This window comes from Sceloporus occidentalis, unplaced genomic scaffold, assembly GCF_023333645.1.
Source record: "Sceloporus occidentalis isolate IW3139 unplaced genomic scaffold, rSceOcc1.0.p SCAF_1, whole genome shotgun sequence".
Lineage (NCBI taxonomy): Eukaryota > Metazoa > Chordata > Lepidosauria > Squamata > Phrynosomatidae > Sceloporus > Sceloporus occidentalis.
The window spans coordinates 300,325,529-300,469,707 of record NW_028316981.1 but is presented as its reverse complement, the minus strand read 5'-3'; the positions used below and the strand labels follow the sequence as shown (position 1 = coordinate 300,469,707).

Sequence of the window (144,179 nt, the reverse complement as noted above, 5' to 3'; positions counted from 1 at the left end):
AATCTTGCCAAGAAACCTCCATGATGGGTTCGTTGCATGGTCGCCATAATTTGGAAATGACTTCAAGCACGCAGTACCAACAACTATTTACAGAATGTGCTATTAAAACCAAAAACACAAAGCCTAACAAACATACTCACACTCACACACACTTTTCAAGGCAGCACTCTCACCCTGTGGTTTATCTCCTTCACTCTGACGACTGGAGATTATTATCTAGGATCTGGGAATCATAACTAGAGTAACAAATTGCATTGTTATTGTTGTTTTAATTATCTAATTTACTTATTGAGATTCACATCCACCTACCCACTTTCTACCCATCACAGAATGTGTTTTTATTCCATTCCAGCCTCTTGAAAACCTTAGGAGCTGACAGCGTGTGAGTAATCTTGGCGGCTGAATGAAGAACCAGTGTCCCATGGTTGTTCACATGCTCACTGTTGATGTAGAAGGCAGCAGCTTTTAAACCTGCAAGTGTTAAAAAGGTTATTTCCTTTATACAGTCAGGAGAAGCTGCAGCTAAACTCAATTACTAAAACAGGGTGTCTTTCAAACCCATACTGTGGTCAGTTAACTGCTCTTTAGAGCCATACACACTTATCTGTGAAACTTGTGAGGGTGCATTTTGGAAATCAATAAGGTTAGGATTCATCAATATTTTTTTCCTCCCTGTTGTCTGCTGCTGACTTTCATATAAGTCAGGTGGTTTTAAAAACAAGTAGAGTTTACTGCTGTGGTTGACCCACCATTTATCTGAGAGCAGGTTTCATTAGGCCTACCCAATTTCACATTGGCATCAAACTTGTGCAATCCTTTTAGTTCATGTTAAGACCAAGGATAAGAACTGCATTGCTTTCTATATATTGTTGAACTGCAACTCCCAGCAGCTTTAGCTAGCAACGCCAGCAGCGAAGAATGCTGTATGTTTTTCACCAACAGCCGGAAGGCAGTGCAATTCACACCCATCATATGACAGGTGGGATTCTGGTCATCTGGACAATATCACACTACACTTATAGTGCTATTATTCCACAATAACTGCTATGGCTGTCTCCTGTGGAATCCTGGGAGTTGCAGTTTAGGAAGGGGCATTTAAGATTCTCAACCAGAGACTTGTTAGGTCTCAGTAAAATATAAACCTCAGAATCCCACAGGAGGCAGCCAAGGCAATTAAAATGGAATAACAGAGCTGTAACAATATAGTGTGACACCATTGTCAGGAATAAAAACTGTGATTAGTCTCTATGCACCACTGTAATGCTATCCCCACAATTTATACATTTATAATGTTTTATCTGTGAGCCGCCTTGGGTCCCTCTTGGGAGAAAGGCAGCATACAAAATAAATGAATGAATGAATAAACAGTTGCCCCTCTGTATCCACGGATTCTTTATCCACAAATTCAACCATCCACGGCTTGATTTTGCCATTTCGTATAAGGGACATCATTTTACTATCCATTGTATTTAATGGAACTTGAGCATCCATGGATTTTGGTATCCACAGGGGGTCCTGGAATTGAACCCCAGCAGATACCAAGGGTCCACTGTACAGTGTATATTATTTATTTTGGGATGTGTTGTGTGCCTTCAAGTCATTTCCAGCCTATGCCAACACTAAGACGAACCTACCATGGGTTTTTCTTGGCAATATTTGTTCAGAGGAGATTTGCCCTTGCCTTCTTTTGAAGCTGAGAGCATGTGATTTGCCCAAGGTCAGCCAGTGAATTTCATGGCCAAGCGGCAATCGAATCCTGGTCTCCAGAGTCATTCTCAAGTCACTATGCCACACTGGCTCTTTTAGTCATTTTGCTTAGATTTCCTATCCTTAAAATTGTTACTGTGAGCCTTTAAATAATTTCCATCCAGTTTATGGTAAAGGGGTGTGTCTTGCAAGATTTGCTCAGAGTTGTTTATTTGTTGTTGCCTTTGCCTTCCTCTGAAGCTGAGAGAGTGTGACTTGCCCAAAGTCACCCAGTGAGCTTCCATGTCCAAGTAGGGTTTTATGTCCTGGCCTTCTGGAGTCCTAGTCTAGCATTCACTCCACTCCACCAGTTATGAGAGCAAGGATTAATACATTTCAGCCAACGGAGGACTTAGTTGCAAGCAATAAGCGACCTGGCGCCTCCAAATGTTGTGGACTCTTATCAGCCACAGATAGTATGGCAAATGCTCAACGATTATGGGTGTTATAGCATAAAATATCTGGAGGGCAGGGCCACTTACCTCTGCTCTGTGGGGTTTGCCAAGAGCTGCAGAATGCCCAAGGTGCAACAAACAACTATTAAATGCACGCACACACACACTGTAATGCTTTGTTTTCAAGAATCATTGCACCAGAGAAGCTGATTGTTTAACCAATTAGATCACGTCTCTCAAGCTTGTCCAAACTAAAACTCAGCATTGTGTGCTTCAGATGCACTTACAAAATGCCACACAATAAATCAGCAAGGAAAGCAAACAAAAGGCTTAAGTGCTCACGTTATATCTTTGGCCAGTGGCACAGATCTTATAAATAAAATGACTGTACTCTGACTTGGCTGGAGCCCACAAAGAAAACCAGCTCACCCTCACTCTGCTGATCTTCAGAGAGGAGCAGTTTAGAAATAATGCAGCTGCATTTAGCACCAAAACATCCCATCAAGCTTCATCTATTGCCCAAGGCAGTATTCTATGTCAAGGGCCACTGATTTTCTCATGAGGCTCCTATACAGCCTTTGTGTCTCTTTGCAGCTTTGTCCAAGTGAACTGTGCCGCTTTTGTAAAGTAACACCCAAAACCCACAAAACAGCCAACCACAATGTACAAAATATATGATGCATGTTTTTCAGAGCTCCACTGGCTTCTTCATCAGGCAAAAAGTCATGGTACATACTTCTTTCATGGTACAAGTTTGATTTGTCAGATTTATGGGAGAACAAGCCTTATTAGCTGTTATTTGTCATGACGACTGTAGAGAACCTCCAACGGGGAATTGCAACAGGAGTCCTGCTTCTGAGGGTCACAACTTCCCTTGCTGGTGGGATGGCGTTGGCAACATCCTCCTCCTACACTTCGATCAGTAGCTGAACAGACCTCATATGCTTGCTGTGGCCTGCTTCCAGGGCAGAAAGGGGCGACATATCATGGCCCCTTCCTGCCAATCTGTAGAGCCCCTTAGTATGTTCCACAATGGTGTCATTCCGAGTCGTAGAAGAGATGTTGTGCATCCAAGCCTTGCAAGTTTCTCAACTGCCCCCACCACCACCAGTGAAAGATGCAGCTAAGCCTCATGCAGATAGGCATAGAGCAGGAGACACCACCATACTAAATGATCAGTGAGGCGGAGTTGTGGTTTTAACGATCCCGAAAAGAAATTTTATGCAACCCTTATCCCCACCATGGTCTTAAAGGCTGCTAGTTCCCCTTGTTTTTCTTGTGCACCAGTACTGAATGTATATTACTTGCCAAGGTCACCAGGTGGCGTTCCATGGCCAAGCAGATGATCTCCAGAGTCACAGTCCAACACTCAAACCACTACACAATACTGGGTCTCTATTATTACTAGTAGAACAATTAAGATTAATGCTACTACAGGTTGTCTATCTTATCTGAAATATTGCAAAATCCCAAATTGTCCATATGAGTGGCTAAGATAGTGACATTTTAGCTTTGCGATGGTTCAATGTACACAAATTTTGCACCTAATTATTTAAAATATCATGACTTGGGTCCCATCTGTAAGATATCTCATTATGTATATGTAAATATTCCAAGATCAGAAAAACCGAATTCAAGCATTTCAGATAAGGGAGATTCAACCTGTAATACTGAGTGCCCAGCCTAATTATATCAATTAGAGTAGTTTACTAATGCTTCAGTTTCTGTGGATAAGTGATGATTATTGGAATAATTTCTGAATATTTTCTTCATTTAGGCATCAAGAGTCCTCTTCCACAAGGGAACCCTCCCCTGCTCTTATTCCCATTTTAGATACTAACTAAAAAAGACAACAACACAAAATGGTATCTATGCTGTGATTACTGGTCATGGCAGAGATTCCACAACCCACAATGCCTTGCACCCATCATGGGGCTAGACCGGGAATTAAGGCAAACTGCAAAAGGGTCATGTCACCACCAAGTCCCAAGGGACAGTAGCATTCCCAAGATTTTATCACCACCGGACACTTCAGATATCCTCATGTACATGCAGAAATGTAGAGAAATGATAAAAAGAAAAGACATACAGTATAGATTAAAGAACTAAATTTGTTCCCTTTACTCCAATGCTATGAATTTATTGATTGCTAGATTTGAAACAGGGACATGCAGAGCAGGTACCCCACCACTACTGCCCAGTCGTTTCCAGGCAGAATCCAGACAATCCCAAGTGTCTGTATTTGTACTTCTACATCTTTCCAGTTAACTGTTTTTATGGCTGAAAATTAGGTTTAATGCCTGCTAATACCTGAAGAAATGAAGGAGCAGAGGAGCAAAGGTGAAGCAGAGTCACCTGCTGGGTTGTTTTTTTTTTTTTTTTTTGGAGATAGGAAGTACCTGTCTATCAGTTTTGGCTGACCTCTTTCCAAGAAACCTGACACCCTGTAGTTCAATGGCTTGACAAGGAACTGAGAGGTGTCAGTTCCTACTTAAAAACTACAATTGCTAAGGTTCTTGGTGGGGAAGCTATGTCAACAAGTTGCGAGTTGTTTTTTAACCATAGCAGACATGTTGAAAAGCATGCTAGCCAAGTATAAAACGTAGAGGCTGAATCTCCCAAGATCATAGTTGCTCAAGACATTCTGAAGCAATGGGGAGCTTTAATAGAAGTCATCCTCATCTGGCAAGCCAAATGATAAATTAACACAAATTTCAACACATAGATATAGTCAAAAGAGATTGGCAAGTAGGAATACATTTACCTTCCTACAAGTATTGTTCCTTATAGTTTATATTTCAACATTGTCCCAGCCAAGATCCCCCTTTTATACAAGATGCCTTATCATACTTAAGACAAAGAAGTAAGCTGCAATTAATGACTAGGTTACTACAGTTTGAGAACTGGTATACCTTCATGGCAACATTCTGCATTTTGGTAGATAGTCTCAAGGGAGAGTTAACTGTCCAATGAATTTCTTTTCTTCTCTAAGAACCCAAATGAAAACGTTTTTAAGAAAGTGAATTCAATGTACCGTAGGCCAAATTGTTTTCCTATTACAGTTTTCTTCTAGTGCATTACATCCTGCATGTGCTACATAATTTTACGTTTTGGAAAACGGTAATTATCCCCCCCCCCTTTTTAGTAGTAGTTTAACATTTTATCAGATGTCAAGCCTAGACCTTTTTGAAAATTATGAAAATACTTTTATGGAATTCTTTTAGGGACCTGTAAAAGCTGCATGTTGCAAAATAGGTGATGTCTAAGGGCCAAATCACATGGCAGAAATAATCCAGTTTGAGACCGCCATAACTGCCCTGGCTCAATACTAGGGAATTCTGGGAACTGTAGTTTTGTGAGTCATTTACCTTTCTCTGTCAGAGAGCTCTGGTGCCACAACAAATTACAGTTTCCAGAATTCCCCAACACTGAGCCAGGGCAGTTAAAGCAGTCTCGAACTGGATTATTTCTGCAGTGTATTGTTTTGGCACCAAGTAATGCATACTGCTTATAAAAACAACAACAACAACAACTAGTAATCAGTACATTCAAATATCCCAACAGAATGAATGAGGTAAGGAAGGGAGGGAAGGAAAGAAGAGTTCCGGAAATCAGTGAATTTCAAGTTAAATTCAACATGATTATATTTTCACTTGAAAAAGAGAATGTAGAATATTTGTTTTTGTAGGATGATGAAACAGGATCTTCAGAGCAAAGATGAGGGCTCTGGTGAACGCTGGCTTGGATTCTGCCCAAGTTGATCTCAGTTAGGGTTTGCAGCGCTGGACAAAGCGTGGGTAGAGACACACATCCCGAATGTGGTGCCTGTTCAGAATCCAGGTTAGGAATCTTTCCAAGCCCAAGCCGTAGCCACCATGTGGGCATGTGCCATATTTACGCTGTGAAGCCAAATAAGAAACATCATCAGTTCACTGACTTGACAAACAGCAAGATCAGAATGAAGAAGCAAGAACCTATAACCATGTACAACGTCAAATGCCTTGCAGCCAGATCTTCAAGATACAGGACTGTGACTTTTTAATTATTTACATTCCTATTTTCACCATTGAGGATGGGGTATATTCTTTCTCTCCTTACAACAGCCTTGCAAGGGACAGAAACAGTAACTGCCTCAATCCTCCTGTGGTGTTTGTCTGAGTGGGGATTTGAACTCATGTCTCTGCAGTCTTCTGTCCAGGACTATATTTATTCTGTAAACTGCCTTGGGTCTCCATATCAAAAGTCAGTTGAGATATGGATAAATAATTTAAATAAAAAAAATTGCTACACAAGAGGTCAAGAAAATTTAGCTTTCTATATAATTTGGATTATAGTTCAAGCATGGAAATACAGGGTCTGTTGGTGGCAGAGGCAGGCATCACTTCTCTAGCAATTTTGAAGAAATCAAGTGTTTTAAAACCGGCCCCAAATCCACTACCATATGCTTCTATGGAGCAGGGAGGCTTGCCTCCTCCAGAGCCAGTGTGGAAGTGCAGGATGCTAGCCTCTATAAGCAGGTGAGGCAAACATATATATGTTGGCATTGTAATATGTGTAAGGCTGTGTTAAAAGGATCTGCTTTGCAGAGCACTGCTTGCAAATATGTGGCCTGTATTAGCAGCTTCCAATTCTCTCTTGAAGGCCTTTAAGCAGTAGAGAGGTCAGCAAGACTGCAAAAGAACCACCACCACCACCACCCTGCCCTAGGACTCTGCTGATAGTGACAGCTACCACCCTAGCACCAAGGCCACATCCAAACAACACCTAGTCTTGCTGCAGATCGAGGATCAAGAGAAACCTCTTTACTTGCCTTCTGTGTTGCTAACTTTAAACAGAGGCTGGCTAGCCCTCTGTCGCAGCTGCTTTGATTGTGTGTTCCCACATGGCAGGGGGTTAGATTGGATGGCCCTTGAGGTCTCCTCCAACTCTATGATTCTAACTAGATTACTGCACTACACTCTTACAGTGCTGCTATTCCATTTTAACTGTTCTAGCTGCCTCCTGATGCATTCTGGGATTTGCAGTTTAAAGAGGGGGATTTAGTATTCTCAGCCAGAGAGCTCTTAGGCCTCACTGAACTACAAGCCTCAGAATGCAACAGGAGACAGTCAGAGCAGTTAATGTGGAATAGCAGCACTATAAGAGTGTAGTGCGGTAATGTCAGTCACAAGAGATCAAGATATTATTTACAGCACCACCAGAAGTTATGCAGGTGGTGAGGGAAGGAGGGTGACAGGCACAACTGTGCTTTCCCAGTGTCCATTTGGAGAAGGGTATGTGTGGAATTGCACATGGTAGGTTCCAGCTGCCACTATATATCCTGGGGAACAACTGTTGCGCAAAGAAGTACTCGATGCCTCCTGCACAGGATTGAAATAAGAAGGTATGCCAGTACAGGGTTTGCAATTGTGTGGGAAAGACTTCCTCCCATTTTTCCCAAAGGCCACACTTTCCAAGCACTTCAGGAGTGTTGCAAAACAATTCCTGCTGCTATTTTTGATCAATGGAGCATGGAGCACATCTATCACCACATGCAGACTACGGGTTGCACTGTCTCCATTCCTGTGCAAGGGTAACTTTGGTTACGCTAGTGTGTGCTGCCAAGAAGATTCCAGACTTTAAGAAGTCTGCTTAACGAGAGATAACAAACTATTTGGTCCTTCCCTTAGCCTTACTAGCATAGCCACAATGCAGTATGTCTCTGTCATATGGAAAGAGAACCACAGCTAAACCAAAAGGAGTTGCTAGACGAATGGTGGTGCATCAAGCAGTGTAGCAGAAATAGATTAAATGTCCCCTTCTAGGCTTTGGTTTGGATCTTTCTGTCAGCTCCTATGAGCCGCTGCCTTGGGGCACCAGCTTGTTAAAGATGAAGCTGATCAGGCCGTGCCCTTTTAGACAGAATACCTTTCAAGAACCACTTTCTGTCTGTAAATTAATAAAACAAGCAGAGCAGAAAGGAAGGCTGCAGCTCCCCAAGGTTTTAAATGTTGCCACTGAGGCCACACCACAATTTCCATGCAAAGGATGGAAGTGGGAAACTGGATAGATTGGCGCAATCACTCCTTCAGTGAGCAGAGTGATGGGTCTTCTCCCCTGCCACAGAAACCAGCCAACTGCAACAAACAATGTGTCAAGCATGAGCATTTGGGTCGCCCAAGGGCTGAAGAAGAGACTCCGAGCCAAGAAACAGTTTAAAATTTCTGCTGCCAGATGTGTCCTGAGTGCCAAAACTAAGAGTAACTCAAAACAATATCCAGAGTTGGGGCACACAGTTTATTAAGTGCCAACCCCCTCTCCCCAAAGTGCAAGCTTTTCAGTTCTACAGAACTCTTTTCATCAGACAAGAAAGTACAAAAACTAGAGGCTAGGGTAACTCTAAAAATTTGGCCATATGAAAGTGCAATATGACAACAATGGGAGGGTCTAAGTTGCCCAACCCTGATTTAAATAGATTACATCAATCTGTTCAATGTAGTGTCATTCACACAGTTGGCAATGTAAAACAGTGCTTCCCAAGCTAACTGTTGTGAGGAATCAGTGGTTATTTTTCTTCCAATGTGCCAGGGAATGAAATCATATTTGTGCCCATGGATTACATCGGTTTCTTTACTTTCTGAAAACTCACTAAGGGCCTGCAGTTAATGGCTGAGGGACCAGCACTGCCACCACTCTGAGTAACATTTGTTTTTGTGCGTTCAAGTCATTTCAATTTATGATGACTCTTAAGTTGAAAAACTTATCCTAGGGTTTTCTTGGCAAAATTTATTTAGTGGTGCAGTTTATCAATGCCTTCCTGTGAGGCTGAGAGAGGGTGGCCCAAGGCCACCAAGGGTTAGTCTATATGCTAGCGTATTGTATGAATTGCTGCCGATTTTTGTACATCTGCGATGATGCTTAATTGTCTTCACTTTCTTGTGCAAATTTCCATCTATTTACCCTCCCTCTGCTGAAAATATGCAGCCATGCGAAGTAAATGGGTGAACACACATTTGATCATGCACATCTTCATGGATACTCTGGGAAAAACTGCAACTTCTTTTTCTGCAGTTTATGGAATTTTTGCCCCCTGCAAAAAACCTGAAATCATCCGAATCGCATGTGGCCGGATCACATTCTGTTCCAATCAAATGAGGAATATTTTAATTGTGTATACAAGCCCTCAATGGAATTTCCATGCCTGAATATGTATTTAAGCCTTGGTCTCTCAGACCATTATGCCATGCCATGCAGTAGCATTGCTGTGAAAAACTTTTGGAAAGCCAAGAGTAGGCACAGCGTGTCAGAATCCAGTAGAATCTGTTATAACTCTGTAAATGTATTTCTATGTTGGCTGTCTAATAGAATGATAACTGAGTATGAGTTATGTTGAATGTATATACATCAATAAATATTACTGTTTAGTATATATGCATAAATTGTATGTGAAAACCATTTATAGGCAACTCTCAAAAAGAATGTTGATGGCTCTAGCTGGAGAGACTGCCTGGTTTGAATATGCATAGATGTGTGGAGGAGTATTTTTCTAAAGACAGCCTTGTGGAAAAAGAAAAGCAAGGCAAGAACAAAGTTTAAAAGAAGAGTTGGACAAATGGGCCTAAAATTAGTACTAGGTGGGTATGTTATAGAATAAAAACAAATCAAGTGAATGCTTGCGAAACTAGAGGGCAGGGCATGGGTCACAACAGGATGGAGACCGTTGATGAGGGCAGATCTGGCTGCAGTCTCCTTTCAGCAGCTGGTAACAGCACAGACTGTGTCTCGTCTAGCTTGGGCCCCAGACATAGTGTAGGCCATCACCATGAGGAGCAGGTGCAAAAAGACATCTGATAACCCCCAGGGCAAGGAGGTCAGCAGCCAGACTTGTCCCCATCCTACCTCACTCGCTCATGCTCTATTGTCCTTTAGAACAATAGACTCAACCACTTAGCTGTCAAACTGTATCTGGATCTGTTTTGCTTGGACAACTTTAGCAAGATGGAGGGGGAGGGAAATATACTTTAAAAAAACTAGTTTGTCCACTAAAAGATTGTTTTCTTTGGCCTATGTTTGGCCTTGGAACAATTTAGTGTTTACACAGTTGTTCACAGAGAAGGGAAATATAAAACCCAACAAGAGAAACCATACTAAATACTACGCACCTGGTCTGTGTACCAATAATAAGGTGTGGGATCAATGCCTTCTCTCTTGTAGCCTTCCAGCAGCTCCTCACTGTCCCAAATACGCATTGAGCCTCCCACAATCTCTCCAACATTGGGCATCAGTACATCAACCTAAAGAAGGCAAGATATTTTTAAACTAAACAAAAACAATACAGTAAGAGTTCACAGGGGACAAGTGAAAATTAACTTAGTTTAAGTCAGGTCTTTTTTAAAAAAATGATTTCAGAACATTCTGAATGAAAACAATAAAAGACATTCAGTCACAATGAGAGGCAACAGTCAGATAGGAATTGGAAAATTGATCAGGAAAGCAGATAGATCTTCAGTCACTGGTAGAAAACACACAACAGAAGGAGACCACTTAATTTCAATGGAGAGACTACTGCAGGGGTGGACAACTGTGGCCCTCAAAGTTGGATTACTAGTCACAACGGCTTTAGCTAGTGTCAGGCGATAATGGGAGTTTCCATTAAACATCTGGTGAGTTACAGCTGCACATCTCTCATGGGTCACAATTTACCACATGCTCTTCATACTCATGGTTTAGAAGCTTCTGACATATATGAAATTTCAGACGCCTCTTGTTATATCCAGAGCACATGCCCTGATGCTTTTCTTGTTAAATGTCAACAGAAGTTGGAGACTGGCTTCAGTTTCAGCATGCTGTAAAGCAGCATTGTGCTTTCTACCACCCTCCAAATGTTGCTGGACTATGTGCCTTCAAGTCATCTGTTGATGTATGATGACCCCAGAATCATAGAATCACAGAGCTGGAAGGGACTACAAGGGCCATCAAATCCACCCCCCTTCCATGCAGGAATACACAATCAAAGTACCTTCGACAGATGAATTTCATAGGGTTTTCTTAGGCAAGTAATACTCAGAGGAGGCTTGGGATTTTCTTCTTCTGAAATACAGCCCTTGGTATCCATTGGTGGTCATCCTTTCAAGTACTTAACAGGGCTGACCCTGCTTAGCTTCAAAGATGCAATAGGATCTAGAGCCTTCAGGGTATTACAATCCCACTGCTGGGCTGTGTGTGTGTATATGTGCCTTCAAATCCCCATGAACATCATAAGGTTTTCTTAAGCAAGGAATACTCAGAGGTGGTTTTGACAGTTCCTTCCATTGAAATATTGCTAGACTACAACTCCCTAAATTTATCAATACTTGTCCTCATGTTAGTGTGGCCATGAATCCATTCAGGGTTTTTAATCTAAATTTTAAAGGAGTTATTCAGACTGATGAACCTATTTCAGAGGCTGGGGAATGGCACCTTGAATGAGGTTCACACAAACTCAGAGCTGTTTCACTCCCCCATTGACACCAAAGCCACCAGATGCTGCTATCAAAAGCTCCTGTTTTGTAGTTCACACTATAAATTCCTCCTGCATGTGACCATCCCAAGGAATACCCTGAGATGAAGAAATATAATCCATTATGTAAGCACATTTGGATACAAAGCAGCATTAAGAGGCTTGTCAACAGTTGTTGGGAAAAACTTCTCCACGTTGCAAAATAAATTACTGCTAGCAACCACCATTATCAACTAGTTCACAGTTTTACATTTCTCCATGAAGAGGGTGCACCCAGTTCCTATGAAGAGCATGGTTTGGCTGAAACAGGCTGTGCTTAGGGTCTTAAATGCCAATGCTGATGAAAGCACTACAGGTAGATCATCTATTCTCACCCCAAGTTGTATATACCAGATTGTGACCTCATTTCCCAAGGCTCTTCTTATTTCATAGCTTTTTACACCACCCTCCATCATTTCAGCTTCCAGCTTGTATTGTAGTGAACCCCTGACCTCACCTTTTCTCTAAAGATACTCCCTCACATACAACACACATTGTTTTTTAACCAAGTCACAGCCACTGTCCACATTACAGAGAAGCAAGTGGTAGAATTCTAGAAGACTGTAGGCGCATCTACACTGACAGGAAAATCCAGCTTCAAATTACCCTGATCTGTAGCAACCATGGGCTTTACACATGAAGGCAAGTTCCAGAGAAATGTCCATATAGTTCTTCCTTTCGAACTCACCTGTCTGATAAATCACAGAATGGACGGCCACATAGCTGTGGCCGTTCTAAGGGCTTTTTTCTGTCCCTTCCCATGTCTATATATGTATGTATTTCTGAACAAAGACAGGAAAAATCTCCACTTTTCCTGCTCTAGATTAAAGCCCTGAAACATTGAGAAAGCCCAGATTTAGCCTCAATTGTCCCATGTCATTTGAACAGCTTGCTGTGAAAACTGTGTAAGACCATTTTGTTTGGCCTGTGTGGAGCTCCCTGTACAAACCTGTTCAAATTTTAAGACTTTTTGGGAAGGGGTCTCTCTTGGTCCCACGACCACCACAAGCACAAATGGTGAGGACACAGGAGAGAGCTTTTTCAGTGGCTGTTCCCAGGCCATGGAACTCCTTTCCACAAGAAGTCCAATTCTACTCTATTCTCTCTTTCTGCCAGCAGGAAAAGACCATTCTATATAGGCAGTCCTTTGATTTTTAAAACACATGGTAAAAAGGTGTTTTCAGTATGGTGAGCTGAGCTTTTTTTAGTTACATTTTTAAAGTGCTTTAAGTTATTTTAAGTATGTGTTTTTTAAATAAATAGTTTTTTAGAGAAAATATTTTGTATAATGAAGAGTTTAATTGAACTCTATATGTCATGCCACAAAAAATGGCAAATAAATAAATACTTTCAGAAGTGCCCCACATTAGAGTTGGAGGGCATGTAAGGACATATTCATTTTTGAATGCTTCCCTGCACTAATGCACTCAAACTGTATAAAATGAGGGTATCAGAAATAAATTTAAGACAGTTCTTTCCCTGATATGCCAGCTTGCACCATGCAGGGAGCATTCAAAACAGTAGCACTACATACACTCCAAAGTAACAGTCCAGAGCATCTTCTGCAGATAAATGTGATTCAGGCCTCATCAACAAGTGTCAGAAATCAAGTAATTTCCATTCATGTGTGTGATACAACCATTGAAGAAGATTTCGCAATCTTTTAAGACTTCCTGATCTATCCACAAAACCATCTTAAACACTTAAAGCACAGCTTGCTTTGAGAGAAGTGTTGTGACTTTCTATAAAATCTTACTGGTTAATTGCTTTCAAGACCTCGCTAACCTCCTGACAACCCTCATGTCTGTTCCTCAGTTAACAAATCTGCGGAGTCATTTGAATGTGGGGAGGGAGGGAAGAACCCCATTAAAAAGTCTAACAGCTCCCCTGCCCCATCTTGCATGCAATACGTGCAGGGAACATAAACTGACAGATTCAGTAAGGCGGGAATCCTCAGGGCAGCGCTGCATGTAGAAGGACTTTATCTCAGCAGGAAATCGACACAGCAAGATTGGCTCATTAATGGCATCCGTCATCTGTCTCTCGGGAGCCTCCGGAATATCCTGCGGTTAAGAACAAGACTTATTAGTTCATCCACTCCCACCTCCTTCTGCTTAGAATAGCAGTGCTATATCCTCACTCACTAAGCCCCCTTCCTTCGCAAACCTCACCCCTTTAGCAATGGGGCATGTGTGTTGTCTGCGTCCACTTTAACTAAGCTAATTTCGATGTACTCATTATCAGCTGCAGCTTCCAAGTCTCAAGGGAGTGAATCCTCTCTGGCTTTTAGTCCAAACATTAAGGGAGCTTGCCAAAGTACCAAACCCTATCCCCTAGAATAAATCCAGCACTACAGACAACTCACCACTCTATTGTCACAGAATCCACCACCGTTTATTGCTGCTTATTTATATAGCCGGGGTGATGCTTAGTGTTCAAATGTCTCGTTATTTGATTTACAGTAAAATGTAGTTCAGTAACCCATGAAACTATAATTCTCATGTATCCATTGGATCAAGGTATTGTCTGCAAGCTAAGGAGGAATCACAGTACTATGATACTCACAGCAAACTCATTCTCTTAGTGGGGAATCTTGGGTAGTCAAAACACTATTGCCCATACACAAGAGTAGGGAGCTCCAAAGTTTGGGGGCAGCCACTAAGAAGGCTCTGTCTCCAACTCTTGACATGCTTAATAGATGTTATCAAGGCAGAGAGATAACTCTCCCTGGAAAATGTCAACATCCAGGCAAGTGGATACTGAACCAATCTAGTACCTTGGAAGGGATTACCAGCATTCTGAATCATGCCTGGAAACAGATCTAGCTATTACTTAGGTATCACATCTTCCTTCTAACTGACTCCAGTCAAGACCATTTTGAACCTGCAGATGTTTCCAAACAGGTTTCAAAGGCACTATTCTTAAAGAATAATAGAATCATAGAGTTGCAAGAGACCGCAAGGGCCATCCTGCCCTGCCATGCAGGAACTCTCAATCAAAGCATCCCCGACAGATGGCCATCCAGCCTCTGCTTAAAGACCTCCAAGGAAGGAGACTCCACTACACTCCGAGGGAGTTTGTTCCACTGTCGAACAGCCCTTACTGTCAGGAAGTTCCTCCTAATGTTGAGGTGGAATCTCTTTTCCTGTAGCTTGCATCTATTGCTCCGGGTCCTTGTCTCTGGTGCAGCTGAAAACAAGTTGGCTCCCTCCTCAGTATGACGTCCCTTCAAGTATTTAAACAGGGCTATCATATCACCTCTTAACCTTCTCTTCTCCAGGTTAAACATCCCCAGCTCCTTAAGTCGTTCCTCATAGAACATGGTTTCCAGACCTTTAACCATTTTAGTTGCCCTCCTTTGGACATGCTCCAGTTTTTCAACATCTTTTTTAAATTGTGGTGCCCAGAACTGGATGCAATATTCCAGGTGGGGCCTGACCAGAGCAGAATAGAGTGGCACTATTACTTCCCGTGATCTAGATACTATACTTTTACTGATACAGCCTAAAATTGTATTGGCCTTGTTAGCTGCTGCGTCGCACTGTTGATTCATGTTCAACTTGTGGTCTACTTGGACTCCTAGATCCCTTTCACATGTAGTCTCGTTCAGCCAGGTGTCCCTCATCCTATATCTGGGCATTTTGTTTTTCCTCCATAAGTGCAGTACCTTACATTTCTCCCTGTTGATGTTCATTTTGTTAGCTGTGGCCCAACTTTCTAGTTTATTCAGGTCAATGTAATATGGAAATCTGAAACTGCTACATTTAAAAAAACAGGGACAGATTTACAAATAATAACAAAGCTTACATCTCCAAATTCATAGTAGTTTCCATCTTCCTTCTTCACATCATGTTCCTTCAGCCACACAATGGCATCTGTGTAGTTCATGCGCCTGAAGGGACGTTTTGGGAGTTCAAAGTTCTGCACAACAGAAGAAAGGCACCCTTGAGTTCCAAAAGCAAAACTTTTGATTTGTTGATTTATCTGAATTTTCTTGTCCCTAATTGTAACAGGCAGAGTTTAGACACATTACTCCCTTGGACTACAGTCCCCAGAATCCTTCACCATCTGTGCTGGCTGGGAGATTCTGAGAGCTGTAGTCCAAAGAAATGACATTTCAAAGTTCTGGCAATATGTTATGACAACATACAAATCAAAGTACACAAAATCTGTTGTTTTTAAAATATTATCATTTTTATTTATGTATACTGTAGTTTCCATTCCTCCTCTCCCTTTATGTTATTATCTAGACCAGTGGTTCTCAAAGACTGGTCCTCCATTTGGTGTGGACTTCAGATCCCAGAAGCCCCAGCCAACTTGGCCAACAGTCAGGAATTATGGAAGCTGAAGTCCAAAACATCTGGAAGACCACTGATCTAGACTGTAAGTCCCCTGGATCAGGGATCTGCCTACAACACTTTCACAGAGGTGGTGTTGTAGTAAAAGAAATAATAGATGGTAGGACAAAACCAAGTATGGCATTTGAGAGTATTTCCCAGAATCCTTTGCAATGGGAGTTATATGGCCAATATAGCAGAACTGCTATGCATAACATGGCCAAAATTCAGAAAGAAAACGGGCTGAAGTCAACAAGCAAAACATCTTTTGTTTGTCATGGCCACTTACTGGATTGAGGGCATACAATAACTCAGATACAGGTGATTTCAAGACTCTGTCCACAACATCGCAAACTAGATCCTCCAAACGGTTCAGCAAGTCTTCAAAGCTCATGAAAGGACATTCGGCTTCAATGTGTGTGTACCTGTATGAGAAAGAGGCAAGCAAAGACATTTTTATTCAGGTGTGTTTTTGGTAAATTACCAAAGAGGGATTTCATGAATGGGTGCTTTATATTTTCAAACTGATGTGCTTTTGTTTTTAATTCAACTGCTTTTCAGTATTGTGGTTTAGTATTATAGATTCTGTATTTCAGAATTCTGAAATCTGAAATGTTCCCAAAAGCAAAACTTTTTTCATGGGTGTCTGCGACAGTGGCACCTTTGCTTTCTAGATGGTTCAATGTACTCAAACTTGGTTCCATGCAGAAAATTGTTAAAAACATTGTATAAAATTACAGTACATTAAGGATATGTGTAGAAGATGTAAATGAAACATAAATGAAATTTGCATTTAGATTTGGGTCTCATCTCCAAGATATCTCATTATTATGTATATGAAAATATAGGTATTCCAAAATCCCCCCAAAATCTGAAATCCAAAACACTTCTGCTTCCTAGCATTTCGGATAAGGAAGACTCAACTTGTATAACTTTTTTGTTTTCATTTATACATTTAAAAAAACACCTCTCTTGAGTCCCAGATTGAGGAGAAAGGCAGGTTACAAATGAAAGTCAATAAAAGTAGATGTTTTGAGTATAAAATAGGTGGAGAACCTGTCTGAGAACCATATAACCCTGAGGCAGGTTCTCTACCTAGAGAGAGAACCTTACTTACTAGGTCTCTATTCACCTGTTCTCCCCATCACAGGCTCTAAAGCAGCTGATAACAAATTAAAGCAAAGTACAACTGAAACCTTATTATATAAAAGCTGAAAATACTGCAGTTAAAAGCACAAAGTTAAAACAGCTTAAAAGACAATAAAAAGGACACATTTACAACTCAGAACAGTAAAAGCCTTTCTGCCCCATGAATTGCAAGAGCTAAACTAAGTACATTTTTTTTGCTTAATTCATTTCTGCAAATGAATCTGTTTAAGCTGCTCATCCACAATATTTTATGTTGAACTGTGTGCCCTACACACTGAAATTAGTCTTTTGTGGCACCGTGATAACTTTGAAGGCAGTGAATGGTGAGACAAGGAGGCTGTGATAGGAAAGAAAGAATAACTATAGAAGCATACACTCTCAGGAGCATCCTTGTTTGGTCAGAATTTTTTTAGATTGGTTATAATTTCTTGCCCCCATTCGTTATTTTTAAAGCATATGCCGCCTATGATTGGTGGCACTTCTGTGATGGCATGGAATGCCCATGAATATTCAAGAGAGAGAAAGAGAAAATCAATACTTCAAAATAATATCTTTGATTCAATTTTTCTCAGGAAAAGGAACATTGTAAAATTTTTCAAGGATAGGTTTAATCTTTACATATGCCTTGAGGACAGGCATAGTGTGGTGGGGCAGCCTGAAGGAAAGGATCAAAAAGATTAAAGGGGCTGAAGGATGATTTGGTGGAGAAAAGGGCTTCAGGAAAGGAGCAGAGAAGAGCTAAAATGAAGCCGAGAAAGGCAAATAGAAGAATATACTCTTAAAAAAAAAAAGACAGATGGCCTGTTGCTTTGGAGACAAGCATACTGGGGAAGTTGGCCCAGCAGGCATGTGAGCCAGGCATGTCCATGAGGATAAAGACAATCCTTCAAACAACTGTGTCCCAAGCTGTTCAGGGCTTTAAAGGTCACTACCAGAACTTTAAAATGAGCTAGGAGACAGGGGTGTCACTGGGGTTGGCATCACCCAGTGCGGTAACTCATGGTGTCACCCTCCCTTAACCTCCTCTCATATCACACCATATAGAATCATTGGTAATGCTTTTTGTACTAACGAACTGTAACTCTTGTATATCAATAAATGTATTGGCAATAGGTGTGACATAAACAACTAACAAAATTACCATTATACCTTTTAATTACAGTATCACATGTACAGCCTAAATATATTTACATGTACATAGTTTCATGTGGTTAAAGTGAAAATTAGGTAATGTGATGTTTTTAAAAAAAGTTTTAAAAGGAATTTTTTAAAATTTTAATTTAAAAAACCCTGAGGTCTCTGCTTTCTCCTCCCACTGAGCCTTGCCTCACTCATGCCATCTCTTCCATTGATCTCCAGTGTTTTAAAGGGAGGCAGGCAAAAGCCACAGCCCATTTCTGACAAAAGGTAGATGTTTGGAGAACTGTGGTGTTGCCACCTAGAATGTCACCTGGAGCAGCCTGCACCCCCTAGTGATACCCCTGTTTGGAGATGCACAGGAGAGGTATCATATGGTACATCAGCAACAAAGAGCTGAACATCAAGTCATTTCTTTTCTTTGTTTTACATTTTTAAATTATATCATCTAAACCATATTCCCATTAAACCATTTATTATTAATTAAACCAATATTTTAAAAATATTAACATCTCCATTCTTATTTCTATTCTTTTTCAAAATATACTAGTCATGATTCTACTGAAACTTAACACTATTAATTTGCCACTATTTAACTTATCACTATAACTAAGGGCACCCCATCCCCAGAGCATATTATCCTATTATTCTGCCTTCCAAATGGTAATTCTTCTTCTGGAGGTAAACCACCATCCTCTTTTATTAACACCTTTTCTACAAACATGTTCTATATTGCATCAAAATCATTCTTTTTCATTATTCCTTTTTTTAACCTAGATTCCACATCAAGTTATTTCTAAATACCTACAGGCTTTCAGTGCACTTAGTTTGGAACACTGCATTATAGATTTTGTCCTGCAAATGCTCTCTTACTCAGCTAAATGCCTGCGCGTCCGAGACTGTTCAGCTCTATATGACTGAGCAATGCAAAAAGTGTCTCCCAATGCTGGGATGCAGGTCTCCAGATACAGCTGGGATGACTGCGTCAAATATGCTTCTTCGCCAAAGTAATCCATTTTGAACAGAGTAGAGCCCCCTTCCACCTGTGTTTGAACCAGTGTTGGTGGAGTGATCTAGAACAAAAAAGACAGACACATTATATGAATATTCTAGGACACAGGAAACTGCCCTGGTCCATCTGGCTCAGTATTATTTACTCTGCATGGCAGCAGCTCTCCAAGGCTTGAGGTAGGATTCTGCCCTACCTGGAGAATGCTAGTATTATCCAGCAAATAATGATCAAGCTTCATCTTGGTTAGCCCCCAAAATCAGACTGAGTACAGCCAGGGTGGGTGGATGGTCCATTATTACATTACATTATATTATATGACACTATACTATATTATACTGTGTTCTTGTTCTTAGAATCATGGGCTGCATCCACAGTGCAGAAATAATCCAGTTTGATACTACTTTAACTCCCATGGCTCAAGGCCATGGAATTCTAGGAATTGTAGTTTGTTGTAGCACCAGACCTCTCTGACAGAAATGGCTAAATATCTCACAATACAAGCTGAACTTGATGTTCAGCTCCCAGAATAACACAGCATTGAGCCATGGCAGTTAAAGCGGCATCAAACTGCATTATTTCTGCAGTGGGGATAAGACCATAGGATCTTAGAGGTAGAAGGGGCCACAAGGGTCATCTATTTCAACCCCTTGTTAAAGGAGGAATATATAACTAAAATCTTGTGTGCCTTCAAATTACATGTGATTTATAGCAATCGTAAGGTGAATTTATGATTTTTTTTTTGGGGGGGGTATTCTGAGGCTGAGAGAATGTGATTAGCCCAAAGCCATTCAGTGGGTTTCTGTGGCCAAGTGGGAATCTAAACCCGGATCTCTCAAGAGTTCTAGTACAAAACTTAAACCACTACACCATATTGACTCTATATTGTATTATAGTACTTTAGCACCAGTTTCTGGCTCTTGGGAAATGCTGAACTATTTAAATAAGGATTGTCTTTTGCATTCAGTTTGTAAAACAAACTTCTGGAGTGTGTGTGTGTGTAGGGGATGTTACCGATGTCTTATCTGCTGCATCAAAAAAGTTTCCTTCAGCAAGAATTAAAATTCAGCCTCACTTTCCCCTTCCTGGAAATGGGTTTATAGCCAAGCTACCCACCACCCAGGATCTCATGGCTCCTTTCTCCAGCTCTTGCTCGAGCCTTGGATATACACATCTCCATCTGCCAAGCAATTTGAGATCATTTCCTTCCCGCAAACTGGTTCTGCCGAGTTAAAACAGGTAAAATATTAGGTAGTACAGGCACACCAGTGAAGGTAAACAGAGCAGCAGACACACTTACCTCATAGTAGCCTCGGTCAAAGAAGTGATCCCTGAAGCACTGGACGACTGTGGAGCGCACCTTTAAGATCCTGCTCAGGGTCTCCCCACGAATCATCATGTGTCGGTTGTTCAGCTGCACATCAACGTCCGACTCTTCATTGACCAGGTTATCAGCTCCACCTGCCGGAGCCAGCCCAATGAGTTCCCAGTAGTCACAGTTCAGCTCATGGCCTCCTGGAGCCTGTTGGGATTTGAATCATATTTGTGTTTTTTAAAAAGAGGATAGCACAAAAGTGGCACCCTTTGAAACACCAACTAAAGCTCACGATTAACAAGGCACGTTCTCTCAGGAAAATAGATCAGCTGTCAGGAAAGTTTGAAGAGGGGGAAATGTGACTAAAGACAACCTCATCTATAAACACTGCAGAGTCTTTTCTGTTGTAGCACCCAGGTTGTGGAACTCCCTTTGGTCTAAAGATTCAGTAAGTCTCCACTCAAGAGATGCAGGAAAGTTGCTAAGATTTGAAAGAGAGAGAGAAAGAGAGAGAGAGAGAGAGAGAGAGGAGGGGGGGAAGGAAGGAAGGAAGGCACAGAACTTATGTTGTGAGCTAAATGTTTCACTTTGAACAAAATCAGTTCTTTTCATACAGATTTTCTTTTTATCTTACTCTTGCTTTTAATGTAACACACTGTTTTTTTAGTAATCTGTTCTAGGCTGAGTCTCCCTTATCCAAAATGCTTAGAACCATAGGTGTTTTGGATTTTTCTGGCTTCTAGAATACCTGTACAGTGGGCCTTTGGTATCCACTGGTGTTTGGTCTCGAAGCCCCGGTAGATACCAAAATCAATTCATAGATGCTCAAGTTCTATTAAATACAATGGTGTAACAAAATGGTTTCCCTTCCCTTCTATAAAACAAATATAATTTAAAGGATGGGATATACATATTTTAGTAAATAAATAATGGTGGACTGTAACTGAGTGTTGAAGGAGAAGACAGACTGCTCTTTCTTCCCACAACAAAAAGCAAGAGGTGTACGAGTGAGAAAAAGGAACCTCAACTAATAGTAGGGAATATTTTACTGAAATGTATCTCAGGTATCCAAACGTACATTGAGAGGCAGCTATAATAATAATAATAATAATAATAATAATAATAATAATAATAATAATAATAATAATAGCATCTATAGAGATGGTACACTTTGGAGCAAGTGGCATCTTATGTATTTGGCAGAAACTAATCTGATCAGCTTGCCAAGAGCTTAAAGCTACAGAAGACTGTAAAACAAAAGTTCTGTGAAACTCAAAAGCTAGCACACTGCTTTCAGATTTTACAGGTGACTATCTCTAATTAATCAACATGACATGTATTTTTATTCAGATAAGCATTAATCCAGAAAACAAAGACTTTAGAATGAACCCCACTAAAAATACTTTTTCTCTCATCTGAACTAACATTAGTTGAGATGGTATTAATCATACTGAAGAGGTGAGAGTTTTTCCCAGGCTGATAACATTCCCTTACTACATATTCCACGATTGCCCTCTAGTGGTTTACATTTTAAAATACAGCAACTTAAAAATCATTACAGGTTGAGTATCCCTTATCCAAAATGCTTGGGACCAGAAGCGTTTGAGATTTTGGAATTTTTTTTATTTTGGAATATTCACAGATACTTGAGAAGGTATCCTGAAGATGGGATCCAAGTCTAAACACAAATTTTATTTATGTTCCACATATACCTCATACACATAGCCTGATGTTAATTTTATACATAATATTTTTTAATTATTTTGTGCATTAAATGAAGTTTGTGTACATTGAACCATCAAAGAGCAAAGGTGTCAGCCACCCGTGGAAAAAGTTTTGGATTTTGGAGTGTTGTAGATTTCAGAATTCTGGATAAGGGAGACTCAGTCTGTACTTACACAGAAAGTAATTTAATAGTGAAGGAATAAAGATATCTTCAGAATATTTAAGACTAAAGTTTAAGACTAAAGACTAAAGAGTATTTAAGACTAAAGTATTTAAGACTATGTTAAAACTACAGAGAGAAAATATTACAAAGTCTTAATTCAATGCTCCATTGCTGGGAATACTCTTGGTATTCTTTCTGAAGACATTTTACATGATGAGTGCCTATGGCAAACCTTTGCCATAGAAAAGCTTTTAACTACTGTATTTTTTTCACTGATGTGTTTTACTTTCTTTACACTTTTATTAAACATTTCAAGACTTTGCAGTATTTTATTTTTATTAGCTTTGAGCCTCACTCACAAGAGAAAGGCAGATCAGAAATCAGATGAATGATGAATTAATTAGGTGACCAAAATAGCAATTTTCATGCAAAAGAAATATGTGTCACCAAGCTTGAGGGAGCCAAGAAGTTTGCAATAGTACAAATATTATTGATGGAGAAAAGGGGGGGATAACCCCAAAACAGACAACTAAGGACTTAATATGCTGGTTGGCCATGGGATCCAGATTCCAGTAGGGAAGCAAACAAAAAACACTGCAGTCCAGAAAAATAACTTTTCCAAGCCCTGGCAGAGTGTCTGCCAGACTGCACTAGATCACACCAGAAAAGAGAAAAATCACTTCTCCCACTTGAAGAAATCCTGTAGGAAAGGATTGGAGAGCGGTGTGCTACCTTTCTCTGCATATGTTTGTACAAGGGCCAAAGTTGTGGCTTCTTTTGGGAATATAGGCCCGGTACATACCGCCAATAAGCGGTGTATCAGGGCCAATTCTAGGGTTAGGGACTGCGCAGCAATCGCATGGTCCCTAACCCTAGAATGTAATGTGTACACGGTGCCATAATTGTTACGTAAGCGCCACATGGCGTCCACACATTGCAGCATGACGCTTACGTAATGGGCATGCCAGTGGCACACTTGCTATGCCGCCCCTGTGGCTTTAAAAGAACCCGTTTTTTGCGGGTTCTTTTTCTGCCGGAGGGAAGCCGCACGGTTTGGCAGCTATGGATTCCCTCTGGAGGAAAAACAGGCGCCGGCAGGCTGCTGTTTTTCAGCGGTCTGTACTGCACCATAATTTCCAAACAAATGAGATTTTAAAAACAGGCAGACTGAAAACATGGTGTGAGCTGTGACTGGCAGGCTATCACTACCTGTAAGCAAGAATAAGCAAACCCGATAATGGAAAAATGCACTCACCTGTTTACCTTCTGGGACCAGGTTGAGCGTTCCATAGACGGCAACAGTGCTTTCCGTTGAGAGGATCACTCCATTGTAACACTGACACTAGGGAGAGAGAGAAAATTCAACTTAGGGGTTTGAGATTTTATCCCTGATTCAAAAGCAAAGGAACATTATTATTTCTATCTAAAGAAATCTAAGGGTTAGTTCCACACCTTTCTCCTATTCCCAGCTTCTGACAAGCTGAGGATGCTGTACAAAAGCCATTCCCAATGTTCGTCTCCTGGGACACTTTCAAAATACAGGTTAAGTCTCCCTTATCAGAAATGCTTGGGATCAGAAGTATTTTGGAGTTTTTCACATTTTGGAATATTTGCATATACATAAATGAGATATCTTGGGAGATGAGGCCCAAGTCCAAACATGGAAATTAATTTCTGTTTCGTATGTGCCTTATACCTGCAGCCTGAAGGTAATAGCCTGAAAGTAATTTTATAGACAATTTAATAATTTTAGTGCATGAAACAAAGTTTGTGTACACTGAAATACCAGAAAACAAAGGTGTCACTGTCTCAGCCACCTGTGTGGACGATTTTGGAATACTTGATATTTTGAAAGGGAAATTCAACCTGGATACAGTTACAGCACTCTGACACCACTTTAAGTGCCATACCTCCAACCTATGCAATCCTAGGCTTTGTAGTTTTGTGAGGTATTTGTGAGTTGCTTTTGGTCCCACACTGGGAGAAAGGCAGAATACAAACAAACCAACAAATATAAACAAACATGTGGAATTTCTATCCACAAAAGTCTCCATTGGGCCTCTCCCTGTTTACTTTCTACCAGCAAAGACCTAACATATGGAAAATGAATAATATTCTCTAAGGGAATAAGGAATAAGGGTCAAGTAATCAAGTAATTCACAAGGAGGAAGTGGAAGATGTTCTGAAGAAGCTGGAAACGTGGGGCACTGTCAGTCTGTCAAGATAAACTTTCATGAGTTGGGGTCCACAGAGCTGATGAGAAGATAAAGAGAGGCCTGCTGGACACTCCGAGGTCCATTAATCTGTTTCACACAGTGGCCACTGGCAGACAGGAGGGCCATGGACAATTTTCCATTGTAGCCCCCCAGTGACTAGTCTTCAGTGACATTCTGCCTGGAAACTAGTGGCAGCTGGTGGCCTCCCTGTCCACAGGGTGATGCATCCATTGCAGGTTTTAGTCTAAAGTGGAGTGACAAAATCATGCCCCAAGAGTTTCATGTGGTCCCCAAAACTTTTTGTGACTCCAAAAGACATTCCCCAGGCCTTCAGAACCCTCCTGCCCAAATTCCTCCTAAAAACAGCGAGGTGGGTTTTTTCCTCACCCCACTGGTGAAAATTCATGCAAAATATTCTGCAAATGCATGATTGCTCCTCTGAACTTCTAATCCCTTCCAGAGGAGTCAAAACTGGCTGAAAATGAATCTGAAAGTGGCATGATGTGATTTCAGTTTTATGTTGGAATGGCCAGTTGGGGTGAGGCCCCATGAAAATGTAGAGGGGATGGCATCCACCCACAGCACATTTCTTTGTTGTGGTTATGTACCCCTGTATCTGCAGGGGTATGTTTCCAGACTTAACATTGATTGCAAAAACTGTGGATAACGGTGAACACAACAGAAGTTAACCAGAGTTATGCTGGAGGATTTCCGATGCATAGATACACCTTTTTTTCCAGATGCCGGTAAGTGAAACTGTAGTTACCAATCCTGTGGATATGGCGGTTGGACTGTACCTTCAAATATCATGGTTATTCTGTTCAGATTTACTTAGAGGATGTTCTACATTGCCTTTCTCTGAGGCTGAGAAAGTGTATGACTGGCCCAAGTTCACTAGTGATTTCCATGGCCAAGTGGGGATTCAAATCCTGCTCTACTGAATTCCTAGTCCAGCACTCAAACTGCTACACCACACTGGCTCTCTCAGTTGCCTACCTCTGCTTTAAAGGTATTATCCAAACAGCTGGACTCCATCTTCGCAAGATGTTCAGCACCTTGAATAGTACCTTTAAAGTTCAGAGCAAACCCAGAGTGGACTTGCTACCAACTGACATGAAAGCTACCAACCAGAACCTTCTGAATTTGAAGATTCCTATAGGCACCATGACTAAATTTGGAGGACTGCTATGTCAGAGTGAATATTGAAGGAATCTCCTTTCCTCTTTGTGAGGCCTCTTTTAGAGTAGAAGAGAAGTCAAAGTAAAGAAGGGAGCTCACCAGGAGGAGCAGGGAGAGAGAAATGTAAGTGCAGGAAGAGGCAGGTTTGATAGAGGATGGAATAAGCTGCTTACCAGTTCATCAGACAAGACACACTGCAGATAGCCTGTGCCATCCCGTAACACGATGAACATCAGGTTTTTCCCTTTAAAACAAAAATGAGAAAACAGAAAGTTAACATTTTAAAACATTTAATGCCTTTCCTTAAAAGGTCTCCTACATCCTGTTCACTCCCATGTCCTCAATCCTCTCCTTACAACCATGGATAAATACTTTCAAGGGAACCAAAGAGATGTCCCACAACAGTTTAAAGGCTCTCCATTTTACAGAAAACAAAATACGAGCATATGCCAATGACATTGTATTAATAATAGAAGAACCTCAAGAAGTGATTCCAAGAATATTACAAACCATAAGTGAATACAGACAAAGTGCAGGCTTAAAAATTAACAAATCTAAGGCCTGTTACAGACTGCCAAAATAAAGCTGCTTCGGGTCTCTTTGGAGGTATGCTATCTAAATGATGTGTGGGTCCTAAGAGTCCGGAGGTCGCGCCAAAGCCACACTCCATTCCTAAGCACTGGAGGGCAGCTTTGGTGCAGCTTCTGGATTCTTAGGATGTATGCATCATTTAAACAGCATACCTCCAAAGAGACCCGAAGCAGCTTTATTTTGGCAGTCTGTAACAGGCCTAAATCAGCTCTCCTAACATTCAACATGACCAAAAAAAGAACACGATCAATTACAGGAAATGACAGAAATCTAAGTACAAAAGAAAGTAAGATATTTGAGTATAAATATAACAAAAAGCAATGCTGAACTGTTTAACAATAATTACAAAAAAAAACTTGGCAAGAGATAAAAAGAAATTTAGAAAAATTGACAAAATTACATCTATCTTTAATGGGGAAAATTGCACTTATAAAAATGAGCATATTGCCAAAACTGCTATTTGTCTTTCAAAACCTTCCAATTATTTTAAACGACTCGGTATTCAGTAAATGGAAACAAGAATTAACAACATTTATTTGGGCAGGGAGGAAAGCAAGAATTAAGTGGAATCCGTTAACTGATACCAGGGATAGAGGTGGATTATCGTTGCCAGACCTAAAGATATATTACCATGTGTGCTGTTTAGACTGGTTTAAGGAATGGGTACAGTTGGAAAATGAACAATTACTAAATTTGGAAGGGTTTAATGTTATTTATGGTTGGCACATGTATCTCTGGTAGGAGAAATTAGAACAAAATAAACAATTCAATGACCACATTATAAGAAAGGCACTGTGGAGAGTATGGAAAAAATATAAGGAAAAAAAATATATAGACACATTCCTGATTGGGCAGTAGAGTTCTTCTACTGTACTCAAAATAAAGTTTGATTTTCAGCATTGCACTTCCATATTTTCTTTATTTTAAAATTTCTTTTTCATATGATTTTTTGATTTTAAAAATATGGAAAAAAGCACTCTTGAAAAAGTAAACATATCCAAGTAACCTGAAGTTTACATTTGCTCCCAAACAGAACTGACTTCTTAACATGGTTCTTACCTTGTCTGCGCAGTCTGTGGACCCAGCCAAAAACTTTTATTCTCTCCCCTCTGTGGGCCTCTAGTGCACGGATTTTCACCTATTAGACAGCAAATGAATACTTTTTATTTGCTTTAATAACATACTGATACATGAATGTTGTTTGCTTGCATAATATCAAATCAAGAATAGCAAAGAAATCTCCTTTGCACATGGACATTTTTCTAGCCATGGTTTGTGTATGGGTTGTGTGCCTTCAAGTAATTTTCGACTAATTTGATTAATTGTTAAATGCCTGCTTCAACAAAAACAACAAACAATCTCTGCCTGCTGGAAAATGGAGAGCAGAGAGAGGACCAGCTAAGCCTTCTGTGAAAGGGAATTTGTTGTCGTGTGCCTTCAAATCTTATCATGGGGTTTTCTTGACAAGATTTGTTCAGACAGGATTTGTCTTTGTTTTCTTCTGAGGCTGAGAGAATGTGACTTGCCCAAGGTCACCCTGTGGATTTCCATGTCTGAGAGGGGGATTCGAGCCCTGGTCTTCAGCCACCATCTTGGGGAGAGAGAGGCAGGCTGGCTCCAACTGCCTGCCTGAAAGAAGTAAAGCCCTCCCTTCAGCCACCATCTTGGGGGGAGAGAGGCAGGCAAGCTCCAACTGCCTGCCTGAACAAGAAAAGCCCTCCCTTCAGCCACCATCTTGGGGAGAGAGAGGCAGGCTGGCTCCAACTGCCTGCCTGAAGAAGACAAGCCCTCCCTTGTATTGTTTTTAAATGGTATGGGTGGGTTTTTGTATTGTTGTGCTATGTATTGTACACTGGTGCCTCGGGATACGAAATACCCAGGTTACGAAATTTTCGGGATACGAAAAACGTGGATTGGAAAAAACTGTTTCGGGTTACGAAATGTTTTTCGGGTTACGAAATCCATTTCGGCGCGAAATTCAAATGATGCAAAGTGCAGCTACAGGCTTTCCAGGGATTTCCAGGGCTAACGGAAACCTAAGGGGGCTGGGTTAGGGGTTAGCTTTGGCGCGAATTTTGAATTTCGTTAGCAGCAGTGATTGGCTTGCGAAATCAAGCTGATCAACTGTATTGGCTAACGAAATTGGGGGGGTGGCTTGCCTTGAGATACAAAAGCCGGCTTCCATTGATCTGCTCCTTTGTCTGGCCCTGTGGACTGTGTGAGGAAGAGTTGATATTCTGAGCTCTGACTCTTTGGTTCCACTTGAGGTTCGGACTTTGCCTGGCCTTTGGACTTTTTCTGCCTTTGCCAGGTGTATCTTCGGATCAAGACCGGCCATCAGGAATTTCTCTACAGGTAGGTTGATGGATTTTTACCTTCTTCTTGTGGGGTGGGGTGGGGTGAGACAGTGTGACCATGCTTTTGCTGTGGGGTGCTGGGTTTTTTTTTTTTGTGTGTGTTTTCAAAGTGTGGATTGTGGGTTTTGCTACTGGCATGTTCAGATGTGTGGATTATGGGCTTGGGGTGCTGGCTTGCCTTTTTTGGCTTTTTTTCCTTTTAGGGTGGCATGTTCAGATGTGTGGATTATGGGCTTGGGGTGCTGGCTTGCCTTTTTTGGCTTTTTTTCCTTTTAGGGTGGCATGTTCAGATGTGTGGATTATGGGCTTGACATGCTGGCTTGCCTTTTTTGGCTTTTTTTCCTTTTAGGGTGGCATGTTCAGATGTGTGGATTATGGGCTTGACGTGCTGGCTTGCCTTTTTTGGCTTTTTTTCCTTTTAGGGTGGCATGTTCAGATGTGTGGATTATGGGCTTGACATGCTGGCTTGCCTTTTTTGGCTTTTTTTCCTTTTAGGGTGGCATGTTCAGATGTGTGGATTATGGGCTTGACGTGCTGGCTTGCCTTTTTTGGCTTTTTTTCCTTTTAGGGTGGCATGTTCAGATGTGTGGATTATGGGCTTGACGTGCTGGCTTGCCTTTTTTGGCTTTTTTTCCTTTTAGGGTGGCATGTTCAGATGTGTGGATTATGGGCTTGGGGTGCTGGCTTGCCTTTTTTGGCTTTTTTTCCTTTTAGGGTGGCATGTTCAGATGTGTGGATTATGGGCTTGACGTGCTGGCTTGCCTTTTTTGGCTTTTTTTCCTTTTAGGGTGGCATGTTCAGATGTGTGGATTATGGGCTTGACATGCTGGCTTGCCTTTTTTGGCTTTTTTTCCTTTTAGGGTGGCATGTTCAGATGTGTGGATTATGGGCTTGACATGCTGGCTTGCCTTTTTTGGCTTTTTTTCCTTTTAGGGTGGCATGTTCAGATGTGTGGATTATGGGCTTGACATGCTGGCTTGCCTTTTTTGGCTTTTTTTCCTTTTAGGGTGGCATGTTCAGATGTGTGGATTATGGGCTTGACGTGCTGGCTTGCCTTTTTTGGCTTTTTTTCCTTTTAGGGTGGCATGTTCAGATGTGTGGATTATGGGCTTGGGGTGCTGGCTTGCCTTTTTTGGCTTTTTTTCCTTTTAGGGTGGCATGTTCAGATGTGTGGATTATGGGCTTGACATGCTGGCTTGCCTTTTTTGGCTTTTTTTCCTTTTAGGGTGGCATGTTCAGATGTGTGGATTATGGGCTTGACATGCTGGCTTGCCTTTTTTGGCTTTTTTTCCTTTTAGGGTGGCATGTTCAGATGTGTGGATTATGGGCTTGACGTGCTGGCTTGCCTTTTTTGGCTTTTTTTCCTTTTAGGGTGGCATGTTCAGATGTGTGGATTATGGGCTTGGGGTGCTGGCTTGCCTTTTTTGGCTTTTTTTCCTTTTAGGGTGGCATGTTCAGATGTGTGGATTATGGGCTTGACGTGCTGGCTTGCCTTTTTTGGCTTTTTTTCCTTTTAGGGTGGCATGTTCAGATGTGTGGATTATGGGCTTGACGTGCTGGCTTGCCTTTTTTGGCTTTTTTTCCTTTTAGGGTGGCATGTTCAGATGTGTGGATTATGGGCTTGACGTGCTGGCTTGCCTTTTTTGGCTTTTTTTCCTTTTAGGGTGGCATGTTCAGATGTGTGGATTATGGGCTTGACGTGCTGGCTTGCCTTTTTTGGCTTTTTTTCCTTTTAGGGTGGCATGTTCAGATGTGTGGATTATGGGCTTGACGTGCTGGCTTGCCTTTTTTGGCTTTTTTTCCTTTTAGGGTGGCATGTTCAGATGTGTGGATTATGGGCTTGGGATGCTGGCTTGCCTTTTTTGGCTTTTTTTCCTTTTAGGGTGGCATGTTCAGATGTGTGGATTATGGGCTTGGGATGCTGGCTTGCCTTTTTTGGCTTTTTTTCCTTTTAGGGTGGCATGTTCAGATGTGTGGATTATGGGCTTGACGTGCTGGCTTGCCTTTTTTGGCTTTTTTTCCTTTTAGGGTGGCATGTTCAGATGTGTGGATTATGGGCTTGACGTGCTGGCTTGCCTTTTTTGGCTTTTTTTCCTTTTAGGGTGGCATGTTCAGATGTGTGGATTATGGGCTTGACGTGCTGGCTTGCCTTTTTTGGCTTTTTTTCCTTTTAGGGTGGCATGTTCAGATGTGTGGATTATGGGCTTGACGTGCTGGCTTGCCTTTTTTGGCTTTTTTTCCTTTTAGGGTGGCATGTTCAGATGTGTGGATTATGGGCTTGACGTGCTGGCTTGCCTTTTTTGGCTTTTTTTCCTTTTAGGGTGGCATGTTCAGATGTGTGGATTATGGGCTTGACGTGCTGGCTTGCCTTTTTTGGCTTTTTTTCCTTTTAGGGTGGCATGTTCAGATGTGTGGATTATGGGCTTGACGTGCTGGCTTGCCTTTTTTGGCTTTTTTTCCTTTTAGGGTGGCATGTTCAGATGTGTGGATTATGGGCTTGACGTGCTGGCTTGCCTTTTTTGGCTTTTTTTCCTTTTAGGGTGGCATGTTCAGATGTGTGGATTATGGGCTTGGGATGCTGGCTTGCCTTTTTTGGCTTTTTTTCCTTTTAGGGTGGCATGTTCAGATGTGTGGATTATGGGCTTGGGATGCTGGCTTGCCTTTTTTGGCTTTTTTTCCTTTTAGGGTGGCATGTTCAGATGTGTGGATTATGGGCTTGACATGCTGGCTTGCCTTTTTTGGCTTTTTTTCCTTTTAGGGTGGCATGTTCAGATGTGTGGATTATGGGCTTGACGTGCTGGCTTGCCTTTTTTGGCTTTTTTTCCTTTTAGGGTGGCATGTTCAGATGTGTGGATTATGGGCTTGACGTGCTGGCTTGCCTTTTTTGGCTTTTTTTCCTTTTAGGGTGGCATGTTCAGATGTGTGGATTATGGGCTTGACGTGCTGGCTTGCCTTTTTTGGCTTTTTTTCCTTTTAGGGTGGCATGTTCAGATGTGTGGATTATGGGCTTGACATGCTGGGGGTTTTTTTTCTGTTTTCAAAGTGTGGAGTGTGGGTTTTGAAACTTTGGCCATGGTCCCATGTGGGCCAGAGAGTCCCACCATAGGGTGGCATTTTCAGATTTTGGGTTTCTGGCCTATGGGCTTGTGTTCTTGTGTGCTTTGGCCATGGCTGTGATGATTTGAGAGTGTGGGGTGGGACTTTTGCAAGTTTGGGCCAGAGAGTGTGACCATGGGGGTGGGGGTGGTTTCCAATTGTGGCTTTTGCTCAGTGCCTGTGCCTTTTGTCCTTTTTAGGCTTGAGCTATGGCTCCCAAGCCAAGCGGTGAGAAAAAGAAGAGGGCTCCCTTGTCCTTGGAGGACAAGAAGGACATCATCGCCAAGCACGAGAGGGGCGTGCGCTTGGTGGACATTGCCAAGGAGTATGGACGAAACCCTTCGACAATTGGCACTGTCCTCAAGCAGAAGGAGGCCATCAGAGCTGTTGTGGCTCCAGCGAAAGGCGTGACGACGATTGCCAAGCAGAGGACACCGAAGCACGAGGAGATGGAGCGCCTGCTTCTCCTCTGGATCAAGGAAAAGGAGCGAGTCGGGGACACTGTGACCACCTCGGTCATCTGCGAGAAGGCCATCACCATTTTCGAAGACCTGGCCAGCAGGGAGGCAGCTGAAGGAACTTCTTCGCAGGAGGAGCCAGCCACCCCGGACTTCAAAGCATCACGTGGCTGGTTCGAGAAGTTCAAGAGGAGGACCGGGATCCACTCTGTCGTCCGTCACGGCGAGGCGTCCAGCGCAGACCACCAGGCCGCCGAAGCATTCGTCGTCGAGTTCAAGGCCATGGTGGAGGAGGAAGGCTACGTCCCGCAGCAAGTCTTCAACTGCGACGAGACGGGCCTCTTCTGGAAGAAGATGCCTCGCCGCACCTACATCACCCAGGAGGAGAGGAGACAGCCAGGCCACAAGCCTATGAAGGACCGCTTCACACTTGCGTTGTGTGCCAATGCCAGCGGGGACTGTAAGGTCAAGCCCCTGTTGGTGTACCACTCCGAAAATCCAAGGGCCTTCAAGGCACACAACATCCAGAAGGACAGGTTGCCAGTGATGTGGCGCTCCAATGGCCGCGCATGGGTCACACGCCTCCTTTTCGTGGAGTGGATCAACAGTGTCTTCGCCCCGACAGTGAAGCGGTACCTGGAGGAAGAAGATTTGCCCTTGAAGTGCCTCCTCCTCTTGGACAATGCTCCTGCGCACCCGCATGGCCTGGAGAAGGACATCCTTGATGAGTTCTCCTTCATCAAGGTCCAGTTTCTGCCACCCAACACGACCTCCCTCTTGCAACCCATGGACCAGCAGGTGATCGCCAACTTCAAGAAGATCTACACCAAGCACATGTTCAAGCGTTGCTTCGATGTGACGGAGAGCACACAGCTGACCCTTCGAGAGTTCTGGAAGCAGCATTTTGATATCGTCGTGTGCTTGAAGATGGTGGACTTGGCCTGGCAGGAGATCACCAGGCGCAACCTGATTGCTGCGTGGAGGAAGCTGTGGCCTGATGCTTCTTCCTTGGAAGGGTCACAGTCCGAGGGTGCTGAGCCAGGTGAAGAGGAAGAGGTGCACGAGATCGTCTCCATCGCAAGGTCCCTGGGACTCGACGTGGACAACGAGGACGTGGAGGAACTCATCGAGGAGCACAACGAGGACCTGACAACGGAGGACCTGAAGGCCTTGGCGGCGATGCAACACTCGGCCGTGGATGAGGACGTGCTCCATTTCGACAGGGGCCAGGAGGAGGAGGCTGCGGGGGCATCTTTGCCAACGGCAGAAATTAAAGACATTTTGCGGCAATTCCACAATGTGTCTTCATATGTTGAGAAGCACCACCCTGAGAAGGTGCTCACCAGCCATGCCATTGCCCATTTTGATAATGTCTGCCTTAGCCATTTTAAGAACCTGCTTAAGGGCCGGCAAAAGCAGACATCCTTGGACCAGTTCTTCACTAGAGAGGGAGAACCGTCATCCAAGAAGGCAAAAGGTGACCCTTAAAAAAAAGGTGACCCTTAAAAAAAACACCAAATTCTTTTTAAAAAAAAGGTTAACTTTGTTAAATTGGTGGCATTGGCTAAATTGGCTGAATTGGTTAAATTGCTTGAATTGGCTAAATTGGCTGAATTGGTTAAATTGCTTGAATTGGATAAATTGGCTGAATTGGTTAAATTGCTTGAATTGAATAAATTGGCTGAAGTGGTTAAATTGCTTGAATTGGCTGAAGTGGTTAAATTGCTTGAATTGGTTTAAATTTGGCTTTTTGGGCTGCCCCTCTCCTCCTCCTCCTCCTCCTGCCTCACTCCGAGATGCCAGGACCAGATGCCAAGACCAGCAAAGATAAGAAAAACACTTTTGTATGGTCATGGGTGTGATGATTTGAGAGTGTGGGATGTGATTTTTGCATGTTTGGCCTTGATTTGATGTGGGCCAGAGAATGTGACCATGGGGTTGCTTTTTTAGATTTGGGGTTTCTGGCCTTTGGGTTTGGGTTCTGGGGTGGTTTGGCCATGGGTGTGATGATTTGAGAGTGTGGGATGTGATTTTTGCATGTTTGGCCTTGATTTGATGTGGGCCAGAGAGTGTGACCATGGGGTTGCTTTTTTAGATTTGGGGTTTCTGGCCTTTGGGTTTGGGTTCTGGGGTGGTTTGGCCATGGGTGTGATGATTTGAGAGTGTGGGATGTGATTTTTGCATGTTTGGCCTTGATTTGATGTGGGCCAGAGAGTGTGACCATGGGGTTGCTTTTTTAGATTTGGGGTTTCTGGCCTTTGGGTTTGGGTTCTGGGGTGGTTTGGCCATGGGTGTGATGATTTGAGAGTGTGGGATGTGATTTTTGCATGTTTGGCCTTGATTTGATGTGGGCCAGAGAGTGTGACCATGGGGTTGCTTTTTTAGATTTGGGGTTTCTGGCCTTTGGGTTTGGGTTCTGGGGTGGTTTGGCCATGGGTGTGATGATTTGAGAGTGTGGGATGTGATTTTTGCATGTTTGGCCTTGATTTGATGTGGGCCAGAGAGTGTGACCATGGGGTTGCTTTTTTAGATTTGGGGTTTCTGGCCTTTGGGTTTGGGTTCTGGGGTGGTTTGGCCATGGGTGTGATGATTTGAGAGTGTGGGATGTGATTTTTGCATGTTTGGCCTTGATTTGATGTGGGCCAGAGAGTGTGACCATGGGGTTGCTTTTTTAGATTTGGGGTTTCTGGCCTTTGGGTTTGGGTTCTGGGGTGGTTTGGCCATGGGTGTGATGATTTGAGAGTGTGGGATGTGATTTTTGCATGTTTGGCCTTGATTTGATGCGGGCCAGAGAGTGTGACCATGGGGTTGCTTTTTTAGATTTGGGGTTTCTGGCCTTTGGGTTTGGGTTCTGGGGTGGTTTGGCCATGGGTGTGATGATTTGAGAGTGTGGGATGTGATTTTTGCATGTTTGGCCTTGATTTGATGCGGGCCAGAGAGTGTGACCATGGGGTTGCTTTTTTAGATTTGGGGTTGCTTTGGTCATGGCTATGATGATTTGAGAGCTCCTCCTCCTCCTTCTCCTGCCTCACTCTGATGCCAAGACCAGCAAAGATAAGAAAAACACTGTTTTTCTTTATCCTTTAGAAAGTTTAGAATGGACCTGCCAGTCATTGTTAAGATCATTAGAAAGTTTAGAATGGACCTGCCAGTCATTGTTAAGATCATTAGAAAGTTTAGAATGGACCTGCCAGTCATTGTTAAGCTCTTTAGTGCCTCAGGCAACTTGTATTGTAGGGTACTTAGCTTAATAGGCCTCTATTGTGCCTTTGTTTTGACTTGCAGGTTCAGTCTGAGGTCATAGAACGCATTAGTTATTTTCAATGGAAAATGTGTTTCGGGTTACGAAATTTTCGGCTTACGAAAGGAATTGCGGAACGAATTAATTTCGTAACCCGAGGTACCAGTGTATTGGTTTTGATGGCGTTTTTGTAAACTGCTGTGATCTGCAAGGAATAGCAGTCTAGAAATAAAATTTCATTCATTCATTCATAATCCAATGCTCAAACCACTACATCACACTTCCTGGGCAGATACTTCTAGATTCATGCTTGCAGTCTCTAATACAGACTAAAACCTCACCTTTGTTCATAAATATGTATTGGAAGACTTGTAAGAAATCTTGTAATGCCTGGATTGTTCAGATGTGACTCTGTACATTTTTACTTGGCTGAGTATAGATTTGAACCCTGGTCTCCTGGAATCCTAGTCCAACATCTAAACCTCAACACCACACTGGCTCTCACAAAAAGAGCTACAGAGTTAAAAGGGACTTGAGCATCACATTTCATCATCTACAGTCCTCACTTTGTTTGTGTCTATGCTGGCTAAGGCTGATTGGAGGCTACAGTCCAAAATCATCCGGAAGGCCCCATGGTCCTCATCCCTTTGCTAATATTATGTGCACATGCACACACAAACACACATCCTAGGCTAAAGTTTAGGATGTCTTTTCAAATATTTTACTCACACACTTGGGTTCTGGGAGGCTGGGGTCTTTCTTAATGACAATCTTCTTTGCCTCCTCTAAGTTCTTCTCACGTCGCAAGAGATCTTCTGCCTGTGGTGGTTGATTGTTTTAAAAGTAGGTTTAAACAGTAGGTTTGTTCAGTGCATACTCTAAATAAAATCAGGTGGAGTGGAACCTTGTATCGTTAAAATCAAGAGCAAAGTCAACATTAATTTTCAGTGGAAAGTGGCCAGCAATGGGGTGAGATTACACTTCAAGCAAGTCTAAATGAGTTTCATGAATAAGACTTCAGAACCAATCTATTCAGAAAATCTTAAGTGGCACTAATGTGGAAGACCTTGATTAGCAGAAATACTCAGATAATCAAGGTGAAAAGCAGTCCCAATTCAACAGACTAACTGGGGCTTTTTCCTCTTCAAATTATAGGTAACATGCTATTCCTGTCTGTGCTAGGCAAAAAGAAAAACAATCCAATTATGCCAGTCTCACATAGAGAAGGCTTACTGACACTCATTCACACTATACAATTATAACCCTTCATTCCCTTTTAACTGCCATGGTTGCATCCTATGGAATCTGAGGTTTTACAACTGGATGATGTACGAATGCCCTTTGGCTAAGAACACTGAATAGCACTTCCTAAAAAGCCATCTCAGGATTTGGAAACATGGCAGTTATCATAGTGGAGTCACAGTGCTATAACTGTACAGTCTGAATGTGCCCCTGAGCAAGCTTCCTGTACAAATATATAACACTGGAATTATCTTAAAGGTTATCCAAATTAGTCCTATTGATGATGTTAAGACTGCTTATGTCCTCTTTCATGAGCACAGATTCTACTTTGTTTTCCCTTGTGGCTCTTCAGATGCTGTTGGAAGGCAACTCCCAACATCCCTCAACAATGGCTGGGGCTGATAGCAGTTGTAATCCAATAACATCTGAGTGACTACAGAGTTCACACTTGTATACTATAGTAGAGCAGATCTGTAAAGTGAAAGCCTACTTCTGTCTATCACAAACGTTACATCCTTCCTCCTAAGCATTCAGGATTCTCTATTTATCTTCATAAGTAAAGTACAGGTTGAGTCTCTCACATTTCGAATTCCAAAATCCAAAATTGGGTGACTGAGATAGTAACACTTTTGATTTCTGATGGTTCAGTGTACTCAACCTTCGTTTCACACACAGCATTTAAAAAATATTTTGTATAATGTATCTTCAGACTATCTATATGTGAATTTCATGTTTAGGCTTTGATCCCATCTCGATATCTCATTATGTGTATGCAAATAATCCAAAATCTGAAAAAATTCTGAAATCCAAAACACTTTGGGTCCCAAGCATTTCGGATAAAAGAGACTCAAATTGTACATTCCAGCGTTCTTGTACAAGAAGGGAGCAATAATGATTTGATAACTTACCTCTTTCTTTTCTCTGGCTTCACTTTTCTGTTGTTCCTTCTGCCACAATTTTCTAACATTCTTGAACTGTGTTTTGGAAATAGTTTCCCATCTCTAGGCATATTGAAAGAAAACAGGGGATATACATTTGCTTTCTCATAAAACAAATGTTGAAAGTGACAGTGTTTGCATTAAAATTAACTCCAAAATTATCACCATTTTTTTTTTAATTTCGTAGTTCTCCATGAAACATTAGCAGCTAAATGTAAAGTCCTCAGAGGAGGAACTAGGGCAGATGTGTTTATCGAGATATGGCAGCCATTCATTGCTTTGGTAATATAGCTGATATCCCAAGACCACCATCATAAATACTGGAAAGATTTGTTACAGGATATTTGAAACTTTACAATTTGAAAACTGAAGATTCAGGATTGCTCACTTGCAAGGGAGGAAAGAATACATAGTCACCCCTCCGTTTGCCCAGGGGATCAGTTCTGGGCCCCCCCTGAAAATGAAAAATTGGCAATATTCAAGCCCCATTGGCTTGAATGGCAGTGTGCGCCTGGGGGTAGTCAGGGGCATGCATCCTGTGAACATGCAAGGGACACGAACTTTAAGTCCATGAAAACAGAGGCGCAACTGTATTCAGATAGTGTTAGAAAATCAATTATATCTCAGGCCTTGCCTATATGGGTGTTTTACCCCAAATCTCACCTGAGCTTGCTATATCCTGTTCACAATGCATGGCCAAAACCCCGAATCCAGTCCGGACTGTTTTCACAATACCTGCACCTGATTTGGGTCTCCCCCCCCCCAACCCACATTTAAATAACTAAATTTTTGCTGCAGGTTTTTGGCTAACTTTGCAGCAACAGCAGCAAGCTGCCTGGAGCCGCTGTTGTGAGCATGATTTGCTCTGAAGTCAGAATGAGGTGCCCAGTGTCAATACCATTGCTGTGCACCTTGTTCTGACTTCAACAGCAGCAACAAACGGTCCCACAGGGAGGGTAGCTGCCTATCATTCACTGCAAGAGCTGAAAACTCACAGCAAAAGATGAATTATTTAAATGCAGGAAGAGAGCAGGTAAGGGACAAATTGGGGAAGAATTTAGAGCCACAATACTCCACGGGCAGCCTAGAATATTCTGGTAAGCACAGACCTGCCCTCAGAGGCCATTTTTTGAATACAGGTATACAAAGCCAGCGTCTTCCCTGGCTTCACTTCGTTAACAGAAACTTTCGCACCAGAAGCAGAAATAATATGGAAAGACCAGTGATAGGTTCCCATCTTACAAAAGAGAAGTTGTTCAACATGTGTCAAAAATCTTTTTAACCAAAACTAATGATACTGGCCCAAACAGACAGGCCAAAATAAAGCTGCTTGGGGTCACTTTGGAGGTATGCTGTTTAAATGACACAGGCATCTTAAGAGGCCAGAAGCTGTGCCAAACCTGCACTCCAGTTCTTAGGGCTGGAGCATGGCTTTGGCGTGGCTTCCAGCCTCTTAGGATACATGCATCATTTAAACAGCATACCATGAAAGTGACCCGAAGCAGCTTTATTTTGGCCTGTCTGTTCAGGCTCCATGTCTCTCAACATGCCGCATCTAGGTTAGCACCTATATTAATGAGAAATGAAACCACCAGGTCTTGCATAGGTAAACTGAGGAGGAAGAACAAAAAAGACCCAACACTATCCTTATACTGCAAAGAAGACAGAAATATTAATTTTACACAACCTGGTCATCTTTTTGTGAATCCACATAGATTGTAGGAAATGGTTCCTTTCCAACAGACATCAAAGCCTTAAAGGGAAAATGACAGAAGTCAGGTTTTATACTATTACTTCTAAAGGGATAGTACAGGAGATTTTTTTCATATTAAAAACACAGTTCCCTAAATCATTGATATTGCAGTTTAAATCATCCTGGTCTTGACATGATAAAGAGGCCTGACAGCTCTCAGACATGCACTCATCTAGACAAATGCAATGTGTGAACATTTTATGCAACCATGGACAATGTTTAAACTGCTGTGATCTATCACTGCACCCACAGTTTTCTCACTGTCGTAAAAAGCTCTGGAAGCATCCATACTCAGAGGAACTGTCATAAATCTGGGCCATCTATCACCCAGTTTACACATTTATTTTCTCAAGCAAGCACAAGATAGTGCTGCTTGCAAGGACAAAGAACCTCGCAAGTCAAGTTTGGAATGTATTTCGCATTTAGTCACCTAGGACTATGGACAAGGAATGAACAGTGGAATCTTCTGCCACTGGATAGAGGAAGAACTGAACCTAGGTAGCAGTATTACCTACAAGATCAACAGCAAAAACAATCAGCCTGATATCAACTAAAGGGAAATTCCTTTTATTAATCAATCCTTCTTTTTCCAGAGCTTGGAAAAGCTTCATTTCTGGTCTTCAACTCTCAAAATTTGCCACTACCAAATGGGGGGTTTGGAAGCTAGTCCAAATTAGCCCAGCCTAACCTGATCAAACTGATCTGTCTCCTCTGCTTTCCTCCCCCCTCCCCCACCATCTCTTTTTCCTTTTAGGTTTTAATGCTGAAAAATAGGCTGACAGCATATCTCCATTCGATTGATGGCACCTACCTATGTTAAATTTATTGACTGATTTAGATTATTTGATTTAGGCATTTTAGAAAACCTTTCTCTGGAAAGTGGAATTAAACAATAATAAGCTAATGAAACGATCAAGTACAGACATTACTGTATTGCACAATTAGATGCTTATCTTAGCACAAAAATCCTAGAATAACAAAACAAAAAAAGAGGTACCCGCAAAGCAGTTTTGAATGGTTTATCCTGCGTTCCATCTCCTGTAGCATCACTTCCTTCTCGATCAGAAACATAGACTTCTCCTAGAAATATATATGTACATAAATATATTGGCCTTTCCTAGCTTTATAATGTTCACATGCAATGCTCACACACAAACACCAGGACCAAAGACTCAATTTAAATCAAAGATGGTTGAACACAGATCAGTATGTACTGGTAGATCTCTGACCATTTTGCAAGAAGACAAGGATGAGTAAGACTGCAAGGGGAAAAATGTCTGTTATGACTGGCCTTACGCTAAGTCTGATTTAAAGAGAAAGAATCTCTGTTTCCCAAAATGGCATCAATAAAGCAGCTACTAACAACTTTATGTTCTACCGAACAAAATGAAAAGCATTGACTTCAGATCATTTATTGATGTATTTCTCTGTAAAATTAACATAGCATCGACATTCATAAATTGCATGATGCACACAATGCTGTCTTTATGGAGGACCCACACCCATAAATATGGGGTGAGTGGGTCTTTTATTTAGTCCACATAAAAAGATAGGCCTTCTAACCCTCAAGCAGGAGACAACCCTTACAATAAGGGATGCCTACCACCACTATCAGAGCCAGTGTGGCACTGTGGCCTGAGTAATGGATTACAACGCTGGAGAACAGAATTCCATTTCTTGCTCAACTATGGAACCAACTGGGTGACCTTGGGCAAGTCACATATTCTCAGCCTCAGGGGAAGGCAATGGCAAAACTCCTCTGAATAAATCTTGCCATGAAAACACCGTAGGGTGGCCATAAGTCAGAAATGACTTGAAGACATGCAACACAAACACATACGACAGCAGAAGCTTTCTGAATCTCAAATAAGGGGCATGCCCTATGAGAAGGGATATCTGGCAAACCTTTCCCCACCTCCTGAAAGCTTGATTCAGAGCCTGGATGTCCACTTCCCCCTATTTTGCTTCAGTTGTGTATGGCAAGGGGTTGGACTAGACTGCCTTTGCAGACCCTTCCAGTTTTGTGATATAACCATAAGGCAGGAAATCAGGAACCTTGAATTTCCCATCAACAGTGGACTCTATAGGCATGCAAGCTACTGTTTTCCCTACTCAACTGGTAAGTAATGGAAAGCATTAGTGAAGGGTGAAACTGGCAAAGGATCTGTCAGTGGCACAATAGCTCATGCACAGAGAGAGGCATCTCAAAGCCCCTCTTGAAAGTCTCTTCCCAGGGAAACCCTATGATGAGACAATAAAAATAAAAGAAAACATTAGGATGCACTCACTGGTAAAGGACAACTATGAATTGTGAGGGGGCCAATGACACAATTGAATTCATGGCGAAAAGATATTTAGCTGTTGACATGCTCAGAGGTGAAAAGAACATTTCAAGGGATGTCTCATTGTGCCACAACACTTTTTCTCATCAAGGGGGAAAATATTTTGAATATTCTTTACAAGCCTAATACATGTATACTTGGAAAGTGATCCCACTGATTTTGGTGGCAGTACAGTAGACAACTATGAGTAGCACTGTGGCTAATGATACAACTGGATGCAACTAGAAGGATGTTTAGTTGCTGATGTGCTCAAAGGTGAAAGGAAACTCCAGAGTTGCACAACACATATTATAGGAACATGGAATGCGAGAAGCATGATTCAGGGGAAGCTAGACATAGTGAAAAGAAATTGAACATACAAATGTTGCAGTACTTGGAGTGAGCAAGCTAAAGTGGACAGTCAAATAACTATACAGTGTTTTACTCAGGAAATAAAAATCTAAGAAGAAATGGAGTAGCATTAATAGTGAGGAGATGTAACCAAAGTAGTCCAAGGATATACAGGTTCATCTGCCTTATGCTGCTGAAATGCTTGGGGCCAGGAGTGGTTTGGAATAATTGCATATACATATCTATATAGCTTGGATATGGGATCCATGTTTAAGCATGACATCCATTTATGTTTCATATACACATAGCCTGAAGGTATTTTAGTTATTTATTTATGGTATTTATACCATGCCCTTCAGCCCTAAAGGCTATCAGAGTGGCTTACAATTATTATTTTTAATTAATTTTATACACAGTGTTTTTAAAATAATTTTGTGCATGAAACAAAGTTTGTAAACACTAAACCACTAGAAAGCAAAGGCATTACTATCTCAGCCACTACGTGGAAAATTTTGGATTTTGAAAAATTTTGGATTTTGGAATCCCAGATAAGGGCAACTCAAGTTGCAAGGCAAAGTCAGATTAAATCATGTCAATAGGACTTCAGGGTAAATCCATTAATTTCACTCAAGTAACCATGTTTAAATTATCTTTTTAAGCATTTCTAATTTTGCATCTGTACATAGAAATCAACATACACAATTATATGCAAATTAGTGTCATTTTTTAATGATGAGCAAGCCAGCCACTTTATGAAGGTGTATCACACCTTAAAGAGATCCTGCCTTTTTCCCTCTCCATCTGGATAAAGCAGATGACTCCTGCTTCATCTCTTAATTCATTTCTATGTGTTTACGCTATATATTCATAGTGGTTTGATGGCAGTTTAATTGAATAGCTATAAAATCCTTGGAATATAGTTTCATGGTCCAAAACAAATCACAGAAATAATTCAGTCTGAAACCGCTTTAACTGCCCTGGCTCAGTGCAAGGGAACCCTGGAAATTGTGGCACCAGAGCTCTCTGACAGAGAAGGCTAAATGTCTCACAAAACTACAGCTCCCAGATTTTTCTAGCACTGAATCAGGGAAATTAAAGCGATCTCAAACTGGATTATTTCTGCAGTATGTTTTGGACCCATGATATAATTAGAAATCTCTGTTGGAGAGTCGGAGTACAGTGACTCTCAAGTTTTGGTCTTCAAATTGTTTTGGACCGCCATTCCCAGAAACCTCTCCTCCTATAGCCAAAAGTCATGGATTCTGGGAGTTGAAGTCCAAAATTACTGGGGCACCAAAGACTGAGAAACACAGTACAGCCTACACTCTCCTGAACTGCAGTACTAGACCTTTTCAAAGGATAAGTCTGATGTATTTCATCAAACTGCAAATCCAGGATTCTTTAGGTTTGAGCTATGAAAAATGATGTGGTATGAAGCTGCTGTAACTGTGCAGTCTGGATACGCCCAATGCTACCTGTCACTTTGCATACGTTTGAACTACAGCTGCATTTGCACCTGCACTACAGAAATAATGCACTCTGACATTGCTTTAACTGCCATGGATCGATGCTGTCAAATCCTGGATTTGTTGTGGCACCAGGGCTCTCTGACAGAGAAGGCTAAATATCTCCCCAAACTAAAAATCCCAGAATTCCATAGCATCGCGCTATCCTATTAAAGTGCTGTCAAAACAGCATTATTTCTGCAGTGCAATTGCAGCCACAAGTTTCCTCTGCAAAAGGTTGGAATCATGATCCCCCCCAGCAGCTGCTGTCACTGAAACAGAAGCTAGTCTGCCAGCAAACTCGCTCTAATCACTGCAGTTCCTCTACAGGGAAGGACACGGAAGTGATGGCGAAGCTTGAACCGGCAGAGAAAATGGAAGCTGGGTAGCAATGCACGCCCCATCCATGGCTTCCCAATGAGCAATACATGCAGCATGCAAATGCCTTCTCGGAAGGAGATTTTTGTAGGGTGGAAAATATGAGTGACACACTGTCTCAATGAGAGGCAGATCTTTCCCCATCTTTTTAGGCTAGCAGAAGGAAAGAGAGGTTGGCATCAGATACAGGTGGATCAAGGGCATCAGGCCAGGCTGAAATGTAAGAGGATCTACTGCATGTAAGAATGAATGAATAAATAAATGCAGGCTGTAGAGTGGAGACTCTGGATACATTCATGCATTTACATCCCTCCTATTCCCAATTTGTTGGAGTGTGCCTTCAAGACATTACTGACCCTATCATGACAAAGATGTGTTCAGGGGAGAGGGGGTCTTCCTTTGCCTTTCTCTGAGGCTGAGAGAGTATGACTTGCCCAAGGTCACCCAGTGGGTTTCTGTGGCCAAGTGGGGATTCGAAACCAGATCTCCAGAGCATGGAACCCCAAAATATGCCCCACATTCTAACATTGAATTATATTGGCAAGATTTGTTCAGGGAGAAAGAGTCGTCTTTGCCTTTTTCTGGAGCTGAGAGAGTGTGACTTGCCCAAGGTCACCCAATGATTTTTGTGGGTTTTTGGGGCTAGAACATGGCCACATAGCCCCAAAAACCCACAAAAAACTATGGATGCCGGCCATGAAAGCCTTTGACTTTATGTCACCCAATGAGTTTCTGTGGTTGAGCAGGGATTTGAACTCAGGTTTCCAGAGGAAAATAAGCTCTTGTGACAATGCACATGCTCCACAATGGGAAAGAAGGGGCCCCTCAAGTTGCCAAGGGGCTTTCCTGGCAAGAATTGCTCAGTGGTGAGAGGGTTTGCATTGCCTTCTTCTGTAATAATAATAATAATAATAATAATAATTTCCTGCCTCTCCTCAAGGTAGGACACAACATATTAAAATAAAAAACACAACTAAAAACATACCAAAAAGGTACAATTACACAATGAGGTGAATGTGGAAGCAGCCCCACATGCTGCCATGGGGTTTCCATGACAAGAATTGTTCAGTGGGGAGAGGGTTTGCCATTGCCTTCCTCTGAGGCTGAGATAGTGTCTCCATGTCCTGGGGTTGGTGGGGGGATTCAAACCCTGGTCTCCAGAACAACTACTATAATAATTCATTAGCAGCATTAACAATAATTACAAATGTAATTCCCACCTCTCCAAAAGATAGGGCACAGCATGTTAAAATGCAACTAACAAAGGCAAAACACAACTATAAAAGAAAATCTGTATTTTATATATATATATATATATACACACACACACAATTATCAAGAATGAAGAATATTGTTATTTTGTAAGGTTATAATTATGTCCTAGAAAACGATTAGTATGTATACAATGTTATTATACCTGTTTTATATTATGTGCTTTATATGTTATAAATGAAATATTTTTAATAAATAAATAAACCCAGAATTACAGAATGGGGTGGGCAAGCCCCACATGCTGCCATGGGGTTTCCCTGGCAAGACCAGTTCAGTGGGGAAGGGTTTTGTATTTTGTATGGGGCTGAGAGAGTGTGACTCACCATATATATATATATATATATATATATATGCATATATATATGGTGGTCCTTTCAGACCATGATGCAGCGGTCACCGTGCCGCCCCTTCCCCAAACACAAAGCCCCCTCCCAGGAAGACACAAGGGCCACCCTCTCTTGCAACGAGGCCTCTGGCAAACTCACCCAGGGCCATCCTGCCCGTCTGCTCCAGGATGACTGCAGACATGCTCGCCTTTGCCTTGCCTTGCCTTGCCTTTGCTGGGGATTGCATCAGGCGCAGTCTGCTCCTCCCAGGCTCTGGCCACGGAGCTCCCATTCATTGGGCAGCAGAGGAAAGGAAGAGGCGGGCAGCTTCATTCTCAGCCCTTCCTCCAATAGGAGCACTGCTGCAGCCCTCCTGGACTCCATCTCCCAGCATCCTTGACAACTGGGGCTCCTGGGAGCTGGAGTCCAACTAAGGGCTGCTCCTCCTTCCAGATCTCTAGACACGGATTATTCAAGCATCCATGGCTTGAAAGTATTTTAAAAAAATTATGCACACACAGATATATAATTACATATATAATTATAAATATATTAATTATAATAATATTATATAAAATTATATTATTATAATATATTAAGTTATATTAAATTATATTATATAATTAATATATAATTATACATTAATTATAATTATATTTATTATATTATATTATAATATATTGAATTATATTATGTAATTATGTATTAAATTATATTTAAATTATATTATATAATTATGTAAAATTAATATATTGTATTAATTATAATTAATATAATTAATATATATTTAATTTTATATAATTATACTATATATATATATATATATGTTGAAGTATGTATATATATATATATATATATATATGTATGTGTGTATGAAAAATTATATATATATGTGTGTGTGAGTATATACATATACATATGTGTGTGTATATATATATATATATATATAAGTCCAAGGCTCAAGCCACTCCACCCTGCTGACCCTCTAAAGTACTTTCTGCCATCAAGGGAGGCCTCTCTCTCCTGGTGGGGTTATAAACATTCCCTCAGAACTAGAGCCAATGTTCTCAGAACAAATCCTAAACAAAACGCCATAAACAATAAACTACAAATCCCAGGATTCCATAGGAACCACGTGATCACCTTGCCCTCATCTTCCATCTTTTCCTGCTTCCATGTTTTTCTTGCATGCCTTCCATTTTGGGCCAGACTCAGAAGCATGGATAGACATTTCTCTGTGTGTTTTTAGCTTTTATTGGGCCACGTCCTCTATTTTTTTTTCTTCAGTGTCCTTCCCTTCGCCTGAGGAAAGGGCCTTCTGGCCATCCCTGACCTTATCATCAATCAATCCTCATTAAAGAGGCCTGAGGAGGAAGGGAGCTGATGCAGCCCCCCAGAGAACTACAACTCCCGGCAGGCTTTGCGGCCGCCTGGTCCCGCCCCCGCGCCCCGCCGCCCATTCTTGCCGAGTGAGTGGCTGTGAGCTGGGCTTCTTCCTCGAGGGACTTCTCTCAAGTCTTGCTTCCTTGTGCGCATGCGCAGAGTGCAAAGGGGCAACCTACCTCTTCCACTCTCACAGCCAGGTCCAAGATAACCAGGCGTCCTCCTTTTCTAGGACATTTCCCTTCATTTCAACCCTCTGTCCAGGAGGATTGCAGAATGTCCTCCATTACATTAACATGAGTGTTTTTAAGCTGTTGTTTGGTCATGCCCTACACTTTTCTTGAATGCCCTCCATTCTGAGCATGGATTTACACTGACATGAGTGTTTTAAGCCTTTATCTGGTCACATCCTACACTTGAATGTCTTCCATTTTGAGCATCACTCAGAAGCACGCATTTACATTGATATGAAGGGTTTTAAGTTTTTATTTTGTCATGGCCTACACTTTGCTTGAACACTATTTTGAGTATCGCCAAGGAGCATGCATTTACCTTGACAATAAAATCCATGTAACTTCTGCCTTTTTCTCAGAAATCCTAAATAAAATACCATAAACGATGGTGAATACTTTTCTGGAATGTCCTCCATTTTAAGCATCACTAAGAAGCATGAATTTTCATTGAAATGAGGGTTTTTTTTTAGCTTTTAATTGGTCACATCCCACATTATTCTTGAACGTCCCCCATTTTGACAGTCGCTAAGAAGCATGAATTTACATTGAAATGAGGGGTTTTTTAGCTTTCATTTGGCCATGGCCTACACTTTGCTTGATTGCTCTCCATTTTGAGCATCACTAAGCAGCATGAATTTACATTGACATGGGAGGTTTTTAAACTTTTATTTGGTCATGTCCTACACTTTTCTTGAATGTTTTCCATTTTGAGCATCACTAACAAGCATGAATTTACATTAATATGAGAAGTTTTTAAGCTGTTATTTGGTCACATCCCACACTTTGCTTGACTATCTTCCATTCTGGGAATCACTAAAAAGCATTAATTTACATTGATATGAGGATTTTTTAAAGCTGTTATTTGGTCATGGCCTACACTTTTCTTGAATGTCCTCCATTTTGAACATCACTAAGAAGCATTCACTTGCAGTGATAGGAGTTTGTTCGTTTATCTTTTATTTTGTCATGGCCTATATTTTCTTCTGGAATGCCCTCCATTTTGTGGTGCCTTGTCCTCCTTTGCGGTGAGGACATCTGGTCACCCTGATCTCTGGAGGATCAGCAAATAGCAGCCTTTGGGCCAGACCAACAAATCAATCTTCCCCACTCAAAAGTATTTATTAGCACCGCTGGCTGGGGGATGATGGCCTTTGCAGTCCTGTATACTTCGGTGTTTGCTCTCTTGGGGCCCTGCTGCTTTGCTTCCCCAAAATTGAGGCTTCTGGACCTATGGTCAACCTACTAAGTGGTGGTCTCCCATCCAAATACTAAGCAGGGCTGACAGATCCTGCATAACTTTCATGATCCGAATGTTGTTGGACTGCAGTTCCCAACATTCCTGGGCATTGGCTACACCAGTTAGGGGTTGCTGGAATTTGCAGTCCAACAACAGCTGGAGGGCCATACATTACAATGTAGTAGCACAGTGGTCTAAAAGTTGTTCTAAATGAGTCCCATCTGACTTAAGAAAAGTGGCATATTCCATGGGACAATAAAGTGCCTCACATTTGTATCTTCCATTGAATTCAGTGCATTATGCACTGAAGGGAGGGGAAAAGAGTGTGTGTGTTTTGGACTACAGCTCCCATAACCCCCCTCACAGCTATAGAAGCTGTAGTACAAATTGAGCCGTTTGTCTTGTTCACTGTATCCTCCTCATATACTATACCAAGGTACCTCCCTCTCCTCTCGTGACATTTTCTGTTTTACGTTTGACAATCCAGTCATTCAGAAAACCACCAAAAACATACAACTTCAACATTTCTTTGGCAAGAAAAGTTTCCTATGTTGCTAGACCTTTCCGAAGTGGAGACACATAGACTTGATTGCACGCCAGCTGTTTAACTGCTCTGAAGCAGTAAATCAAACAATAACATTTCCAGAATATTGAATTTCATAAGGAATACCCTGCCCCTGATTGGAATGGATGAGTCCTTGTGATGGACAAGCCGTTTTAACTTTCTCACACTTTTCATGCAAGGAGAACAGTAAATATGTTTTCCGCATTTCCTCAGGCAGGAGGAATTTTGTGCATTTTAATTTTTCCCATAAAGGTGCCACTGTTTTGTGGAAAGAAGATGTGAGTTTCAATAGCTCATATTCTATTCTAGTCACAGGGAATTCAGAGGCACACTCTGAATAAGCATGATCCATGGTCCATTTTCCAAGCAGGGCAACTAGTACTACTATGAAGTATTCTGCAAGACAATGGAAAAATATATAATTTCTACATCTTGTGTGTGCATGTGCTCAGTTGTGTGTTCCAGAAGCAATTTTGTTCCCATTGCTTAATATAGTCTTCATACAAGTCTATACAAAACAGCCATAATCTAAAAGCTGATTGAAGTGGAACATAAATTGGTTGCATTGAACTGAACCTCCTTCAGTCTGAGGCTTTGCATAATTCATTGCTTACTTTGGTTAAATCAGTGATTCCCAAACTCTGATGCTCCAGATGTTTTGGACTGCAGCCAGCTCTCAGAATTCCTGCTTGTTGGCCAAGCTGGCTGAGACTTCTGGGAATTCAAGTTAAAAGCATCTGGAGAACCAGTTTGGGAACCATGGGTTAGATTATGGTCTATAGCTTTCTTGGCCATGTTTAAACCATCAGAAAGCAAAAGCAGACTTGAATAATTTCTCCATAACATAAAAAATGGTACCAGCCATTTTAGAGACATAACTAGTCAATGAGACCAACCATAGCTAGTGTGCTTTTTCATATATTTGTGTAGAGAACGCTTTCTTCTTCCAAAGCAGGTATTTCTTCCTTTAGTATACTAGAAGGTCCCCATCCATGACAATTCCCCGTAGTACACTCTATCAGCATTTAAATCACAATCTTTACTTAATCTGAGAACCCTGTGCGTGTGCCAGTACGGGAAGAGATCTCTTGCTTCATGGACAGGGTATTGCTGTGAACACATTTTCTTCCACCATGTACGTACTGAGATCTTCTTCTCCAAGATTTATCAATAGGGCAGTTCTGAACAGCAATTGGAGTTTGAATGGGTTTTCTCGCTCTTGATAACACTCTTATGAAAAAGACTGAACACATACAAAGCAAGATTAAAGCACCTTCAAGACCAATGAAAACACCATTTCCTCCACATCAGTCAAAAACTTTTTAAAAAAGTAAAGTACTGTATGTCAAATATATACATCATTGTCATTTCACAAAGTATTCACACATTATAGTTTTGGAGTTAAGTATACAAAGCATTCATTTCAATCAGTACATTAAAAATTGCAAATATTGCACCCAAATTAGATGCCTGAAAACATGTGGCCAACCATTTCCTCATCTTTGAAGTAAAGAAATTGATATTTAAACATAATCTGCTATCACTTATTGAAAAGAAAAGCTGTAAACCTTTCCATATTAAATAAAAATGAAAAAATGTACACTTCATGATCCTAACAGAAAATAAATGTATACACCTGATTACGTAGTTTTATCTCCCTCGTCTCCACAAAGAATTATGAAAATTTAGAAAGATAAATTAGTGTACGCTGAAAATTTTGAAATGTAAACCATTTGTGTCCCAACATACAGAGAGACAGACAGACAGACATGCACACACACAAACACACAACCTGTGAAGATGGTAGGGTTTGGAAATGTTATTTGTTTTTAACTACATCTTCAAGAATCCCCTAGTTAGCATGACCAGTGGTCATCCCTTCTGGGAAATGCTGAAACTTGCAGTCCAAATAGTATGCCTTCCAAACTCTCAAAGATGTACACATACAGAGTTTAAAACCCAGTAAATATTTTTACTATTAAAACATAGTGAAATCAATTCATCCCAAATGTGAATTATTCTCTTGCTCCAATTTGTGCTTTGAACCATCACCCAGTGAACAAAGTGTTTTGACCAGTTTGGTCTGCTTCACATATAACTGAACTTCTACATGGATCTCACTTATCCATGTAAGAAGTGAACACATCACCACCTATCAAAAAACCATGCCTAGCTGGTAGTGTCACACATAGATACTTAAGGTGAACTAAGCAATGTAAGTGCCTTTCAAGCCTGACAGTGTCCACATAGGGCTGCTGCACAAAAACAATTCCCATGTAAAGAAAATATTACATAAGAATAACTCCTACAACAAGCCTACCTCAATAAGAGTAAGCAAGTATGGTATGATTCTGCACATTCCTTAGAAGGTGTGCCAGAAATAAACCCTTCACTGATTTCATACTGCCTTCCTTTTTCTCAGACATATACAAAGGATATAAAAAATCTGTGGTACAAAATATGAGGTTGAGAAAAGGCCATGATCTACTTAAGTCTTGTTGTTATTCAGCCACCATTAATTATATTGGCGTTTTCCACCAAGAATAGCCCAGTTGAGATTATATGGCCAAGAAAGCTGTACATGTTAGCCCAAAACACATTGCAGAAATAATTCACTTTGAGATTGGTTTAAGTGCCCTGGTTCAATGCTAGGGAATTCTGGGAATTGTTTTGGAGACATGCAGGATATTTAGCCTTCTCTGTCAGAGAGCTCTAGTGCCACAATAAACAGCAATTCCCAGTATTCTCTAGAACTGAGCCAAGGCAGTGAAAGTGGTCTCAAATTGGATTATTTCTGCAGTGTGTTTTGGACCATTTACACAGAACCTGTAGAACAAGTCAATTCCCTGTGTGGTTGATGGACAATTTTTTGGGGGGTGGGCAGATATTGGGCTGTTTTAGGCCGAGGAAAGGCCTCTTTTTTCAACAAGAACTGATCAGGAGATCAATGTTGAGGTCAATTCCTGTTAAAAAATAAGGTCTCTTCTGGAGCTAAAGTGACATAGGGGTGAAGAGGATGGGCAGAAAGGGGTGGCTAGAAGCCATTCCCAGCCTGATTGCCCCAGGGCCACAGCAAACACATGTTGCGGCCCCAAGGGTACCTCCTCGCACAGCCCCAAATAGGAGCAGAAAAAAATCTGCTTCTTTTGGGGCTGGATTTGCGCAGCCTTAGGTGACCCCGGGACATGTTTCAGGTGCTCTGGGGACATGTGTCATGTAAATGACACATCCCCAGAGCAGTGAAAAGCTGTCCCCGTCTGCCTGTCTGTTTCCAGCTTTAGTGAGACCAAAACATGCCAAAATTACCCCCATGCCTCTGATGTGCAGAAGGATATTGGAGTACATTATTTTCCTTTAAAAAGTAAAATATTTGGGGCTACACTTTCCCCAGCCCTATACCAGAAGATTAAGAGCTTTAAAAAATATTCACTTTTTCTTTCACAAGTCCCTGAAAATTGTGAAAGCATGCCGGACCATCATCATTCATGCTTCAGAATTATGTTCTGAGTGCTTACAAAGTAAAATCCCACAGCCAATTTAACATATAAAGAACAAACAAATTAATGAATCTTTGGTTACCTAAAAATTATCACTATATCTGAATAAATTAAAGGCACAAAGTGGCACCAGAATTATTTTGCTCCTCAGCCATTTCATCTTTGGTGTCGAGGCATTAAATTAGAGCTTCAAAAATTGCTTTTTTGAACTACAACACCCAGAATTCCCTAGCCAACATGATCAGCGGGAGTCATACTTTCAAAAAGCAACTTTCTCAAGCTCTTAGTTGAACTTTATTTCATGACTGCAGGTTTTTGTTTTTTTTAAAAAAAGGAATTGAAATCTTAAGTACTTTTTAAAAAACAAAGCCCTTAGAATGGCAGGGCTTTAAAGTTCGTGGATTATTTGTATCCTTCAGTTTCACACAGAGCATATATTTATACAAAGATCAGGATTTTTAAAATGTCACTCAGTTCTTCAGTTCGATAGTCCCAAACCAAGTTGCTTGGAAAAGAAAATCAGAGTGTCTTCATAATCTTGCATAACTGTCCCTGGTAAAAAGAATCCTGAGTCTTTCATTAAAAAACAAAAACAAAACTGTGCAATTGATTTTTAAAAAATCCTTCTTGCCATAGGACACAAGAAGTCATCAGCTGGCTTCTTCAGCTTGCCTGACTTCTGCCAAGTTGTTGCCAAGTACTGCAGTTAATGAAGCTCGCCTTCTTCGAATGATCCGCCCAGAAGCAATAAGATCAGCATAACCACGCTGATGTGAGAAGGCGTAAGCTGAACGACGCCCTGATATCCCACGACGGAAGACACTTGGCTTTCGCTTCCACTTTTCTTCTTCGGCTTTGTACTTCTTGCGATTCTTCTGAATCTTTAAAGGAGAAAGTTGTACAATAGGTTAAACTGAAGGAGTAAAAGAGGCATAGCACTTTGGATCTCCCAGATAATTAAAATTAAAGACATAAAGTTAAGATAACAACAATCAGTTAATCAGCAAGTGATATATGTTCCCTTGCTTGGCCATGAAATCTGCTGGGTGATCTTGGGCAAGTCACATGTTCTCAGCTTCAGGAGAAGGCAATGGCAAACCTCTCCTGAGCAAATTTTGCCAAGAAAATCTCATGATAGGTTCACCTAAGAGTTGCCATGAGTTGGAAATGACTTGAAGACCCATAACAAATATAACACCACATCAGATCGCAATGATAAATAATTTCCCCCCAAACTGCTATCATGGATGTGGGCAAAAAGGGACATATATTCATATGAGGTGGTAGTGTCTGTGTATAAAAAAAAATTGGTTAGAAACTTTTCAAGAGGGAAACAGAAAGACATGGAGAAACCTCCAATTTAATAAAGAGTTGTTTAACTTCAAATGTAAGAAAATCAGGACTGAATAAGATAGAGGAAACAGCAAACAAATAAGCAAAGTCGTATATCATGTTGTTAAACTAGTCAAATTGTTGCAGTGTGAGTTTTTAAGGGCAACAAACTACTTGAAGGAACTCATGGGGTTAGCAGCCTGTGAAACCCTGCAGTACAGTATTTGTCTACTGTATCTGTATACTAGAGGTGGAGAAGGGGGAGAAAGTGCAAGCCCAAAGCTCACCTAGGCTTATTTTCATCACAGTAAGCCACAGGTAATTGTAGCCTTGAAACACAGCCAATAAGCCAGGTTTTCTGCCAACTTATTGTGTTTCAGAAACATATGTAAGACTAGCTACTGTCATGCAGCTCATTAGGTTCTGAGCCTCTCTTTCTACATACCTTATCACTTTCTGTAGGCCAAATAGTCATGGTCAAGAAACGGAGTGCTACCACAGGGAGCAAGCAAATTGCAACAGATAATATTATTGTCAACCAGATATAAGGCTGTCGGAGGGCATTTGGAGCAGTACCTGGAAGGATACAAAAGAAAACTGTATGCAACTATGGTTATACACAAAAGCCCACAGTATCATTCAGTTCACAAACATGCTTATAACCCACAATGGCTATTATATGAAGGAGACAAAAATGTAGTGAAATTGTCTCCATACCCACTAGGTATCTCTCTCTCTCTCTCTCTCTCTCTCTCTCTCTCTCTCTTTCTCTTGGCCAAAAATATTTTCCAGGAAAAAATGGGGAGGATGTTAGGAAGCATTGGACCCTTCAAAAATAGCCTTGGGGAAGCTGTATATGACCCATGGGCTACACTTTCATCATCCTGCTATAGGTGTACTAGGCTGGCAATAATGCAAACGTGCATTAGGAAGTATCCACTATCTTTTTATGTACATAATTCCTCACCAGCTCAGTAATGCTGTATCAAAAGCTTCAACCTACCCCTATCCACAGTGGTGACGGATTAGCTCATGGGTGTGCAAGGAAATGCCCTGCTGAGCTCTGGGACTGACCCTGCTGACACTAGGCTGGCCATTTCTGCAATCACCAAGTTAAGCGCTTTCTGCTTCACAAGCTTTCAGTAGGATCCTGGCCAAATCTGGCTTCTTTTATGCTCGCTACTGTACATAATGTGACACTTTAAGGCACTAACACATTTGCAGCTAGAGAGAGTACGTTCTACTAACCTGTAAACTGAAAAATAGAAGGGAAAAGGACATGGATCCCTGAACTGTGTAGATCAAATGTAATACCAAAGTAAAGTGCAATGCTCCCAAATATTGAGAAAGCATTAACAAATGTCCAGTAAGCTGTATCCAGACCCATCTGCAAACAAAACAGACAACCAGTTAAAGACAGAACAGATTTGGGTAGTGGGGGGGGGGGGGGGGGACACAAACTCTGGAAGCTACTGAAATTTGGTGACCTTTCAATTATAGCAGAAGGATTCTGATTTAACTGCTATGGATCCCTCTAAGAAGGAATCCTGGGCTTTGCAGTTTACAGAGGAGTGTGTAGAATTCTGAGACAGAGAGTTCTAGTACCTCACCAAACTACAAATCTCAGGATGCAGCCATAGCAGCTAAAATGGAATCATTGTGCTGTATTTGTGTCATGTGAAAGGACCCACAGGAGAACAGAAAATGGGATGGATGCAGTTCTCTTCCAGATAAGGCTAAAAAAGAAGATTGGGCCAAAAACTTACTACTTTTGTATATTTGTTATTTTTCACGCTGAATTTTGAGAAATCAAAGGAAACAAGGAGACATACCAGGTAGTCTTTTCTCTGCTCTTATGTCTGGTGCACTTCACTGCCCCTAGCTCCTCTCCCTTTTCTACATTCCAGTGTCTCCAAAAAGATTCTCACATTTCTTGCCTCATATCTTTCATGCTGGTTTACAAGCTAGTGAGCTGTTCTTGGACAAAAGGAAGTATGAAGCTAGAACTGCAAAAGGCCTAAACCCTTGAAACACGGGCACTTTACAAATGCTTCCTGTGTACTAGCTAGAGTAATTCTGTAAAGATAACGCAAAACTAGAAATTTTTCTAAACTCTGCTCTCTCTTCTCTTCCAACTCCCAGTCTTATTGATAGCATCATCATAATGCCCCACTCTAGAAGTATAGGACTTCGGATACGTTTTCCTAATTCTTCCTTTCCCTTTTGTGGAATCTGGCCACACAGCACTGGTATACAATGGCACAACTCCTGCACAGAGCTAGCAAACATCCGCTAGATATCTGTATATGTTCATGCTGCTTGAAAGCTTAGTTTGAAATACTGTATTTTCTGGCGTATAAGACTACTTTTTAACCCAGGAAAATCTTCTCAAAAGTCAGGGGTCGTCTTATACGCCGGGGGTCGTCTTATAGGGTGGGTGCTGAAACTTCCGAGCTGGACTGGAGAATCTGTGGTTGCCGCATATGGTGGTGGGGGGGGACTCAAAATGGCCATGGCCGCATCCCCTCTGTATGTGGCGAACATATGAAAGCAGCAAGGGCGGCGCTGTATAAGTACGGTAGAATAAAATCTTGGAGACAGGGAGGGCTGACCAATCCAAGCAGGCTTTGCATACAACAAGTTTTCCTCCTAAGTACCTGCATGTCATAAGCATTTGAATTAAAATTACCATATTGAAATCAAATCTGATTTTTAAAATTTTTAATTGGTGTGCGTTGGAAGAGGGGTAGTCTTATACAGCGAGTATATCCCAAACTCTATATTTTTAGCAAAGTTGGGGGTTGTCTTATACGCCCAGTCGTCTTATACGCCGGAAAATACGATAAAGTTTTGAGAGTGCATGTGAAAGGGAGAAATTGCCCCTCTCCTAGTTCTGCTGGGGAAATGACCAAGTTGTACCCCACCCAGTGTTAGTGAATCTGGATGATCAAATTGCTCATTCCAAATATTTGATTTGCGAACTTCAGAGATCATAAAAATCAATCTACTTGCCTGAAAATTAACTGCAATTATGAGAGAAGAAGCTGCAGTGACAGCAAATGACTGGTAATCAGAGGGTGCTTCTCCATCTTGCCCCATGGTTTGTAGATAAGCTCCGTATGGTATGAAGAAAATAATCAGGGATGTTACAACACCATGGAAGAGGCTGATGAAGAACTTCTTGTAATTAAAAAGCAAGTCTCTCTGTCCCAATATGTATAAGGTAGGAAACCGTATGCTCAGCTTGTCACTCACATCCTTCAATGAAAGAAATATTAGATTATTATAATACAGTTTTCTCTTCATTTTAATCCTCCAAAGTACTCAACAACATTACACATCCCACAACAAATACTTATCTCTTTCTTTGATAAAATTACCAGCTTGGTAGATGAAGGGAATGCTGTGGATATAATATATCTTGATTTCAGTAAGGCCTTTGACAAAGTTCCCCATGATATTCTTGCAAATAAGCTTTTAAAATGTGGGCTTGACAAAGTAACTGTTACATGGATTTGTAAGTGGTTGACCGGCCGAACCCAAAGTGTGCTCAACAATGGCTCTTTTTCATCCTGGAGAGAAGTGCCCAGTGGGGTCCCACAGGGCTCTGTCCTGGGCCCAGTGCTATTCAACATTTTATTAATGACTTGGAGGACAAAATTGGGGGCATACTTATCAAATTTGCAGATGACACCATTTAGGAGGAATAGCTAATACCCCAGAGGACAGGATCAAGATTCAAAATGACCTGAACAGATTAGAAAACTGGGCCAAAGCTAACAAAATGAAATTCAACATGAAGAAATGTAAGGTACTGCACTAAGGGCGAAAAAATGATATTGAATGGGGGGACACCTGGCTGAATGAAACTATGTGTGAAAGGGATGTTGGAGTCCAAGTAGACCATAAGTTGAACATGAGTCAACAGTGCGATGCGGCAGCTAACAAGGCCAATGCGATTTTAGGCTGCATCAATAGAAGTATAGTGTCTAGATCAAGGGAAGTAATAGTGCCACTCTATTCTGCTTTGGTCAGGCCCCATCTGGAATACTGTGTCCAGTTCTGGGCACCACAATTAAAAAAGGACATTGAGAAACTGGAGCGTGTCCAAAGGAGGGCGACTAAAATGGTGAAAGGTCTGGAAACCATGCCCTATGAGGAACGACTTAGGGAGTTGGAGATGTTTAGCCTGGAGAAGAGAAGGTTAAGAGGTGTTATGATAGCCCTATTTAAATATTTGATGTCATGTTGAGGAGGGAGCAAGCTTGTTTTCTGCTGCTCCAGAGACTAGAACACAGAACAATGGAGGGCAGGGAACCGTCCAATTAAAAAGATTGTATGTACAGCGCTGTGTAAATTTACAGCGCTTTATAAATAAAGGTTCATAATAATAATGCAAGCTCCAGGAAAAGAGATTCCACCTCAACATTAGGAGGAACTTCCTGACAGTGAGGGCTGTTCGACAGTGGAACAAACTCCCTCGGAGTGTAGTGGACTCTCCTTCCTTGGGTCTTCAAACAGAGGCTGGATGGCCATCTGTCAGGGATGCTTTGATTGTGATTTCCTGCATGGCAGGGGGGTTGGACTGGATGGCCCTTGTGGTATCTTCCAACTACGATTCTATGATTCTATGAATGACAACCAGTTTGCAGATGGTAAAGATTACAGTTAGAAGTTGCCAGATTTCAACTAGAGAAACAGGGAGCAAACCTTGTTCCAGGTATAATATATCTGCTTTGAACAGTGGAATATTACTCTCTGATTCCATGTTATCCAGTAAAAGTCATGCTTTCATTTGTAGCCTTGCATACTTATAGATTCAAACCCCTTTCATACTGCTCATTCAAAGGTTTCTTCCTTGCCGAAATCTGTGCCAGTGCATGGACATCCAGGCCAAGGAAAGGGTGGCCAGGTGACAGGGCTACATCTGCATTCATCACAATAGCACAAAAAGCATGAAGGGGTCTCCAATACAGTATTGCTTAGAAGTACAGAAATACCATAAAAATGCCCGAAACATGTACATTAATTTTGTGGTTTCCATGTTGTGGGTAATCAACAAATACAACAGAAATGAAAATGGCAAAAGAAAAGGAACCATTAGTTTCCAAGCTGGATTAATTAAGAAAAAAATGCTGGGTATTTCTGAATTCATCTCTATACAGGAGTTTACAGTTTGACAGGTGCATTGACTGAGTTCTTACATATTTTCCTGGGAGGACTTTAATCTCAAGTTTGTTGCAAGGGGTTTCCTAGCCCAAAGAGAGAGAGGATTCTGGTCTTATGCAAGAAGTAGTGTTTGGAGAGCCAGTGTGGTGTAGTGGTTACAGTGTTGGACTATGACTCTGGAGACAGGGTTTGAATTCCCACTCAGCCACCAAAAGCCACTGGGTGACCCTGGGCAAGTCACAGCCTCAGAGGAAGCAAAAACAAACTTCCTCTGAACAAATCTTGACAAAGAAACTCCTTAGTGTCTCCAGCAGTTGCAAATGATTTGAAGGAACAAAACAAAAATGAAAGCCTTTATGAAATGTCTGTATAATGCATTAGCAGACACAATTGGAATCTATAAAATTATGCAATAACTTTATTATTATTAATCTTAATCTTGTCAATCTTAAATAGTTTAATGATTACTTATTATCAAGCCTGTTAAAACAGCTAAATAGAGAGATAAATTCCCTATTTAAGTCTTTGTGAGAATTAACATCTGGAAAGCCGTATGATTTGATGTTATATAATGTAGCCTTACATGTAATGCAATACAATGAAGCTTAAATGCCCAAACACTGCTATGTCTACATTTCTCCCTAGGGGGAATGTATATATAGAGTATATTTATATCAAATGCTTATAATAAATAGGCTGAAATAATACTAAAGAGCCTGCTCATTGCCCATGTGAATATCATCAAATTTCAATACTTGAGGATATTTAAATTGAATGTTGGTGTAAGTCCACCTGTCTAGTTTAACCACCATCATGAGTTGGGCACTAAGGTGACCGGACGTTGATAAAAGTGAGCCCGGACACAATATAAAACTAGCTGACAAGTGGCAAGGACCCTCAATCCCTTGGTCTAAGAGACAGGGGTAGGAAACCATGCTTATTTCATTATAGTGACCCTACCATAGGGTTTTCTTGAAAAGATTTATTCAGAGGAGGTTTGCTTCCTCTGCCTTCTTCTAAGGTTGAGAGAGTGTGACTGGCTTGAAGTCATTCAGTGAGTTTCCATGTTTGAGCAGGGATCAGAATGCTGTTTGCCCAAAGTACTAGTCCAGTGCTCAGTCCACTGCACCAAACTGGCTCCCACCTCCTTATCCCAACCGTCATGTATGTTGGAACTCTCATTCAGATAAATAAATACCTTATTCTTCCTTTTTTAAAATCCCGGTGCATACAGGGTATATTTTATTGCTTATATATTAGTTGGTACATACCTGGTCAAGCAACCCAACTAGAAGAACTGGAAGGCTTGAATATAGTACATTGTAGAGTGTGATAAACCAATCTTCATAAGCAGTCTGTAATTGTAAACAAACCATTCATTTTTTAAAATATTTAAATGTGAAGAGACAGTTGTCCAACGATTAAGTGAATAGCAAAAATTTGAAAAACCAGACAAAAGTAATAATACTTCTTTGGAAGCAGGTTGTATACATAAAATAATAAAGATTGGAATTTGGCAAGCAGAAGGAACAACTGCTGAGAACAGCATATAAAATTTTGCTTATATACATAACTCTCTCATGCATTTGTGGCCATTCTTTCACTGGTCCTAGGATCACTTTCGCCCATTATTTATACCAGGAATAGACAAATGGGGAAAGCTAGAGGGTGGCATTAGCTCTCCCCCACTGGAGACCTTGGACACCTGCACTCTCCTACCACACCTGCTCTTGGAAAACAATTTTTGCCCCCAAATGCCTTCTAGAGGGCAGGGATGGCATTTTCACCATGTTTTGGGGCTCTTTTGGCTAAGGAAGAGGCCTTTTAAAAAACAGGATGTGATTTACTTCAGGTTTAAAAAAAAATTAAAAAAATTTGCTTTAAAAAGAAAGCCTTCCAGTTGACCCAGGAGGAGGGCAAGCTTGAAATATGGTGAAAATGCCCTCCAGGGACATTTGGGCACATTTTGGAGCAAAAAAGCCTATTCGTTTATTTCATTTGTATGTTGCCATTCCCCCAGAGTAGGACCTAAGGCAGAGTAGGACCAGAGTAGGACCTCTGAGACAGCTTCACAATCAAATTTTAAAAACAATTACATAAAATGGTATAAAATCATTTAAAAGACATTAGGAAAAAGTTAAAAATACAAATAAAACCTCCCAATAAGAAGCTCTCCTGCTTACACATTAAAAGCCTACTTAAACAAAAAGTTCTTTGCTTCCTGGCAAAAAGAAAGCAGGGAGGGGGCCACACAAGCCTCCTATGGAAGGATGTTCAAGTCCTCACCAAGCAAGTCTGTGATAGTCATGGGACTGAATAAAAGCCCTCCTCTGTAGATCTCAGAACTCTGGCAGATGTATGCGAAGATATAGGCAAAACAGACGGACAAAATAAAGAGCCAATTCGAAGTGGGCAAAAAGAAACCGGGATAGTCCGACTCAAGGTAGAAAATGTGTATCTTTGCTGCTGCATATAAATGGCCCGACACAAGTGTGGGGCTGCAGCAAAGCAAATAAATGAAAGTGCAACAACTCCAATGGATGTCATTACATCATACACCAACCAGACAGTCCAACAGGAGCTCATGGGGTGAAAGAGACAGGTATGGGGCACCTCCATGATTGTGCTATCTCAGTGTATCACTTGCACATCACACATGTGAACTTGTGGCCGATAAAAGGGGTGGCCATGCAATGGGATGGCATCTGTGTAGATGTGGGAGGTACCTGGTTGCAGGTGGTGTGTTCGTGCGACGGTGTGCGTGTATGGTGGGCACACAACAAAAAATTACCCAGTGACATGGTTTGACACCTTCGGCCCTTGCTTATTTGGCCTGCCTTGGGAGCAGGACATGTGGACAGTGGGGTTTTGACCCGCTTTTGGAAAAAGCAGGTTTAAGCCATTTTTCCTGCCTGTCTGTTCTGCCCCACAGTCTTTAAGATAGTCTGGGCCTAAACTGTATAGGGCTTTATAGGCCATGGCCTCTGAGAGGGCCTTGGGCGGGGGCACAAAAACAGGCCATGGGCCACATGTTGCCCACCTCTAATGTATACTGTGATTGAGCTAGAGGAAGTAATGGGGCGTCTGCACCTATTTATTATCAAAACTAGTTTACAAGAGAGTTAATAGTAAAAAAAAGCTAAGCTAATAAAAAAAATACAGAGCAAAAATAAGCAATAACACTAATTCAAAACATAAACTGAAGAAAATAACATGAAAGCAGACTAAAAACTGATTGCATCCTCTTCTCTCCTCTTGACATTCTAACAACTATTTCAAAATACCTTTACAGCACAATTCTGGAGCATTTGTGTCAAAGAATAAAAACTCATAAATATTATTTAATAACTGATGCACTTGTCTCAATTTGAACTAATATCACGAGCCTTGTTTTTTCTCACCTGAGCCGAGTAACCATTGAAGAAGGAATACCAGAAGTGAACTAAAGTAAAGGCAAAGTTTTTGTAGAAGAAATACCGAAGGAACTTGCACATCCTTATATATGACCATCGTCCATGAACAAGCAATAATCGTTGTAGGTATCTGAATTGGCCAAAAGAATAATCACTTGACATGACTGCTTGCATCCCCTCTTGTCCGCTTATTCCAACACCAATATGTGCAGCTAGAACAGAAAGGCACATAGTAGAGAATTACTTCCAGTAACTCTGTGGAACAAGTTATCACATTCACCCAAGAGCAACCAAGATTATAAATTACATAGGCTTCAGAATTTTTTGTAGATCAGTCACCTTTGTATTTACCCCTGCTGTATACAGAAGCTTGAAAAATGCATTTTGTACACGTGAAGAAATTTCATACATGCCTTCCTACTTTTCCAATATTAAAATTTGACTTTCATGAATTGTGCAGAATATAATGAAGTTTAGAAGCACCAGAAAGAAAAATATTGATCCAAAATACACAAACCGTGTAAACTTGCCAGAAAACAAAAAATAAAAAGAAAACAGAATAAAAGATTTACTAGTGCAAGAATAAGGGTATGAAACAGGATTGCCCCAAAACACCAGGATACATTTTTCTGGAAGAAAGGTTAAAATGTAATGGAGGTTAAGCCTGTGGATAGTCAACCTTGTTTTTCTTTGACAGCTGTGCTCCAGTATAAGCCATATTTGATGTTTTCAATATATTTTGCAAAAAAGTGTTAAATTAATTAATGTAAATTAATACATCAAATTAATTTACATTAGTTTACTTATTCTCTTTTTTCTTTCATAGCTCATATAAGACAACATGAGAATGAAGGGTTTGGGGTTATTTTGGCACATAGTACAGGGCAGAAAGATCAAAGAGGACATAGAATTTGGAATGAGATTATGACAGTTACAGGAAAGAAAATGGTAAAGCACCTAAGTTATAAAAAGTGAAAAAGAATAGCACTTAGCATCATACTCCAACCACCCTACCTAAAATGATGCCTATTACAGCCCCACAGATTTATGCTGCTAATATACTTTTAAGCTTTGATACAGTTTTGACATTGACAATGGGACAGCATATTTTGACAGTGGGAGATAAGCTTTTGCCTGCAGAAGGACCCATGTCTAATCTCTGGCAATTCTAGCTACCCCCCCCCCCCCCCATATTTAACAATACCCAGAAAGACCTTTGCCCAGGATCATAAAGCTGCATTAAAGCAGACAGTCCAGGGTGAAATCAAGCAATAATTTGATTCAGTATAATGCACTCCATAGGTTCCTTGCCAGCAGAAAATGTCAAAAATTACCACCAGTATACAGTAACCTAACTAGAGTGGTTTTAAAAGGACAACTTACTTTTAATCATATTTACATCATTAGCGCCATCTCCAATGGCCAAAGTTATGGCTTTCTTGTATTTCTTCACAAGTTCAACCACCATGGCTTTTTGCTTGGGTGTAACACGGCAGCAGATCACAGCACTACACTCGCAAGCTAAATCAACAAAATTCTTCTGCTGCTGCTCCTTATTCAGCTCTGCTCTTCTTTTACTCTCCATGTGTTTTTGTTTTTCTTCCATTGTTCTAGGAAACTTAAGTTTCAGGAGTTTCTTTTTTTTCTTTTTCTTTTCCAAAAGAATTTCATTCTGTAAGAAAAGTTCTTCACTTTAAACTTTGAACATGTGTGACAAAAGTACATTAAAGTCTACTCTTCTGTGTGCAAAGCAGAATATTAATAGGGCAAAAGTTGATAGTAAAATTGGTCACAGAATGCTGCTACTACACAATATATTAGGGAGGCAAATACTCTCTTTCATGCTCTTTCCTTAAGGAATGAAGAATTTTAAAAGTGTTCTCCCTGACTGATGTAAGTATTAAAGTTTATGCCCACTCTTAATGATTTTAAAAATATTTTGGGAGATTCAATGGAATCTTGGGGTGAGTGAGCTAAAGTGAAAGGGAATGTGAAATTTTGAGTCAGATAACTACACAGTGTTCTACTTAGGAAATGAAAATCTAAGAAGAAATGAGGTAGCATTAATAGTGAAATGTTGCAGCAAAAGCAGTCAAAGGATATAGTCTGACCAAATCATGTCAATGAGACCTCAGGAAAAACCCATCAGTATAACCATAATCCAAGTTTAAACTCCAACTATAGAAGCAGTAGAAGAAGAAATGGAAAGATTTTGTGCTGGGATCTATCTAAGAGGAAACTGGTCATTCACCAAAACAGCACTTCTTGTTAATCATAGGCAACTGGAATGCAAAAATAGGAAACGGAGCATCATCCAAGACTGTTGGAGAACAAGGACATCACTTAATGTCCAATATAGAAATCAAATAGACTACATATCTGGAAGTCTGTCAGAAATCTAAGATCTTCAGGAGAGGTCCTGTTGCGTGTCCCAACACCTTGTGAAGTTAGGTTGATGTCCATCAACATGTAACAAGGCTTTCTTTATAGCAGCAATTCAACTGGAATTCCCTACTCAAGAAAGTTAGGCTAGACCCAGCCCTTTTAAGCTTCGGACAGACAGCCAAAACAGTTCTGTTCTGCATAGTATTCAGTGTTTGAAACTGTTGTTTTAACTATTTTAAAACTGGAGTCTAGGATTATTTTGAGATTGCTTTTGGAGTTTTAAAAGAGTATTTTAATGTGTTTTTAAATTGTTTCTATGGCGGGTTACAGACCGCCCATTTGGGGCGGGCTGTACCCGCCCTTTTCCCTGGTGTATCGGGGCCTCAGCTGCCAGAACGGCAGCTGCTGAGGCCCCGATCCGCCGCTTTTCAGGCTGCAGGGAAGCGGCAAAACGCCGCTTCCCCGCAGCCAGAAAAGGGGTGTCCTTGGGGCTTCAAGCCCCAAGGACACCTCGCGGCAGTGGGGAGGAGGAGAAAGGGGCCGCTTGGCCCCTTTCTCCCTTGCTTCGCTGGGCGCAGCTGTCTGAAGGCTGCGCCCAGCGAAGCAAAGCGGCGCCACAAACCAGGAAGGAGCTCCGAAACTGAGCTCCTTCCTGGTCCACGGAAAGGGCGCACTAAGCGCCCTGGCGCGGATCGACGACGTCACATCCACACCGCCCCGTACAGAGGCGGTGCGGTCGTGACGTCATCATGGTGGCCCCCATGTGGAAGGGGGGCCACCATTTTGTACGGACTCAGTCCGTACTAGGGTTAGGGGGGTGCGGAAGCACCGCACCTTCCTAACCCTAGTACGGACTGACTCCGTACTTTAATGGCGGTGTGTAACCTGCCTATCTTTGGTTTTTATTTCTTCATCACTTGAGGAGCTCTTGTGGGCTGGGATGTGATGTTGATATAATTTAAATAAATAATAATATATGGATTAACACCACCTATTCTTTCCCACAAGATACTTCTGTTCAGAATTTTTAGGTATCTATAAACATTGAGGTAGATCAGTTCTAAGTATTCGTATTGACATTTCTAAGCTTTCTACAACTTCTTTCACCATTGTTTAATAGTGTGCAATCATTAACAATCTTATCAAATATAACATCTTTCTAAACAGCAGTCTGTATAAAAGGCATATATAGTGGGGTCCAAAAAAGAGGATCTGATTCTGTAAGCCTGCTGATAAGCTTAAGCAAATGGCTAAGTATCTCAGAGTGGTGTGCAAATCAGCAAGTTGAATGAAACAAAGAACAAGCTATTCTACTTCCATGACTCCAAAGGAGAGTCCTTGTAAAAGGTACAAATACTTGTTCCATTAAAAACACATATAAACCGTGAGCTGATGATTAATCTACAATACTGTGTTTTTGTTCAAGAGAGAGAGAGAGAGAGAGAGAACAGAACCATACTATCTGCATAAGAATTTGGGTAGGTTCATGGGAGCTACCTCTGAAAACTGTGTGGAAAGAGTTCTTCATACAGAGTATTGGTCAGTTCAGTGGTTTGTTTCTGAGCCTAATTCAAGGTGCTGATTATAACTTGTAAAGTGCTACACAGCTTGTAGACCACACTATTTGAAAGTATGTATTCTCCCTTATGAGCCTGCCCAGGTATTAAGATGCTTGGGAGAGATTCTTCTTCTCTCTCTTTTGCCACCATCAGAAGCACAGAGACGGAAACATAAGAGAGGGGCTTCTTGGTGGTTCTGGAACTTCCTTCCAGTGGCTCCATCTCTGTTGTCCTTCCACCAGGAGGTAGATACATTTTCCAGACAAGGTGGGCTATCTGAACTGATTTTCTACACTTGATCTTAGCCAAAAGGCAGAGAAGCGATTTTCTGATGAAGTTTTAATCTGTTGAAAGCTCTTATTTTCCTTCTATAGACATGCTTTGGTTGGTGCTTTTATTGAGTGTATTTCTAACTGATGATTTTTTAAAAAAATATTTTACCCACAACTTTGTTTCTTATATCTCTGAATGTGGAGTTTTTGGAGTATTATTTTTATTTCTATTTCTATTTGTTTTTATTTTCTAAGTCCCTTTGAGCCCCTGTTTGGGGGGAAAGACAAGATATATACAAATCAGCATCAGCATCATTATCATCATCAGCATCATCTTGTTAGCTGCCTTAGGCAATGTTTTAGTGCAAAGTCAGCACATAGTTCTAATAAACAAATCACATGTGTGACCTAGGAGAACTATGTGCTGATCTATTTTAATTGTTGTGTCCTTAGACAACATTAGACATTAGGGATCTGGTGGCTCAAGTGGTTAAGACTGTTGATTGCAAAATTGGCAAGTTGGCAGGCCGAGGCCCGGTTTAATGGATGAAGATGGGAGAAGGATGAGAAATGGCTGAGGAATTCAGTAAGAATAGTCAGGGAATTCCTGCTGCCACCTCCTTACACACACACGTCTGCCATCTGAGGCAGGTGTCTCACTCTGCCTAACAATGCTATCACTTCAAAGTAGCAAGTGTGACTGTTCTGTACTTACCAACCACGAACCAGTGATAATGAGGGCACGGTTCCCACCTGGTGGGAAAAAACGTTCATTATCCCTTTCAGATGAATTCATATTCAGTCCAATTCTGTTCTTCTGGTTTTCCATCCTTGTTTGCAAAAGAGCACTGGGGAGGATGGGACAAACAAAAGATCTATCACATAAAATGTAGTTATTAAATTGGAAAGGTTAAAAAAGATCTAAGCCTACTAGTAGATCCCCTTGTTGATTTAAATCAGATCAACAAGGATATCTGAGATGCAAGGGTTTTGACTTCTGTTCAGTTCTGGTACAGCGTGCCCGTGTTTTATGTGGGCGTGACATACGCGGCTTTCAGCATACGCTGAAAGATGCACCAGAAGAGCCTGTTGCATGCCCTGGAAGAACTGATGGGGTGCGTGACTGTGGCGTGTGCTCATTGCTTCACCGCAGGCGCAAGCCCCATTACTTCCAACGGGGCTCCAGCACGCATGGAATTCTCCTTACGCGGAGGGAACTGGAACAGATCCCTGCATAAGGGGAGATCGCAATGTACTCAAAAACAAAACAAACCCCCAAAAGCTTGATCTCAGAATTCTTTAATTCTACAGGTTGTGTCTCCTTTATCTGTAATTCCAAAATCCAAAATACTCTAAGATCCAAAACTGTCCAGATGGATGGCTGAATAGTGGCACCTTTGCTTTCTGATCATTCAATCACAACCTTTGTTTCATGCATAAAATTAATAAAACTATTGTGTATAAAATTACTTTTAGGCAATGTATAAAAGATGCATATCAAACATTAATTTCATATTCAGACTTGGGTCCCATCACTAAGATATCTCATTATGAATATGCAAATATTCTAAAATCCAAAAAACTCAAAGCCAAATCATTTCTGGTCCCAAGCATTTCAGATAAGGGAGACTCTACCTATATGAGTTTATGCCTTTGCCCACCCACTGAAAAGATGACATCAGACAATGAAATGGTGTTGTTTTTTAAATAGACAGCTATTGAAATAGTAGAGTACCAGCCAAGAAACAAAGTATAAGGAAATGTGAATAGCCAAACAGAGCAAGGACATTTGGTGGCAACCTAAGATGAATCGGGGCTCATACCTGGTGCAGAATTTGGCTATACCAGCAGGCATCCTCAGTTTGATACTGCATACTCATGCTATGCTTCTCTCCACCGGTTGGCACTCAGTAGACCCCCGATGGAACAAGGGATTCTCCCATGCCAGTTGGCACTGAGAGCTAAGTAGAATTACATCCCTTTACCCCCAAATAGACAGGAAAAGAATATTTGAAAATACAGACAAAATATGGGTTTTCCAAGTATCAGAAAAAACTTGAGGAGAATCCTTGACAAGAGTATCTTCACAGTATTCTGCATGAAAACTATGTGAGGCTTTTTGTGCAGAAAATGGCATTTTCTATGTAAATAGTAAGTTCCTTGTCAAGTCTTCCTTCAACATAGTGTCATTTTCTGCACAAAATTATGGCTTCCTCCTCACACAGAATAGATTGCAGACTGCAAATAGTCCTTGAAAAGCATGTGGTTCTTAAGAACCTCTCACAATGACGGGGAAAATGGTAAAATTATTTGTTGTGCCCTATGAGAATGAAATTTACAAAGATTTGTATTCCTACCCCTAGGTGCCTTAGGAGGCTTACCTCAGCAACGCCTCACCCCACCCACCAGCCACCAGCAGTGGTTATTATAAGTCAGTTATCTGTTAAAGATGTTTAAGAAAACAAATAACCACTAGGATTTAGCAAGTAGACCAGTTGCTATTAAAGACATACAACAAGAAATCTGAAAGCATATCTCTTATTGGTCTTAGAGGCACTAAACAGAGTTTGCATTCTTCTAGAACCTCTAACATGTTTCTACTGGCTACAGGATTTGCTAAGCTTCTTAGTATTTATGGTGCAATCCCATTGGCTTCATCATGAAAGAATGTCTGTTCCAAACAAGAAATTCCACCTTCAGTGTTTCACCTGAAATTGCATACCTACAACAGGTATGGGCCTGAGAAACCATTGCTTCTCTTCTGAAAAGTAGCCGGGCACAGAGTGATTTGAACCAGAGAAGCGGCAGCTGGAAAGGAAACTCCCAGGCTGAGGAACTTCCTCCCACTGGAAACTAAATTGGCTCCATCTCTAGAGTCACTGTGGAGGCACGAGAGGTGGGACCACACTGGTTGACACCCAGATGGGGTTGACACCTGATTGGCCCCCCTTATTTCTTCGGGGCAGGAGGGGTGCACACACTCTGCTCTGTCCAGGGCTTCCTCTCTGGGGAGACAGCCCAGGAGGAGGGTCAGACTGCTGCCATCACTCCCCAACTGCCTTCCGAATCTCTGCTTCACTCGGAAGGCATGGGATTGGGAGCCTGCCTCTGAGTCCCTGCTGGACTGGGAAGCCATGGGAGGGAGGCTGTCCTAAAGTAAACGTTTGTGGAAATAGTAAGGAAGTACTAAAAAGATGCCTCTCAAGAAGGTAAAACCCACTTTGGAAGGAACAGAAGGGATTACTAATGAGATGAAAGCCAGTGTGGACACCTCCATAGCTGAGACATAGCAATGTGGAGATATGGAAAATTAAGGAAAGGATTTAATTAGCCAGAAGGGAAAATGAAAAAGCCTTAAGAGAAAAGGAAAATGAGAGGTTTTAAAGACAAGCAGAGCTTGAAAATGAGGGGAGGCAAAAATAACTTGATTTTACATTTCAGATTATCTTGGATTTTGGAATATTTGCATTTACATAATGAGCTATCTTGGAGAAGTTATCTTCAAGTTATCTTGGAATCTAAACATAAAATTCATTTGGTGTATATGAACCTTATACACATAGACTGAAGGTAATTTTATAAACAACATTTTAAAATAATTCTGTGTATGAAACAAAATTTGTGTACTCTGAGCCACCATGAAAAATGTTTTGGATTTTGGAGCATTTGGGATTTTGGAATTCTGGATGTGAGACTCAACCCATGCGACCACCATCACTGCTGTTATTGTTATTATTTTTGGCTTTTCTCCCAGAACCAGTACCCAAAGCAGTAGTAGAAAGTATTGTTTCTCTAATTTGTTCACTTTCTCCTATGTTTACATTCCATCTTTTCTTCAAAAATTTCAAAATGGTGTGCATGATGTCTACCCTCTTCAGTCTCCCCAGCAATACTGTGAGCTAGATAAGGCTTGGAGAAAACAACTGACCCAGGTTCAACTGGCCCAACTGACCCAATGGGTATGACAACTAAGGGTCAATTCAAATATGGGTCTCTCAGTCTTAAGCTCTCTTTCCAGTCATTATGGCAGGTATGAAGAACATGTGAACCTTCGTTGTTACACTGCAGTTCCCATTAAGCCCCATTACAGGCTGGCTATCGCCCATGCCGCAGGTTTAATAGTTTTTTGTGGGTTTTTCAGGCTATGTGGCCATGTTCTAGAAGAGTTTCTTCCTGATGTTTCGCCAGCATCTGTGGCTGGCGAAATGTCAGGAAGAAACTCTTCTAGAACATGGCCACATAGCCCAAAAAACCCCACAGAAACCTATGGATGCCAGCCAAGAAAGCCTTTGACTTCCCAGTTTTAACTTGCACTCCATTCTAAAATATAACCCACCTGATTCCTTTGAATTATTTTCAATACAATATAAAAAGAAAATATTTCATCAGAAAGAATAGTAACAGGATGCATAAGAAAAGCAGCAAAACTACTGTTTCATGCACTAGAATTCTTTGCATGCAGAAACATCTTTTCTTTTTACCTGATATCTTCTCCATAGCATATAGTAGTTTCATCTGTCAAAAGTTCACAAGAAAACCCAATGTTTTCTGCAGTTTCTGCAAGCAGAAGATAATGTTCTGTCAGTTTGCTTCCTCCTTTCCCTGCCAATCCCTCTCTCTCACACACATACACACAGTAATACACATAGTGCAAATACCATGCTTAGAGAACAATCAAGTGTAAATAAGAAGAAAAAAAACACTTCACAATCATATACATGGACTCTTGAGAACACAAGAACTAGTTACTTATACACTTTACCTTTTTTGTCACCAGTCAACACCCAGATCTTAATATCTGCCTTTGACAGTTTGGATATTGTTTCTGGAACTCCATCTTGTAGCTTGTCTTCAATTGCTGTGGCACCTAAGAGCTGTAGATATTAAAAGAATAGGTATATCAAATGTGATCACATGACTGATACACATATTTGCTTATACTATCTATCTGGCCTACTAAGATACTAAAGCTGGCCTATCAGGAACTCTTGACAGAAAAACATAACACCCAAGATGGAGGTGATACATGGTATTACTGAGGTATTATGGATTATATTGATATCTTGACTTTCATCCAAGGAAATCAAGGCCATGTGCATGCTCTGTCTTCCATTTTCTTCTGACAATAAGGTTGAGAGAGAAAGTGAATAACCTAGTCAGCTTTATGCCTGAGTTGGGTTTGAACTTTGGTCGTCCCAACTCTAGACTTATACTCCAACCAAGCTGGCTCTGTGCTTCAGGTTTTTTTTCCCGTTTGTATACTCACTGAAGTGATAACTTAAGCCTTAAAACGTTACAATGGCCATTTTTGCTAATAGGTGGAAGAGATGTCATTCACACTACAGTCCCTAGATAGCTGGGGAGCCCATGGAACTGCTGATCCATCACAGGTTCTCTAAACAGAGATGTATTTTGGACTACATGAATACCATTTGTACTACAAAAACGTTGCACAGGTATCTATTCTCAGTGTGCACTGGTAGTATAATAAAGCGACCAATAGGAAGTGTGTAAGAATGATGAAAAAGAAGGTATAGGAGAACTCATATGCACTTAGGAAAAAATAATCATAGGCCTGTTACAGACAGCCAAAATAAAGCTGCTTCGAGTCACAGTGGAGGTATGGTGTTTCAATGATGCATGCGTCCTAAGAGTCCAGAAGTTGCACCAAAGCCACGCTCCAGCCCTAAGGACTGGAGCGTGGCTTTGGTGTGGCTTCTGGACTCTTAGGACGCATGCATCATTGAAACACCATACCTCCACTGTGACTCGAAGCAGCTTTATTTTGGCTGTCTGTAACAGGCCTTAGTCACCCCATACAGGAAATACTGCAAAGTCAAACTCTGAAGGTCTCACAAGCCTGGCTTCCCATTAGACTTACAATTAGATTTTGCTCAATTTCTTCATATACTTTGTCTAGAGCTTCGTCCCGGTTTCTTGAGGCAACACTAGCAATCATGAATTTTTTATTCCATTCTTCATACTCCTCATTGCTGATATCCTTGTAGCAAAGGCATAATGTTCTAAGGGTTTCATTTGCGAAGACCTATTCAAGGAAAGGGAAAAGAATATCTCAGAATCATATTTAAATATAATTCGAGAAAATCGTTCCTTAATTAATCACACTGAAAGGAATAGTTTGTCCTGTGAGAATATGATTACTGGATCCATTTTAGAATAAGAAAAAGAAAAATTGAAGTCAATTCTACAACTGTACAAATACCTCCTTAATTCAGACTTGTGACAAAAAATAGTCAAGAAAAACAAGACAAAAGCAAGAACTTTTCAGACAATACAATTCTGCACATGTATACTCAAAGGTAAGCCCTACAAGGCTTACTTGTCCCCAATGAGGATTCCTTTCAGTAAAATGTGTATGGTACAATGAACTATCAGTCTCAAATGAAAGCTGCACTGACTTTGGATAGTCAGCAGTTCAACGCCAGTTTTAACTAGATATCCAACAAAAGTTCTGGAAATTCTGAAATTTGGCAATGGAACCCATTACATACAAAGGCGTTAAGACTCTCCATCACCAGAGATCCTCAGACAGATGTTAGATAGCCATCTATTTGGGTTACTCTAGTTATGGATTAGAGCCAGTGTGGCAAAGTGGTTTGAGAGTTGGCCGGTGACTCTGAAGACCAGGGTTCAATTCCTAGCTCAGCTATGATAATCTTGGGCAAGTCACATGTTCAGCCTCAGGAGAAAGCAATGGCAAACCTCTGAACAAATCTTGCCGAGAAAACCCCATGATAGGGATGCCTTAGGATCGCCATAAATTGGAAGTGACTTGAACACATACAACATCCCTGGATTAATGCATCAAGCAGGCTGGCTTACCTGGCCTACAAAGTCCCTTTCATCTCTATGATTCCATGAGCACAAGCAATCAACTGAGTTGTAATTCACAAAGACACTGTTTCTAAGTCTGGGATATTATACTCTGATAATTTATAGGCTTGGATTTATTTGATTTATATACTGTAAACTGCTTAATATGCATTAAGAACTTGAGAGATAAGAAGCATAAATTATTTTTCTTATGAACTGTCGTTGTGTGCCTTCTAGTCAATTTCAAATTAAGGCAACCCTTAGGTGAACCTATCATGGGATTTTCTTGGCAAGATTTTTTCAGAGGGGGATGTGCCATTATCTTCCATTGAGGCTGAGAAAGGGGATTTCAACCCTAGTTTCCAAGAGTCCTAGTCCAACACTCAAAATCACTACATTATGCTGGTTCTCTTTTATTATGTATGTCCCACTTTTAAGATTAAGGGTTTTCCCAAAGTGGTTTTCCATCTCCCCATGAATAGAACATTTTTTAAAAATATATTCATTATAATATTTAACACAGAATAGCAATCAGGAAAAGAGGGTTAAACATCACACACACAACTCTACAACAGACTTATTCATCCCTCCAGAAGCAGTGGACCACAGCTTCCATCATCCTTCACTACAATTTCACTCTGTCTGGAGGTGATGGTTTTTTGTTTTTTGTGGGGGGTTTTGTATAGCACACATAGAGGGCACTGAGCTTCTCTAATGAGCTTCTCTCACTTCCATACTGGCAAACAATGCATAACATCTCCAACCCAAAAACCTACTTACATCCAGTGCTGTTTCTGTAGCTTGCTTTTGGGGATTATTTGGATGCAGTCGTTCATAAATCACTGTATCTGCCCCTTTACAATATAGCTTGATTGCTCCATTTGGTTCTCTTGCTATAAAAAGAAGACACAAGTCAGCAATGCAAAAAAAAGATACTTTAAAATGCATCCACCTTCATTTTTATGAAACACTTCTATATTGTCCCTTAAAACAACATATGGCATAATGAGAAAATTTAAAAAAAAACCAAATAAGTTTCTCTTTCTCTCACACAAATACTCTTGCTCCAGGAAAATAGTAACCAAGCAATAATGATTTTTTAATGAGGGGAACTGTGCTTTTAGACTGAATGAAAGCCTTTACTATTAGATCTGCAGGATCCATTTCAGGTTCCTCAGAATGGAGAGAAATGTACTCAACTGAGTGTTCAATATGCTTCACAAAAAGGCATCAATAGGTTCACAAGCAGGGCATTAGTGTTAATGCAACCTGATAGACTGATGTGCTGTTACCAGCAAAAACTAGTGGCTCCCATGTCAGTCTGAATGGTGAAATCTACTTCAGGTCTCAGTCCAAACTTTATAGGGGCTAATCAAAGTACTGAAACTATTTGAGCAATAGAGATCAGCACCACGGGAAGTTCATCGTTCCACAGATATGGAAAACACCAATTTCCACTGTATCATACACTGGAACAATTTAAAACTGTTTCTCTTAATTGTGTGCCTTCATGTCATAGAATCATAGAATCACAGAATCGTAGAGTTGGAAGAGACCACAAGGGCCATCCAGTCCAACCCTGCCATGCAGAAACTCTCTGACTATCATGGGATTTTCTTGTCAAGATTTGTCAGGGGAAGTTTGTGCCTTTACTTCTATCTGAGGATGAGAAGGTGTGACTTGCCTAAGGTCATCCAGCAGGTTTCAGTGGCTGAGTAGGGATTCAAACCTTGGTCTCCAGAGTCCTAGTCCAACATTCAAGCCACTACACCACGCTGGCTGTCATGTCTCTTAGTATGCATCTTTAATATTTTGTTAAGACCAAGAGTGTTTGTTGAATAAAATAATACATTTGCAGTACTTCCATCTTCTTTTGTTCTTGAAATAAACACTTTTAAACAAACAAAAGCAACTGTTTGACTTACTGATAACTGACATCCGTTTTCTGTCACTGTTGAAGTCCAGAATAGCAAGAACATCATACGTTCTTACAGTTCCCATTTCACTTATTGTAATAGTATTTTGTGTCCGTGAAAGAAAAACAAAACCAAAATTTCTGGCAGCAGTTACCAATGCCCCTTCATCAGGTGAGGCAGCTTGATAGATGAGCTCACCTGGATTTTTAAGAACAAAAATGCAAAGTATAATCATCCAGAGCAGACTAGAGTTTATAGGATGAGGACTTATGATACTGGGAGTAGAATGATACTTTGAACAAAAAAAGAGACAAAGGAACTTCTTGGTTATATACTTAAAACATATACTTGCCAGCAAACTGCAGGGCAGCCAGATTGGCCCTAAGACCTATTCCAAAATCCGTACTATTTTAGTATGTTTATTAGGGTATTACAGTACTCTACATTTCCCCACTAAACATAACATCTATCTAACGTCTGCAGCTTGATGCTAATTCCTGATACAATGAAGTGCAAATATTGCTATGACGATGCACAGTTTTGTGACCTAAACATGGCTCAAGAGTTTCGGGTATCTTGGGTTTGCCCAGTATATATTAGATGAAGACTCTTCATGGATTCTATCACAAGAAATACACCACTTACCATCACTATTGTCCACCATCACTGTGTGACAGATTGCAAGCAGGAAGAAGAACTGTCGAATTTCAGGTTCCTTCCCTGACCTTATCTTCTCAATCAGATATTGATCATAAAAAGTGAACTTCCCATCAGCATACATATTCCAGCTGAAATCAACTTGCTAAAAAAGAAAATGAGAGAGTGGCAGTTTCAGGCTATTCTTGCTGGTAATGTACAGCTAGTTCAAAGTATGAACCAATGCACTGGGCCATAGGACCATTTAGCCTGTGGTCTAGTAAGCTAGGAGACACCAGTTGTGAAGAAGCGGGTATAGGCTCAACATTAACATAGAGGCTCTGGAATGACCTGCTGGACGAGATCCACCATATTACCACCTTGGAAGCCTTTAAAAAGGCTATTAAAATGGATCTCTTCCAGCAGGCCTTTCCAGACTAGGTTAGATCCATTAGACTTGCCTCACCCTCCCTAATGATATCTATATTGTTTCGATATAAAAAATGATATATACCATCCCCCCACCCCCACCCCACCCCTCATTTCTTGCACTAATCTACCCCAAATTTTAGTTTTTTCCTTTTGGACAGTTTTAAATATTGATGTTTAATCTCTTTTTATGGGGTTATCACTGTTTTTATGATTGGGGGGGGGGGGGTTGGGATTTTTAAATTGTAATTTTTAATTGTTCGATGTTTTAATTATACTGTTGGAATCTGCTTTGATTCCTCGTGAAAAAGCAGAATATTACTACTACTACTACTACTACTAATAATAATAATAATACAGTTCCACAGTGTTGCCTTTGCCTTACTCAATATCCTCCCCACAGAGCAAATAAATCAGTCATAACCGAGTAAATGTGGTATGAGTTCCTTGAATTCTTGTGGATAATTTAACGTGCAGTCTTCTAAATATTGTTTAATTACAACATCCATCATCCCCAGCTTCAGGGTGATGGTGGGAATTGCAGTCCAACAATATATGAAGATATGGTAGTCCTCCACCTCTGCTGTAAAGTACACTATATGCCTGGATAGTAATAATTTGAGTATCAGACTATGATTCTGGAAACCAAGGTTTGTTTCCCCGCTTGGCTATGGAAACCTACTAGGTGACCTTGGGCAAGTCACACACTCTCAGCCCCAGAAAACCCCATTATAGGTGTGCCTTGGGGTCACCATAATTTGGGTGCCTTCAACAACTTGAAGGCACACAACAATGACAATGAATAAAAACCATTCCTGTGCTCAGGAATATAGGTCCTCACTCTGTTGCCCAAAGGTTCCACAAAGTTCTGCTTCTTATGCCACAGAAATCAATGCCATATCTGGCCACCTGGACTTTAGAGTGAATTTCAGGCAAACTTATTCATCTTCAGAATTGAAAAGGAGACATTCAGGAGATGAAGGAGACTAACATCTGCTGAAACTCTTTCCCTTTACAGATAAACTGTTTTGCTGTTGAAAATTACTTACTTCATGACGATAATTTTCTTCACCTGTTTTATCTCTGCACTCTCCTGAAAACCAAAGCAAAAATAATATCAAGTGTGACAGAAGAACTGGCTTACTGGATCATACCATGAGCCCACCGAGTCCACTATTCTGTTTCCAACCATAGCTAGCCAGAGACAGAAGCCACAGCTGTCTCTTGTCTGTTCCCAGCATCTGGTGCTCAGTTATATACTATCTCTGAATATGGAGTCACATTTATGCAAATGAGTAGCTAATAGTTAACAGCACTGATAGGCTCACCTTCTTTGGATGACATCTGAAGTTGCATGAGCAGAAAGCAAACTCTCCCCTGCCCTTTCCTCCTCTCTCAATCCCCCTGTAACCCTTCTTCATAGGTTAGTGGGCTATGTCTTATGTGGCTGCATATGGAAACAAATTCTCATAAAATTGGCAGAATCTTACATTCTTTGCCCGCTGTTCCTGATTTCGGCTACTTCCACCTTCCTCTGTAATACAGCCCACAATGCTCAATAGGTCCCTCCCAAACACAACACTGGGGGTAATGGTTTATTCAAGAGGAGGGAAATACACACCATGGAAGCAGCTTTCTGCTCCTCTTGCAATGGATATCAGCCCGTGAATTTGTCTAATCCTAATCCTGTCCTACAGCATCCTAAGGTAACTACAATAGTGAGTGTAGAAGCAACCCCTTTTGTATGTCATCAAAATGTGGGCAGTTGGTCTCTGGGAAATGCCGGCAAATCTATGACTTACCATATGTTTGTCCATTTATGCAACATTTTTTGAATGTCATGATGTTTTGTGTCAGTGTACCCGTCTTGTCTGAGAAGATATATTGGATTTGTCCAAGCTGTTCATTCAAAGTGGTGGTTCTTGCTTTAGCAGCTGTATCTTTTTCCGGATAATACATTTGTAAATCCCAATTGATAAAGTAGCTTTGTCCCAAACGGATCACTTCAACACTGAGTAAGAGATAAGAAAGATTACGGTATTCTCATTCTGAGGCCTGCAACATGCAGAAACAAAACATTTACCAGATTTAATGGGTTCCAGGCAAATCCTGAACTGATGAATCTGGAGAAGCTGCCCAGAAAATTATAATTATGTGGAACCATACGTTAAAAACATTTAAAATAATCGATATTGAGTTCCTATGTTTGTAATAGATATAGCCATACAGAATAATTTGTGTGTATGTGCCTTCCAGCTGCCAGTCAATTTATGCCAACCTCATGAATTTCATAGGGTTTTCTTAGGTAAGAAATACTGAGAGGTGAATTTCCCAGTTTCTTCCTCTGAAATATAGCCTACAACATCTGTTAGTTGGTGGCTGATTCTGGTCTTCAAAGTCAGAGCCCAATGCTTAAACCAGTATAACATGTTGGCTCCAAAATTCCTTCACATTTATATTTTAAAATTATCAGCAGGAACAGTGATGGGGATGAGATGTAACAGCTGCTTTTAACTATGTTGTCTTTAATTATCTTAGCGTAGAAATACGCTTCCCACAGTTGATTTCCAATAATCTAAAACCAAAGCTTAGTGAACTGCCTAAAAAGGCTCCAAAGTAACTAATCATGGTTAAGACTAGCAGGTGATCTTGGCACAATAGGAGAGAGAATGGACGAGAGAGAACACAATTCTCTATAGTTTGATCCTGAGATTATTTCTTTAACCTTTAAGGAGCCAACATAAGTTTACAAGTGTATGCATTTAAAAGTGCAGCTGAGAAGTATAGTAATATTTATACTTCAAGGCATTAAATTCCATTATAGGTTTCTTTCACTGGCAGGTTTGACAGATTCAAATGCTCAATAAATAGGCCTATTTGACAAGAAGTGTTCATTTACCAAAAAAAACAAAAACAAAAACAAAAAAACTTAAAAGTAGTACAGTTATAAGTGTGTGTGGGGGGGTGTTCTGATGATCTACACTTAAGAAAAAATGACTCTAGTTAAGCTCATGGTTTATGGAAAAACCAAGAATGAAGTAAACTTGTTGGAAGAAAATTTCATCAGCCCCTAACCACTTACAACAATTTCATTGTTTACACTCTAGCTATGAGAAATTACACACTATTTACTGAGCCATTTTCAAGAGTTTAATACTGACATGCAAAGTTTTAAAAAAGTTTGGATAAGATATTGAGCTACCAGCTTGCCCCAACTGACCACAGGCATCCTTGAGGGGTCTTGTTGACCATTCCTCAGTCGATGAAATTATTGTGTTATGTACCTTCCAATTTATGGTGATTTAATCATAAGATTTTCTTGGTAAGATTTATTCAGAGGTTTGCCACTGCCTTATTTTAAGACTGACAAGAGTGTGTGACTTTCCCAAAGTCACTCAGTGGGTTCCCATGGCTGAGCACAAATTTGAATCCTATCCTCCTATCCTCCAAGTCTCCCCAACATTCAGACCACTAGACCATACTGACTAGCCAATGCAATGTTGCCAGGTAATGTTATGGAAGTGGCCTTCCATGAAATATTCCCCACATTTTGAAATACTCTACCATGTCCAGGTGAGGAAACAGAAAATGTGCTCAGTTTTAAATGCATTTTGAAAAACTCACAATCTGTACAAATTTCCCCCGTCTTATTATTTCACCGTTCTGTTATAGTTTATAGTATTAACATGTCTTTTATAGTACTTTCTATGTGAACCACTCAACAAATTTTATTCATATTAAATGCAGTGCAAGTATAATAAATAACAAATATATTAGTTACCTCACATAGAGGGATATGGGGACCATAGTGTTAAGAACAATGATGTATCCCCAAAAGTTAAGAAAGCCACGATATGATGGTGAATAATCTTCTCCATCATAGAGGTACCAAGAAGCATTGCCCATCTGCTGTTCCCAGTAAGTGTGTCCAATAGCCAAGCCAGCAGAAACCAAGATGAGTAAAACGAAGATCTGGATTTCAACATAACACAACAAAGCTATATAAACATGAAGCAGACATTCTTAATATTTCCCTCCCCAATAAACCACTACCACCCAACCCCTCCCTTCAAATTAGCAACTTGTTGATGACTGAAGAAAAACAAAAAATGACAGATACAAATCATTCATCACCAAAGCCAAAACCAAAAAAAGAAAGAAAGGGTCCTAGATGTTGTTTTTAAAGTTGCCCAATGATGGCTGGTAGCTCTAAAATCCAAGAGGTGGTGAATTTGCTCTGGGTGTAAACATGAATTATAAAGGAACTAACCAAGGAGCTGGACTCTATCCTCCCAAACAGATTCATAACCCTGGATCCCTTCTTTAAAGTTCAGACTGAACTATGGAGTTGATTAACTGCTTCACTGACATGGGAGCCATGCAGTGACTGCTGTTCAGAGAGCAAAGCAGTATCAAAATATATCCATTCAGACTTTCCTCCTTTACTACCGATGTGAATTGAAAAAGAAGAGTTTGTAATCTAGTGACAGATACAATCAAAAAGATTTTTTAAACTATTTCCTTCCAGCACCTCTATGGCATCATCACATGACCTAAAATTACAAAAGAGCTAAAAGTATTCATTGTACACTATGTAGGTGAATCAACTGCACTTCTACAAAGAGAATTCAGAGTGGTAAAAATGGCAAATGTAATCTCTGGATTCTCAAAATAACACTAATAAAGACCCTGTCTGAAACCATGGAGACCCTGAACCAACAGCTTAACAGAGATAAAGGGAAAATAGGCAAAATATCTATTACTGTATCATTTCTCAGAAGCATGTCTTTCAATAATATGATACATTAATCAGTACTGTGGGGTTTTTTTTTGGGGGGGGCTACATTGCTCAACTGGAAATGTGTTGCAGCAGTTCTTCCAATTGAAGAGAGAACCTATCACTTTGTTAAAGTGGTTTAACTCTTTGCAAATGAGAGAAATGCTGAAGAGAAAACAACAAATTAAGCCTAAAATCTGTGCAGGGCACATTTCTTGGGCTGTCTCTGTCCATTTACCCTCACAAAAAAGCATAGATACTATGCCGATCACCAGTATTCAGCCATACAAATCTTCACTTAATTCAGTAAGGAAAAAATAATTAATTAATTAATTAGTTTTATTTATATACCGCTATTCCAAAGATCATAGCGGTGAACAGCAAGTGAGCTAATTTGCCCCCAACAGTCTGGGTACTCATTTTAGCGACCTCGGAAGGATGCAAGCCTGAGTCGAGCTTGGGCCCTTTTGCTGGTCTTGAACTCGTAACCTTGTGGTTTCGAGTGAATGGCTGCAGTACAGGCATTTAACCACTGCGCCACCAGGGCTCCTTGTCAAGACAAGACTTCAGAATCTGTGCTCTGGTATCAACACCAGATCCTTCAGAATGTGGTCGAGTAAATATTTAATTACACAGGAGTGAAAACTAACAAACAGAACAGTTTTTAAGAGAAAAAAAAGTAAATAAACAGAATCACCTTACCGTATAAACCATATAATTCATAAGGGAGTCAATTTTAGTCCTTTTAAACCGTGTTTTCCCACTGTTTTTCATTATTTTTGTATCTGCTCCTAAAATTACATGAATACTGCAGTGTAAGTGTATGTAGGTTTTAAACAGATCTTTAAAAGAAAATTTTTAATGTGTTTTCTTAGAAACTGAACACAACTACTGTATATACATACTCATGCATAAGTCTAGAAATTTTAATCAAAAATTGATCCAAAAAACCTGAGTCGACTTATCCACGGGTCAAAGTACTGTACTTTAACTCTTATTGAAAAAAGGAACCATCCCCTGGTGAAAGGCAAAAATGTAATCTGTCCTGGAATCACTGACAAACTCCCCCCCCCCCCCCCCCAAATCTCTCATGCATACAGCCTTTATTTTGAGCACAAATGGTTGTGGTTGCTAGAATTTTGTTATGTTCTTTGGCACCTTTGCTTCATCATTTATATCCTTTGTTACATGCCCCTAGATTTTATCCTCAAATTATCCACGGATCATATCAAATTCCATAATTTTGACCCCAAGACTTGCCCTCAACTTATACACAAGGTCAACTTATAGTCGAGTATATACAGTATGTATAGCAATACTTTTCAATAATATGTAGTGTATATTTGACAATGGTAATATTGTGAAAACTCTTTATCAAATGGAAATCTAATTCTGGTCAGTAGGAAAACTGGCCTGGGACTGGCAATCACAGCATGTTCAATGTGGGCTTATTCTCTCTCTAAGATAAAGTTCATAACTAGGAGGTGCTCTTGGACACATTGCTGCTTCTGGAAAGCCAGGCTGCTGCAGTGACCAGGAGCACCTTTGCGCAACTTTAGCTGGTGCATCAGCTGTGCCCTGTCTTAAGGAAAGCAGTCTGGCCACAGTGATTCATCCAGATTAGATTACTGCAATGTGCTGCATGTGGGGATGCCCTGAAAAGTGTTCTGAAGCTTTAGCTAATTCAAAATGCAGCAGCCAGATTGATGTGAGGTATGCATTTTAGAGACCGTATAACACCAATCTTGCAAGAACCACACAAGCGTCCAATTTGCTTCCGAACTCAATTCAAGGTACTGGTGTTGACCTACAACATGGGGCCACAATATCTGAAAGACTGCCTCCTCCCATACAAGACTGCCAGAAATTTGAGCTCTTCAGAGAAGGCCATGTTGTGTGTCCCAAAACTTCATGAAGTTAGGCTGGTAACAGGGCTTTCTCTGTAGGAGTGTGTCAGCTGTGGAACTCTCTATCCAAGGAAGTTAGGCTGGCCCCACATGGCATTCACTGTTTAAAACTGCTGTTTTTAACTGTTTCAAAATTGGATTCCAGGATTATTTTTACATGGCTTTTAGGACCTCTTCAAGAGTATTTTAACATATTTTAAAATGGTTTTTTAAAAACTTTTGCATTGTTTTAATTCATTTTTATTTGTTCATTGCCTTGGAAGCCCTTGTGAAATACAGTAAATAACTTATAAAAGCCACCTTCTCTTGCACAGTAAACAGCTATGAACAATGCTTCATTCATTACATAGGTACCTGCAAATATGACCAGCCCATGACACACATCTGTGTTCCGGATTTTACACCCACGTAACAAGATTTTGTCAGCATCCACAGCGTAGCGCCTTCCTTTCCATATCAACGTTCCTGTGAATTTATCTAGCCGATTGTTGGGTTCTTCACATTCTACTAAGCCTGATGTGATATTTAAAAACAACAAGGCGGGGGGGGGGGGGGCAGGGAGTACTAGGTCACAAAATTGCTTAAATAGTTTCATGACAAGTCATTCTATTTAAAATGTTACATTTTGGTTAATATCCAGTGTCATGCTAGCAGAAGGAAGTTTCAGGAGAACAACTTTGCCACCCACTCATTCACTGGCAGCCCCATGAACATGCTACACAAAATATTCAGTGATCTATCAGACTGGGGTGGGCTATAGCATTGAAGCTGAGGAACATGGGGAGAAAACCTGACAAATATTATAGATTTCAGCTCCCCTCTATCACAATGGTTATGTATACTTAAAAGTGCCACAGCCCTCTAGAAAGGCAGCATGCCCAGAAGCATTTAATGTTACTTTCCTTGGGTTATACACAAACTGCAGAAAACTTGGGAAAAGGCTGTTCTGTCAAGCTGAACTGCACAGAAACCTATGTGTACTAGAAATCCCAATGCTACATGATATCTCTCACTTTCTTCTCTTATGCATGGGGACAGAGGAAATTGTTATGCTTCTCTGCTGCAATGCATTTTGGGGAGGACACATGAAGTTACAGATGTACTGTACTTTCATCCAATCCAAAGCCTATTTGTGATAAATGGGCACACACATTCCAAGTCCTCTTGTAGGCATAGAGATTTTTTGGGGTTGTCTAGTGCTGAATTTTAGAATAGGAGGAATAAGCATAAAATACCTTTACAGCTTTTGCCTACTCCTCAGCTCAGTATAACATAAGATGTACTCATTACCATCCTAACCCAAATCTACTGTTATGTGGGAAAGATTTGGTGAAAGGACTAGAGACACACTAGCTTTATGCAAGTGGGACAACCACCTGAAGAAGGTGCCTCTGCCAAATTTTCAGAGATTCCCAAAGCTTCAGAATGTTACTTTTGAGGACTTGTTTCAATAACACAATAGCAATTATGGCCACTAGTTAATCTGCTGACGGGCAAATTATGGGAGTTGTCTCCAAAAGCAACTTTTCAAACCTCTTGGGATTTCCTTCTCTCCTCCCCCGCCCCCCGCCTCTCCTGACTTTCTATTTAGAACTGAAGTGTGGACCTTCAGGTAGCTGCCAGAAGGAGAATGAAAAATGTATCTTCCTGGAATTCCCTTCCCCTAGCACAGCATTGGAGGTTGCTCACTAAATTTTGCACAATATTTATACATAGATGTCTGAAACAAATACATATACAGCTTTAAAAGCAACAAACAATATATATATATAATAAAATAAGAGTGCAACCCAGTCATTAAAAAGAAGAAGAAACTTAGTGATTCTATTCTTTAGTATATCCATAGTAATACAGAACCATTTGAATGAAGAACAGTGTAGAGAAACTCATTAACTATTGCTAGAATTAGGGCGTGCACATTAAGTGGTAATAGAGGGGGGGAAGTGTTTTGTTTGAATGGATTGCACTCAGAAGTCTGAGAAATTTCCACAGCAGAACAAAATGGAAATAATTTCACAATAACATTCTAAGAATGGGATTTCTTGCCTGTTGCATCTGTATCCTACTTTTGGACTTCCCAAAGGTATCTGACTGGCCTAGTATCCAAATCAGGCTTCTCTTCTAAGAAATAGAAATTGCTACAGATCAAGGCAGACCTTACAACATAGAAGATGCCACCCAAACTGAAACAAGTCTTCTATACATGTATTCTGGGGAAACTGAGGCTGGTTTTTGATAACTTAAATTAGATATTTGTAGCTGTAGCCCTGTAGTAGACCACATGCATTGCATGAAGAGGCCCCATTTTCAGTCCTTGGCATTTCCAGTAGGGCTAGGGAAAAAACTCCTCCTTAAAGGCTGGGAAGACACTACCTTACAGAGTGGACAATATTAAAGTAAATGAAACAATCGTATAGGGCAAATCTATATGTTCACTCATTTATATACAGAATAAAAATAAAAGGAAGATTCTACAAACCATCAAAGGCTGCCAATGTACTTTCTTCTTGAAGATATCGGTCTGTTACTTCCAGTGACATTTTGAACTTTAAGTTAGTTTCACTAGAAGTGGAACAAAATGTATGGAATGTTATGCTTGACATTCTATGAAATCAGTTGACTCTTCCAATTCTTTAGAAGTAATTCTCAAGAGAAACTTCTGCTTGCCCAGACTAGCATTTTGGTTCTGCCTTTCCTGTTCTTCAGAAATTATTCTATGGTTTTCAGATATAAAAACTATGGAACAATACACAACAGTGGCAAACAACAATGACAATAATCTCTAAAGTCTAAACAGAAGAGATCTAAAATGTCAAACAAGAATGAATTCTCAGCTAGTTATGAACAGTGATCCGTATTTCATAATACAAGGTTATTTGCTTCAGGGAATGAGGTGTGAGAATAAGCTTCATGAATTCATTCATTCATATGAGGGATGAAATAAGATATAGTGGTGCAACTTCTCAGTGCTGAGATGGAAATGAGTCATAACAGGACAGACTAACGAACTTGCTACACATAGATAGGTTGAAACAGAGCTTGCAGAAAGCTATCTAGAACCAGTTGACACATGAAAGCAGTCATCTTTCATATTTAATATGAGATGTATCCATAAGATAAAAAATATGTAGTCATGATCAGAGAAGTGGCTACTTCTATCCTTTATCACCTTTTCCCTGCTACCATTAATTATTCAGGGTATCCTGGCTTCAATAACAACATCTTATACCCTTATACCCCCAACACCAGGTTGCTTCTGTTTTGCTATGCTTAAACCAGTTTTTTCCCCACGATTGTGTAGGACTACACCAATATTAAATAACAAAATACAATTCAGATGTTATGGCTGCTAGCTTAAATAATAATTGTTCTTTAAAAGTTCTCTGTTAAAGCAAGTTGATTTGACTGAACTTATGTCAACTGAAGGATCTGATTATGAATTGTATGTCTTACACTGTGAAATAAAGTATTTTAAAAAAATAACATCTTGTGAAAGAGGAAATTGTAAGTAAAAGTCTTGCCAATAGGCTGCACTTGTAGTTCCCAATGAAACCAACCAATTTACCAAACAGATCATGTGCTATATTTACTTGATTTTAAAAATGGGTGCAAAATGAGTAAACACATGTTACAGCTCTAAAGAACTGTGAAGCCATCATGTTACACAAGTGTACTATTTTAAATTAGCAGTTCTTCAGCGTTGCTTCCATCTTGCTGTATGCAGCTAAGCAGTACAGATATGCATACTGTTGTTCATTTGCTGCTGCTGTTGTTATATACCTTCAAGGTGACTCTGACTTAAGGTGACCTATCATAAGGTTTTCATGGCAAAATTTATTCAGAGCAGGTTTGTCACCCCCTTTTTTTGTAAGGCTGAGAGAGAATGATTTGTCCAGTGGAGTTCCATGGCTGAACAAGACTAGGGTTGTTGTTTTCAAACATGCACACACAATACACACAGACATGCTTTTCTGATTCCATAGAATAAACAGAAGACACATCTCAAGGTGCCTAAATGAGAAATGTTTTGCTGCTTAAAAGCCCAATGCATTTCACTCTATATATACCCCAAGGCGTTATTCAGAAGCTGTTTATTCAGTAAATATTTTGAGTTTCTGCCCCAGAAATTGCTAAAAATTTGTTCCTAAATAGCATGCGAGAAGAATGCCTTGAGAATCTATACAGGACAAAATGTGTTAGGCTTTTTCTTTTCTTTTTAACCAATAAAGCATCCATCAACTGAGCACCTTAAGACATAGCTCCAATTTCTGTGCTGGATTTTATTGGGTGCTCCCCAGTTTTTACTGCTTTTCTCCCATTGACTTCACACAACGTCTTAAAATGAACCCTTCAAGTTTTTTTAAAATGGCACAAAAATTCTTCTACATGAATTTAGCATGGTTTAAAACATTTTTAGCATATTAGGAAAATTAGGAGAGGCCTTACCCATCTAATTCAGCAGTCTCTACATAACAAAGGCTATTAGGTTCTGAACTGGAGAGCAGCAAAATATCAGCCTGATTAAATGAAGAACAGATGGAGTTAAATGTACAAAAATGATACTAGTATTTCAGTGCATTTTTTTTTAAAACACAGCATTTAACTTACTGGGATAAAAGCATTTTTCCTCAGACGGATAACATCTCCAACTTTAATGTCTTTCCATTTTGTATTTTTGAACCTGAAGTGAAAAGTTAGCAAATTATCAAAGTCATCAAGATAGATATTACCAAATTCGTTTTGTGATTTACATATATGTCTTTTAAAATACTATTGGTAAGTGTAGCAATCAGTCAGATACAGAGCACCTGTGGTGGCAGATATTGTTTAATTGCGGTTGGCATCTTTGGTGACTTGTGGTATTTGGGGATAAAGGAATCCACACAAAAAAAGTCACAAGGGTAAATGTCAACAACCAGATAAATTGTCTGACAGATAGTGTCCTGTGGGGGAATTAAAGAGATATAGCCTCTGACACAGGGACCTTTGGGTCATTTAGAAGAACTCTGTGTTTGGTGGTATTGAGTGAGATCCCCACAAGTGGTGTTGGCAAGTAGAGTTTCCAATGTTGTCTTCTTCTGGTATAAATTCTATTGCACTTCAGCCTCATGCATAGAATGCTTAACTGGTAACTCAGTTCCAAACCTACTAAATGAACATACTTCTATGGAAAGCATTACACAGATTACCTACACTTCTGTTCCATGCAAAACAAATTTAACTTTAGGATGTAAGAAAAACAGGCAGTCCACACGTTCATTTCAGAGGCCAAGTTCCTATACACACTTTTTAGTGTAGAGTAGATATAAATGACCATAGAGACTCTAGACCCCACAACTGTACAAGAATTTACATAACAGATACCAAGGTCTTGAGCTCATCTGTTGGGCAATGATTAAATAGCCTGCCACCTACCAAGTAACAAATGAGAGGGGGAGCTTTATGTGTGTTTGTGAAACAACTGGATGAACTAGAGGCTGCATTTTATGCAACCTATTAGAATCACTCATGCAACTGCACTGGAGTAATGCCCCCAAAAGATTCCAACCAGAGATTTTGTATTCAGCTTATTATTCTTTAGCAGCATAGCTGGATATGATATGAGCCAACAGTCTGAGGAAGGCTGGTGTAAACTATATATAGGACAGAGAAGAACACATGTTCCATGTTGCTGAATCCAACTACCCATGGAAAAAACGTTAAAACTAATTGTGTTGCAGTCTGTGTAGCAAAATCCCCAAGCCAGCACAACAAATCAGAAAAGAAGCTTTCTCCAACTTTTTTCTGGAAAACAGACTGTCCTCTTCTCACCATAAACAAACAACCCAGCCATTTCTGCACATACAGATATACGTGATATATACAGTTCAGCTGTAGTACCTCTCTTCCCTAATTACATCACACGTTCGGTTGTTAATTTCATTATCCATCCGATGTCGAGCCTAAAAGAGGGAAAGAAAAAGAGAGGTGTAAGGAGGCTGCATCATCATCATGAATATTTATTAATATTAATGATGAATGGCTGGATGATGGTGATGATTTGTTGTATTTTTATTTTTATAGCAATAAACACAGGTCTGAAAATATCTACCAACAAATCCATTTTGCTACGTTTGACTTTCATTTGAGGGACAAGTGTAGAAACTCTTTTTTAAATCATTATTATTCTGGGAGTAGTAATCCAAAACAAGCAACGTCCCCAAACTTGGCTGTAATGAATGATCATGCTAACTGCTTATATCTTTCCCCATTTTTGTTGCAGGGCACCAATTAGTCTGATTTTTTTATTTGTTTGGTTGCTTGCTCCCTTTTGTCCAGTTACATTTGGGGAAAAAAATCTGTACTGTATTTTGTTTTGGAAAAGTTTCTTATGATCTGTAAATTATCCCAATGCAAGGCTTAAAGAAAAGTACAATAGTCAAGTAAAAGAAAAAACAGTTCTTACAATATCATCCACTAAATCTTTAATTGCAGTGATGCCCAGAACCAACAGTAAAGGGACCAGAGTTGTATACCATGAGAGGGTAGTTATCTGAGGAATTGTCTGCAAATAAACACACAGAGAAACATTTGTTTACTTATTTATGCAAGATATTTGTATCCTGCCTTTATATCCTAAGTAGTTTACACATTTGTGGGAACAGAATTCTGAGACATAGCAGTATTAGTCTGGAATATCAATAGGCAAAGGTATCTTGTAGCACCTTTGAGACTAACTGCCAGTTCTTCTCTCCCTCCCTCCATGTTGCAGGGTAATAGACTTGATCTACTTCCTCAGATGCATGGAGGTGTGATGCTCAGGAAAGAACTTTATATGAGTAGTCATAGAAATGCAAAACTTGTGGGTACAGTGATGAGGTGACACGTTCAGTTTTAACTATGGTCACTGAGGGACAAAAGCAGGAGGAAAGATGTTGCCTAAGGCCAGGGTGAGTGGATGGCCATATGAATTGTGGAGGGAGTTTTGGAATGTGGTGTGTGCAGGCTGGGAATCAGAATGGAAATGTGACAAACTAGCTAAAAGTGTCCTCTTGAGGTTGACCAGTGTTACACTATGCATAGTGTGCCAGGAAACCATTGTGACTATAAAGATCCTTCCTAGGCCTCAGTTCACTCCCTGCAACTGAGGATGTAGACCAAGTCTACAAAAACTTATGCGACAACTTTTTTCACACAGTTAGTGTCCAAGGTTCTATAAGATCCCTTTGCATAAACCTGTAGGAGCCATATGTCAATGGATAGACCACATGCTTTGTATGCATAAAGTTCTAGGTGCAATCCTTAGCAGCTTCACATATGCATACTTATGAGAGAAAGACAATAGCTTAGCAGTGCTATGAATGCAGAAGGTTGCAGGTTGGCCCCAGCACCTCCAGTTAAGATTAGATTCCTTTATTATTTCTGAAAGTGGGAACATGTGTGCATCAGACAGAGTTCAGCAAGGTATGTATGCTAAAGCATGGCATATACCATATATATATATATATATATATATATATAAGATTCTGCCTACCCAATGTTAAAATATCTTTACTAAATGGGCAATGTCAGAAAATACAGCAGCTGCACACCAGTATGCAGAACTAATGGCTAGATGACCCATGCAAAGGCAGCGTCTTGCTCACAGTACACAGCTTTTAAATACAACATCCTGAATGTTAAAAAAGTAACATGCAAAGTGAGCTTCATATATATTTGAAAAGGTAGTGGCAGTTAGGAGAGCTGGGTCAGCAAATAAACAAACAGAATGGGAATGTATAATATGCTGGTAACAGAAAATGCCATTAACCAGACACTAGTACACGAAATAGGTCTATGTTTTAACCTCAAAAACAATTAAAGCATCATAGCTGACCACCCAATAAAGTGTGGAACTGCAATTATGTGGAAAGACTATAATTTTTGAAAAGGATTTAAAGGTTAATTATTAAGCTTAAACCAGGATGAAATTTTGTGCTGATGCAAATATGCTTCATTTATCTACTTATACACAGATAATACCAATATAATGTCTTCCACCTTAAAGTCACTGAAGGCCCTTATTGGTCCAATCCTTGATTTGCAAGGCAAATCAGACAAGCTAATAAACATAGGGTCCTTGCACTAGTATAACATCATGAGCTGAATTCCACACAATTCCACAAAACATCATGAGGTGAATTCCACATCCAGGTCTGATTCACTCATGCATGTTATCACTTGGTCATCTCCCACCACAGATGAACATGGGAAATAACTCGCTGCTTAGTGCCCTTTTAACCATATCAGGACAATGTTATAAACCCAAAGCATGTGTACTTGGATCAGTGGCCAACAACCCAATCAAAGTTCCAAGAGGCAAACAAAGAAAAAATTGTCAGGCATCTCAAAAGCACTGCTTCAGTAGCTGCTCTTTACTGTCACCTATGTAATTTTGAAAAGGAACCAAAAAAACAAAACAAAAACCAAGCTCCATAATGAATTCTACAGACATGTTTTACCTGTAAAATAAGTAGAACCAGGAAATAAAAGTTGGCTGCCCTTTTAAACTGTTCAAATAAATTCAGTGGCAAGAAGGTGATTGGATTATACTTGTAGGTTTTAATTGCATTCCCCTGTTGAAGACAAAAAAAGTCATCCCAGACAAAGCATTAATATAATAATCCAATTTGTATTTCATGTAAAACATTTCATTCAGTTAAATTATCCTCCAAACTGCTTCAGTTAAGAAAGTCCACTATGCAAATCAGTTTTCCACAGGTTGCTGCCTTGGGATAACTCATATGAAACAGACTTTGGGATTTTAATGTTGTGCAGGAAGTTTTACACGCTCTTTATGTTATAATAGGTTTGGTTCTATTGATTTCTAAAAGGCAAAAATAAAAAACCTGAAATGAATAATTTAATTTTAAAATTATATGGAAAGTGCCTTCTTAGAAAAGGCTTTCCTTCTCATTTGAGAAAGAACAGGGGTCACTTGATACCAGGAGCAGGTGGGGGCTTCCATTTCAGTGGGGTGAGGAATCAACTGGATTGTAGTCTGAACATTAAAGGAACTTCCCCCTCAAATAGACTCACACTTTGGATAACTCCTTTAAATATTCTACTAAACACTGGTGCAGACTCAGCCACAACTACCAGCTGCAACGTTTGAGGACTATGTGTACATGCATGCAGGTAAATCAATCAATCTGCTCAATCTCAGATGATTAGGAAATTAATCTATCCTTCATCGGGTAACATGGTTAATAAATTACCAAGTGTTATTATCCTGTTAGCCACAAAGAAATTCACTTACTGCATATTTACTTTTCTTAAGGCACAGATAGGTTGTTTTCATAAAGTGAGGCTGTTCATGGAAGGCTCTGTCATTTGCTTTAACTTGCCAGCTGCACTCTGAAACACAACACAAAACCCAGTGTTTTAATTGATATTCAGGTGCCTCAAAGAAAACAAAGTGATTCGGTTCTTCTTGTATGTACTATCTAGGAAGTACCATTTACTCATTTAGCTGTCCCAGTACATATACACACACTTTTTGAAGATCAAAAAGAAAAGGGGTGCAGATAAAAGGAAAAAGGAAAGTAAAATACAGTAACAAGTTTCAGAGCTGAGCAAATGGTGAATAGTCATTTGTACATTTATCTCTTCATTATGAACAGGGCAGACTATCATCCAATTTCAAATATACCCAATAATGCATGAAAACTATTGCACTAATGAACCAATCTTGACAAAGAAATACCAAAAGCAGGCAAACAGGTGAGCTGTAGGACCAAAAATACATTTTACCTGGGGGGGGGGGGGGAACAAACCATTCCAGGTAAATATCATGCGATGCACACTTCTATCATCCTTTCTCTTTTTTAAAATTAGGTGCTATTTTTGAAGCCCATCAAACATCTTGATTTAAGATCATCTATGGCTGCATCTACACTGCATAAATTAGCTGGTTTGACACCACTTTAATTGCCATGGCTCAATGCTATGGAATTCTGGGATAGGAGTTTGTTACAGTTCTCAGAGCTCCATAGCATTGAGCCATGGCAGTTAAAGTGGTGTCAAAGCAGATTGTTTCTGTAGTGTGTATGTAACCTATGTAACACATAAACTTGCAATTTGGGTATATACATCTAACATCTAACTTGCTGTTACTGCTGCTTCTCTTTCTTTTTCTTATTCAAATCAATAACTATTTGTCATTACCTTGAAACTATTTTTCACATTAGCATGTGGCACAGCTACTTCTTAATGCTATTTCATGTCTGACTTGTGTGGATGCATTATTGTATCAACAGGCACCTGAACATTACTTTTGAAAGGCTCTCTCCCTAAAACATTGATTTTTTTTTCTGTTCTTGTTAATGGAAATTTCTTCCTTATCAAAGTGGGTAACAAAGACTAGAAGATCTGAGGATCCTTGGCTCCTCTCACATGCTCTTCTATTTAGTTCACTGGCAAGCACTGATCTGGTAAAATTAGGAAGCAGCCTTTTAATTCCAACAGGATTGGAAATGTATTTCATGTTCTAGTTAGTGGGTGAAATGCTAGAACACCTAAAACAGCAAATGCATGCAAAATTGTGATTGCTTCTAGTGGTCACAAGTGAAAAGACAAATTGTACTATATTGCTTTTCAGTAGCCTAAAAACTTTCCAATACCACATGTAGCATATCTGTATTTTTAGTCAGTCATTCAGTTGATGTAATTAAAATTTTTATCCTGGACCGGCATAAGTGAAATCGTCCCGCAATGCTTAGTGTTCTACCTGTTCTAAAACCATTGGTCAATCTAGAAACATATTTGTGATGCTTTTGCAAACAGGGTAGGAAAAAAAATTAACATTTAAAACAATTGCTCCCCTCTGCAAACATTCTCCCCATCCTCACCTTTTCTAAGTGTCTCTCGAGTTGCTTCCACTTCTCTGTTAATGCGATTTTGCTCTGGTTCAACAGCAGGATGGATGTCCAATTCATCCTCTGTTTCATCGTCACTGTATGGCACCTCTTCATCGTTGGGTTGGGAGGAATCCTCATCAAAAGTGGTTTCCGAATCTCTTTCTGAATTCATCCTAATAGCAGCTCCTGAACAGACATGAAGGTAAATCAAATTCAGCTTAGCATGGGAGACACAAAACAGAATTCCTGATTGCTCTGTATCTTAAGGTCAGACTTTACAAATTGGAACACAGCCATCATAAAATTGTTTTTTAAAAGTATGTATTAACTTCCTTCACATAGAGCATGTCCATACTTTTATTGATGATTCTAATCCTCATGATGAACTCTCCACTAATCCTTACGTTATCCAGAGGACCTCAGTTCATTGCAGATGTTTCTGGGGCTAGTTCAAATAACAGGGCACCCAAATTACTAGCCAGGCTAGCTGTTCCTAATTATTTCCATAAAACACACACACACACACCAGTTCTCTGTTTGAAATCTCACCAACAGCTAGCACAAGAAGCCAAGGATTCTAATTACAATGACATTACACTAACAACATTTTTCATAGCAGCAGAGATAAACACCACATATACAAGATAAAATCAGATAAAAGGGGAAGAAAGGAGAAATGACAAATACTACTGCCTTAGAGAATAAAAATGTATTAAATTGCTTTCTGAAGGATGTCAGTGTTGCTATCACATTAGCTTGCATGGGAACATTATACCATTAATGGGTTATGCTATAATTAGAATTATGTGCATATATTATAATCAATATAATTTAATACTGTGGGCAGCAACAGAGAGCTCCAAAGTAGTTCCTAAAGATCAATCAAGATCCACATTGATGAAAGTGACCATTTGGGTACCTCTGTAAGACTTTTCAAAAGCCAAGAACCACTTCTGAAAACCCCCAGGTTAAAAAAGGGAGACTTACTAATAGGGGTGGAATACACTGAAAATAGCATGTTCATTTTACCTGCTGTCTTCTCAGTCATATGAATTTTCCAAACACTCTTAGCAATAGCAAGTACATTTCTATACCACTTATCAGTGCACCTAAACACTCCCTAAGCAGTTTACAAAGTGTAAGCTAATTGCCCCCAACAAGCTGGGTACTCATTTTAGCGACTTTGGAAGGATGCAAGCTTGAGTCAAGCTTGAGCCCTTTTGCTGGTATTGAACTTGCAATCTTAGGGCCCATTCACATTACAAAAAACATCGGTTCTGAAACCGATTCAATCACGTGAAGTTCCTACTCACCCCGAATCTCACACAAGCGAATCCGGGGCTTGCACACCCGTTCCGTGTTAAATGGCCCCTAGCGCGGGTCTTTTGAAATCGGCGCAAATGCCGTTTCTTTTTAAAAACCCCGGGTCCTGGGAATGAGAACTTTGGCCTCGATCACGATCGAGGCAAATTGAGGGAGGGATTTAGGTCAGAGGGTGGGCAAAGGGCAAGGCATTTCCTCCCCTCATCGGAGGGGAGGGGGAGGAGGAAAGAGCCCTGGGAAGAAGGGAGCAAGGGAAGGCATTCTTTAGGAGCCTCTTTTCCCTGCATCCTCTGCCCAAAGCCCTCTTTTCCCTGCATCCCCTGCCCAAAGCCCTCTTTTCCCTGCATCCCCTGCCCAAAGCCCTCTTTTCCCTGCATCCCCTGCCCAAAGCCCTCTTTTCCCTGCATCCTCTGCCCAAAGCCCTCTTTTCCCTGCATCCCCTGCCCAAAGCCCTCTTTTCCCTGCATCCTCTGCCCAAAGCCCTCTTTTCCCTGCATCCCCTGCCCAAAGCCCTCTTTTCCCTGCATCCCCTGCCCAAAGCCCTCTTTTCCCTGCATCCCCTGCCCAAAGCCCTCTTTTCCCTGCATCCTCTGCCCAAAGCCCTCTTTTCCCTGCATCCCCTGCCCAAAGCCCTCTTTTCCCTGCATCCTCTGCCCAAAGCCCTCTGTCACTGGGCATTCCTTCCCTTGCAGGAGGAAAAAATTCAGGTCACTAACGGAGCTCACATCAGGCAACCCCCCCCCCCCTTTTCAAATTCAAACCATTTTTTTTTGAGCAACTATGCGCATTGTTTATATTCCAGAGGCAGATGGAGCCAGGCTTGCAGTTTATATCTTTGGATTTCCTTGCTTTCTGCAGAGGCGGAAGCTACAAATGTTGCAAACAATCAATGTTACATTTTTAACAATTTTTTTTGAGCGAACATGCGCATGGTTTATATTCCAGAGGCAGATGGAGCTAGGTTTGCACTTGGATATCCTTGGATCTCCTTGCTTTCTGCAGAGGGAGAAGCTACAAATGTTGCAAACAATCAATGTTACATTTTTAACAATTTTTTTTTTGAGCAACTATGCGAATGATTTGTCTTCTTGAGCAGATACAGCAAGGGAAGCAAAGGTAAAGCTAATGTTGCTTTTAAAAGCATAAAAAAAAAATGCATGGCAATCCCATCCTTTGCCTGGGACAGGGGCAGATCAGACCCAAAAGCCCACAGGTTTATAAAAAAAGAGAGAGAGAGAGAGAGGTATCTCTCTCCCTGCTTCAGCCGCTGAAACCCCTGTGCCTGGCTCTTTAAAAAGGGAGGACACTTCCCCCGATGCCCTGCAAACGTCACCATGACGATAGCTTGATTGGCAGCAGCCACCTCCAGAATGCATTCGATTTCTGTCAAAATGCATTCGATTTCAAATTTGTAGTGGGCACTTGCTAACGGAGCGATTCGGGGGAGGGGCATCCGGATCAGCCCAGTTCCTTCCAGGTCTTTTAGACCAGTATGAATGGGGCCTTATGGTTTGTGAGTGAGGGGCTGCAGTACAGGCATTTAAGCACTGCGCCAACCAGGGCTTCTTCAAGGACAGCTCCAACTATAATGTACTGCAGTAATCTAATTTAGATAGTAAATGAGCATAAGCTGTTGTGGATCTATGTTTGCCTAGAAGAAGCTGCAGCTGGCACATCAGCCTAAATCAAAGAGAGGTACTTTTCCCATGGTTGCTACCCTTGCATCCAGTCTAAATGCCAGCTCAAGGTTGAGAAGTAATTAAAATTAGAATGAGTAGAATTTAGGATTTTTTAAAATGCTTTGAACAAAGGTCTCCAGAAAATATTACCATTCTGATTTATTATTCCAATCAAGCCAAAAACAGCTATCTCTGTCTGTCTGTCTGTCTATCTATCTATCTATCTATCTATCTGGCCAAGTTTTCTGGAGGCTTTTTTCCTTTCCATATAAAACATTTAGAAAAAAAACCCTTTTAATTTAGTGACAGTTTGCCTTTGACGTTTCCACAAGAGGGTGCCAGGCATGTTTATAATACAATTCAACTCAACAGAAGCTAGACTTTGGTCATCTTCCCGTGATATATACTTATTTGCAGCATTCAGAAGTAGTTTCTATTAAGAATTTGGATCCATGTTTGCCTATCTACTTTCGGTGGCTTTATTAAACATTTTAGCACTACTGTTAAAAATATTCCTCAAACGAAATGAGATAATTTTGCAAAAACATTTTTTAAAAAGCCCCAAACTGTACAATTATAAAAGCAGCATCAAACAGGTTTAGGACAGGGTGGTACATAGTTCTGGCATAACACAGATGAAATTGTCAAACAGGGTTGGACTAAGTGTTTTATTCTTTTGTACCTGAGTAATAAAAAGTAAAGGAAAAAGAATCATGGAAAAAAATTGTTTCCAATAGAAGTGCAACTGTTAGCCATCACTTCTTTAACCAGCTTCAAAACGGAGTTGAAGACCATCCTGTTCAGAGAAGCGTTCCCAGGCATTGCATAATTGTCACTTGCTATTTGATGTTCTTTTGTTGCCTGTTTTATTGAAGCATTTCCTGTATTGCTATGTATTTTATATGTATTATCTTACTAGAGAGGCAGGCTAACTCCAACAGGCCTCCCTGGAAGAAGTTTACCCATCCATTAAGAAGCCAAGCCCTCCCTCCAGTCGATCTGCCTTGGTCCAGGCCTTGGAGGTTGAGAAGAACTGCTGGCCCTCATCCCCTTCCCCTCCACCACTCCCTTCTCCTTTTGTGTCGTGTCTTTTTAGATTGTAAGCCTGAGGGCAGGGAACCGTCCAATTAAAAGATTGTATGTACATAGGGTTGCCATAAGGCAGGACCTCCAAACTGGGACAAATGTAAGACAAATGTAGGGCAACATTTTCAAATGTAGGACATGTTTTTTAAAAAATGGAGGACACGTGAAAAAATTGATACTTTTTTAAAATGTTAATATAAATGCATGTTTTTTAGGCATGCTCAAAATGGAGGACATTTTGGCATTATTCCTAGACAGAAGGCTGAAATGTACTTCTCTTTCTGGCCAAACACCCCCCCCCCCAAATTCTACAAGAACACTTCCCACTCCCAAGCAGGCATAGCATTTGCAAGATCACAGGCAGTCCTTTGTGCCTTTGAAAACTACATTTCCCACTCCCAAGCAGGCATAGCATTTGCAAGATCACAGGCAGTCCTTTGTGCCATTGAAAACTACATTTCTCACTCCCAAGCCTTCTTAGGAATTCCCCCCTTCCTCCTTTTCCTTGCCCCCTCCAACCCCCCCAAACCCCTCACCCCCTCTTTTTCCCAGGTATGTCTCAACTTAGGAGGGATTTATGGGACAGATCCAAAGCCTTTTTTCTTTTCTAATGGGGGCAAAGCCTTGAGAAGCCCTGGACCCCTGAGAAGAAGAGGAGGGGGGCTTAGAGAGAGGAAGAAAGAGAAAAAGAAGATGTGGAGGGGGAAGAAAGGAAGAAAAAGGAGAGGAGGAAGAGGAGGGGAAGAGGAGGAGAAGAAAAAAACGGAATAACAAGAAGAAGAGAAGGAGGGGAAAGAGAAAGAGAAAGAGGGGAAGAACAAAAAGCAACTTGCCTACAAAGCCCTCTCCGCTTGGAATTTGGAGCATCATGCCCAAATAAGGAAGCAGAGGGCTGGCCAATAGAGGCAGGGCAGTGCAGCAGACCCCGCCCCTGCTGGTTTCAGTCCTCCTGCTGCTGCTCCAGGCATGTTTCATAGGCAGCACTCTATAGAAGGCAGGCAGCAGCCCTGGGAGCTCAGAGTTGGGCAGCCACCCGGGGGCGGGGGCGGGGGCGGGGGCGGGGGCGGGCACGACCCCCAGGGGGCGGGAAAGTCCCGCCCACCACCGTGAAATGGCAACCCTATATGTACAGCACTGTGTAAATTTACAGCACTTTATAAATAAAGGTTAATAATAATAATAATAATCTAGTTTTCTGTAAAAATATTTCCTATATAAAGCAACTGCTTTGATCCTAATTCTAGCTTTCTGTAAAAGTTGTAATGTACTTTGCAGAGGTTTATATTGACTCACCACCACTGCATGGAAAAGTTGCTTTTAGCAAAGCAGACAAACTTGCTTTTCCAAACTCTGTTCACAACCCAGACAAAACTTAACAAACCAATCTCTATGCCACTTCTCCTTTTTCCTGAATGTCAAACAATTTAAGGATTAAAGTTGGATTAAACGGGCCACTATCCTTATTGAATGAAGGGCAAAAGAAATAAAGGATGGGGGAGACATTCATTCATGCAACTCTGTTCCACAGGGGCTTAGAGAGCAAAGCACGCCAGAAAACAGATGCCAGATCTTATTAGAGATCAATCAATCATTGTTTGCAAATCAATGTAAAACTTCTGCATTGATATCTCTTTACTTTATACTTAGGTTTTTAGAAAACATTTGCTTACTTTACTGCTTAGACTGAGGCATTCAATTAAGAAAGCAACTGAGTAATGAAAAGAACTGGGCAAGTGTTAAAATGCATGCTGCTGAATAAAATCTCCCATAGTGCAAAAAAAAAGTAAACATGTAAGAGAATATGAGTGCAAAAAATACAATAATAAAGGAAAGGAGAAGGAGAGTTCACTGATATGCTTCACATACGGCCATAAAACAATCCCTCCACAAAACCATGCAACACTCACAACTGAAAGCACATGTTGTAGCTTGCTTTGTTTAAAACAAAGCTTATTAGAACAGAATATATTGTACTGTGTTCAACATATGACTCAGTCTTCTAGCGCAGGCAATTAAACAATGGTTTTACAGTATACTGGCAATTAAAAGAAGTTACAGCATTATATTTAGTATCTACCAAACACTGCAGCAGGTACATGAATCTTTATTTTCTTCTCAAATGCAGGAATGATTATTTCAAAATGTTCTTGCTGCCATATGAGATTATTAGTTCATTTACACAATTTTGATTATTTTTGTAGACTTCAGAATGCATTTTGTGAAAAATCTGTAAAACAAACAAACAAACCCAAACCTGTTTGTTGTGGGGAAAAGCTTGCGTTTTTGCATATTTTTGTGCAGAGTTGTGGGGAAAAATGTGGCACATCTTGTTTCTGTGCCAATATTTTTCCTGAAATGCAGAAAACTGCATTATGGCTGACAATTTTCTCAATAGGATGTCTTGCTATGTTGAGACACCCTTCCTTGCCAAGGGAGGTAAAAATTTGTAGGTATTCTTTACATCCCTATACTATGCAAACACAACAGAAACCTTACATTGAGCAGCAAGCTAGGTGTGCATTTTAACTTTGCCTTTGATAAAGAGATTATAGCAAGCACATATTGTGGACTGCATGTAGGTAGTCCCAAATTAGGCAGGAAGCGATGGGAAAAAACTTCCCTTTGACTATAGAGAAGAGCCTCTGCCAGTCAGTATTGTGTCAAAGTAGTCATCCCAGGGATCAAGTGGTTTGGGGGTGAAAGTGCACACTAAAGATTGGATTATTAATCTCTGGGGTGAGGGAGTGGTTACTTTCAAGTTAATTTTGTCCTACATTATAAATAAGGTGGCTAACACTGTCTCCAAGCTTGTAGCTCCATCTCTAAGGGCAGTTCTGCATCATGACATAAGAGTTTATCGCATGGGGCATAAACCGTTCCCCAACGCGTTCTAACGGGGACGAGCGTGGGCGCGCATGGAGCGCGATGGGCCCCGGTTGGGGCCCAAAACGCGACTTTATCGCACGGAGGAACACCGCCGCCGCCGCGCGTTCCCATTGCGTCCCAATTCTGTTCCAGAGGGCGCCATTTCTGGCGACTGTTTCAAAGCGTCCCCAGAAATGGCGCCCTCTGGAACAGAATTGGGATGCAAAGGGAACGCGCGGCGGCGGCGTTCCTCCGTGCGATAAAGTCGCGTTTTGGGCCCCAACTGGTGCCCATCGCGCTCCATGCGCGCCTACGCTCGTCCCCGTTAGAACGCGCTGGGGAACGGTTTATGCCCCATGCGATAAACTTCATAGTATCATTCCCAAGGGAACTGTGTCCCATTGACTGTTGTTAAGGAAAAAGGGAAATTTCTGGCCAGCTTATATTTAAGGCAAGAAGAAAAAAAGCAAGCCTCTGTTATCAGTAATTTACAAATAGTGCTCTCTGCCAAACCTGGATGAAGCATCTGAACAGGAAAACAAAAATTAGGAACTAGACAAATGATTACAGGTAAAAGAAAATGTCAAGATCAGAGCTCATTACACTTTCTCTCAATGTAAACATAGTTATTCTGTCATCTGCCATCATTCATTCTTGTGACTCTTGGGAGTATGGGAACAAAATCAATTTGCATGTCAACAATTAATGGTGCAGTTTTAGAAATCCTTGCATTCTGTCGACAAAAAAGCATCTATTTAAAATAATATTTTAATTGATAGGCAGAACATTTCACTATAGACTGCACTTTCATTTTGCAATTTGTAATCAAAGGTAATAATAAAAACTATCAACAATGAAAGTCATCATAACCCTCAATAAATAATTTAAGCACCTTAAAATTCAATTAAAGTAGCTACACTGCACCTTTCTTCCCTTCCTCATCAATGTTATATATAGCTATTCTCATACACTTGAAAAGTGAAACAATTTATGAATATATTCATGGACTGACACTGAAAACATCAAATCCTAGCAAGAAAGCCTAATGTGTTCAATACCAAAAAATAATCAAAGCAATAAATGGGATCATTTAAAAGAAGTTATTTTTCTCTTCATCTTCAACAGTCCATGTTAATTGAAACTGGAGATTAATCCATTTTATTGCCATGAGTCCTTATTCTTCATTGAATGACACTGTTTTAATTCTCCTTTACATGAGTAGGCTCAACATGCTTGTTAAATTCATTTTTCTTAAACATGTAACAAATGAGATTATCACACACAGACGAGACAAGGATGGGATCGCTGCCCCATCCTTATCCAGTCTATAACTGCAATCTTGCAAAATGCTTTCAGATCGCAGTGCTGTTGTCCCATCATTAAAGTGGCACTGCATTAATGCAAACTCACATTAATGCAAAATGCCAGGCAATGCTGCTTCAATGATGGGACAACAACAGGATCTGCATACCACTGTTTGAAAGTCTTTTGTGCAAGCATGGTCAATCATGCTTTCTGGATGGGATAATGATGGGATAAGCGCAACATCATAAAATCTTCTCGCAATCGTGCTATAAGAACTGGAAAAGGATGGACAAAGACGTTCCATCCCCCATCTGATAATCTTGAAAGTGCTAAGCAGTTTTAAGAGAAACAAGCAAGAAAATGCAATCCAAACAAAAAAAAGATTAGAAAAGAACTGAGTGACAGTAAAGAAGAAAAACGCAGAAGGAATAGATGAAATCTTTATAAGTCACAAATACATTGAAGTTGCAAAAATCCAGACTAATGAAACTGAAGAATATAGATCAGCCCTTATACTTTGTCCATGTAGGCTGAAAAGACATTTAACATTTCCGTATGAATGCATAAACTTTACATTAAAAATGTTTAAAGAGAAAAAAACTATGTAGTTTTTTTGCATATTTAATTTACTTGATGGAATTCAGACCAATAAAGAACCATATCACAAGAGAAAACACTATTGCATAAAATGTGCTTATGATTTTTATGCAATCAGCATCATTACTTTATTAATATATTTTATTCATTTTTGTCCCACCTTTTCACAGTAATGGGACTCACTGTCACTTATTAAAAATCTGTACAGACTAAATGAGAGCCAGTCTGTTATAGTGGTTTGATCACTGGACTATGGAGATCAGAGTTAGATTCTCTGCTCAGACATGGACACCCAATGGGTTATTCACTTGGGTGAGTAACATAGCCCCAGAAAACCCTGTGATAGGTCCACTTCAGTGTCGCCATAATTTGGAAATGACATGAAGGCACACAACAACAACGATTTAAAACATACAAATAAGTAGATTTTTTAAAAAAATTAAACAACTATAGAGTTGAAACCATTCATTGGAATACGTTGAAAATTCATTAAAGGCACAATACAGTCAGCCCTCCTTATTCACAGATTTTTTAATTCATGGATTCAAGCACCCACAGCTTGAAAATATTCCTTAAAAATATAAATTCCAAATAGCAAACCTTGATTTTCCATTTTATATAAGGGATACCATTTTGCTATGCCATTGTATTTAATGGTACCTGAGCATCCATGGATTTAGTTTTCCATGGAGGGTCCTGGAACCAAACTCCAGTGGATAAAAAGGACCCACTGTATTTTAAAAAATCAACAAAATGGGCAAAGCATTTTTAAAAGCCCATCATGGTACATTCCTAAAAGCTAACAGAATAGCAATGTGTGGCAGAAAAAGATCAAGAATGGACCCTAGGGAGGGAGTTCTAAAGTCCAAGAGCAGCCATTTAGAATACCCTTTTTGACATTAAGAAATAAGAATCCATACCTTAGATCAAATATAGACCGACACAGAGACTGCAGTCAAGAATTCAGAAGGAGACTAGAAATGGAAAGGGCAGCTATGAAAGAACTGGGCAAGATTTTAAAGTACAAAGATATAACCCTGGACACTAAAGAGAGGATAGTCCAAGCCACTGTATTCCCCATCAGAATGTATGGGTGTGAAAGCAGGACAGTGAAGAAAGGTTATATAAGAAAATCAACTCATTTGAGATGTGGTGTTGGAGAAGATACCATGGGCAGTCAAGAAAACAAACAAATGGGTTCTAGATCATGCCTAACTCTCTCTGGAAGCCAGGATGACTTTGACTTTGGCCACACCACGAAAAGGCATGAATCACTAGAAATGACAATGATCGTGGGAAAGGTAGAGGGCAATAGAAAGAGAAGAAGACCACACGCCAGATGGTTAGATTCAGTCAGGGAGGCCACAGGTGAGTCTGCAGGACCTGAGCAGAGCAATAGATAACAGGGAAGCTTGGAGATGTCTCATCCACAGGGTTACAATGAATCAAAGTTGATTCAAGGGCAGTTATCAACAAATCTAGCTCTTTATGAGACTATTCTACCATGCGGCAAGGGTTATAATCATGTTTTCTTATGTCACCCCATACAGGTTGCCTTTATTCCATGTGAACTCTAGTAATCCATACAAAAGTGTTTCCACACCTACATATTCTAGAAACTTTGCTTTACTTACAAAGGCTAGGGAGTGGCACTGTTAATACTTAACTGGGTAGTTTTAAAAAATCCGTTATTGCTTGCCCTCCCTAACCGTTCTCCAACTCTTTGTGCTTGGTACCAGATAGTCACAAACAAAGGGAATTATGACCTTGGGTATTTCCTCAAAAAGATAGAGAAGCATACTAATTTAGTTGTGCTAACTGCACACACACACATACACACACCCCATCAGACTTTTGTTTTATACCATGCATTACCAGCATATTAAGAAGCCAGCCAGCTGTCATGCAAGCACTAGAAATTATGAAGAGTCTAATTGCGTAAAAGAATTACATATTTTTGAAGAATAGAATCTCACTTTATCCTCACACTCATATATAAAATACACACATTATGCTTTATTATGCTAAAGAAGTATGCATAATAAATCATCCTTAAAAAAAATCCAGAGGTCTCCTCTCCTTTGTCAAAAAGTCCCAAGTTCTAATATCTCACAGTAGTACTTCTAAATGCTTTTACCTGTTGTCTTGTGGGCCCTGATAGGCTGGGAGGTGATACACAGATACTTTAAATAAATTAATGCACACAAAGTATTTTGCTGCAATCTCAGTGAGGAAAAATGCTTTGCTATATATGCCCTTCCCTTTTTATATTTAAAAGAAACCCTGTAGATACATTCTGTAATACATTGCACTTCTACAAATAATTATGTTCCTACAATTAATTCTGCCCCTGGAGTTTTCTTCCCTCATGGAGTGAAATTCTTTATTTGGCCATTGGAGGTGCATCAAATGGAACAGAAAGTTAAGGAAAGTTGATTCACACATTGCTCTGTACAGATTAATGGCTTTAAAAAACTCATCCAGAGGTGAAGCTCTAAAAGCCTCAAAGCTCTTCATTCTGCACCCTTCAACTGTGCCTATTTGGCAGGGACAGTCCCAATTAATCCTCAATCTCCATTTTTTCACCTACTTTGAAAATATCCCAATTTCTCTCACCTCCTCCTACTTTCCCCATTTGTCCTCCATTTACTTCAGTTCCTGAAAACTGAGTAGTTTGCACTAAGTTGACTCGGCAAGGAGGAGAGGGAAAGAATCTCACCCTTCCCAGGAGAGGCAGGAAAAGCAAACTGCTGCAGCTTCTCTTAGCTTGTGTGTCATTAGTAACTTTTGTCACCCTGACCACACTCTGATGTCACTTCACCACATGGGTCCTGGTTTTCAATTGTGAAACACTGGAGAGAATGCATTCTATATGTGAGCTCCTGAATTAGGCGGCTTAACTGATTATAAGGAATTCTGGTTTTTTTTTAGTGTGTTTTGTTTTTGTTTTGCAAAACAGCATAAAAACTATAGGTTCTTAGAAAAATATATTGGATCCAAACTGAATCTCAACCCTCTTTCTCTTCTCAGCACCCCAAACAACACTGGACTAAAATAATGCATGCTCAACTGCAGAGAGCAGTGTACAGGTGTTCACCCTTGGCCCACCTGGACACTAGGTTTTACGAGCTAAGAGCAAGAAAAGCAAGCTGACAGTTCCTTCACCTGGTGACTGGTTTGGGAGCCTAAGCCTGCCGAGTGCATCAAGCTGGATTCACACTTGACCAGTTTGCAGGAGACTTATTACAGCTTGTAGGAAGTTGGAAGTCTGACCTTTAACATGCCCTTTATGAACTCAAAAGAGGAGCAAAGCAGGCTCAGTCTTGAATATCTGTAGAGGAGGGGTGGGGGATTGATTTCAATGGAAGTGTAACCTCTTTGAGCCCAATATCTCCCTTCTCTCCTCAAATGACAAATTAGTTGGCAATGAAATCTCTCTATGGGGATATTCAGATGGGGAAACAAATCCCAGTAGAATGTGGATTGAATCTTTGTTGTTCACATGCATTTCGAATGCATCTGTGTAAATTGAGGACTGTGAAAAAAACCATTTAACCTGGGATAACCGATCATGGTTTTTTGGGGTTTTTTTTGCAAGTTTTCCTAAAAGATTCACAGTGTCAGCTGCGTGAATAACCAATCCAAATAGACCTGGAACAAACCAGGATAAAACGCTGCATGCCTTGAATGTGTTTCGAATACATCTACATAATCAACTCCATCTTTATTCGTAGTGCTGATACGCGTGTGCAACACTCGCAAAGATCCACACAAATATGGTTCTGATGGGAAAAAATAGTGTGAACAGCAAAACCAGCATATGTAAGATTATTCATGTAGTCACGCTAAAAAAGGACACCTGAATAATCACTACATTTGCTTGCAGATTACCATCTTATTATCCATAAAGATAACTACAGGGTGTAATGATAAATTTAGAGGTTCAAAAGCTCATCAAGACACTTCTCATAGTCTTGCCTCCAGGGACAGTCCAAAAATAATAAATCTTTACCTATCATATTAGGGACACACTTTTCAAAGGATCCAATAGCACTTCAGACAAGCCTGCCCTAGGCCCCAGAGAGATGCAGTTGATCTCTTGGAATGATTTCTTAAAATGGCCAACAAAACAGAAATATTTATACACATTTATTAATGCAAGACATCTCGGCTGCTTGCAACATTACACACATAGAGAGCCATACCAAAGCACAATGTTGTTTTGTTCTTTCAAATCATTTTTAACTTACGGTGACAGTGAGGTGAACCTATCATGGGGTTTCTGTCAGGATTTGTCTAGAAAAGGTTTGATTTTGTCTTCCTCTATTACTGAGAGAGTATGAATTGTGTTTCCATAGCTGAACAGGGATTTGAACCCTGGTCTCCACATAATTTTATTAGGATCATTTGACAACAATAGGATAGTGAACTGGCCTTGTTCTCTAACTTTATCTTACAGTTGCAAGCAATAATAAAATGTGAAAATCTTGTCATTACAGCATTCATTTGCTGGAAGAAGAAGGTATCTTTATTGCTCTGGCACTGAAACAAACAGCTTTGCTCCTGTTCAGCAAAAAAGACCCGGAACTCTACACCTGGCACTACCCCTCCACAATATCACTGAAGATAAGAAACTAATCTAGTCCTAGACTGAGCAATTTAGAATTCCTGACCTTACACATCAACATAGCAGGTCAAAAGGCAGGTAGTAACAGAGATTCCACTACTTATGTGGCAACAGTATGTGTTACAGATACATCATTACTATACTGACAATGGTTTTAAAGTAAATGGTACAGATACATCATTACTATACTGACAATGGTTTTAAAGTAAATGGAAGTTGTATAAAATCTGCTCATAATCAGTGAACTCCAGCCAGGAAAAAATGTGTAGCACTAGCTAGCATTCAAGCAAACAAATAAAATTGTTGCATTAAATCTGGAACTAATTAAAGTTCCAGAATCAATGTTTGATGGGGCAGGGCAAAACAACACTTTGTGTCACTCTGAAAAAACAGCACCAGCACAACGGCAGCCATTCTTACAAGTGATATACTTCTGTATTTAAGCACACTTCCTTTGCTTCTCTACACTACTCTTCTTTTTGCAAAATTTGTAGCTAAACAAGACTGTCATTTGCCCCCATATCCTCACCTAAACTCATCTGATTTTGAAAACTAGATATGGGTGGGCTGTTAGTTGAATATGGAATAACAGGGGAAATACTGGGGAATAACAGGAATCTCCAAGTAGAAAAGAATTTCTGCCTGAAACCCTCTGACATCGGTGGCACTCAAAAGTTGAAAATAATGGACTTGGTGAAACTCAGTATAAGGCAGCCTATGTTCTTGAGCTATTCTGTCCCAGGCTATATTCCAGAGGAAGGAACTGACACAACCATCTTCAAGTTTTCCTTGCCTAAGAAATCTCCATGAAATTCATAGGACAGGGTCGCCATATGTTGACAGGCTACTTGAAGGCACATGTACATACACAAGTCTTAGTGAATTTTAAGGAGACAGGGGCTTGTATATCCTGAAGACAACCAACTCCATCTGATTTGTGAAGCTAAGCAGGGTTAGTACTTACATGAGGAACTGCCAAGGAATATCAGGTGCTGTAATTCAGAGGAAATCAATGGTAAATCTTCTGCAGCCAAAGAAGACCGGGTTGATCACAACTTCCCAGAGGACCTTTTCATCAGCCACTCCAAAATCGTGGAACGACCTGCCAGAGGAGATCCGTCAGATTAATACTCTTGGCACCTTCAAAAAGGCAGTCAAGACGGATCTCTTCCGGCAGGTCTTCCCCGATTGATTTCAAAATTAGACTGTCCCTCTGCCTATAGCTACCCTATCATCCATTGGGAATGGGTTGGGTATTGTAGATTTTTATGATTTCTGTACTATTTTTTGGAACCCGCCTCGATCCAAATGGGAGAGGTGGGCTTATTATTATTATTATTATTATTATTATTATTATTATTATTATATGACCTGAGGATCCCTTACTTAAGAAAACCCTATGAAAATCATGGTGTTGCCACAAGGTGACCGGTGACTTGAAGGCACATACAAACACAAGTACCCAGTGGGAGCTAGTGGTTCTGATATCAATGGCAAAATGAATTTGCTCCAGGTTTTTCTATGAACTTTAAAGGAACTTACGATGTTTCGAACATATCTCCAAAATTGTTTCAGTGCTCTCTGAATTTTGGGGTGAAACCTGGAATGGCTTGCAGCCCCTTGAAGTGGGGCAACAGTCAAGAGTGACAGAGGGACTCATACATTCTTGCTCACCTATTATTGCCTTGCAGATAGTTTTTTTTCATCTATCAGCATTGATAGCAGAAATAAAATTTTACTGGATTCGGGGAGGCTTGGATAATAACCGAAAGCATAACGCCTAGAACAAGCCACAGACAGTCATTGAGAACATACTGTGAAACACATGTTCTAGTTAATAATAATAATAATAATAATAATAATACAGTGGAACCTTATTATACGCGAGGGATCCATTCCGGATCCCTCCGCGTATAAAAAAATCCGCCTATGCTCGAGCCCCATTGTTTCCAATGGGGCTCGTGCGCAGCGGCACGGCGGCACGGCGGCGCACAAGGCGCAACGGGTGCGCGCGCCCATTCAATTGAATGGGACGCGCCGCCCCTTCCGCCCCGCGCATGCTGGCGGCTTTAAGTGCCTATGCTCAAAGCCGCCTATAAAAAGGCAGCATATGAGGAGGCTCCACTGTAATAAAATTTATTTGTATCCTGCCCCTCTGAGAACAATCGGGGCGGCTAACAAGTTAAAAATACAAAACATATCAAATCCCTAGTACCCTTCCCCCCCTTAAAAAGGTATTAAATCTAATAGAGAATTAAAACCATACAAGTTAAAACTGACCCAAAGGTCAAACAACATAACAATAATCAATATAACAATAATCAATGGGAGCGGCGGTATCTATTCATAGGAGTTTCCTGAGGCCGGGTTCTCTATTCTGGAAAGGCCTGCCAGAAGAGATCCGTCTTAAGATTCTGCCTTCCACCAGTTCACTAGTAACTTAGCACAAAATTAATTACAGCCATTTTCTCTCAAACCACACTCAACATGATCTTGCTAGCTCTTTGGGAAAGAAAGCATGTTCGTAAACCTTGTATGGTGGAGAATTGTGGGTCAGAATTGATAGCACCATACTTGTATGGAGTTCTGGAAATCTGGAAAAAAAAATCTAACTTAATTTCTCAAGCTTTATCAATGTGAACAAGCTTGTAAAAGAAAACTCACTTTTAGAAAAAATACACTTTGATAGTCTGTGTGTTATGAGGAAATTGTGCACATCCTTAATTGTCATTGCAAGCAGCTATACTATATTGAGAGAGAGAGAGAGAGAGAGAGAGAGAATATGAGAAGACAGGATTCATTAGAAAATACAACGATGCTCAGTAAGTAGGAAAAGAAGATGACTGCATTACAGGTGGATAGACTCAATCAAGGAATGAGTCTGATCATGTATCATAGTAGTTCCTGATTTAAATCAGATATTAATTCAAGGACATCAGAATTATAATAATTTCCACAAACATAGTCTTAGCCCCTGTGTGGTGTAGTTTGAGAACCTTAAAACAAACAACACACATATGCATACATGCACATAGAGTGAGAGAGAAAGAATTACAACATAGGCAAATAGTTCCAGAGTCCTTTGGGCTTGTACAGCTCCTCCAAGCTTTTATACTTTTGGAACTGTGGGCATCTTTTGCAAACTGGCATGATGGTCTTTTATCCAAGAAGCAAAAGAATGGAAAACCTAACATACGATATCTATTCCAATCCAAGCCCTTCTCATTTATTAACAGGATTGACTCAAGATATTTTGCTATAGGAGGCAACGGACAAGAATGTGCTCCTTTCTCTAATCGTAGGTAGTGAAGCTCACCAGACTGCATGTCAAATCTTACCTCAACACTGCTCAAGGACATCTGGCTTAGATATGGTGGGTGGGCCTGTGGCAAACATAGCTCTGTTTTCCTACAAATGAAACAACTGGTGGGGAGGTGAGGCTGAACTATTGCACTTTACACACCCAGCATCCTATGCCTGAGGCTGCTGTTTTACTCTGATTAATCCATTAACATTATGATGGGGAGCAGTTGCAGGTTGCAGCTCCTACAACAGCAGGACTGAACTTGCTGCATATTTTGCCCTGAACGTTAAAGAATCTATGTGGTGCCAAACTGATTTTCTAGATAAGATTCAGAACCTTGTATAGCTCCTTCAGTGTTGGACTAAAATATGTAGTAAACTGACTGCCAGACTGGTATAAGAGCCATCTGGCTGGCATGAGAAGGAAACCCTACAGAGAAGGGCAAATACATGACCCATACTTTCCTGCTGGAGAACTGCAATTTCTGCCAGACATAAGAGCAACACTGCCCTGCTTGCCCTGATAATCCACTTGTTTTTTGGTCATGCTAAAATGTGTCCGAGGGCACGTGGGACTTTTATATGTCTAACAAGGCAGAAATTGTAGGCAGGGGGTTATTTACACAGATAAGCACGGATCAAATACACGACAGTCAGGTGGGAACTGGGGAGAAGCCATGATGAACAACTAAAAGAAAGAAAAGCTAGGGAAGCAGATCTTGAGGGGAAAAACCTGAAGGAAAATATAGAAGGCAGTTCTAAAGAAATGGAACTGTACTATAGGAAAAGTGGCAGTATAGCTGAAAATACCCAAGGAAGGCCAAGTGTAATGTTTAATCTTCATATAGGAGCATCACAAGACCTTTAAGGACTGACTTCAAGCACAGCAACATCAAGCAGGTAACTCAGGCTGAATACATACTTCTACAGTTCCTTTTTTCCATTTAATCCTTCACAAAAGAATCTGTCAGATGCAGATCTTATTGAAGATAAGCAATTGCTCTTGTCATTTTCAGCAATCCCAACCAAACAGCCTTTTGTGGAATATTATCCTTCATGAATGTTGTATTAGTTGCTTTAATTGCTTAAAGATGTATTAATTGCTCCTGTAACAAGAGATTCTGCCAGAAGAATCCAAATAACATAACCAGATATGCTTCCAAAATATTAACAAGAGTTCAAAGCAGGTCAAGCACAACATTAACTTTTGTCAAGCCAAAGATGAGTGTTCAGCAATCTGCCTATTTATCACGTAGATCAAAACAAGAAGATAGGATATCCAAGACCAAAGTAAAGCATAGACCTTCATAGTGAATTGACATTACTGGGAGATTGACATTCCATGCTTTTCACATCTCCTTTTCAGAGATCATTTCTGAAAGAGTATAATTGCAAGAAGGCTTATTTTAACAGCAACAACAAGACGAAGAGCAGAACCCCCAACTTTTAGTCCAAATTAATGTTGAGTTAAATTTCTAGAGTCTTCTTGGCAAAAATTTATTCAGAAGGGGTTTGCTTTTGCCCTCCTCTGAGGCTGTGTGAGTAGACATTCAGATCCTGGTCAACATTCAAGCCACTAAACCACACTGGCTCACAATACATAAATATGAACTAGTAAAACTACACAAGGCAGCCAGTTAATTTCTACACCTAATGAGCCAGTCATGAGTTTTAAAAATCTATACAACCACACCTCTCTAATCTCACTTCTGTTTGCTCTCAGAATAGTCCTGAGATATAGCTGTATGCAGCTATACGCAGATGGTGCAAGGATGTGAAAGAAAGCAAATTGCCTTAGGTCAAGTTATTATATATGGTAGAAACCATTATTCTAACTGATAAAAAAATAAGTTCATCATCCTATACAAACCACTGAGAAATTAGATTGGTGGAAATAAAAATATTTGAACACAGAACACGCACTGTTTGCTCCTGTACCTGATATATTTTAATATTACAGTCATCTATCAGCTAACATTAAAGACAACATGATCTGATGAAAAGATTATTCTTAAGTTTGGTGCTGGGATCACTGACTAACCTGATATGTTGGCAATGTGGCTAAAAATGTGGCCATGTGGACAACATTACACAGGACAGTTCCCTTTCTAGAAGGTCTATCAAATACAGTTGCTCTTTAATGATAATCTAAAAAGAGATGCCAAGTTGTCCATTAATAGTTAACATTTGGATAGCAGACTGGACATCAGGCACACAGGTCACTTGGTCACAGTGTTCTTCAATACCGAGAGATGTTCTGTATTTTTATTTGAATGATAGCAATTGTTTCTCTATATGCACCTATACCTATAAATTAGCACGTGTAAATTTATAGGTAAACCTATGTCATCTTTTTTTAGCAATAATTGTCCCTTTTGTGGTGAAACCTCTCTGTCTCTCTCTCTCTCTCTCTCTCACACACACACACACACACACACACGGAGTAAGACCCTCCTTGCATTATCATCCAGCAGTTAATATAAATTCTCCCTCTTCCATGTATGTGTGGAGATGTTTTCAGACCAGCCCAGAAAATACTTCATCCTTTTCTACTCCCACTTTACAATGTTTACACCACCCTTCAATAAGTATGTTATCTCACAACAGGGTTTTTTAAAAATCAAATACTAGTGAAAAACCATGAAAAAACAGAATGAAAAATGAAAAGAATGAAAAATAAAAAAAACTAAACGAAAAAGCAGAAGAAAAAGATAGGCTCATACCAAATCTCATAAGAGGAGGGCCTCTCACAAGATCTGAGAACTCAAGGGAGCCTAAAACTCTTGTGAGAGGACCTCCTGTCATGATGAGTTGGGTTGTCAGATCAGGACTATCACAGGCCCTGGGATTTCCACACCAAACTGTGATCTGAGGATGATGTGTGGTATCACAAAGGTATGGGCCCTAGTAATGTTAAAAGGTGTTACAAGGGACAACCCAGGGTGATGCCATTAAGCATGACACATTAAGTATCACAGTTGCACCAAATATGTTATTCAAATAAAAAAGCTTACTAAATATAGCCAATGAGGAAAATACAATACACACATAGATACTTATTGCAAGACAGCACACTTGCCCTGAGATTTCTCACCCTTTTCCTTAGGACTGGATTTGGAAACCTTATAACATGTGATACAGGCCATATATAGGTTTGCCTCCTCTCAGTTGCATGATCCTGGAAAGCTAACAGTAGGAATCGGAGGTGACAGCTACGCTGACAACATCTGGTACGTTATTTAAGGTCACTTTTGCTCTGTACCACTTCCTTGGAGACCAGTTTGTTGCGAGTGTGGTTGGCACCCACTCTTCCCTCTCAGAACAAAAAATACTGTACAGGATTTGGGATATCCCATATTACTCCCAAACAGAACAGCATTTGTAACCCACAAATATGGGACATCTCATGCAAAACAAGATGCCTGGGAACTGTATATGAAACAGATATTAAAAGTAAGTGCCAAGCAGGACCATTGGGGTAAATGTTGCATAAATGGTACCAAAATTAGGGACAGCTGAGAAATTTGAATCTTTTAGGAATCCAGACCTACCTACTTTCAACTTTCAACCTACGTACTTTCAACTTTTCACATATCTCTCAATTTTCAATGAAATAATTTAATCTGAAAAGTGTAATTATACAAAAATGTTTACATTGGGAGAAAGCGCTTACAAAAATGAATATTATTAGTGAAAATAATTTACAAAAATGTATTACATTGGGGAAAAGTGCTTCTAAAATGTGTGTACGAACTAATGAAATAATCTTATCAGATTGTGTGCAAAACATTATGTGTGGCCAGCATGGTACATTGGTTTGAGCATTGGATTATGACTCTGGAGACTAGAGTTCGATTCTCAGCTAGGCTGTGGACACCCACTGGGTGACATTGGGCAAGTCACACTTTCTCAGTGACAGGGGGAATTCAAAAGCAAGTCCCCTCTAAACAAATCTTTCCTAGAAAAGCCCAAGACAGGTTCACCTTAAGGTCACCATAAAGCAGGAAGGAATTGAAGGGGCACAACAACAGCAACAAACTACAGTAGAAACATCCTTCTCCACCAAGTGCCATTTACCTCGCTTCAGATGGCAGAGGTTCCTGGGAGATGACCTCACAAGAGTATCTCACATGCAGGTTAACATGATAGCATCTATTCTCATCAAGCACTTCAAAGATAAATACTATAATTTTGAATTGTTCCTAAAAAAATAAACCAGGGACTAGATACAGGGATTAGTTTGGAAGAATTCTAATCCCTATTATCTGGCCACAGTTTTATCCTTAAGTAACTTTTTTTGAACAATGTGCACATGATAACAATCCAGCATGGAGCTTGTTAACACAAAGACATGGAGAAGTTTAACCAAGTTGTTATGTCTGTAAATTCTGTTGTGGGTGGGATCACAGTTGGCATACCAGTTGTGGGTAGAGATCCAAGGAATTGTAGCCACCTGGGCCTCTAATGACAAGGCTTGATGTATAAGCAATCGAGAACTGTGAATCTCATAATTTCAAGGAACTGCAAATCCACATCACCATAATAATAATAATAATAATAATAATAATAATAGGATTTATTTATATACCGCCCAATCACTGGGGATCCAGGCGGTTTACAACAGAGAGGATAATAGACGGTACCTTTCTTAGCAAATGGACCAAGTACACTGGTGCTTGGACCTCTACCATACAAAATTAACTGTACCTTCTAAGGACTCAGTTTCATTCATTGACACACAGCTAGAGTACTGTTGAACCCAAACTCCAGTTTATGAATTCTACTGCATCATCTGAATTAGATGTAAAGGGAAAACAGTTTTGAATGTCAACTGCATAACCGTGACACCCAGTACCAGAAACTCAGACATTCACATTGTTGTGGATGTTAAATAGTATGAATGGTAAGATAAAACCCTGAAAGATGCATTGGTGTAAATGCCAAGAGACCAAACAGTAGTTTCCACGGTATCATTTTTTAGAATTAACCCTCTGCCACCAGAATGCTATATCAGCACCTCACCAAGCCAAGTCTATTTCCTATTTCTCTTCATCTCCATGTGAAAAAGCAAAATCCCCATTCCTAAGAAGGCCTTTGTACCCAATCAAACTATAACTGATGCTCTTACATGAAAAAAGGGAACCTTGTCCCAGTGTCCCTTACCTCTTGTTGTTCCTCTCCTTGGTCAGCTGCCAAGAAGTCACGGGCACCTGCCACCTGAATGCCCAGGATGCTAGTCAATCCATCTGTTGCCCTCTTCCCTGGCATAAACCTGGTTCTGCATCCCATGATGCTGAGTCAGTCCCCTTGACTCTCAGCCAGACCTGAGCATCTTCTGTGCAGACCACTGAAAATCATGAGAGGAAATCTGATCTGAGAATCCTAGCTCTCAAAAAACTATAGATTGGACAAAACTGTCCAGCAACACACAGTACCATTGCCACCCCTATATGAATAATGTTCTACTTGACAGGATTCTTTTGTCTGGACTGCTTTCCCATTGCTTGGCATGGAACCCTCCCAGGTGGTATTTATGAATTGTGCAACAGCTTGATCAAAAATGTTCTGCTTATGTACAGTAGCCATTCCCCCCCTCCACCCTTACGTCACCTCCATTTACTCTGTTATGTTTTTGACTACAAGTCTCGGAATAACCCTAAGGTAATTCTGGATAATTCTAGCACAGCACTGCATTCTAACCTCTGGAAAGGTGATGATGGAAATCACATGTCCAGGATTGCAGAGCTTGAAAATCTAGTTTGGGGCTATCTAAAAGACATACAGAACAAACAAACAAAAAAACTTGTCCCCAGTGGCAAGTGACTGCTTGTAAAATCTTTTGTCTTGAAGAACTCTTACACTAGATGATGTTGACTAACCAGTTGAGGAATAGAGTTACAGTTAAGACAGAGATGCCAGAGAAGTGATTACTGTATTTACTGTTAAAATGTATTGAACATCTCAGTTACTAGAACTTATTAATTATTATTATTTATTTTGTGTATACCTGCATTTCTCCTAACATGGGACCCAAGAAAACTCACAACAAAAGTGAAACTAAAAAAAAAAAAAAAAAAGATTCCACAAGATGTAGAAATCTGACTACAACTTTGGAGACCAGGGTTTGACCAAGGTTCACTCAGCCATGGAACCCCCCTGCGATGACCTTGGGCAAATCATGCTCTCAGCCGCAGAGAAAGGCAAGAGCAAACCCTCTCTCAACAAATGTTCCCAAGGTCATGGGAGATTTTTCAGACCAGCGCTTCAGCACTAGTAAAATGTCACTAAAACATTGAATCTTTTTGGGAGAGGCAATTTCCTATGAACACAAAGATTCAGGGATGCTGGAGGGGAGCTGATGATTCCCTGACATTTAAGAAACGTGTCAGGCTTTCACACGCACATGCTTCCGAAACATTTTAGTGACATTTTACAAGCCCTTAGATCACAGTAAGCACTGGTCTGAAAATCTTCTAAAATACACTGCAGAAACAATCCAGTTTGAGACTGCTTTAACTGCCCTGGCTCAGTGCTAGTGAATCCTATGAGCTACAGTTCATTGCGGCACCAGAGCTCTCTCACAGAGGGGGCATTCACACTTAGTTTTTTGTCTTGAGGAGATGTGGATTGCCACGCTGATGCATATCGGAATCATTGTTCCCATTATCTTTTGTGTTCCCAAATCTCTCTGAGTCATTTTACCCCTGTTGTTATTCACACATGAGATCATTTCGGGATAAAATGGAGCTGCCCCCATTCCCTTGAACAATACAGAGCGATCCGAACCAATGCAGTAGTGTATTCACACTGCTGAAGATGCAGATCAATGCGGCTCTTTAAAAAAGACATGGAGAAAAAACCCAGTATCGTATATCACGTGTTAAATGGGTTTTTCAGTAGCTCCCCTGCAAAGTGCACCAAGTGCTTTTGGGGCAAGTGTGACTGGCAAGGAAATAACCCGGTTTCACACCAGGTTATTTTCGTAGTGTGAATGCCTCCAGAGAAGGCTAAACATCTCACAAAACTACAGTTCCCAGAATTCCCTAGGATTGAGCAAGGGCAGTTAAAGTGGTTTCAAACTGGATTATTTCTGCAATGTGTTTTAGACCCAAGAAAACCTAAGCATTGGGTTTGCCATAGGTAGGAAACAACTTGAAAGCAAACGATAACAATGGTATAGTAATTTGAGCATTGGCTTGGGACTCTGGGAGATCAGGACTCGAATCCTGGCGCAGCCATGGAAACCCACTGGGTGATTTTGGGCAAGTCATATTGTGTCAGATTCAGAGAAAAACAGTAGCAACCCCTTGAACAAATACAACCAAGAAAACCCTGCAATAGATCTGCCTTAAGGTTGCCATAGGTTTGAACCACAACAGTTTAAAGAAGCTAGATTATAGCAACATCAACCAAAAAACAAAACAAAAAACCCACATAAATTCTCTTGTCAAGAACAGCATTAATTTAAAACAAATTGAATGTATTTAAACATAACAAGGAGAATAAAAGAACAGCACCCTCACTCACCCATTAAAACACCCTTCTGCAACTACCAGTTAATAGTCAAAAACCTGTCTAAACAAAAAAGGCTTCTACTTGATGGGGGAATGAGGGCAAAGTTTCCTGTGGGAAAAAGTTCCATAACATGGGAACAGCTGCAGAGAAGGACCTCTCATGCCTGTGACAATGGGGGAACTGGGAAATACTAGTACTGGGTCCTGATGTGTGACCTGAGGATATTGAAACTCAAGCAGATCCATAAATTGAAATAGAGTCTTTCAGAAAGTCTGGACTCAGCCATACAGAACAGAAAATACAGTATATGGAATTAAACCATGCAATTTCCCTTCTTTTATTTTGACATGCATTATAAAAAAAATTCAAAGAAATATGGCAACATTATAAGCACTGTAGCACATACAGACTGACGAAAAGCCAGGTAAATATAGGTGTTCACTTGACAAAGAATAAAGGCACACCTCTGGCAAACACACATCCTGTTGTTTCGTTTTATAACTATTTATTCAGGTTTTCAAACAGAGCCTCCGTGCTTTTCAAGCCACACTTGGCAGCTTGGATTGTTGATTTTAAGCTGGCTGTACCCAACCAGGAAATAAAATCTTGACAAAAGCGGCATGCACAGAACTGAGCTGAAATGATCATTTCTATCCTGCCACTTCCTCCCCCCCCCCCACCCTTTGGATTATACAAAGTAACATTCTCACATAAACTGGTTGTTAGTTCAGGATTTATTTATTTAAAACATTTTTCCTGCCTTTTCCCCATTGGTGCTCACGAAAGTTGACAATATAAGAGGTTAACACAGATCATAAAAGTGACAGAAGTAAGTTCTTACACCATTACAACCAAATACTCTAGTATCAAAAAACCAAGCAATACTCACAATGTCACTGAAACCACAACTCAGGTAAATGAGACAGTCTTCACTTTGTACATCAATGATAAAACTGAAGCTACTTAGGACACATCCTGGGTATAATGAAGTGCCTGCCAACTGCCTGGCTGTAAATTGACACAATGCTGCCAGTTAGCACAGGATGGCCTTTTTCTTTCATTTACCACGTGCCAGTATAGTCATCAGAAAAAGGCTTGAGATTCTCATGTTCAAGCACACAAATCTTTTGTTGCTGACGTTTTTAGACTTACTAAGTATTTAAATGGTATGACTACAAAAGGTGAACAACAGCAACCGGTCAATTTCAAAACAGCCAGCCTATTCTGAGCTATGGGTGTAAATGCTTCTGCGATCTAATTTTTTTTTTAAAAAAAAGTGAATCAAATTGTTCAAAATGGTTGGGGTATTTTTTTGGGGGGGGGGAGAGGTAAAGCATACATGACAGGATTGTCTTAGGGTCACCATAAGTCAGAAATGACTTGAAAGCACAGAACACATATCTTCCAAGACAAAGCTTCCCAAAATGCAAAGAATTACTGTTCATTATCCAGTGTGGCATAGTGGTTTGAGTGTTGGACTACAGCTCTGGAGATTAGGGTTCAATTCCCAGCTTCACTATGAAAATCACTGGGTGACCTTGGGCAAGTCACAGTCTCTCAGCCTCAAAGGAAGGCAATGGCAAACCTCCTCTGAACAATCCTGCCAAGTAAACCCCAAGATAGGGGATAGACTTGAAGGCACTCAGCGCACATACTGTCTGCTTCAGTGGCAAATAAAGATTGATTTACCTCAGAAGACTTTTGGAGCTACAGTGGCAGGAATGTTTTTTTCTTCTGTGCATTTTACAATTACAACATTTTGCTAATACATACAGTAGATACTTAGTATCCACTAAGTTTGCTTCCAGGAACCCCCCCCCCCCCCCGCATGCTCAAGTTCCCTTGCAGAGAGTAAGGTAAGCCAAGTGAGGAGGATCCAGAGAGAAATTAAAAGAACAGTCCAGGATTTAACCGATTCGGTCAGAACAAGCAAAATCAGTATAGTAAATATGTATGTGTGCATGTACAGTCAGCCCTCGGTAATCATAGATTTTTTTATCCATGGATTCAAGCATCCACAGTTTGAAAATATTCAAAAAATTTCAAAAGGCAAATCTTGATTTTGCCATTTCATATAAGCAACATTGTACATGCTTATCTCAAATGTGTGGGAAGCATCAGGTTGGACATGAAGGACTATCAGTCTGAACCAACAGAGTTCTTCTCATGTTATGGAATGGTTCTGGAAGGGAGTCTTTCCAAAATACTGGGGTTATAGAAGGCAAGGAAGAAAGGGGGTCTGGTGACATTAAAACATATCCAGGGGTAGCCATGCTGGCCCAACAGCAAAGTGTAATGACACTCAAAATCCACAAAACAATGATCTTTATTGGCCAACCAAAATATACAAAATAATTGATATAAGCTTTCAAAGCTTAACTGGCTTCTTCATCTGGAAAGGTGTTAACAAACAGGAAAAAGAAAAAAAGAATAACCATGCATACATTTTATCAAGATGATTATATAGTTGTTTTCAGTTCAGATGGTATGGAGGAATATCCATGTAGGCAGAGACCATTACTCCTCCTTGGCCATGTAGGCTCTGGGAGACAAAGAATAAATTCCAGGCAATAAAATTTAAAGTCCATTAGCAACATAAAAGACATTAAGATACAGTGGAAATTAGAACTAAAAAATGAAGGATACACAAAAAGCAACCCCAGCACACACATAAGATCTGAGCAGAGAAAAATCCAAAGGCTGTGCTGGAGTCAAATTCTTTTGCCACAATTTAACACCTTTGAGTGGGAAAAAAGTACCAATAAAGTCATCCTTTCCAAAACAAGACAGCAGAATCTGTTATCCCAAATTCTTCCCTCCTGAGTAGTATTTGTACTTGAAGTACATTTCCAAATGTATAAGCACATGCACGCAAGCATTCCGCAAACTCCATTGTAGTTATTAAGTTTTTTTTATAAAAATAGAAAATACACATTTGGTTATTACGTAATCCATACGAGTCACAATTTTGGCTCTACCTGTTCACTGTACATAGACATCAAGAAGGAAGTTAACTAAAGGATTGAATGTAGCTTATTACCTGAAATGTGTCATGGAAAGCGTGCCAGCAGAGCGTGAATGTGTAATTCACTAAGTGGCAAGATATCAATTTAAAGATTTTTTTAAAAAAACAAACCTGAGCAATTTGTACTGTCAGAGGAATCACGTGGGAAGAGATGTACAACTGTCAAAGTTAGCCAGCCTTCTTTAAGGGAGTTGCCTATATCAGCCAGGTTAGTAAGGACATGCTTGTTACAACATACACCTCTTCTTACTCTGTGCAATTGCCCAACCATACCTTGGGAGATTGTAACTTCTGCAGAAATATCAGGAGATGTGCGTGTGCAAGAGGAAGCAGGTGTACCAAGTCAGAGCATGCCCTTTGCAAACACTGTAGTCTGAGAGTGGGGTGATGCAATTTCAGAAATTCAGATGCAGCTAAATACCAGGAAGAGACAATGTTTACTTGTAAAAATAGGGATATGTAAAAAAAAAAAAGACAATGTTTTTCTTCAGTGGTACCTGGTATTCATGAAGTAAAGCCCTTTGTAAAGATACAGCCCTTGGTGAGGTAATCTGCATTTTTTTCTGCCCCTCTAAAACCTGAGATTATCAATGCTACACTGCTAAACTTCACACACTGTCATTTTCTTTTACAAGGTAACCAAAAGCAAATGAGGGCAAAACTCTTGTACATAAGAAGAAATTCTGACTGGTATCAGTTCTCTCTACTTTAAATGATAAGCTACAGCTTTTCTCAATTCTGTTTGATAAACTACAGCTGCCAAGATTCTTTCTGCTACAGAACAGTTAAAAGTACTGTATAGGAGCTCTCTCCTGTATCTTTTTCATCTTCTTTCCTCGCTCCTTTATTCTCCATTTAAAAAAATAATGCTGTTGGTACCAATGACACAATCCCGCTTCGGATGGAATGCAAGTCATTTGTGAATCTTCACTCACCACCTTTTTAGCTAGTGGTAATTCTCTGCCTTACTCATTACTTACGGAACAACAAGGTGTGGAATATTAAAAGGCACATGTACCGCCGAGTCTTAGATTCAGCAGACCAGACACAAAATAGCAGTGATGGGAAAGGAAAGGGTGGGAATACCAGAAGACTGCAATTTTGAGAATACCGGGGGGGGGGGGGGGGGGTTACATTTTCATATAAACAGTTAAAAAGAAGGAGCAAAAGGAGCCAGGCAGGTACAGGTACATGGAGGTACAATGTTTTGACGGCAATTGAAGAAAAAACAGTTGAGAAGTGAACTGTGTAATTCTGGGTTTACATAAGACATAGATATCAATTACAATCCCTGTGAGGGAAAAATATGTGCACTTCCTTTCACTAGCGTTCTGTTAGACATGTTGTCTTCTCACAAAGCAACATTTTAAAAAAATAGTGTCCCAACCTAAATTCAGCTAATAATAATCTATTCTCTGCTGTAATAATCCAAATGTTAATCTGGGCTTGCAATACTTGTAACAATATGTACAAGTGATCATGAATATTAGGTTTTCAAAAGTAATGAAATGGGTTTAGAACTTTCAGCGTCTGACAGAATTATTCACAGAAATTTTACTTGACTTTTGATTTATGAACCTATAACTAGGGATAATTTTCATTTCACCTGTATTTTGAAGCAAATCAGTTTAAATCACACTTCCTGGATTTGGAAGTTCCATATTTGGATATGGAACAGAACATAAGTATCTTTTAGACTGCCCACTGCTTTGAATTTTGCAATATGATTCTTTGCTCACAAAAGTATATGGCATATGGCAACACTAAATTGAGGAAAGGTGCGTACAGGTGACATTTGTACCACCACAAAAAGAACACACATACATGTAAACAGAACTTTAAAAAGTTATATTAAGAGCAAAACGTTTTGGCTTCTGAAGTGTGTGTGTGTATCCTTATATACCATCTTCTGCTTTATAATCACTGTAATGCCAAAGCTTATAAACAGTTCCAAAACTGTGTTGTTCATCTTAGCTTGCAACAAAATAATGTCAATTCTAACACTGGATTCTGAACATTAAGTAGTCTTCCACGCTATTCATGGTTTTGATTTCTTGCAGAATCATAGAATCATAGAATTGTAGAGTTGGAAGAGACCACTAAGGCCATCCAATCCAACCCCCTGCCATGCAGGAAATCCAAATCAAAGCATCCCTGACAGATGGCCATTCAGCCTCTGTTTAAAGACTTCCAAGGAAGGAGACTCTGTCACCCTCCGAGGGAGTGCATTCCACTGTCGAACAGCCCTTACTGTCAGGAAGTTCCTCCTAATGTTCAGGTGGAATCTCTTTTCCTGTAGCTTGCATCCATTGTTCTGCATTCTAGTCTCTGGAGCAGCAGAAAACAAGCTTGCTCCCTCTTCAACATGACATCCTTTCAAATATTTAAACAGGGCTATCATATCACCTCTTAACCTTCTTTTCTCCAGGCCAAACATCCCCAGCTCCCTAAGTCGTTCCTCATAGGGCATGGTTTCCAGACCCTTCACCATTTTTGTCGCCCTCCTTTGGACACGCTCCAGTTTCTCAATGTCCTTTTTGAATTGTGGCGCCCAGAACTGGACACAATATTCCAGGTGGGGCCTGACCAAAGCAGAATACAGTGGCACTATTACTTCTCTTGATCTAGACACTATACTTTTATTGATACAGCCTAAAATTGCATTGGCCTTTTTAGCTGCCGCATCACACTGTTCACTCATATTCAACTTGTGGTCTACTTGGACTCCTAGATCCCTTTCACACGTAGTTTCATTCAGCCAGGTGTCACCCATCCTATATCTGTGCATTTTATTTTTCCACCCTAAGTGCAATACCTTACATTTCTCCGTGTTGAATTTCATTTTGTTAGCTTTGGTCCAGTTTTCTAGTCTATTCAGGTCATTTTGGATCTTGATCCTGTCCTCTGGGGTATTAGCTATTCCCCCTAATTTGGTGTCATCTGCAAATTTGATAAGTATGCTCCCAATTCTGTCATCCAGGTCATTGATAAAGATGTTGAATAGCACTGGGCCCAGGACAGAGCCCTGTGGGACCCCACTGGTCACTTCTCTCCAGGATGAAAAGGAGCCATTGTTGAGCACCCTTTGGCTTCGGCCGGTCAACCAGTTACAAATCCATGTAACAGTTGCCTTGTCTAGCCCACATTTTACAAGCTTCTTTGCAAGAATGTCATGGGAAACCTTGTCAAAGGCCTTACTGAAATCAAGATATACTATATCCACAGCATTCCCTTCATCTACCAAGCTGGTAATTTTATCAAAGAAAGAGATTAGATTTGTCTGGCATGACTTGTTTCTCTGAAACCCATGTTGAGTTTTTGTGATTATGGAATTGCCATCTAGATGTTCACAGACTCTCTGTTTAATGATCTGCTCCAAAATCTTTCCTGGTATTGATGTCAGACTAACTGGACGATAATTGCTGGGATCCTCTTTTTTCCCCTTTTTTAAGATGGGGACAACGTTTGCCCTCCTCCAGTCTGCTGGGACTTCTCCCGTTTTCCAGGAGTTTTCAAAGATTATTGCCAATGGCTCTGATATTACATTTGCCAGTTCTTTTAATACCCTTGGATGGAGTTCATCTGGTCCCGGAGACTTAAATTCATTTAGATTAACAAGGTGTTCCTCTACTATCTCTTTACTTATTCTGTGCTGAAATTCCCCTATTCTGTCCTCTGCTCCATTATCCTCAGGTTGAGCACCCTTTTCCTTTTCTGAGAAGACTGAGGCAAAGAAGGTGTTGAATAATTCTGCCTTTTCTCTGTCTTCTGTTAGCATTTTGCCATCTTCTCCACGCAGTGACCCTACCGTTTCCTTCTTCTTCCTTTTGCTGCGGACATATCCAAAAAAGCCATTTTTGTTGTCTTTAACCTCTCTAGCAAGCCTGAGTTCATTCTGCGCTTTAGCTTTTCTGACTTTACCCCTACAAATGCCTGCTATTTCTTTGAATTCCTTTTTTGTGATTTCCCCCTTTTTCCATTTCTTATACATCTTCCGTTTCAAACTTAGCAGTTATAGTTTTTTTTTGTCTAACCATACTGAACATGCTCTTCAGTAGAGAAGTGAAGAATGAAGTTCAGTAAATAGGGAATTTCTTCCCTGGAGACATAACATATTGAGTCTAATTAACGTTATCTCTTCCAATACCAATTAGAATGCATTCAGCAGTCAAATGTCAGAGCTAGATACATGCAAACTTCCCAGGACTAAAGGTAAAGTCGCGAAACACTCTGTTAAGATTCTTCACTTGCAGATTGCTGATCAGAAGCGACCTATGTCAATATTTTTTTTTTACATTTCACATGCTGAAGGCCCAGAAGACCAATCTATACAGATCTTTCAATGTTCATTTACCCTTCACAAGGAGGGTTTGAGTTCAATTCTAAAAACCCAAAACTAGGACTGTTCAATCTACGTTTCTTGTCAGCAAAACTTATTTCAGGAAGACTCACCAAAAATTATTTGCCCCAACTCCTTTACAGGCACTGTTTCTTACATACATTACCAGTTTTAGGTCTTTATCACATCAGTCTGCTGTCTTGCTGCATCCACATTAGTGTAAGGAAGTGGAAACATGTCAGTTTAGGAACATTCATTATCACATGTCTCTTCAAAAGCATGAAAGAGCTGCTTTGGCGACCTATGGCCCTGTGCTCTGTCTTCTGCATTGTCTTCATAAGCCCACCTTCCCGCCCTGTGCTCTACCCAGGTTTTATGATTTTTATTTTTACTGCAATTGGCAATATGAAATAAAAAAGGGACAGGGGGAGGAAAAGCAAAGCAAAAGAACACAGTGTGCTTAGGAATAGCAAGAGAGAGAAGAGGAGAAGCATGCCAACTGGGATTGCCAATATCGGAACTGCAATGGAAGAGACCTATTGAACCAGAGGCAGAGGTGGAAAAGCAGTGATACTGGGAACCATGGATGAGCTTTCCCTGTAAATGAAAAGGTGTGCTCCACTAGCTATGGAAATGCAAAGCAGCAACAGGCGAAACACAGCATTGTGAGATAAGTACCTACCAAACATGCTTTTACCCTGCTGAAATTCTACTTTGCTAGCCTTGTGTGATAAAGCCTTTGGTCTTTCTTGAGCAACATTGTTGGCAATGAACCTTTAATGCACCCTACTTTTCTCCAGACTTTTGTTTTTAAAATAAGGGCTATAAACATGCAGGAGTAAAGCAGCACACATCATGCTTTGTAGTCTTTTAGTTATAACTGAGTAACATTCTAGGAAGCATTATCATCTGTGGTTCAAAGAGAGCAATATAAATGCAACCCACCTCCAGTAATCTATGGTAACTCATGCAGGGAATGGGTTACTTCATATAATGCCTGTTTGTTGTTAAGACATGTATTGTGTGCACATATATAAGACAACAAGACATGTATTGTGTGCACATATATAAAACATGGAAGGCTAAGAAAGTGTGCATACTTATGAAAACCAATATGCCTAAATAGTTCTCTCAACATGTCTTCAACTATACAAATAGGGTTGAGCTAAAAGCAAGGTTGTCATGCAAAAATGAGATAAGATACCACAAACCATTTGAAACCATTGCTAAACTGGTAACGAAGATGGGCAGATAGCTCATGCATGCTAATAGGCCCATTTCTGAGAATTCATAGCAGTTTCCTCTACTACACAAAAGCAGTGAAATATGTTGCAAAGAAGCAGAAACTTGAACATTACACTTTTAACAGAAAGCAATCTAACTGATGACATTCATGGAGGAGTGGATTCTTAATATTACAGTACTCACAACACAAAACAGCTCTGTAGACAGAAATTAAATAGAGAAACTTACTAAGAAAAATCTTCCTGCAAAATACTTTGCTGAGAGGAAGGGGTTGTATCTCTGGGCAGTACTGGACACAGCAGAACATGTAAAAAGTCGTAGGTTATTCCACAGACTCTCCCGTTAGTAACTTCCAATAGCAATTTTTGGGAAAGTGTTTTCTGACTAATATGCAGTACTGTTTTGAACTGGTACAAGGCAGTTCCTTATGTCTTACAAAGATAAAAAAAATGAGCTGGCAACAGGAAACCTATCAAGGAATTCTCTTTGCTGCTTTGGAATAATTGCCAACTTCCTTCCCTTCCTTTTAAGGACTTTATGTCAGACCACTTGTCACTCTCGCTCAGTATTGTCTGTATTGACTGGCAGTGACCCTCACAATTTTTACACAGGAATCTGGACACACACTAGCTGGGAAGAAGCTTCTGCATACAAGGCAGGCTTGCCCTTCTCCTGAACTTTTCATAGCCTAGAAAAAGAGAGTAGTACTGTAGTTAGGATAAAGGCAATGTAGTGAACTAGTCAAAGACTGGCCAGAGGAAGGTTGGTTTCTAACTTCCAAGAGGAGAGAAGAGTCCAAACCAGGGGGGAAAGGGCAAATTCAATCCATTATATTTTGCTGGGCCTCTGCAATTGGGCCAGTAAATAGCACCTCAGAGTCACCCAAATCAGAGGACAGCATACCTAATGCCAACCAAACTATTTTATCCCATAAGGCAGAAAAATCCCACCAAAATTTCTCCTCCTTCCTGGTATTACTAATTGTTGTTGTTGCTGTGTGCCTTCAAGTTGTTTCCAACTTATGACCACCCTAAGGTCATATCACCTTAAACTTCTACCATACGTTTTTCTTGGCAAGATTTGTTCAGAGGAGGGTTGCCTCCTCTGAGGCAGAGAGTGTGTGACTTGCCCAGGGCCACTGAGTAGATTTCCATGGCCAAGCAAGGATTCAAATGCTGGCCTCTCAGTGTCCTAGTCCCACATTTAAACCACTACACCACACTGGACCTCTAGCAATGTATTAATAATGCAGTTTGCTGCCCTTTCACAACACATGCAATCTGCTGCCAGAGATATCCACCTCAGTCTACAATTTAATAGCAAGGTTAATCCTTACAGATAGGGTTGCCATAATGGAGGACCTCCAAACCGGGACAAATGTAGGACAAGGTTTGAAAATGTAGGACTTTTTTTTAAAAAAAATTCCGCGGTGCCAGGCTTCCTTCTCCTCCTCCCGGCCTGGGAGGGAGCCTAGGCCAGCTCCCAGGCCAGGAAGGGTGCGGGGAAGCTTGGCATCGTGGCGATCGCCGTGGTGCCAGGCTTCCTTCTCCTCCTCCCGGCCTGGGAGGAAGCCTAGGCCGGCTCCCAGGCCAGGAAGGGCGGGGGGAAGCTTGGCATCGCGGCGATCGCAGGCTTCCTTCTCCTCCTCCCGGCCTGGGAGGAAGCCTAGGCCGGCTCCCAGGCCGGGAAAGAGGCGGAGGCTGTTCCTCATTGCGGCAAACCGGGATTGTCCCGCCCCCCGGCGGGATATGGCAACCCTACTTACAGAGCAGTGAAAAATTAGGTATTTTATTCTTAAATCATTTTTTTCCTAAACAGAAACACTCGGTGGGATCTTTCCATACACAAATATTCACAGGCGAAGTAACAAAGGCTAGATACTACCAAGCTGTGCACTTTAGTAGATTTATTTATTAGTTCAAGGACATAAAAGACTAAGGTAGTAAATCTTAATCCTCATCCACTTCTAAAAACTGACATAAAAGGAAGAAGATGGGGCCTTGAATGTCTAAAAACCCAGCTACACCTATAATGCTTGTTCACAAACACCTTCACTGCTATCTCATTACCCTAGGCTATAACAGAAAATACAAAATTAGCTAGGAGGCCAAGACATTTGGCAGGCAAGTAGCTCATTTAAGTCTCTGTTGCAAACTACAAGCCTGGGGACTAGATCACTGCTAGAAGATTGCCCAAGGGAGAAAAAGGGAAGAAAACAATTTAAGAAGAGTATGAAGTTGAGCTTCATGGGTTTGGCAGCAGTAAGGAAAGGCACTTGCAAACATACTACATTTTCCTCAATTTATCCCCAAGAATAAATCTATTTCCACACAATCCATTAAGCCTCCTTTATGGAGGTCACTGAGAATGCATTTGAAATGCTCCAAATACTTAGAAAGAACTATATAAATGTGAAGTATAACCTCTATGTTCAGAGACGGCAGGTTCTCCTGCTTTCACCCTAAACAAAGTCCAGGCTTAAAGACACTGCTTAGTCTCAATTAGAGGAGACCCACTGAATCAAAGGTAAGCTCCATTAATTTCAATTGATGTTGAACTGCTACACCCAGCATTAACTATCATTGGCTATCCTAGCTAATGTTACCAGGAGAAGAAGTTCAACAACATCTAGAGAGGCAGATTAAACATATTTTAAAAAAGAAAATAGCTAACAGTTCACAAAATATAAAAATTAAAAGTGTTTAAACAATTAAAAAAAACAGTTAAAACCAGTTAAAAACAAAAAAAAGTATAAAATGTACAACAGCACAACAAAAATAGCAACCAGAAAATCCAGAACACTGAACAAGGCCTGTCCTGCCAAACATTCTCAAAGCCCTGTTGAAATAGAGAAGCCCCCACTTGTTTGAAGAAAGAGACGGGGAGGCTGCTAGTGTAACTTCTCTGGGAAACGAGTTCCAGAGCAGGTAGGCAGCCCTGAGAAGGCTCTTTCCCATAGTCCTCCTACCAGATGTAACTGAGGGTAGTGGGTCAAAGAGCCTTCTCGGCAAATCTCAAACCATAGACAGGTTTGTAAAACAGAATGCAGTCCTTTAAATAATCTGGACCTGAGCCATATAATACAAATAATCCAAGCCTTTAATAGAATGTTCACACTCTCCCATCTAAAAAGATGGCAGTGGCAAATCCCTTCTGAAGAAACGTGCTAAGAAAGCCCTATGATTTGCTTGCCTTAGGGTCACCATAAGTCAGAAACAACTTCAAGGCACACCACCACCACAACAGAGCCAAATAGGACTAATAGTGCTAAATATAAACAGACTTGGAAGTCATTCACTCTTAGAAATCAGTTTGGTCCAATAAAGGCAGCTAAAACCATTTCAATTTCCAGCTTATTTGATATTTAACTCTTGGCTGGATAGGTTTCATTTGGCTTCAACAGCATGTTTGTATTTGGAAGTTACATTAAAGTCTGTCCACCTTCATCCTCACTGTAATCCTACTCTAAGACACCATGATTGCTGTTCAGATTGGAGTGATGCATAACATGAAATAGCCATGCTGTGATTGTTTTGGTCCATGTTTTTGTCAGATGTTTTGGCACATGTGAAATGACCTTTTTTCCTCCAGTGATTTATGTTACAGGTCCATGAACGTGCCTCCTCTTGAGCTGTCTAACAGGTGCATAAACTGTGACTAATTCATAATTACTGTTCTTATGTGAGAGATCTGCCACTCCAAATCCAGCTTTGCTTGTACAACAATGTAACATGAGCAAAGTTCAACAAAACAGCTTTGTTTTGTACCCTGGCCCCTCTCTCATCTTCCCATCAGTTCTCCACCTTTATTTATCACCACTCGTGTTGGAATTTGCTATCACAGGATTGTGACGATGACCAGCAAACTTATTTTTTGTGACTGGACAAATGAGTGGATAAGTACATCAATGGCTGTTAGCATGAAAGAACCTTGTTTGAGCCACACAGATATAACACATAGTTTAGTGTGGCAAATATGAGCCAAAACAATCCACAGATAGCCATGTTCTATTCCCCCCGCCCCCCCAATTATTGCAAGGAAGAATTTGAAAATGTTTGTTTCTAGTTTTGATTAACTGCAAGCTGTCATTAAGTACATATAATTTGTATATAACCCTGTGTATACATGGCCAAAGCATTACATCTGCACCATGTAGGGGTCTGCTGTTACCTGTATTTTTGGTAATTTTTGGAATTTTTTCTCTTTTACTAGTGTCGTTGCTCACCATCATACTGCTGATGAGAGAAAATATTGTTTTAATAAGGAAAGAAGATTATGCCATGAGCGTTTCAATCAACTTGATTTCTAGGACTCTATGGGACCAGGATTCAAATTTCTGCTCACCCATGGAACCCCACTGGGTGACCCAGAGTCAGTAACACTTTTTCAGCCTTAGAGGAAGGCAATGGCAAAAGAACTCTGAACAAATATTGCCAATAAATTCCAGGTTCACCTTTAAGTCACCATAAGCTGGAAAGGGCTTGAAGACATATAACAACAGATTGTCCTAGATGGGTTTTTTAATGCATATTCATATGAAATGTGAGCCTTACTGAACAACTTCTGAGCTCTGCAATATGTAATATGTACATACCCCAAAGCTTCCCTCATTTATACATAGTTAAGATCAGATAGAATGTCCACAGGTTTTTGATTGGTAAGTCAAAGTAAAATATGGCACAAGGAAGAGGAGGAGATTTGTAGAGTGGATTGGCGAATGAAATAGAAACAGCCAGGACAACCCATTCTAGGATGGAGATGCCAGAGGCTCTGCTTAGCTATGGTGTCCTGCTTGTAGAATGCTTTTACATGAAGGTGAGTCAGGGGCCAATATTGGTTTTACTCTACTGCTAAGTTAGAACCTGGCTGTTCACCCAAACTTTGGATGCTTAGTGATCACTGCTTGGTTTTGCACTATTACATTGTGGATTTTGTTTTTCTCATTTTTGTTTGTATCATGTTGAACTGTTTTAAAATGTATAGATTGCTTTAAATGGTTTTGAAGCAGTTTTTACTGACTGTACTCTGCCCAGAATTTTGGATCTATATTCAGAGCACGATAAAAATGTTTAAAATTTTTAACAGGGTTGTGACTGCCAATATGTTCTCTTTTTGCCACACATCACATTTTCATTGTACAGTTGGCCCTTCTTATACAGATTTTTTATACATAGATTCAAGCATCCATATCTTGAAAAAATTTTTTTAAAAAGTATAAATTTCAAGTATCAAACCTTGATTTTTTTCATTTTATATAAGGGACACCATTTTGCTATGCCATTGTATTTAATGGGACTTGAGCATACACAGATTTTGTTATTCACGGGGATTCCTGGAACCAAACCCCAGCGGATAACAAGGGTCCACTGTAATGTACTTATCACAAAAAGCTTTTACAAATGCTCTACTTGTGAAATGCCAAATATTTAGTGATCAACTAAGATTGTAATCAATTATAAACATTACTCTTCTACACAGCCTTCAGGGAGCTGGGGTAGTGCAACTTGGGGGTAGTGCAACTTGGGGGACCTATGATATAGAAGTTGCTCACGTCCAGTTTAGAAAATCAAAATTGACCTGCATGGAGCCTAGGGCTTGTGTGATCCCTGGCCCTTCACACCTTTCTATGGTCTGAAAAGCTAAAACTTCTAGTTTGCAGAAAAGCATACAGTGATGTTTCATTTGTTATGGGCCTGAACAGACAGGCAAAATAAAGTTGCTTCGGGTCATTTTGGAGGTATGCTGTTTAAATGATGCATGCGTCCTAAGGGGCCGGAAGCTGCACCAAAGCCACACTCCAGTCCTAAGGACTGGAGCGCAGCTTTGGTGCAGCTTCTGGCATCTTAAGATGTGTGCGTCATTTAAACAGCATACCTCTAAAGTGACCCGAAGCAGCTTTATTTTGGCCTGTGTGTTCAGGCTCTTATGTCATCTAAAATTTATTATTCATAGCCATAGGCAATCACAATTTTGTACACAAAAGAAAAACAGATATAAAAAGCTGATTACAAAATTTTGCCCAATTGTGACAAAACATGACAAAATGGCTCATTGCATCTAATTTCTGTCATGGCAAATCACAATGTATCATTATGTCAATGTAGGCAAAAATACTGTTTTTCTACAAGAATATGCAAAATCTGTGAATTAGTTGTTTTGCAATTTAAGATTTGGCTAAGTTTCAGATAGTATTTAATGTTGTACTATATATTATATAAATGCTGGAAATTACTTTTCGGACTAGCATTCTTACAATTCCCTAGCCAGAATGCACTACCCATCGGCCATACTGGCAGTGCTATAGAGGATCTTTGCATAAACTGAACCAATATTTTCTTCCACCTTGAACTTATTATACTTTATCATAAACAAGAATCTTTGATCCCAACATGGAATACTTCAGTTATCAAAGCTGCTCTTACATAGATGTCCTTCCTTATGTTGAAGGGACACAAATGTGATCTAGAACTTGCATAAACACAGCCAACAACTATTTTCATTATCACAACAGAACTTTCCCTCCTACTGTTGTAAAGCTTTGGCTTGTGATTGCATTTGGTAGAACATATTTATTGTTACTCAGTTTTAAATGGCTGCATAAGTAAATATTTTGTAAAGTTGATTTCAAGGACAAAATGTCCAGTGGAACAATGTGCACATTTTGAAAAAATTAACATAACAAGTAACAAATTTGTATGTTTCATTATGTCCCTGTTTTTGTGTGGTGCAATGCATAATTAAATGTATGTACTAAAAATATCACACACATTTCTGGTTGACTGGAAGATGAAGAGTAATGTTTTGTCGTGCTGGTTATGATCTACAAGGTCTTTGTGAGGCAACCCAGTCTATTTGAAAAACGATCATTCCTGATAACAGCTTGCCTGTTTTAATATCTTCAGGGGAGGGCTTTCTTTCAGACTCATCAGTGGCATCACTAGGATTGGCTTCACCCAGTGCAGTAACTCATGGTGTCATCCCCCATTGACCTTCTCCCATACCACTCCATTCCAAATCCTTAGTAATGTTTTTGTACTAATATTACTCATTAATCATAATTCCTGTATATTACTGAATGTAATGATAATAACTGTGGTGTAAATTAGCAAAATTAAATCACATCTTTAAATTACAATACCATGTGCACAGCCAAAATGAATTTACATATACATAGTTTCATGTGGTTGAAGTGAAAATGTGATGTTTTTAAAATAATTTTGGGGAAAAAATCAAAAAGTAAAAACTGGGCCCTTCCTTTCTCCTCCTACTAAGCGTCATCCCACTCACACCATCTCTTCAGCATTTTACAGGGACGCAGGTGAATGCCACAGCCCCTTTCTACCCAGAGCCAAATGTTTGAGGTTCAGCAGTGTCAACCCCCCCTCCCACTTAGGGTCTGCACCCTCACTAGTGATGGCAATGAGTCCCACTACCATCACAAATACATTTGGACAGGACAAGGAGAGCGCCTTCTCAGAGGCTGCTCTCACGCTGTGTAGTTCCCTTCCATGGCAGGTTAGGTTGATTCCCCACATTCTCTTTCCAGCAGCAGGTAAACACCTTTCTGTTTACCTAGGGCCGGCCTTTGGCTTTTAACTGTCTGTTGAAAAGAGTCATTCAATTGGTGTGCTCTATTTTTTTCATTATTACTGCATTTTAACTGCTTTTTTGAATCATTTTACATTAATGTTCTATTTTTTTTAAATGTTTGTATTATCTTTTATTTTAACTATATTTTGTTTTAACTTATCTTGCAAGCTATCTTGGGTCTCATATTAGGAAAGAGTGCAATCACAGGTTAGTCCCAGTAGTCTAACATTCTCACACACTGTTTTTGTAGTAATGAGGAGGTCATAGCATCAAAATCAGATGGAAGGTTTGTCAACAGCAAGCACAGGTATCAGCAGCTTAGAATATAGAATATATATTTTTATATAGAATATAAAGTTTTAAACGCAAAACTTTTAACAGGGTTGTGACTGCCAATATGTTCTCTTTTTACCACACATCACAATTTTATTGTAATATACTTTTTACAAAAGGCTTTTACAGATGCTCTACCTGTGAAATGCCAAATATTTTGTGAACAACTAAGTCTGTAACCAATCATAAACATGACTTTTCTACACAGCCCTCTATATCCACAGATTCTGCACCCACACCTCAGTCAGTATAAAATGTATAAAAGGTTAGTGTAAAATGGGTAGACATATGTAGGAATATATATATATATTCAAAGTGACACAGGGAGAAAATACACACCAACTATTATTGTGCCTGAAAAAAAAGGGCAATCTGATACAGAACTGGGATGAGATGAGCATAATGGTGGGTTTCTGAGAAGTGGGAAAAGAAAATGAGACTGACATTCCCCCCCCCCCCCCCCATAGGATAAATAGGAAGATTGGTATCATAAATTGCAGCTTTTTAAGAGCAGTAATATTAGTGACAACCTCAGAATATCAGTGCCCTCTATGCTTGTTTAGGAATATATTCTTGTTTTGTGACTGCATGCCTACCAATGTACACAGGAATATATAGTCAAGGTAGATTGAAGAAGGGGGTCTCTTAGATGTACTTCAGCAATGTGTTAATTTACTAACAGATACCACACAACAATGTACCAATTTTCAAAATGTTATATGTGTTAGCAGTGTTACATTATAAGAAGGGCCAGAAATTTTGTGACACCTTTAAGCTTCATAAATATATGTAAATCAATGTTTTCAGATGCATAACTGAGTACAGTGTTGAAGCCTAAGGTAAAATATATACCATTACAAAGTAGTGGAGATGGGATCAGAGTGCAATAGATTACAGAACGTGTCAAATGTCTTATTAGCATTGGTCATAAATCTTCAAAGGTCTAGTTTAGTATAAATATCTTGGCATTTATAAACTGTTACAGAAGGCTGCTAGATTGTTAACTGCCTCCAAAATGTTTAAGATATTTTTTTTTTGGAGGGAGGAATCTGGCTATATACACAACTGTAGTGAAAGCCAACCTATTAATACATGTAAGGTGTTCAAATGCTCTTGCCCATGTTCATCTCCTGGACTCATCCTTACAGCTATCATCTCAAGTAGATGTAATGGCCAGGAGTGCCTGGTATCAGCTTCGGCTGATACACCAACTGTGCCCCTGTCTGGACCGAAAGGACCTTGAAACAGTAGTACATGCATTGGTAACCTCTCGCTTAGATTTGTGCAATGCGCTCTACATGGGGCTACCTTTGTACCAGGTTCGGAAGCTTCAACTAGTTCAAAATGCTGCATCCAGATTGGTTGCCGGAATTTCAAGGTCGGACCACATAACACCTGTCTTAAAATCTCTCCACTGGCTGCCAATTAGCTTCTGGGCTCAATACAAAGTGTTGGTTATTACCTATAAAGCCCTATATGGCTTGGGCCCGAGTTACTTGAGGGAACGCCTCTCCCTACACAATCCGCCTCGCACTCTCAGAACATCAGGGAAGTACATACTTGAGTAATAATAATAATAATAATAATAATAAGTTTTATTTATAGACCGCTATTCCGCAATGATCATAGCGGTGTACAGTAAAAATTGTAATACAAATCAAAATACAAGGTGACAGTTAAAGGGGGAGAAGTCTCGTCCTTCAGACAGTCCCTGATGTTGCTGGGTCTGCCTGATCGCTCCCTCTGAGGCCAAGGTGACAGTTGAGGAGGGAGGGGCCTCTTCCTTCAGACAGTCCCTGATGTACTCCAAGGTGAGACTGGAAACAACTCACCAAAGAACATTTACAGTGATAGCTCTGACGTGTTGGAATAAACTTCCGGAAGAGATCCAACTTAGTCCTACTTTAAATGTTTTTAGGAAATCGTTGAAAACCTTTCTCTTCTGTCTTGCATACCCTCCTGACTCTTTTTAGAGAAATCATCCCTTAACAGAAGTTACCTCAAGATGTTTGACCTGCGATTAAGATATTTAAGATTGTTTCTTATGATGTTTTTAAAATGTTTTATTCAAATTGTATTTGAGATTTGTAATGCCATTTGATATGTGGTAAACCGCTTTGATCATGTTGGAAGAGCAGTACATAAATAAAGTTTTATTTTTACTATTATTATGTTCAAACTTCCCTTGAAATGCTAGCATTTATTAATGTGTGCACTTGTGAAATGTGTAATTTAAAAAAACCCCACCTCTGCCTCCCCACTGCCAGACTTAAATGCTTTTCAAAAGTTGATGTGAATTGGCCAAATGCTAGACTATTTTACTTATCCACATACAGACATTTTAAAAAAGAAAATAGCAAAGCAAAATAGTTTTGTGAGTATGGAGATGAGTTTCAGATGATTGCAACTACAAGTTACATTTCATGATCCCCTGAGTTTTGGAAGTCAACCAATGTGAACTGTGCCAATCCAATGGTATTTACCTTAACAAGCAATTATTCTAAAAGAATCTGAAAGGAGCTGCTACACAGTACATCTTTACTAATGCCTACCCAAGAGACAAGCAAGTAGCCAGTAGCTACACAGTTTGGGGTGCGGTGGTAAAATGTCACATTCTGCACCCCCATCAGCCAATGACAGTGCTGTTGTTTAATGGAAAAAAACCTGGTTTCACTGTTTACATGCCATGTCTAGCATGGAATGATCTAAAGCTCTGGGTAAATAGTGCACATACTTGAAGAAGGACACACTAAATTCTGGTCAAAAGAGTAGAATTGCTGGACTGACTGTACTTCTCAGGTATGGTTGCAACCTCCTTGAATTCCTGCTCTGGTATATCACTTACAAGTCATTCTGGCCTAAGCAATGTCAAAACAGGGAAGGAGCTTTTTATCTATCACACCTAGAACACAGTTTTCAGCCATGTGACAAAAGTACACATCTATCAATTGTGGCAGAAATTTTGTCAACAATTTGCCTTTGCACAATTACTTGGAATTCAGCACTGTTAAACACAATGGGTTGGCCCCAGATTTAGACACTACTGAAAATCAATAAGACTTAATTTGACCATGACTAACTGAAATCCAATAATGTTGGTATTTGCTTTGAAAACAGTTAAGTATTGGTCCAGATTAGTAAGAATTTATTTTCAAGCAAGTATTTATTGGATCAGGCTGTTTCCTGCAATACATCACATAGTTATTATGACTGCAGCTAACACTACAGTACAAACTAACAACATTCTCAATATTTCTGTTTTAGCACTCTCACGGTACAACCTACTCCAGAGAGGGATTTTGCAACCTTGACTTCTTCAACTTCAGTTTTAGCACAATGGTAGAAACTTTCCTATTTATCTAAGCTTTTAAATTTATTGATCTGTCCATTTATTGATCTGTCAGTTTTATTTTTGACATGATTTTATAATTAGTTCTTCCTGCTGGGCACTGGACATGTTCAACCATCACTGGGCTATTTGTATGTATGTGGGAAGCTCCCCCAAGCACTTCCCACCCTTGACATTTCTTTTGGGGTATGTTCAAAAACCTCAGGATTCACTCAGGTCTGCTAATTCCTCCCTTCTTGTCTTGTACATTGCTGCCTATCCTTCTCTCAAACAAGACTCAAAGAACTGAGTTGCAACAAGAATATAGGATATTGTATTTCTCAGCACATTTACAGTGGAGTCCTGTCTGCACTATTGTAATGCAGTCTATGTAGGACTGCCTTTGGAAACTGTCCAGAAACTTCAACGAGTTCAAAATACTACAGCCAGAATGCTGACCAGGGCCAGTTACAGTGAGTATGTAACTCTCTTGTTGAAACATCTTCATTGGCTACTGGTTCATTTCCAGGTACAATTCAAAGTGCTGGTCATGACCTATAAAGCCTGACATGGCTTAGTTCCAGACTATTTGAGAGACCATATCTCACCATACAAACCTGCTATAGCCCTAAGGTCTTCAGATGGCTTTCTCTTGGCCCTGCCAAAACTACAGGCTCACTTGGTAAAGACATGAGAGGCAGCCTTCTCCGTGGCTGCTCCCACCCTCTGGAACTCTTTCCCTTGGGAGGCTCAGCTGGCACCTTCCCTGCTGGCCTTTCACCAGCAAGTAAGAACATTTTTATGCAGGCAAGCATTTGATACATAATGCATAGCAGGGTGGTTTTTATGGAGCACATGGGTTTTTAGTTATGTTTTTAACTTGTGTATATATTAAGTTGATTTTATATTGTGTGCAGATGTTTTTAATTGTTTTGAATTTTACTGAGATTTTAAATGTCTTGTCTGTGAGCTGCCTTGGGTCCTCCGGGGAGAAAGGTGGCAAATAAATGAAACTATATATATATCTGTTTCCTAGAAATTGTGTTTCTTTTTGGTAGAATTGCTTTACACATAGTGTGATGCATAAAGGTAGCAAATATTACCTGATCTTAGAAGTTAAGCATAGTCAGCTCTGGTTAGTACTTGGATGGGAAACTGCCAATGCATACCAGTGGAAGGAAACTGGCAAAACCACCTCTGAGTATTCCTTGCCTAAGAAAACTCTATGGGGTCACTATAATGCATGTCCTTTTAAACTGATGTGTATTTTAATTGATGCCTTTTAACTGATGTGGTGTGTCTGTTAACTGCTGTTATTCCATGAGGAGAGGCAAGTAAGAAATAATAATAATAATAATAATAATAATAATAATAATAATATTCTACAGGCAACCTGAAGGCACATAAACACACACAAACATCTTTTATCTTATATCCCGTCTTTCCTTGAATGGGCTCACCATTTAATGTACCAGCCTTTAGGCCACCTTTCTATGATTTGTACCCAAAAAGTTTAACAGAGGAAACTTACTAATTTAGAAATATCAGTGAACAACAATAGTGTATAATAAAATCTGAAGAAGCTCAGACAATAAAATGAGTAATTATGAACAACAGCAAGCCGTAATGATTATATCAATAATATGGTTCCAGGGAAAAAATTGAAAGTAATTTCACCTGATGCCAAAGTAACAGCAAAACTAATGCTCAATGAACAGTCTTGAGGATGAGGGTATTCTAAAGATCAGTGGACACCAGTGCTGCCCTGATAGCAGCATCCAGAATGAAGCTTTCAATGGCAGTCTCAGAGAATGGGCAGGATTGTACGGAAGACGACAATGCTGTATCAGCAAAGTATTATACGTGCCACACAGGCTACCTACAGAAACAGGGTTCCATTCAGTTACTGTAATCTGAATAGTAATAGTCCACCTAGAATCCTAAAGTAACACCTTTGACCATGAAATGGAACAAAAACCCAGATACACTGGTCCACTGAACAGTTTAACTGGAACATTGAAAAGCATATCCAGACGTTTGAAGTGTTGGATTAGAAAGCAGACAGCAAACAAAATTTTGTGAAAAATGTGGGGTGACTGTTACTTGCTCCTCACTCTCTGAACAGTGAGGGGTTTCAGTAGAAGTATTAAAGGATTTAACTTCTTCAGAGAACAAACACTGGAAAACTGCATAACATTTGCATTACTTATAAATATTCTAACAGAACTGAAGTGGAAGCAAATAACCAGTCTTACAAGGCAATTCTGCTATGTCACATCACTTTCCCAAAGAGACCCCGAATCCCAACGTATTTTTATAGCTATCTAATAAATTTGTGTATGGCTTTGTGTATTCAAAACTAGAGTGTTGCTTCTACTCCTTTTATTTAGTCAGGATATACTTTATTGCTTTGTGGCTTCAAGTTGTTTCCGACTTATGGCAACCCTATCATGGGTTTTCTTGGCAAATTCCTTCAGAAGGGGTTTAAAACTGCCATCGTCTGAGGCTGGGAGACTGTGGCTTGCCCAAGGTCATCCAGTGGGTTTTCATGGTTGAGCAGAGATTCAAACGCTGATCTCCAGAGTTCTAGTCCAACAATCAAACCATTACACATGCTGGGTTTCTTGAGGATGTACTTGCAACCATCTAAAAATTCTGATGAGTATCTCATTCAAAGACTAAGAGATGTTCCCAACTCCTGGGAAACCATCACCTAACCGTTTGCTTCACGGCTAAAACATAAGTGCACTATCCTTGTTTATTAACCAGCAGTAGAGCAGAGCAAGGGAGGGCAGAGTGCCTTGAAGAGATCTCATCCATAGGGCTGCCATGAGTGGAGGGCAGTTTGAGGGCAGTTAACAAGAACAAGGAGACTACTGAAAGCGACACTTGGCCATCAGACTGAAACAACACCCTGGCCTGATTTAAAGACAAGAAAATGTACCAGTTTTGGATATTATAAGTGGGAAAAGAAAGGCTAAAATATTGTGACTAAAGCTCAATATATATATATCATGCTATAGACAGGAGCCACTTGTTTGCATTGCAGGCTTGTGAAAACAGGTACATTGTAATCAGATTTATAGAAAAAATAACCAACTGCAACCCCAACAAACTTTGTTTTCCTTTTGTTCATATACCCATATTCAGATCACAGAGTTAAAAGACTGCAAGGTCAAACCCAAGCAGAAATGATCTGTTTCATGGAAAAACTGGATCTCTTTTTATTTCTTTTAAAAACTTTTAAAAGAGAGACAAATGTTTTTTTTGTCAGCACAGCACACACAAACAGCAAGTAGCAAAAAGGGTCAAGATTATACTATTCTTGTTGTTTTTTGAAAGCAAAAGTCTGGGCTTGCTGGAGGTGGGAGAAATTAAGAAGCGTACACTCCAGTCACCTCTTGCTTTGGAGCCAACATCTGAGTCACCTCTTGCTTTGGAGCCATGAAGTGTGGAGATGTGGTGCCCTCAAGTCACTGGGAGAACAAGGCCCCAGTAAACCTGGCTGAGACTTTGCCCAAATGATCTCCACCCTTCAGCTATGACTCCCAAACCTCTAGATCCTTGCTTTCTCTATCCTCCCCCCCCCCCAATACACCAATCCCCAACAAAAGTAAAATAATAATAAAAATAATACCTCTCAAACCTCTAGATTCCTGCCTCCATTATCTCCCCAATATTCCACCATCACAATAATACTTCGTAAACCTGTAGATCCTTGTTTTCCCCACTTCCCCCAATATACCACCACCCACAAATATAAATTAATAATAATAATAATAATACCTTGCAAACCTTTGCCTTCCCTACCTCCCCAGTAATCCACCACCCACAAAAATGAAATAATAATACCTCCCAAACTCCTAGTTCCTTGCCTTCCCTACTTCCCCCAATATTCCACCATCCATTAAAATACTACTACTAACAATAATAATAATAATACCTGCTAAACCTCTTATGCCTTGCTGTCCCTATCTCTCCCAATATTCCACCACCCATAATAATAATAATAATAATAATAATAATAGCTCTTGAACCTCCTGCTCCTTGCCTTCCCCAGTATTCCAGAATAAGAGAGGGAGAATAGCAATATGTCCCAACACTATGTATCCCAAAGAACATGTACTAAAAACTAATGAAAACTATACTTTATAATTTTGAAATCCGGAGAGGTCTATAGTCTCAACTGAAGAAGACCTTGATGTCCAAACAGCTGTACAACTCTGGAGGCAGCCATCCTGCTGCCTGTGAAAGATTGCCTCTTATTGACCGCCATGGATTAGTAATTTGTGTTAGAATCATATTTGGTGACAAAGATTCCACAGAACTGGATGCACTCTTTGAGAAGAGGATTTATTTGACATTTAGCTCCTGCTGTATTTAGTTTACGGCAGAACTTTGGAAAATTTGGACTATATTGGACTTTTCATTAGCAATTTCATTGGCAACTATATATATATATATAGTGATTAAATATTTCACTGTCTATCTTTAGATGGTGGTGTTAAGACATATGAGTATATTTTGCTGCATGAAGGCTTTTTTCAGTATCTTCATTAGTTTTTAGTACATGTTCTTTGGGATACGTAGCGTTGGGACACATTGCTATTCCCTTCTTCTTGTTCTGGACTAATGTTAGGGAAACCCTCCTGCTGTGTTTGGTTCCCCAATATCCCACCACCAATAATAATAATACTAATAAGAATACCTCCCAAGCCTCTTGCTCCTTGCCTTTCCTATTATCCCCCAATATCCCACCAGCCCCCCAAATTAAGATACTACTTCTAATAATAGTAATGATAGCTCCCAAACCTCTTGCTCCTTGCCTTCCCTGCTCCCCCCAATATCCCACCACTCACAAAATAACAATAATAATAACAACAATAGTAATACTAGTTTCCCGTGTGCTTTTCTTTTTGCTTACCCTCTCAGTCTTCGCTCCTCTGAGGCTCGTCTTTGCTTCTGCTCAGCTGGCTCTCATGCTTCTCTCCCTCCTCCTCCTCCTCCTTTCTCACCTTCCTTTCAAAACAAGCTGCTTCACCCAGAGAAAGAGAAAGAAAGAAGAGGGACCGACCCAGGCAGGCTGGCAGGGGAGTTGCCAAACCAGTCCCCCCAGTTGGTCCCTTCTTCCTGCCCTGGCCTTGCCCTGACCCTCCCAAGGGCCACGGAGGGGGACGGGAGGAGAGGAGAGGAAAGGGCAGGGGGCGCCTGGAGCCTCTCTGGAGGAAGAGAAAAGGCAGCCAGGGAAGCAAGGAAGGAAGGAAGCACACCTCGCCCTCCTCCTCCTCCTCCTCCTCCCTCAGCCAAGCCAGGGAGGCAGCCACGTGACTCCCAGGTAAGGGCTCCTGCCTTCTTAAGCCCCGCCCCCTTTGCCCAGGTGTCCTTTTGGGGAGCTAGATCCAGGTCAAGGCGGGCGAGGGGGGCTGGGGAAGCAGCAAGCCTAGTCAGGCTCTTGGGGGGGTTGGCGCCAGGAAAGTTTGGAGGGAAACTTTTTCTCCCCCGCTGCAGAAATAGCCTGGTTTCAGTGCTGTGGGATGTTAGGAACTGTCGTCTGTGGGGCACCCCAGAGGGATTTTGCAGCCTCCGCGGAGGAGAGTTCCCACAGTCCCATAGCATTAAGGCATGGCAGTGGAAGTGGGGTCAAAACGGGTTATTTCGGCAGTGTGGCTGCAGCCCAGAGACTGAGCTTTGATGGACTTGAGGCCCATCAGCTGCATCTTTGGAGGGGAGAATCCAGAGACAGAGAAAAGTGAGGAGCATGAGCTTTTGTAGGCTTGAGGCTGCTTCCTCGGGTGCATCTTTGGAGGGGAGAATCCAGAGATAGAGGAAAGTGGAGCTTTCATAGACCTGAGCCTACTTCCTCAGGTGTATCTTTGGAGTA

At 40.3% G+C, this 144,179-nt stretch overlaps 2 protein-coding genes across 2 annotated transcripts; both read right to left on the bottom strand.

Moving 5' to 3' along the window:
• Positions 1–2,805: 2,805 nt before the first annotated feature.
• On the bottom strand, positions 2,806–45,945 carry LOC149324156 (asparagine--tRNA ligase, cytoplasmic). The gene is made up of 15 exons (XM_089497202.1): positions 45,877–45,945; positions 40,562–40,644; positions 39,499–39,564; positions 37,782–37,874; positions 36,361–36,450; positions 27,539–27,617; positions 26,062–26,132; positions 23,749–23,835; positions 20,591–20,812; positions 19,155–19,354; positions 16,285–16,420; positions 15,466–15,579; positions 13,590–13,721; positions 10,283–10,414; positions 2,806–6,040 (listed from the first exon to the last, which is right to left on the bottom strand). The coding sequence occupies exons 1-15, from the start codon at positions 45,917–45,919 to the stop codon at positions 5,909–5,911; spliced, it is 1,680 nt and encodes a 559-aa protein (XP_089353328.1). The 5' UTR covers positions 45,920–45,945; the 3' UTR covers positions 2,806–5,908.
• Positions 45,946–50,479: 4,534 nt separating this feature from the next.
• LOC149324155 (phospholipid-transporting ATPase IC-like) lies at positions 50,480–143,315 on the bottom strand. Its single transcript, XM_089497189.1, has 28 exons — positions 143,223–143,315; positions 94,130–94,324; positions 92,539–92,636; positions 91,742–91,855; positions 89,707–89,805; positions 89,142–89,203; positions 87,870–87,942; positions 87,708–87,778; positions 85,741–85,823; positions 83,616–83,774; positions 82,057–82,145; positions 80,359–80,549; positions 78,380–78,588; positions 77,627–77,670; positions 76,158–76,314; positions 75,522–75,710; positions 74,377–74,489; positions 72,644–72,808; positions 71,525–71,636; positions 71,244–71,319; positions 67,478–67,610; positions 63,930–64,218; positions 62,535–62,758; positions 60,405–60,488; positions 56,977–57,222; positions 55,213–55,351; positions 54,410–54,540; positions 50,480–53,513 (listed from the first exon to the last, which is right to left on the bottom strand). The coding sequence occupies exons 2-28, from the start codon at positions 94,308–94,310 to the stop codon at positions 53,283–53,285; spliced, it is 3,762 nt and encodes a 1,253-aa protein (XP_089353315.1). The 5' UTR covers positions 94,311–94,324; positions 143,223–143,315; the 3' UTR covers positions 50,480–53,282.
• Between the last annotated feature and the right edge of the window lie 864 nt (positions 143,316–144,179).

Bases quoted from the DNA above. Each gene is read 5' to 3' on its own strand.
- LOC149324155 (XM_089497189.1), bottom strand. From the start codon at position 94,310: ATGAATTCAGAAAGAGATTCGGAAACCACTTTTGATGAGGATTCCTCC. The intron at 87,779-87,869 runs GTAAGTTAAATG...TCATTTAATCAG, and splicing joins GGAAAAATGCTTTTATCCCA to GCTGATATTTTGCTGCTCTC. The intron at 83,775-85,740 runs GTTTGTAGAATC...ATATCACATCAG, and splicing joins TACATTGGCAGCCTTTGATG to GCTTAGTAGAATGTGAAGAA.
- LOC149324156 (XM_089497202.1), bottom strand. From the start codon at position 45,919: ATGTCTGCAGTCATCCTGGAGCAGACGGGCAGGATGGCCCTGG. The intron at 15,580-16,284 runs GTAAGTGGCCAT...TCTGTTGTGCAG, and splicing joins TATTGTATGCCCTCAATCCA to AACTTTGAACTCCCAAAACG. The intron at 6,041-10,282 runs GTGCGTAGTATT...TTGGCTTCACAG, and splicing joins ATTATTGGTACACAGACCAG to CGTAAATATGGCACATGCCC.